The sequence below is a fragment of the Hyperoodon ampullatus genome, assembly GCF_949752795.1.
Source record: "Hyperoodon ampullatus genome assembly, chromosome: 15".
Lineage (NCBI taxonomy): Eukaryota > Metazoa > Chordata > Mammalia > Artiodactyla > Ziphiidae > Hyperoodon > Hyperoodon ampullatus.
Window position 1 is genome coordinate 80,539,523 of NC_136928.1, and position 115,001 is coordinate 80,654,523.

At 49.4% G+C, this 115,001-nt stretch overlaps 1 protein-coding gene across 5 annotated transcripts; it reads right to left on the bottom strand.

Moving 5' to 3' along the window:
- Nucleotides 1-1,206: 1,206 nt before the first annotated feature.
- Nucleotides 1,207-70,302, bottom strand: GREB1 (growth regulating estrogen receptor binding 1; the record flags this gene model as incomplete). Of its 5 annotated transcripts, none has more annotated exons than XM_079721526.1 (32): nt 1,207-1,370; nt 2,516-2,654; nt 3,086-3,286; nt 4,495-4,630; nt 5,836-6,054; nt 7,897-8,071; nt 8,970-9,174; nt 11,512-11,673; nt 13,840-13,982; nt 15,305-15,463; nt 17,724-17,826; nt 20,305-20,927; nt 23,767-23,871; nt 26,369-26,568; nt 27,862-27,977; nt 29,344-29,683; nt 35,331-35,467; nt 36,912-37,107; nt 38,484-38,664; nt 39,389-39,502; nt 40,227-40,355; nt 41,071-41,199; nt 42,274-42,624; nt 45,428-45,613; nt 48,149-48,304; nt 48,783-48,896; nt 52,572-52,700; nt 54,065-54,208; nt 56,573-56,755; nt 62,068-62,244; nt 64,889-65,008; nt 70,146-70,302. In XM_079721526.1, the coding sequence occupies 32 exons, from the start codon at nt 70,300-70,302 to the stop codon at nt 1,207-1,209; spliced, it is 5,793 nt and encodes a 1,930-aa protein (XP_079577652.1). The 5 variants fall into 5 exon arrangements, with proteins under 5 accessions (XP_079577652.1, XP_079577651.1, XP_079577650.1 ...); XM_079721525.1 differs by having other exon boundaries at nt 23,767-23,856; nt 36,912-37,104; nt 39,389-39,586; XM_079721524.1 differs by having other exon boundaries at nt 23,767-23,856; nt 39,389-39,586.
- Nucleotides 70,303-115,001: the final 44,699 nt, after the last annotated feature.

A 115,001-nucleotide genomic window follows, 5' to 3' on the forward strand; every position in this document is an offset into this window, starting at 1 on the left:
AGTCTGCTTCTGCTTCTCTCCAGCTGTGTGATCTTGGTGAGATGCGCTCTCTACATCTCAACTGTCTCATCTTTGAAATGAAATGGGAAGAATAATTCCACGCGCATGGGCTGCTGGAAGGGTTAAGCAAGACCGTAACTGTGAAAGCACCTGGCCCAAGGCCCAGCCTCTAGGGGGCCCTCTAACACGCTGGTTTAAAAAACATCCCAGCACAAGCCAGAGTGTGGGCGCATCACAGAACATCGCTGCTGCCTTGTCTGTTCCTCTTCCTCTCCTGTCAGGGACCAAACATTCGTAAGAGAAGACAAGCGACTCAAGGAACTAAAAACTGAGCTTCAATAAATTAGAGTCAGAAGTCTAGTTCTTATCAACCATTTTCCACATCGCTTTAGTTGTTCTCATTGTTTGTTTCAAGTAAGCCATTTGGTCCTCTTTCCTTTGTAAGGCAAATTCTATTTCTCAAGATCAATCTCTGTAACCCTAATTTCCTTCCTGAAACCCCTGTAGTTTTTAAAAAAGTTTCTTTTCACTTTTGCCCTTTCTAAGAGGTAGGGTATTTACCCTATACTATTTTAATAGAATCGTATTTGCTCTGAAGTGAAACTATTCGTTTTACTTTATTAAAGTTGATGCCTTTGGGCTAGCTTCTAAAAGAGTAAACTTACATAATTCTTATTAAGTGAACCTACTTCATTCTTTCTTGTCTCCAGCCTTTACAGTTAAAAGGTTCTTTTGGAATATTGCTCTGTAGTAGGTTATAGAGAAACCTACATAGCCAACATCATATCCATCATCTGAAATGCTGGCGCCTGTACAAGATAAGCCAAGGGGGATCCTTCAGAGCTAAGAGAAAAGTCAAGTCTGTCCATGGAAGCATATGGATGATGTGACAGCAGGCAAAACTTTGTTCTTCATATGATGGACTTCGACCATCATGGGGACATTCGACCCCAGGCCAGGGCGATGGGGTCTGCCCCAGAACCTAGGGGCCTTTGGTTTGAGTTCCTGCTCACCGTCCACTCATCCCCGTTGGCCTCAGTAAGTCTCGGTCCATCTCTGGGCCTCGGTTCCCTGGCACCTACCATGAGGGGGTGGCCAACAGACACCTCTGGGTCCTGTCCCAGTCCAGACACTCCGTGGCTCCTATTCTTCCTTTAGCCTCAGCAGCCTGAGGTTCTGAAGGCCCCACCCTCAGATGTGTCTCCCTCAGATGTGTCGTCCGGTCAGAAAGAAGAGGGGTCGGTCCTCCTTGGCATTGGCGGTCTGGAATTCGTCTCGCAGCCGAAACTGCCACTCATCTTCCAGCTCCAGGCGGACAACCGTCTGGCGGAGTGAGTTGCGGTCCTGACAGATCACACACAAGGTGGCACCTGTGTGGACAACAGCAGAGGTATGTGAAGAAAACAGGGGAGTTTCTCCAAAGGAAAGGTACCGCCTGGCCGCTATTTGCAAAAACAAAATACGCTGCTGCTTGGACGGGAAGGACCGGATGTCCGCGTGAGCGCTTGTTTCCTTGGGGATGCTTCTTAATCTTAGCAAGACAGTGAGATTGTGATTTGGCAGGTCTGGCAGATGAGACAACATGGAACCAAGAAACACTGGCAAAGAAGTGAGCAGAGGGGGAGAAGGAGACAGACTCGCAGGACCACAAACCAACACCCTCGGCTGCAGCCCCTGCTGGGAAGCGCCCTCCCCTGCCCCTCCAGCCCGACCCTCCCTCTCCAGCCATCCCAGCCGGCCACCCGCCCAGGCCCCACGCACCTCCTGACTCTTCCTCTGCTGGGCAACGAGGATTCTCCCGCCTCTCGACGCCTAGCGCTCATCAGTAATCGTGGGTGTTCGTTCTAGGTACCTACCTCCCTACCTACACGTCCTATCCTCCTATTAGACGAAATGCATCCCAAGAGCAGAGGAGGTTGTGGAAACCTCTGACTATGTCCCCAAAGCTTATGCAATGTTGGTGCTCACTAAACACCTGGTAGAGAGGAAGGTCAGAGTCAAGGGCAGCCAAGGAAAAGTGAAGTTCGCTTAGGGATCCCAGCTGGATTAGAAAGAATGTGTTTAAGTCACACAGAAGGAATGTTTCTCACTCTCAACCACTGCATCACGAAAACACCTACAGAGGGAGAAAGACTAGAAGAGAAGTAAAGATGCATGTGTCACCCCAAGACAAGGAAGAAGAACTCATCCACCAAGAAGGAAAAACGTCTGAGGGGATCTGCATGCTTAGGTTAAGAGCCTGGCTTGGAAAGCAACAGAAAAGTTGAGAATATCTGCTAGTCACCGAAAAGAAAGGGGCTGTGTCTTGTCTCTACGCAAACAGGTAGCGGGCGCAAGAGCTGCCCTGGGATCCCATCCCAGCCTTCCTGCGCTTCCCTGGATGGTCGGGGAAGTCACGCGCCCTGAGCCTCAGTTTACCCGTTGGCAAGGACTAGACCAGAGGTCACCTCCGCAGAGGCGCCAGGTGGCAACAGCCATTCAAAGCAAGGTCCATGGTAAGAGTACGGGAAGTTACCTTTCAGAAAATGAAACTTTTTCAAGAAGCCAGCTCCCACAAAAGAGTCACAGAGGTACAGCAGGAGTCCACTGAACAGGAAGTCGGAGCAGCTGATGTTTAGAGAGTGGGGCCTGGAGCTCACATAACACACAGAGATCTGAGAAGAAAGGAATCCGAGAGAAAATGTCATTCTCCATGAAATACTCCACGACATTGTGTTAGGGCTTTGCATCTAGCAAATACAAACTGCCAGGTCAAGCTCAGACTTGGAGGAACAGAAACAATATTTAATGCTATTTCCAAATCTATATCCTAAAATTCAACTTCAAGACTTATCTAGATTTATCTATTCATTAATTCATTTGAGAATCAGAAATGTTTAGCATCAGAAGTGGGTTTGATTCTTAACTTCTTATATCGGGGCCAAACCACTTCAGTCCTCTCAGCCTTTATCTTATCAGCTGTAAAGTGGGGTCATACCGGAGCGGAAGTAGTGGAGTGGTTCTCATTCCAAGTCCTGGGTTCTGGCGCACGTGTTTAGGAATTTCCCGGATTTATGGACTCGACAGCGCCCCCTCTGACAGTTACCTGAGACCCCAGGTTAAGGTAGCAGTCGACGGACAGCACGGGGTGGCCGTGATTCTTCAGGGACAGCGGGAAGAAGCGGTGGCTGTGGTGCTGCAGGAACTTCTCCAGCAGGAGCTGAGCAGGGGCCGCGAGGAACGTGTGCTTGCTGTCGGGGGCGCAGATGTACTGGGCCGGCACGATGGCCATGGGGCTGTCAGACACCTGCGTGGGGAAGGGCGGGCGTCAGCCACTCCCAGCCACCCTGAGCAGGGACCCAGGGTGGGTGGCCCCGTCGTGGAAGGCTGTGCCGTGGAGCAGCGATGTGAGAACACATAACTTCCACTGTGAGGTTCTCCATTAAGAAAAATTAGGTTTAACCGAAGTGGGACGTGTGAAAACTGATCACGTGATCGATCAGAATTGTAGACACTGACCATTCCACGCTGAAAATTGGCTGCCTGGTCTAGAAAAAAATAAGGGAATCCATGGACCTTGTTAATGTTCCCCCAAATCCAGGGATGCAAACCTCTGGGAACGGCCAATCTCCTCTTGACCCCCAGACCCTATCTGCCTCCTGTCCAGCCACATGGCCCCTGCTCTCCACGGCCTGGCCATCTGGGCCCACCATCTCTCATTTCATCACCAACAGACTTCCCATGCTACAGCCAGAGAGTCTGTGGATGTGAATCATGCTAATCAAACCCTCTGCTGGACACCCTTCAATGGGTTATTGTTACTCCTACAGAAAAGTCTAGAACCTTCCCACAGCGGATAAGGTCCTGCCTACTTCTCCAGCTCATCTCTGACACTCTGCCCCATGGATCGGAGGGACCTTCAAGGCAGGGGTGTGCCAGCTCCGTATGGGTTCCTGGAAGACACAGATCTCCGAAGGCTCGCCGTGACTTTGCATCTGAAATGCCCAGGTCTGCCCGGCCAGGACCGACACAATCAGATCACGTCTCTGCCCATCAGGAGGCCGGCTCAGCCACCAAGCTAGCCCGTCAGGGCCATTCAGACAGTGTTTGGGAGGCACTGTCCTAGGGGCTCCGAGAAGAGCACGGCACCACACCTGGCCCCCCACCAAGGGGCTCTGTCCAGCAGAAAAGCCGGACAAGTGAACAGCAAAGACAGTGACAGAGATGAGCTCAGGAAACCAATGGGGAGAGAGAGTGCGGGCAGGCAAGGGCGCACAGGAGGGCTGGTGGTGCGTGTGCGCTGGGTGGGGGACACACAGGAAACCAGTTAGAGTCGGAGATCAGAAGGGAAACAGGATGAAGTCTTTTCCCTTCCCGGGGCTCCCAACCGGAAACCTTTACTAATACTTCCCAGCAGTCAAGCCCACCCCACTGACTCAAAGGCGCCCGGGTGGCCGCCCTGCCAGCTTTCCCACCACGGACGGCAGCCCCCTCTAGGCACACGGCCACACCCACCTTGGACGTGATGTGGAAGGACCTGTGCCCGCCCACCGCGATCTGCTTCTTCATCACGCTGAAGCGGTTGAACCGGCAGAGCAGGAGGCCGGCGCTGTGCACCCGCAGGTTGAAGTCCACGTCATCACACATGAACCTGCCCAGAACCAGAGGAGGGGGCGGGTTGGACTGGAGGCAGCTCACACACCCCCGGTCACGCCCCTACCAGACACGTGCAGTGTGCACCCCTGTACTGGGGGCTGGGAAGGCGGAGCAGGCTCGTTCCTGCCCCAGAGACCTTCCTCTGGGAGGCACAGAAGGCAAACCGAGAAGGGAAACAGGACAAGCTGTGATGCGCCTGCACCAGGAAAGCAGGGTGCACCCCAGGCTTACACTACAGAAGTATTGCCACCTGTGGACCAGGCACGACATGCCAGGCACTGTGACGGGGACTTGACAAACGCCACTTCATCTATTTGCTGAAAAGGAAACGACCGACCTCCCAAAGTAAACATGTTAGCCACTTTTTACAGCTGAGGAAAACAAGATTCAGAGATGGCAAGTCATCAGCCTAAATTGCAAAGCTGACAAGTGGCAGAACCCAAATTCCAAGCAGGTCGGTCTGGCTCCAAAACTGACACTCCTGCCTGGGCCCTCTCGGGGGTGTGCCCACTGCCTGGCACATAGAGGGCTCAGTAAACATTAGTGATTAGATTCTTCTCGTGATGTGAGCATGTCTGCATATATCTGTAGAGAGTGACACAGGGAAATGACAGTTTCCTTCAGTGCTGACGCTCCTAAAAAGTGACGTGTCCAGAGGAGGAGCCAAAAAAGCAAGAGCAACAACACCCGGCAGCACTTAAGTCATTAAATATGGTACCACGTGAACTGAGGAAGGAAGTTGAATGGCCTTAGGCAAATCTGCCCTAAAATTATACAACAAAAATACCAAAAGGGCTTCCCTGGTGGCGTAGTGGTTGAGAGTCCGCCTGCCGATGCAGGGGACACGGGTTCGTGCCCCGGTCCAGGAAGATCCCACATGCCACGGAGCGGCTGGGCCCGTGAGCCATGGCCGCTGAGCCTGCGCGTCCGGAGCCTGTGCTCCGCAACGGGAGAGGCCACAACAGTGAGAGGCCCGCGTACCACAAAAAAAAAAAAAAAAAAAAAAAAAAAAAAAGCCAAAAAAACCCCATGAGGGCTGAAAGCAAGGGACCAGGCCAGTGCTATGGGTGAAAAGGCTCTGGTGTCGTTGGCCCTGAAGGGCAAGGAGGGAGCAGCCACCCGCCAGGAGTAAGGCCGCCCCTCACGGAGGGCCCTGGGACCGTGGGCTGAGCTGACAGCCAAGGTGGCGCAGGAGCTCACCGATTCTGGTTGTACTGCACGTTCTGGGTCAAGTCCACGTTCAGGATGATGAAGTCGTGCACGTGGCAGCGGGAGAAGGGCTCGCGCACCTCGCGGCTCCCGGTCCTGCTGGACCACTTGCGCACGCCGATCAGCGCGTAGTGAGTGATGTTGGGGGAAGACTCAACGTGCTGCATGATGTGCTTCAAGGAAACGTTTCTTTCTGACCAAGAAAATTCCCTGTTCGAAGGAAGGAGATGGACATCCCTCGGTTGGCAAGCAGACAACAGCAAGGCCCTCTGGACCAGGCTGGCCAGGATGCCGCTTTCCCCTGAACATGCCGGGTGGGGAGGTGCAGAAGGAACCCATCACAACCACCAGGCACTGTGCTCAGCACTTCAAATTCACTGTCATTGATCCTCGCAGCAATCCTATGACATAGCATCCCCATTTTACAGATGAGGAAAAAAGAGGCTCTGGATAACTTGCCCAGTGTCACGTGACAGAGCTTGGATTGAACGGTGTTGTCTGTCTCCGGAGCCCACGGTCTCTGCATCTGCCAAACCACCTTGCGTTTCCAGTGTCAATTCCAAGCGAGGTGGGGGGAGGGAAGGAGGCAGTGTGTAAACACCTCCCACCCCACCCTGCCGGTGACTGAAGTCCGTGAACACAGTGAGGGCCACCCGATGACCAGGGAGGGCTGCTGAAGGGAGTAACCCCAGGGCTGGGAGCTAGGGTGACAAGAACTCTGTCTGTGAGACCCAGGGAAGTGGCTCAACTTCTCTGCATCTCAGCTTCCTTTCCCCCAACTGAGGGGCTTCAACTAAACTCTCTAAGGCCCCAGCCAGCTCTGACGTGCCAGGACTTGAACGGCTGCTGCAGAATGAAATTCAGAAAGGCAGAGGGAAAAGCTTGGTTCTCTTGCTCATCGCTGCCCTAGCCGAGCTCTTGCCCTCAGAAGCATGACAGTGAGAATACTGAAAGCACGGTGACTGCTGTCCTCATGCATGTGCAGCTCTAACAGACAGAAAACAGTTTTTTCTAGAAGAGCAGTGGTGTTAACGGTAATTGTTACATTAGGACTCACTAACACAGAAGAGGTGAACCAACCTCAAAAGTTGCCTCTCACAAAAACAAGCCAAAAAATCAAGTTGTTTCTCGAAAAAAAAAAAGAAAAAAAAATCAAGCCAAAAATAAAGGCTAAGTTGAAACACTCATGGTAAAACCACACAGAAATATTTTACCCATGATGTTCAGATGCAGCTGTATCTACTGAGCCTTTCCTACATTGTGCTGCTCCATTGCCCGTGACCGGGAACACAATTCATGGTTTAATTAATCCTTGTAACAAACTTCTAGCACAAGTTTAAGTGCCCCTTTGAAAGATGAGGAATCTAGAACCCAAAAGAGTCATTTCCCTAATGTCACACAGCAAATAAAAATACAGCTTCACGTTAGGAGGAGGCTGGGGGGAGGGAGGAGGGACTGGAAGGTTCCGGGGTGCCAGCGATGGTCTGTTTCTTCATCAGGGAGTTTGTCAAGTGTGTGTGTTCTGTTTGTGAAAATACCTGGATATGGGGCTTCCCTGGTGGCGCAGTGGTTGAGAGTCTGCCTGCCGATGCAGGGGACACGGGTTCGGGCCCTTGTCCGGGAGGATCCCACATGCCGCGGAGCGGCTGGGCCCGTGAGCCATGGCCGCTGAGCCTGCGCGTCCGGAGCCTGTGCTCCACAACGGGAGAGGCCACAGCAGTGAGAGACCCGCGTACCGCAAAAAAAAGAAAAAGAAAAAGAAAAAGAAAATACCTGGATATGTATTATACTTTCCTTTTCGTATGTATTTGATGTTGAATATATATTGCTTTACTTTCTGTATGTATTACACCTCAATAACATTTTTAAAATTAAGAACTCAAAGTAAAGCTTGGAACGTGAGCCCACCACACACAGGGCTCTGTCCACTGCACACCACACCTTCTAGCGTGAGGCGCCTTCTGGGGTCCTCGAAGGGCGGACGAGAATCCCCCACTGAGAAGAGAGCACGTGCACTTGTCTTACCGGTGGGGTGAGTGTGTGGGTTCTCACCTGCTTCTCTCCCCACCACAGTCGACGTCCACCACGTTCCACATCACGCAGGAGTCATCAGAAATCACGATGAAGGGCCAGATGTCCTGCGGCTTGATCCCCAGTTCCTCCTGCCGGTTCCGCTCCAGCTCCAGGTTGTGGTAAGACAGCTCCTTGATCAGGAAATGGGCGGCGCCTGAAACGGGCAAACGACCCCCACTCAGGCCAGTCCTATGCCGACGACCACCCAGGACAAAGCCCCAGTGAGAAGAGAACTTGATGAAAGCCCATCGAGGCCCCAGCCCCACCAGCTCCCGGGGGGTCCTGATCTGCAGCCCTCACCCACCCACTACAGGCTGTTGACTTGGTAGAATTCTAGGGCAGAAAACACTCCTCTCCAACTTGCACACACATCAATTTATCCTTGCTTTTCTAACAGCTGAGAACATGAATAAATCAATAACCAAACATCGAAGAAAAAAGAATAGTCAAATCAAAATAGCTTTAAAAGCCAAAAAGCTTAATGAGAAAGGTCTTTCCTCTCTACGCGGACAAAAACTGTCTCTTGCCACCTGCCCGTACAAGGATGTGGTCAGTAGCCACGGCGGTCGCTGACCTTCAGCACACCCTGAAAGGAGGTCAGGGTGCCGATCAGGAAGGTGGCAGTCTATGCTCTGGGAAAAACTGGCAGAACAGGCCTCCAGAGAGTTAGATATTTTTCAGGAGGCGATTTTATGAGCCCAATTCCTTGCATCGTCTCCTATCTAGAAAAGCACTAAAATCAGTAACAGAGATATCTGCTCCCAGTAACCAGCAGCAGCCTTCTTGTGACCAGTAGCATCCCTCTGCCAACGTGTGCCTGACTGCACGCATCTCCCTTCACCAAAATCCCATATACACTGACCTCCCCCCTTATCTCATTGGAGCCGTTCCTCAGAGCTATCTGAGAGGCCGTCTCCCAAGCTCTAGGCCTCATTTTGCCCCAAATAAAACTTAACTCACAACTCTCACGTTGTGCATCGACATCTAGAACATTCTCTCCAGTCTCCATTCACAGAAACTTTACAGAGTAGGGCACGTTTAAAAAGGCCTACCCACTCCAGCGCTGTTGAAGATACTCGGGAGAACCAGCATGATGTGGTTGGGCCAGTACTTCTTATAAATCGCCATTTCATACTCCTTGACAACCAGCACATGCAAATGGCTGGCACCATCCATCGCGTGGTACAGGTTAAAGAGCCCGTGTTCGTGACGGCCCGTTGTGGGAGTGAACGTCGGACTTTTTATGTATTCATGACTCTGGAGGGCACGGGCATAAAGAAGCAAGTGTTTGTCAGCGCGGCCACAGTCATTCCCCTCCCTTTAAAGTGTGACTTCGGGGGCTTCCCTGGTGGCGCAGTGGTTGGGAGTCCGCCTGCCGATGCAGGGGACACGGGTTCTTGCCCCGGTCCGGGAAGATCCCACATGCCGTGGAGCAGCTGGGCCCGTGAGCCATGGCCGCCGAGCCTGCGCGTCCGGAGCCTGTGCTCCGCAACGGGAGAGGCCACAGCAGTGAGAGGCCCGCGTGCCGCAAAAAAAAAATAATAAATAATAAATAATAAATAATAAAATAATAAAATAAAATAAAATGTGACTTTGCAGCCTCTTCCATCAAAAGATGGCATCTATTTCCACACTCCCTGCATCTGGCTTAGCCTTGGGACTTGCTTTCATGGATAAAATGCAGTTAAAATGACAGCGCGCCAGTTCCAAGCCTGGCCTCCAGAGGCCTGACACGTTCTGCCTTCTCTCGGAACCCTCCCAGGAAGAAGCTCGGGCTAGCCTGCTGGAGAAGGAGAGGCCGCAGGGAACAGACATGGGCGTCCCTAGCCCAGCCGGCACCCCCGCCAACCTGGTAACTAACCTCGGACACAAGTGAGAGCAAGCCACCCCAGGATAACCACCCAGCAGAACTGAGTCCAAACTGCTGGCCCACAGAATCAGAAGCTAAGTACATGCTTGTTCGGAAATGGTTTGTTAGGTGAGCAAAACTAACAGGCATATATTGATTACCCAAATTCATTAACCTCTCCTATGAGCACCTGATGTTGTGCTCTGAGTACACGTTATTCCTGTATGACTTAAATCCCTCTATCATAGCCATACAGCCTAGCTACTCATACACGCAGGCTATGAATCTCTTATATAAATAACTGTGTTTTCTTTCACTCTTTTCTCAACAATAGGTTCTGCTGGCCAAGCTAGGTCTTCTATTCCTTCTCGATTCCTCAAAGTACTTGCTACAAAGCTGTGCATACAGCTGGTGCTCGTAACCAGTTCTTTTTTAAAAATAATGTTATTTATTTATTTATTTATTTTTGGCTGCGTTGGGTCTTTGTTGCTGTGCGCGGGCTTTCTCTAGTTGTGGCGAGCGGGGGCTGTTCTTCATTGCAGTATACGGGCTTCTCATTGCGGTGGCTTCTCTTGTTGCACAGCATGGGCTCTAGGCGTGCGGGCTTCAGTAGTTGTGGCAGGCGGGCTCAGTAGTTGTGGCTCACAGGATCTAGAGCGCAGGCTCAGTCGTTGTGGCGCACAGGCTTAGGTGCTCCACGGCATGTGGGATCTTCCCGGACCAGGGCTCGAACCCGTGTCCCCTGCATTGGCAGGTGGATTCTTAACCGCTGCACCACCAGGGAAGCCCCTCATAACCAGTTCTGATGGGAACCGCCTGGAAAAGCTAGTGCAGTAACTGATAAAGGCTCAAGCACCTTATAGTAAAGGCCTCACTGCCACTTTACAAATATTTTCATTCTTGATAATAGCCTGCTGGGTCTGCAAGGCTGGGTTCAGCTCTGGGCATGCCTGGCCCTCTGGAGAAGGAACAGCAGAGCTGTACACAAGGTCCATGGGGCTGGGGCTGGGGCTGGGGAGGGGGCAGCCGGTTGACCCTGAGGTTGTCAGGCTGGAACTGTCAAACCAGCGCCCCTCAGAATGGCGGCCAGAGAGACGATGCATCATTAGGAACACCCTCCTCAGAAGAGAGAGAATTTCTCCTTTAGAGATATACGTTGAAATATTTACAAATGAAATGATGCAGTGTCTGAGATTCGCTTCCAAGTAACACAGGAAGGCAGATGAAGAGAGACGGCTTGATGAAGCAAGACTGGCCTTGAGTGAATAACTGTTGAGGTTGGGTAAGCAGCCCTGGGGTAATCGTTATACTATTCTGCCATCTTAGCCTGTTTCAAATGTTCCATAAGAGACAGCAAGAAAGAAAAGAGAGTGGAGGGGACGAACATTCACTGGCCCCTGTTATCTTCCAGGTACCGTGCTGGGGCCTGACGTCGGTTACTCCATACAAATCTCACCACAAGCTTTTGCAAGAGTTATTATTGCCCAAAGCTTACAGATGAGGAAACTGAGGCTCAGAGACATCAAGTGGCAGTACGATGTCAAGCTTGAGTCAGATTTGACTCTGAGTGACCACAAAGCCCTTGTGCTCCCCAGCCTCCTCCAAATTGAGTCACCACGTTCGTCTCTCCCCGCCAGACCCCACCCCATGTGCCCGACTCATCAAGAACTACAGTCTCTGGGTCTCCAGCTCGGTGGTCCCTTGCAGCCACTTTGATTTGCCCCCCGGGGACTCGAAGCCAGTACCTTGTCTGTGACGAGGGGCAGCCGCATGCTCTCCAGCTGGCCTCCGGGTTGGCTGAAGACAAAGTGGTGCTCCTTGGACTTGGGGATGATGAAGTGCAGTTGGATCTCCTCTCCTAGCATGGAGTAAGAGAAGGCAAAGGCGTGCAGGGTGGACTCATAGAGCTGAGGTGCGAGGGGGAAAGGACAGAGCTTGTCATCAGAGTCCGGCCTGACTTCCCGGAAGAACCCAGGCCCGCCGTGGCCGTGACTACACAGAGGTCGCTGCCGCCTCTGCCCCAGGCTGACGCCAGGACACACTGTGGACGCCCACACCTGAGGCCACACCCACTGGGCCAGCGGCCGCACCCGTCCCGGTGCTGACCGTGCTTCACCCAGCAACGCCACGTCAGCCGCCCCGCCCTTCCCGACACTGGACCCGACCCAGAGGGGCGCTGGGTTACCAACGAAAGCATTCACGTGCCAGATCACATTTTTAATTGTGACAGAGGTTATTTTCCCACCATAGGTAATACGTGTAACAGCATATTAATAAGACAACTGCGAACTTGTGCGTTTCTATCTCACGCACCACGTCCAGGCCCCCTCCCGTCCCCTTGGCGTTAAAATTAACAATCTGTGAAGCAGTTAACAACCCTATGTCCTCACCGCCACTTGGTGGACGTGGAAACTGACACCCACGGGTCTTGGGCTCACTCCGATCCCCAGTCGAGCCTCACCTCTAGTCACTCTGTCCAAGGAGCCCTCCTCTCACCAGTCACCGTGCCCGCACTGCCCTCTGGTGCGACCTCCCAGCCCAGCTTTGCCCAGGCCACGCTTATGCCTCCTCCAGTTCTCAGCTCAGGTGTCCACAGAGGGGTCTTCCCTGACCCTCACCCTCCATCTGACAGCCCCTCCTGCAGACGTGCAGCTAGCCTGTGCTGTGCCCTCCCGGGAACCACGGGGGCCAGGGCCGATGCGGGCTGGGACATGCCGGCTGTGAAGTCCTACTGTGGCTCTACTTTGAGAGCAGAGATGAGGGAGAAACAGATTCTGACCTGGGGAGGGAACACAGAGGGTCGTAACTGAGGAATCTCCTAGGACTTCCTCTCAGGGAGCCTTGAGCGATGAAGGAAGAAGAACAGAACAAGCAGAGGCAGGGAAGTGCCAGCAGGGGGCCAGAGTGTGCCCCTCAGTGCTCCTCACAGGGCCTGGTTTCACGTCCCCTGCCAGTGTGGCCCCCCAGACCCGCGTGCCTGCACACAGACCCAGCCCTCCGGCCAGAGCTCAAACCCGCCCCCCATGCTTCATTCATTCCTTCACTGCAGACCCTGAAGTGACCAGGGACTGAACCCTTTGAGTCTCTCCAGATCTTTAAATTTCAAAATCAAGACAATGTCTTCACTTATATGTTTCTCTGCCTTGAAAGAAAAGCTTCATCTCCGAGGGAAAAAATGTTAGGAGAATTATTCTGCAGCAAATAGGATTTCTGATTATTTTAATCCTTTGAAAAACCACTCATATGTACTTTCTAATTTCGTCTACAGTAAAATTACATCGTTTAAAAAAATCTGTGCTAAAAGAAGACAGGTGCTACTTCAGTGGAAGCTGAGCTCAAGGCCGAGTAGATTCGGGAAAATGAAAGCTACTGTCTGCTGTTTCCCTCTGTAACGGGGACGGACAGAGAAAGCCAGTGCTGTTGCCACCTCTGGGCCTTTCTGGGGTGTCCACTCATGTATACATGAGTATGTAAGTCGTACAGAGAAGTGTAAATTACCTCATGCTGTAACGGCTATCAGTGTAGGTAAAACAATGTTGTTATTTTTTGGATGATTATTCATTTGGGTGTAAATCCTGACAGCAGTGGAAGGCCTCCTACTGATAGGATAATACTGAGAATAAGGGTTGTGATGATGGGTAGTTTATTTCATGCGTGTGACAGTGATGATATGGTGGTGGCTGAACTGTGAATAAATCATTATGCCATGCATATTGACTGGAATTGATTTGACTTAATGAGCTATGTACAATTAATACATATATGTACTATGTAATACCAATGATTTAATGTAAGTGCTATAAGCATGGGGTAAATAATGCACGATTACACATATTATGTATTGTGTACAATTTGATGTATATGTACTTGTATACGTGAATATACACATAATGCACGAAGTACACAACAATTTATGGGGGAAAAGTATGTAAAAAAAAAAGTTGGCCGCGTAGGTGTCTGCCTGGCTCCCATCGGCTCCTGCTGCTCCTCCTCTTTCCCCAGCTGGGTCTGAGATGAAAAGAAATACTAAGTGTAGAATGGGAAGTGCCGCTGGAGCGGAGGCTCCGTCCTACCTGATAGCGGGGGTGGAAGCCCATGTACTGGTGGCACTGCTCGCAGTGATGGTACGTGTTGTACGCCGCGTACTTTGAGAGCCTCATCCGCGCCGTCTGGCGCCGCACGTAGAGGTCCTCCGGCTTCCGGCGTGTCCCTCTGTCTGCACGAAATCCCCAGCATTAAAGAACAGCAGGAGGCACAGCCCCCGTTCTCTCCCCTGCCTACTCACAGGGAACCACGGCAACAGGACTTTGTGCGATCACCTCTCACCTGTCTGCCCCAAGGTGACTCAGCTGGTCAGAAAGGACAGAGTCTCAGTGGGATAAACTGAAGGCTACGTTCACGTGGCGTCTTACGCATGCACCTATGCATGGTTCATAAACATATTCAAGGATTCGCTACATGACAATGTAAATCGATCGCCAACATACTATGCCAATACCGTAAAGCACATGAATCACCTCCAGGTTTTCAAATGACTTAGCAAAATTAAGATTTTAACAGTCAACCTCCATTCGAGAAGGTCTACTATGTGAACGAACCTTCAGTAAAAGTGATCTCCTTGGGCTTCCCTGGTGGCGCAATGGTTAAGAATCTGCCTGCCAATGCAGGAGACATGAGTTCGAGCCCTGGTCCGGGAGGATCCCACATGCTGCGGAGCAACAAAGCCCGTGTGCCACAACTACTGAGCCTGTGCTCTTGAGCCCGTGAGCCACAACTACTGAAGCCTGCATGCCTAGAGCCTGTGCTCCACAACAAGAGAAGCCACTGCAATGAAAAGCCCTCACACCACAATGAAGAGTAGCCCCCGCTCACTGCAACTAGAGAAAGTCAGCGCACAGCAACGGAAGACCCAACGCAGCCAATAAAATTAATTAATTAATTAATTAAATCTTAAAAAAAAAAAAGTGATCTGCTCTGAGAGCAGCAAAGACAAAATGATTGGTTTGACAAGTAGACCGGTGAGTATTTTCCTTTCACACAGCATTCACCAAACTTCCCCAGTCAGTGCTTATAATCACACTGGCCACTCATGTCCAATGTTTGCTGCCAGTGACCCTGAAACCCAGCAGGGTCATAATACTGTGGAAGTTAGCAGTCCCTGAAGAAGGAGCGAGAAAATGAGAGACCAAGGGCAGAAAGGGAAATAGGTGCATTTTGTTACAATCCAAATTCATAGAGAAACATACATGTCTTCTTCCTCTATTAGCCAGAACCTTCAGAATCCTCCGGTCACGATAAACCACCAAGAGGGTCCTCACCGTTTTTCAGCACCAACCGAGCCCTGAGTCTTCCCTCGTGAGGTCTGTGAAGAGCCCTTCCCGTCAGGTGAGGTGGCGACCTCAGTCCTCCACCAGGCGCTGTCGGTTCACCCACCACCATCAGATAAGTTCATCCCTAACAAGATTCAGCTCATCCCTTTAAGAGGCTATTCCCACGTACTCTGGAAGAAGGCGGCAGCAAGAGATTTAAAAACCTGACCTTCGCTCGTTACGCTCTGATGGTGTGAACAGATCAGGCTGGCATCCTCATACTTCGGGTCGTGAATAAGGTAGTCAAAAGGCAACTTCTTGAACAGCTCCAGGTCCGGCCAGGGGTCACTGAGCTGAAGGTAATGCCAATCTGATTCTTCTCTGAGGTCTACAGGATCAGTAGAAACACAGATATATGACAAAACAGGAAGTGAGAAGGATTTATGTCAAATGTGCACAAAGATGATGGTAGGAGTGGAATTGATACTGAGTCTGCAGGTTACCTGGGGAACTCCACTGGGTCTCAGATACTCTGGCACCCGTCCCATTTTCAGGATTGTTCTAATTCACCAAGAAGGTGCATTCAGATCTATGTCTATCCAGACAAGCAGCCTTATGCTGTGTTTCCTATGGGATGGGGTTGCTCTTCTAACTTACACTAACTTCCACTCCTGGCAGTATACCTACCCCTGGGCTCTGGGCTTCTCCCCAGCACCGTCCCCCAAATATACCACACTGGTCCACACCACCGGCAGAACTTCATGTAGTTCTCTCTCTTGCTCTTATATCTAAATGCTACCCAGCCAGTAAGGCCCAACCCCTATCACTTCACTTCTAGAAAGCCTCTTCTGAATGCTCAGGTACACTGGTTTCTCCCTTCTGAATGCCACAACTACTCATGGCCCAATCCACATTTGCACATTTGCAGTGTATCACCCTACATTATAATTGGTGTAGTCTACCGTGCTCACTAAATGCTTGTTGGCTAAAAGGTAAAAAAATCTAGTTGGTCCAACTCAAATGTATGTAACATATTCATTTTACATCAATTGATCAATATCATTTTACATCATGTTGATTTTACATATTTGATATGACATATATATAGTATAGATGATACTGATATATATCTATATCAGTGTGTCCTACTATATATATATGGGCGGAGTACATGTCCATAAGAAACAGAAAAAATAAGGAAAGAAGAGGGCAAGGAACATTTATTCCATATTTAATAGGTGCTCAGTGCTTTATATGCATAACATCCGTTAATCTTCACAACATCCTGTAAAACAGGAATTATACACATTTTGCCAAAGAGAAACCCAAGGCAATAAGAGAGCATTTAAGAAAACAAGGCTTTGAAGTTTAACAAACTGGATTCAAATCCTATCTTTATCATTGGTATATGCAACAAAATGAGGAGACAGAAATTCAGCAGACCTGTTGACTTTCATTTGAAAAATGGTTTCAAACTGTGGGGAAACGGTGGAAAGCTCAGAGTTTCGATGAGAAGCCTCTTTCCCTTCTCCTTCAAAGGAAAGACCAAGGACTGGATGGGCTTCCTTGGTTCTAAATTTTCTCCAGGTCAAAACTCAAACACAGCAAGAGCATCTAAAAAAGTTCTGTGTATCCAAATGACAAGATTTCCTTCGTTGTCAAGGCTGAATACATCGTCAGTATATACCCCATCGTTATCTACGCAACTGCTGGTGGACGTCTGTCCATTAATGGACAACATATGGTTGTTTCTACATCTTGGCTATTGTGAATAATGCTGCTGAACACGGTAAGGTAACTATGTGAGGTGATGAATACGGTCATTAGCGTGACTGTGGTGATGACTCCACAGTGTATACGTGTATCAAATCATCCAGCTGTACAGCTTAAACGTACATAATCCAAGTGCTGTTACCAGCTTACTGGGGCCCCTTCTCTACAACACACGACTCCTTACACAAATCTTCATTCCCAAAGCAATGGATTCCTTTACCAGACCAAGTTTCTGAGCCACTGGAGGGGCGTTAGAAGAGGAAATGGAGGAGGTGTTCTACAATAAGCATGAAACGGCTGTTCAAAGAGTCTTACCTTAATGAGGGTAAATTCTGTTCTGTGAATGAGAAGAAAAGGCTATTCCCTGCATAGCGTATGTTTCCATTTTGCCCCAAGATGTGGACCTATGTGCTCAGCAGCCTGAGAAGGAAACCCTCCCCTGATGGCAACGCCACTTTCTAGAGGCAGCAACGAAATCTAGTTTGGTGCCAGCTCTGCCACCTCCCAGCTGGACTCCTGAACGTGTTATTCTGGAACCGAATACCACTATCCATCTCTTGGTGTGGCATAGGAAACGAAATGTGGTGATTTACGTAAACCATCTAGCGCAGTGGTTGATGTTTTGGAAGGTGCGCAGTAAACAGCAGGTATTTTTAGTACCGTAATTTTATCTCCCACCAAGGCCTCCCAGGCACTATTCTAGGACTGAGTAAAATGGCTACAAGGGCAAGATAAAAGCAGCCCTACAAGGCCCTTGGGAGGAGTCAGATCATTAATCTGAGAATTCCATCTTCAAAGTAAAAGATACAGCGGAAGTCACTTGAGAAACCCATTAAAGATGATGCCAAGCCCAAGGTCATCAGCAGATAACTCACTGATATTGATCTCTTCTTCATCATAAACATCCACTTCCGTCAGCCGAATGAGCATTCTGGACAAAATGCTGAGGAATTGCAGGTAGGCACCTGTCTTCCCGATCTGTAGAGACAGCAAAACAGGAGCCAGCCTCAGTACGCCCTGCCTACGTGTGGGCGCTGACTGAACACCTGACATGCCTCCACGCCGCCACCTCTTTTAACCATCTCACCTAATTAAAAGGAGGGCTGGGGGGATGCAAAGACATTTGAGGGAAAATGTGGCCTGAAGAAGCATGACAGGCAGACAGATGAACTCTGGTGGGCGGGAGACCCACCTGCTTATAAATCATTGCAAATGTCTTTCCAGATTTTAACTGGCCACATGGTTTAAGCTGTTAGAAGTAGGACTCCATCAGGAGCTGAACAAAGGTTGCTTCAAAAAAAAATGAACTGACATTTCAATAATGTCTTAAAAGAGTCTTGCGTAATTATAAATTGCTATCTTATATTAATTGATATGGCTGTAGTAAGACAACAAAATTCACTGTGCGGGACATAAAAGGCTGGCATCACATTTATCTCCTCCTAAGGCCAGGAAAAGAAATAAAATGATTTTTCTCTTCTTCCTTCTTTTTCTTCTTGTTTTAGAGAGTCCCCTGCACCCTCTAGCCCAGCACCAGGCCAGTATACTATTGGTCTTAGTTCACTGAGGTCACAACTGGTTACATGGGTACCTGTGGGCTATCCTCGCCTCCCTCCACCCTGGGTGTGCTAAGAATGTGCTCCCCAAGTTCTTAGCTCAACGCCCGGTTCACAGCAAGTATTCGACAAATGCTGATGAATGGAAATAACTAACTTTTTATTTTTATTTTTTGGGCGGTGCCACATGGCATGTGGGATCTTAGCTCCCCGACCAGGGATGGAACCCACACCCCCAGCAGTGGAAGCACGGAGTCTTAACCACTGGACTGCTAGGGAAGTCCCGGAAATAACTGACCCAAAAAGAAAATATGAAACACAACTGGGGGGGAGCTTTGGAGAAAATATATGCAATACATATAATCAACAAAGGATTAAAAATTATAATCTAAAGAACAAAGCAAAAGAATAAAAGTCAAATGGACTAAAGGAAAAGTAAGAGAAACAAAACCAGAAAGTCACTGTAAAAGAAGTGCCAATGACCAATAAATATATTAAAATATATTCACCCTTACTGTTATACTAGAAATATACTATTCCTCCCCTATCAAAAAGGCAAAAGTTTTTAAAGATTGGTAACATTCAGTAATGTGAGGGGTATGGAGAAACCAGGAATCCTTTTTAAAAAACATTTTATTTTTTCCTATTTTTTTAAATTATGAAAAGTACTATATACTCATTTAAAAGTTCAAGAAATACAGATCAATAATAAAGTAGAATGGTCACAAATTCCAGTCCCCTCCGCCCCCAAGCTCTCCTGTCAGGGATTTTTTAGATATTTTCACACACGCAGACACATACACACACTGATTTTTTTCATAATTGATGACACCACGTATATATTATTCTGCGACTTGATCTTTAAAATGTAAGTACCTTAAAGAAATTTCAATGTCAGTGTATAAAGGTCTATTGAATAGTTCAAACTTTCTGTGGCTGAATTGCATGATACTGTTGTGCTCAAATATTTTCAACCAAACTTGACCAATGCAACTTGTTTCCCGTCTGTTTTTTAACTACTGTAAACAATACAAAAATGAGCATTCTTATACATATTTTTGTGGGTTTGTGTTTCTTGGGGTAGGTACCTGGCAGGGGAATGAACATTCGGTGTGAAAAGAAAACATGTCTTGAATTGGGACAGTGATGATGATGGTGACAATAACAATGCTTCCCAGGGGTCAGGCCACGTTCCAGGTGCCCTAGAATTATTCTCTTGTTAACACTCCTGTTTTTGTGATAGAGGTGCTATTGCCTTCCTCACTCTTAGAGGAGGACAGTGAGGCACAGAGAAGGCTGGAACCCGCCCAGGGCTCAGGTGATGTTTTAGTCCGAATCCAGCCCCAGGCAGTTCACTGTAGGGCCCACCCTCCAGCCCTGCCCTGTCTGGCCGAGGCCCCTCCCAAGACCCCAAACCGACCTCGTGCGTCCCCTTACATGCTCACGACACCTGACATTCACACCGCCCAGGTTCCTGCCATGTTGACAGGTGAAACGGTCTTTTGTTGTCAGAAAAATACAAAGAGCTGGGAGATGGTGACAGGTTTCTCATCTCCCTGTTCAGTTTCACCAAAATCTTGCAGGGCAGAAACAGGGGTTGGCTTCCATTTTCAGAGTGGGAGGGAACCGCAGACTGGCCGTGAGCACCGAAAGCAATAGCGTGGGAAATGCAGAATCGTTGTCTGAAGGAGCAACAAGCACCCGCAGAGAACTCCTCCACCCACACGTCACGCAGACGAGGAAACCGGGGTCAGAGCATGGAGGTCACCCAGCCGTCCACCTGCCCACTTAGGGCCATCCGAGATTCCACAGAGGGAAGGCAGGTGTGAATACGCCCCAAACCTGCCTCTGGGCGCGAACACAAGCCCCGCGGAGCCCAGGCACACGGGGTGGCACCCACCTGGGGGGGCCCGCTGAGCAGCAGCCGGCGCGGGTGGAAGCCGTCCACGCGGCCCTCGGCGCGGCTGCCGTAGTCCATGTGGCTGGGCCGGGGCACCGTCCACTGCCGGTAGTACAGTGACTGCTCCGTGGACGTCATGGTCTTGCTGAGCAGGGGCCGGAAGGAGCTGGCCCACATGACCGAGTGCGAGGGCAGGAGCGAGGCGGCCTTGGGCAGGCCGCTGCCGTCGGTGGACGTGAGCATGTCGTACACCAGCTTGGGCAGGAAGACCACGGGCGGCCGCCGGCAGGCCTTGGTCATGGAGCACTGGGCAGCCTGCAGGACGAGCGGGCCGGCGGCGGGCATCGCGGACGAGGAGGACGAGCCCGAGGAGGACAATGAGGGCACTGACACCTGGATGCTCCACTGGCCGGTCTTGAGGCCGGGGTCTGGCTGGGGGGCCAGCCCGGGGCTGCACCTGCTGATGGCCGACGGCGGCCCCCGCCCCGCCTGGGGCCACTGTCTCTCTCCCGGGGCCCTGCCCTCCTCCGCGGGGCCACAGGGCTGAGGCGATCGGGCCCGGTCCCCCCGCGAGGGCCCCGCCGGCTGAGCCTGAGCCGGGGACTCGCCGCACCGCGCTGAGCCTGCGGAGAGAGGGTCCCGTCAGTCAGGGCCCCACACCCGAATCTCCTGCTTCTGCAGCACCAACTCCCCTTACCTGCGACGACTGGGAATGTCCGTCAATGCCATCCCACCTCTGGTTAAACACAGACTCCTCTGTCCTTCTGACAGAGCCAGGAGGCACTGCGGAAGACAGCCAGCGCCGCTCCCTGGCCCCATACACGTCGCAAAGGCCTCTCCTCTGCACGCCCCACCCGCTCTGTTCCAGAACCCTCACCTTCAGCGCCCAGGCTACACTCCTGCTTCTGTGCAGGTGGGTCCTGGAGCTCCGATCTCCCCTCTGCACAGCATAGTGGTGCTTCTGGTTCAAAGCAGCAAAACTCACAGGACTGAAAAGGCTTGACGCTAATGCTACAACCACTTAGCGTCTAGAAGAACTCAGGACGGAAAATGCAGTATGCACAGCAGCCACCCAAATACGGGGTTTCTTTTGCCCTTTTCCCCACGTGGACCATGTTGAAAGGCAAGATGAGTGCGGATCCCTGGACACGGAGGGGCAGCGTTGTCTTTCATATCAATCCAGCCGCATCTGCCCGGGGCGTGCGTGCCAGCTCCGAGCGACCCTGAGGACCTCAGGCTCCACGGGAACCACATCTCTATCTTAGCTCTGCTGTTTTCCTGGAGACGAGGGAAGCTGCTGCCCAGGCCACCCTCCCCAGACCCCACCGCATGACACCTGGTTCAGCCTGCGTGCTGCTACCACACCGCTCAGCCAGCCTCCCCACTGGATCCCAGCTCCCCAGCAAGGCTCTGACTCAACCCCGCAGCCTGCGTCTTGCTTGGTTACAGGCTGCTCATGGACAGAGGAAATGCAGCACCGGCCTGTCCCCCTAGGCTAAAGGCCTGACTCCTGCTACAATGCCTCTTCCCCGGGCAAGCCACCGAGGTGATCAGCTCAGAGGCAGGGGAGGAGCTAAGGACCACGGTCGGGGAGGCTATGAGGACCTGGGCATCTGGCCCAGGGGAGGGACAGGTGGGCACAAAGGACATGAAAGGGACATGAGGTTCCAAAAGTAGACCACGGGGACCCAAATGTCTTCACCCGTGTCCTAGGTTGTGAGGCCCAGACTGGGAGGACCCGGAGGACGGAGACCCACACTGATGTTTCTCTCCGTCCACCCGCCTTGACCTCAGTCATTCTGCCCCGGTTGAATCCAGGGGGACTGTCAGTCTACAAAAGAGCGACCCAGCCCCTCCCAGGCTGATGCGTGTGACCCCGCCCCCCGCTCTTGACTCCTGTGGCCAAGTCCCCTCTCCCTGGACCTCCTGAAATGTGGGAGTTACACCCAAGGCCACAGGAAGCATCTCATGAGAGACACGGGAAGCATCTCATCAGAGACACGGGAAGCATCTCATCAGAGACCCCTAAGATCCCAGGACCCTCTGAGGAATTTTAAAAAGTCACCTCACTGGAAGGGGAGGCTGGTTGGCAGCCTGGGCATTCTACTCCACCTGAAGACACTGCACAGACCTGTGTGTCCCAGAACCTTCTAGAAAGCTGTCAGCCCAGGACCAGGGAAAAACAAAGCACCACACCTCTCTATTCTAACGGCACAGATCATCCACTCCTCAGGTGCCCCCCTGATACCCTGGGCTCCCTCTATTGCTTGGGGCAGGAGGATAACAAGCTGCAGCCTTTGGCTTTTCTGACTGACTCCAGCCTATAAATCAGACCTTTCTTCTATCACAGAGACCAGGCTCATGCTAAGGAGGCCTCGTCTGACTCCCTCTGTGCACACCTGTGAGGGAGAGCCCCACCACTGGCCCACTATTATCCGTGGGCAGGTGGGGAGGGGGAAGGAGAAAGGAAACCCAAGAAGGCCCCAAGCCAAACCCCCTGATGTGCTCTGACCTTCGCAGCCACGCCCTGACCCTGAGCTGTAACCCTGGGACCACTCACTGCAGCCAAGCACCACACACACCTTCAGGCCCCAAGCCTCCTCTACCTGTGAAGTCTCCTCCACCTGGAATACCTTCTCCTGCACTGGAAAGCCTTCTCCTGCAAGGCCCAAAGACCGGCTGCTCTCTGAAACCTGCAGGGATCACACCCTACCGCTAAATCTGCCTCACCTGAGACAAAATTAATTACTCCCTCATATGCGTAACCGTAACACCTCACAGGTGTGAATATGTGTGCAGGAAAAAATACAGCAGCCCCTATTGCAACATAACGTGGTCCAAAGGAACAATGGTTTCCTTGAGAGCAGGTCCGTATCTAATTGGTCTCTCAATGCCCTGAGCCAGGTAGAGTAGGTTCCCCGTAAATGCTTGTGGTGGGAAGACATGCGACACTGTCTCACGTGCGCCCATCCTGACTGCTCCTGAGGCTGAGGCAGCCCCCAGAGCAGAGACCTGGAGCACTTCATCCACATTCCCTGCTCCCTCCACCAAAGTGTGGTCCAGGTCCAGGGGTCAGTGACACTTGCTAAATTTTGTTATTTCTCCCCCAGTGAAGTCTTTTGTGTCCACTTCTCTCCGCCCTCAGACTCGACAAGAACACTCACCCAGCTCCTCTCCCCTGATTCCCAAAACCAACAGCTGCCTGTAGAGCACAGAGGGAGGGCCCTCTGACACCACCCGGCACAGGCCCTGCAGGGGCAGAGGCCACGACCTCCTCCCGGGAAGGAGCCCCCAACTCCCCGCCCAAGTCCAGAAAGATGCGTACTCTCTAGAAAGGCCAGTTCTTCGTAGATCCCTTCTCTTTCTAGTTCTAGTTGAAAATAAAGGATCTCTTTTCATTCTTTGAAACCTCAAAAAACAAAAACGGTCCAATTGTGGGATCTTTACCCCTTGGAGACTTACTGGATGCCTTAGAGGAGAGGGATGAAGATGCGGAGTCGTGGGAGCGGGATCGTTCTCTCTTCACGGGGCTCCTCTTCTCTGATGTGGAGCCTGTTTCAAAACACACACACAGAAGAGGCCTCGTAATCATGGTCCTGTACGTTCCCCCAGCACCTCACAGTTTACAAAGTGCGTTCACACATATCATCTCTCATCTGTCCACCCACCCACCCAACCACCCATCCCTCCCTCCCTCCATCCATCCCTCCCTCCATCCATCCCTCCACCCATCCATCCCTCCATCCATCCACCCATCCATCCCTCCCTCCATCCATCCATCCCTCCATCCATCCCTCCCTCCATCCATCCCTCCACCCATCCATCCCTCCATTCATCCATCCCTTCATCCATCCACCCATCCATCCCTCCCTCCATCCATCCCTCCACCCATCCATCCCTCCATCCATCCATCCACCCATCCATCCCTCCCTCCATCCATCCACCCATCCATCCCTCCCTCCATCCATCCCTCCACCCATCCATCCCTCCATCCATCCCTCCCTCCATCCACCCATCCATCCCTCCCTCCATCCATCCATCCCTCCCTCCCTCCATCCAGCCCTCCAGCCATCCAGCCATCCATCCATCCCTCCACCCATCCATCCCTCCATCCAAACATCCATCCCTCCACCCAACCATCCATCCCTCCACCCATCCATCCCTCCCTCCATCCATCCATCCATCCATCCCTCCCTCCATCCCTCCATCCATCCACCCATCCATCCATCCCTCCATCCATCCCTCCATCCATCCCTCCCTCCATTCATCCCTCCCTCCCTCCATCCCTCCCTCCATCCATCCCTCCATCCCTCCACCCATCCATCCCTCCATCCATCCCTCCACCCATCCATCCCTCCATCCATCCCTCCACCCATCCATCCCTCCCTCCATCCATCCATCCCTCCATCCCTCCTTCCATCCATCCATCCCTCCATCCATCCCTCCATCCATCCCTCCCTCCACCCATCCCTCCATCCCTCCATCCACCCATCCATCCCTCCCTCCATCCATCCCTCCACCCATCCATCCCTCCATCCATCCCTCCACCCATCCATCCCTCCCGCCATCCATCCATCCCTCCATCCATCCATCCCTTCTTCCATCCATCCATCCATCCCTCCCTCCCTCCATCCCTCCATCCCTCCCTCCATCCATCCATCCCTCCCTCCCTCCATCCATCCATCCCTCCATCCACTTCCCAGGCATCCTCCTCTGAGGAAGGCTGAGGAGACAGGTGTACAACACAGAGCAGGCCAGTGAGGCACTAGTGGGTCAGTGAGGCTCCTGCCCAGAGGTCACAGCTACAGGACAGGGTAAGGAGAGCAAAGAGGGAGGAGCCCAGGGGCCAGGTGCCCACCCAGCAGGGAGCAGCAGGAGCAGGGAAACATCCTGGGAAAGGTGACCCTGATCCCAGTTCTGAAGGGCCGGCAGGGATTTCCAGGTGAAGCACAGAGCAGAGGGGACTCGAGTGGCCGGGAGAACGCCTGTGTGGCCCACAGGTGACAGAGCAGAGCACATTCATGAGATGAGTGTGGCCAAGAGCCCGGGGTGCGGCGTAGGGGCCGGAAGCCAACTGGAACGAATGGGGAAAGGACGGAGGTGGGTCGGGAGATTCCAGGAGTGTGGATTCACTCCACGGGCAATTTCACGTCAGGGTCCCATTCACGTCTGTGAAAGGTTCCGACAGCACCAGGCGGGTCTTTCCACCCCACTTCACAGATGAGTCATCTGAGGCTTGGAGAGGTGACATGACCTGTCCAAAGCCACACAGCCAGAGATGGAGGGGGAAGAGAGTCCTCATCTTCCAGCTCTCCTTCCATCTCTCTCTCTGCTACACCAAACCCCACGAATGCCTTGCATATTTGTAGTAGCAGCTGTTTATTTTCTCTCGCTATCCTGTTGACTACAGCCAAATGCCTTGCATTGCTCCGATTTATGTGTCCTATTAAAATACATGGCATTGGACTTCCCTAGTGGCGCAGTGGTTGAGAGTCCGCCTGCCGATGCAGGGGACACGGGTTCGTGTCCCAGGAAGATCCCACATGCCACAGAGTGGCTGGGGCCATGAGCCATGGCTGCTGAGCCTGCGTGTCCGGAGCCTGTGCTCCACAATGGGAGAGGCCACAGCAGTGAGAGGCCCGCGTACCGAAAAGAAAAATAAAAACAACATGGCGTTGAACTTTGATGTCTGCAAACGAAACTAGCCTGTTTTCATAAATCTCAATAAGGGACAGATCCTGTTAATTCACATTGAGGAAACAAGCGAGTGAACCTTAAACCAGGCAGTAATTCCACCAGCAATCCAAACCAAGGCATGAACTTAAAGCCTAGGAAATCTCCATTTTTCTTCCTACTCTTTAAGAATTCTAGAGCTACAAAGAACCTGTTGGGATTTCCATTTTCTCACATGACCAAAAATGAGGGGGAGAAGGAAAAATCTGAAATCATTGAGGGATTTCCCCCAAAGACGTATCTAGATGGCTCTCAACGGGAGCCGCTGACCAGCAGATGGGCCCAGGGCCACGCTGCGTACGGGACAGGTGTCCAGCCCGGCCCTGCGCACCTTCCGTCACCAGTTCCTCATCCTCGTTGTCTGTGCTGCTCAGCTTTTCGGCGTCACTCTCCAAGGCCTCACTCCGGGCCCGCTTCTCCAGGGGAGGCTCGCTGCTCACGAAGTAAGCAGCCAGGCCCAGCTCCTGCTCCAGTGCCGTCCTCACCAGGCAGGAGGAGTTTATGAGCCGCAGGTCACAGTACCGCAGAGACCTGGGAGGAAACGGAAGAAGGGCTCTATCGACTGCCTTCTACAGTGGAGGTACCGCTCGCGCTGGGGACCGGCACCCTGCCTTCCCATTAGGCCCCTAGGACTCATGCAAACAGAGAAGCAAACAGCATCACCGGGACCCCTGAGCAACAAAGTCTGTTTGACTGCAAGTCTCTGGGGGCCCCTGCCATGGATTTAGCCCTGCGCTGCTTGGAATCAAAAGAACCCTGACTTTCAGGTCAGACAAAAATGAGGCTTGAACCCCAGCCCTGCCACTTCCTGGCGACAGACCCTCGACAAGCTGGGCAACTTCTTGGAGGCTCAGATTTTTTTCAAATGAAAGATGGCCATGAATATTTAATAACCACCTACGTGCACTGTTGGGAGAAATATATGTAATAAGTGGATATTTGATTATTCCATCAACATTTAAAATGTGCCCAAGACTATGTCCCATGCAAGGGAGAGGATGGTGATCAAGTCATCGCCATACTGGAAACGAGAGTCTGCCTGGGAAGACATGCCAATGAGTCACGACATACATGGAGGAGGGGGCACAGAGGGCAGGCTGGGGCAGGGCTCGGAGCTGTGCAGGGGAAACAGCAAAGGGCTTGGAGAGAGGCAGATGGGGGTTGCAGTTAGGCTTTTACTAAAGCAAATGACCTTTCACTTGCTCATCTATAAAACAGGGTAGTAATACTATGGTCGTAAGGTGCAAATGCTAGATTAAAAGTCTAGCCCAGTGCCTGATACAAAAAGTAAATGCTTGCTCAACGTGAAGATAGACTAAGACATTGTCTTAGTCCTTATGGAGTTGAGGAATAGAAGACTTGATCCGTGACACGGCAACAACTGAGGTTGAACCCTGTGCGGACACTTTTACCCGGCCCGTGAGCACGCGGCGCGAGGTGGCCCCCGCCTAAGTGTCGTGTGGCCAAATGGCAAGAAGCCAGGTGGCCCCGGAGTCCGCCATGCAGCGCACTGGCTTAATCTCTGTAAACCTCATCAGCTACAGGGCCTCCACCCATGGAGCCCGGCAAGAGTCCCCACATCCACCACCACGAGTCCGGGGGGTGCCTGTCTGAGAATTAGGAAAAGCTGCCCAGGCCTCAGGCGCATTTCACTGACATTTGCTGGAAAACGGTCACCATAAAGATACACATCTATGATGACTTTGATGTGAATGCATTCCCAAGAGTCGGGCAGGGGAAGCTTGACCCGGCAAAGCCCCCAGCGGCAAGCCCGGGCAACTGGCTCCTCAGAGACCCCCAGGCGCACAGTCCCTCCCCACTCACCTTGGTAAGGACTCCCCATGTGGGTCCATCCCACTGAAGATCAGGATGCAAGGCAGGCCCTCCAACTCCAAGTATGTCTGAGGCCTCCACTCCGCATCCTCAATTTTCTGCCACATCTGCAGGTAATTAAAAAGAAAGCCGTAAGACTTCTTACTTTCCAACCAGCCCATCTCCAAGGGAATCTTGATGTCCTTCTGCTGATTTAAAGCCCTTGCAATGCCTCGCTGGATTTTTATCAAATTTAAACTGCAAATAAGCACACCACTGGCTTCACCACAGGACTCCCAGCCACACAGAACACTGCCTAGCACTTATCAGCTGTTCAGGAAATATCTGCCAACTGACTGACTGATTCTTTGCAAGACAGTATAGATCCTCAACTGTCTAACGTTTGGTACTATGTTCTCTCCATTGTGGGGCCGTGCCTTCCCAGTGCCTTCCCAATTATCCTCTCAGTATTCTTACCCTAACCTTTTGCATCCTCCGTCACCTGTACGTTTAGTGAAAGGCGATTATGGTCCAGGCACTGGGCTAGTCTGGGGGGCTGAGATGTGTGGGGCTGTCCTTGCCCTCCTCTGCTGGGGGAGGAGCCAGATGACAGGCAGGGAAAGCAGAACCTGCCCCAGGTTGGGGGGGACGGGGGGGATAAGTAGGGGGAAGGGCAGCTTCCTGAAAGAGGAAAGGACGCTGGGGCCTTCCCTGGGGGCGCAGTGGTTGAGAACCCGCCTGCCAAGGCAGGGGACACGGGTTCGAGCCCTGGTCCGGGAAGATCCCACGTGCCGCGGAGCAACTAAACCCGTGCGCCACAACTACTGAGCCTGCGCTCTAGAGCCCACAAGCCACAACCACTGAGCCCGCACACCACAACTACTGAGCCCACGAGCCACAACTACTGAGCCCATGTGCCACAACTACTGAGCCCGTGAGCCACAACTGATGAAGCCTGCGTGCCTAGAGCCCGTGCTCCGCAACAAGAGAAGCCACCGCAATGAGAAGCCCACGCACCGCAACGAAGAGTAGCCCCTGCTCACCGCAACTAGAGAGAGCCCGCGCGCAGCAACGAAGACCCAACGCAGCCAAAAATAAATAAATAAATAAGAATTAAAAACCAAAAAAGACACTGAGTTGAATTCTGCAGATTGATAGGCATCAGCTAAATAAAAAAGAAGAAGAAGAAATGAATCCCCAGAAAGAAATAAAATCAAGCTACAACCCAGAAGTTTGAAAGAGCAAGACAGTGTGTTTTGGGGGTGGTGGTGCAGCTTTTATAAGTAATGTGGTACAGCTGGACTGAAAGCCACAGGTAGGGACGTGGCAAGAGAGGCAGCTGGAGGGGTGGCCTGGTATGCAGAGGCCACGATGGACCTGTGGACCGGGATGGGACCTTAAGGAGTTGGTCGCCACCCCACTCCCTCTCCTCCCCTCCCCCTGGTGGTCCCGCCCCACCGCCCTCCCGGGAGTCTATCCCCACTCCTGTCCCACCTTGAGCTGCTTCAAGAAGTGCTTCCCGATGGTGATGCCAGAGCTGGGGCTGCCCAGGATGATCTCAAAGTGCTCCTCCAGGGCCAGCCGCGCCCGCACGTGGGCCAGCCGTTCGTAGGCCACGGCCGCCAGCGGGGAGCAGGGTACCCGCAGCAGGACCATGAGCCCGTGGCCGCAGGGGCACTGCTTCGGGGAGTTGAGGAGGTTCTGCGTGATCTCCAGCGTCTCCACCGACGTGTAGTTCTTCATCTGAGAGAGGCCGCTCACGGCCATCATCGCGGCCGTGTAGTGCTGCACGAGAACAAAGGTCCTGATCACCGCGCTGTGCAGGCGGGGGAACCTGCAAGGAACAGAGAGAGCACGTCGTGACCCAGGGCTGCAACCCCAAGGAGGCCGGGAGAGCTCCAAGAGAGAAAGGCCTTCCCGGGGCAAACAAGTAACCCAGACACCTGCCGTCTCGGGCACAGGCAACTCCTGGATCACAAACAAGTGGTGTTGCCTTTGGAAGCTGGTTGTTTACAACCTGAAATTGAAGTCTTCCTTAGAAGTCAAGTCAAAAACTGCTTTATCATTTCCAGCTGAGAAACAGAAGCGAAGTTTTGCTGTTGCTGCTGGCTCATACTAGCTGCTCAATAAAGATCTGTTCAATGACCAGATGAATGAGTAAAATAAATGCCCATCATGAGCTTAATTTATGTTTCCATGAGTTAGGTAATTTGCCCCAGGTTCCCAGTGGCAATAGAAGAACCGTCAGTAATCAGTATGTAAGTGCAGCTACCACTTACCCCTGATTTGGGGGGACCATCCTAAAGGCCTATCATTCATTTCATGTACAGTGAGTTATTAGAAATGTAACTAATGTGATTTTAACTTGACAGATGAATAACACATCCAAACACAGCCAGTCAAAGCAAGAATCCTAGTTTTTGTTTCAGAAGCTGTGGTCACATGAAGGGGGAGACCCCTCCCACAACTACGTGCACTGCCAGAGCAGCTCTGACCACTGTGCCAGAGACAGACCCCAGAACACCACCAGAAAAACCCAAGTCACGGTATGTCACTCTGTGTTTCTCAGTAGGAATAGACAAATTGATGTTCCGTTTATAGGCAATGCTCTTGGCAGTTTATTTAGATGGCATGAGTCCCCTGACTCAGTGGCTTTTTGGAGCAAAGATAAAGTAGTTTCTTGACCTACAAAGATAGGAACCTTCCCACGGCCATGTCATCCTGTGAGTTCTATCAGGGCAGCCAGCTCACCCTCCAACAGCATCTCTGGTATCTTCTCCTGCCCATCATTATACTTTTGTTCATTCTTTCTCCTTGGCACTCAACTACTTTATGGCTTCTGTGAACTGAAGAGTTGGCCTGGCAAACTTGCCAATACCAGTGCTGTCTTGGGAAGGCATTAAGGGTCTACAGGCTCTGGCACAAAGGGGACCAGTGGCCCAAGCACTGCTTTACCCCGACCCTGGTGCACTGGCCAAGTAGTGCCCAGGAAGAAAGAGAGCAGAGTGGGAAATGCATTGTCTCCACTCTCTACAGCACTGCCCCAGCTGTGGTGGCCCCTTGTCACCTTGAGCAAGGTAAGAAGAGCAAGTTGTCACTTAGGGAGAAGCACACTTCTCCCCATCTCCAATATCTGCTTTCAACTCTGCTCAAAGGACAAGCAGAGACTTCTGCTTCTGGCCAAGACAGAGTAACAGGGACCAGATTTACTTTTCCACCAGAAATAACTAAAAATCTGGATGAATCTATGAAACAACAGTGTTTCAAGACACTGAGCAGTGAAAGACAGTGATCCTTCGAAATGGGAAAGAAATTAGGTGAGCCTCCAGTTTCTACCTGGAAAGCGTTCCCAGGATTGCTCAGGAAGGAGGAACCCAGGCAAGCCCCAGTGTCTCCCTGAGTTGAGGAAAGATCTGGAGTTCAGGGAAACCAAGGCAGCCAGAGTTCATGGGGGAAATTACCAAAGAGGAGAGAACTGCATGGATAGAGAACTCAGGAGAGCCGCAGAGGGTCCCACTCAAGTCCTCAGCTAAGTAGTAATCAGCGCATATATGTGAGAAAACTACCCAAAGCCAAGAAAAGCACCATCCAAAAGGATTAGAGGGAACAATACTTCAAACTCACATAGTGCTTGGAATAGTTCCTGTTCCCATCACCAGTGTGGAAGATATCAAAATTCATGAAATATTGTAGAGTACTTAGAGGGTTTCACTTCAGTAGTGAACAAAATTAGCCCTAGACTAAAAACTGCTCTGGTCCTGCCTAACAAAGTTTAAAAGCAAGACCTGAAAGAATTAAACTGTTTCCAAGTAACTTAACTGTATCTCAGAACAAAGCTTAAGAAGATTTATAGGAATACAAATATATCCAGCACCCAAGCAGGTAAAATTCACAATGTCTGGCATCCTCTCAAAAATTACCAGATACGTAAAGAAGCAGAAAAATACAACCCATAAAAAGGAGGGGGGAAAATCAACCAATAGAAACTGACCCAGAAACAACACAGATGACAGTATTAGTAGAGAACATTAAAACAATTATTATAACTATATTCCATATGTTTAAGAAGATACAGGAAAAAATGAGCATTTTAAATGGAAACATAAAAAAGACTCAGATTCTAGAGATGAAAACTAAAATGTCTGAGACAGAAAAAATACTGGATCCTGAATTCTCATGGGAGCTACCATCTTGGTATTTGGCCTGGCCCTGCCAGCTACAATGGATCAGTTCAGGAATGGCTACCTGACCCAGGATGGGTCATCAGTCTTTTCCTGGGATTTTTCAAACTATTTATAAGAATCAGTCCCCTTCTAGAAGATGGAGAATATGAAGTTCAGCAGCAGCTAAGGATGATGTTGTCAGCACATGGAAGAAACCAGTGTGTGATGAGATACAATAAAGCTAACACAGAGAAAAATACCAAAGACAAGACAACACAGTCTTGGCAGTGTTTAATACCTAACTTAAGTTGTTCCTGAAACCAGCTGCACCTGGCTCTGTGGTTTATTTATTCAACCTCTCCTTTTATTTCATGAGTCAGTGCATTCCTCTTCCTTTCCTAAAGTAGTTCAAGTGGGTTTCAGTCACTTGCAAGGAACAGTCCTTATTAATAAACAAACACAAGTAACAATTTATTATCAATTTGTCAGTGTGTACATTCATGTATGTGCTACCTGAAATTGCCTTTCTTCTTCTCTTAGGAACTTTGTTATATGACTATTTTGCTTTTGTGAAAAATAAAAATATAAATATAAATAAACTGGATGTGACTGACAGCAGAAAAAAAACACTAGTAAACTTGAAAACATAACAATAGAAATGATCTAAAATGAAACAGAGGGAAACAGAAAATAATGACTATAGCATCGGAGAGCTATGGAACAACTTCAAGTAGGCTAATATACGTACAACTGGATTACTCTAAAAGGGGAAAGGAGAGATGTAGAAAAAGATTTTTGAGGAAATAATGACTAAAATTTTTTTGTATTTGATGAAAATTCAATTAACTCAAGAAACATGAAGAAAACCACACCAAGGCCTATCTTAATCAAATTGCTTAAAATCAGTGATAAATTTAAAACATTTTGAAGTAGTCGGGGTTGGGAGGGAGTGTTGGGGAAGAGAGGTCATTACAGAGAGAGAAACAAAGGTGTTGATAACAGCAGACTTCTGGTTTGAAACAATGTATGTCAGAAGACAGTAGAGCAACATCTTTAATACTTTGAAAGAAAAAAGTCAACCTAAATTTTATACCCAGGGAAAATATCTTTCAAAAATGAGGCAAAATAAAGACTTTTAAAGACACATAAAAGCTGAAAGAATTCATCACCAGCAGACCTTCCCTCCAAGAAATGTTAAAGCAAGTCCTTTGGACAGAAGGAAAATGATGCCAGATAAAAATCTGGATCTACACAAAGGAATGAAGTATTAACTATGTGCATAAATAAAGAAGGAGGTTTAAAAAAATATTCTTATTTAAATATCTTTAAAAGATAATCGACTGCCTAAAGCAAATGTGATTTATTGGGGAGTTTATAACATATATAAGTACAATGTATGGTAACAAAAGCACAAAGCCTAGGAGGAGAGAAATGGAAACATACTATTGTAAGAATCTTATACAGGAAGTGGTACAATATCACTTGAAAGTAGACTGTTCAGGCAGGTTCAATGATTTGTCTAAAGTTAAAACTAATAGGGGCTTCTCTGGTGGCGCAGTGTTTGGGAGTCCGCCTGCTGATGCAGGGGACATGGGTTCGTGCCCCGGTCCAGGAAGATCCCGCATGCCGTGGAGCGGCTAGGCCCGTGAGCCATGGCCGCTGAGCCTGCGCGTCCGGAGCCTGTGCTTCGCAATGGAAGAGGCCACAACAGTGAGAGGCCCAAGTACTGAAAAAACAACAAAAACAAACAAACAAAAACAAACCAACAAAAAACTAATAAAAGAGTAGAGCCAGGATGTCTGGTACCATGATCGCTCTGGCCTTCTACCAGCTGTGAGAGCTCGCTCCGTACAGTTTAGTAGGTCTACTGTTTTGGGCTTAAGTGACCAGGATTTGGTCTGGCTTCACTACAAATCCCCCACATGACTTTGGGCAAGTGACCTAACCCAAGTCTTTGTTTCTTTCTCTGTCAAATGGGGGAATAACAGTGTCTCCTATCTCACTGTGCCATTGTGAGGATTATATTAGGCAATAAATGGAAAATACTGGCCCAGCGTCTACAGATCACTAAGCACTCAGCACACGTTTGCTGCACGAGAAGCTGGGGAGCCAGGCAGAGAAGCAGAGGCAGGACAAAGGTCAGTTCTCACAGCCTTAGTGTAAAATCTTGGAGGGTGTCTTCCCTCAGCAAGGATAGGAGAGCTCGGCCGACCATCCACGAGTTGGAGAAGTGGCCTGATTAAACCCATGAGCATCAGAGCTGAAAGGGATTTAGTTCCCCAAAGGGTGCTCTGCGGAACACTAATCCCCCGAGACAGTGGAGATGCTGCACGCTCTAGCCGTCTCTTGGAGATTTATAGCACACATGGCATATTGAAGGCTTTGAGAACTCTCATTGGGAGAAGAATCCTTTGTTAAATGTAAGGTTTATCAAACACACATGACCATGGAACCCCTCGTGACATAACAACTATTAGCATCCAGCAGTATAGCCTGGAACACAGCTTGGGAAGTACACGTCTAATTCAATCCCTTTGTCAGCAAGTGAGACAAATGAGGTGCCATGAGGGGAGACGGCAGAGCTCAGTTCAACGCCCACAATTGGCGGCAGAGCCATTCATTTTGTTTTGTATTAGACAGTCTGTAAAACTTGGCCTGGCTTTTCCACGTATAAACTGTGTGGATGTCGGCACTTAACCCCCCTGAGCCTCAGTTCCCTCATTTGTAAAATGGCAGTGCTGATATCCACCTCAGGGGTCTGCTGTGACAGGGTTGAAAAGGTAGCAGTGACTCTGGGTTCACACCCAGTTCTGTCACTTGCTAGACATGTGGCCTGAGAAAGTCATGGGGTCTCCCTGAGTCTCAGTCTATTTGCAAAATGGGAATAATAATAGCAACTGGCTCAGAGAGGTCGGGAGGACTAAATAACATAATGAAGGTAAGGACAGTGACTGGCACAAACTAAGCACACAGTAGGTGACATGCAAAGGAAATAAAGACAAAGCCAACTGACCGCCACTCTCTCTTCCTTTACACCTTTTGCTATCTTACCTCCCATTTTCTTGCCCTCCCTTGAGTCTCAGACATGCAATCCCACATTCTAGCATATTTCTGCCCATTCTCATCTCTCAAATTTTCTGGAACAACATCACCGGCCCAAAATGCAAGACGAGAAATAAACCAGGATCCCTTTAGCGGAGGGACTGAGTCACCAGGAAGGGAGAGAGGTGGCTCCCTCCCTGGAATTCCCTGGCTGCACATTCCTCACCTTGACCTTGACTATGGAGCATTTTTAGTAACTTCAAGAGAGACGGGTACCTTTTTCCCAATGCGGTGACCATGGCCTCAAAGGAGCTGTCGTATCTCAGCAAGGGGAGGCTGTGTCCCGAGAGGGTGGATTCGATGAACTCGGACAGCCCGAAATACTTCTTATTCTCAGGATACAAGTCCACTCCCTAAAACAGAAGAGCATCGGTCACGCAAACATTGCCTTTGTGGGGACTGAAAGGGTCACGTGCCGGGCGCACAGACGACCTGGACAGGCATCTTGATCTGAACTGTGCTGACTCTGCAATCCCCTGGATGACGTTTTACAACCGTCTTTCCTCTGCGGCCCCAGAGCACAGAGCACAGAGCACTTCACGCGTAAGGGCCGGCGCCTCCCCATCAGTCAAGACCTTTCCGTTCAGTTGACCCCAGTGCCTTTGCCAAGAAGAAAATCAGCCTCTTCTTTTTTTAAACACACAACTTCCTTTGTTAAAATTGCTTCTTTCCAACAATTTTAGCTGGTTTTAGGAATAGACAAATCAACTGTTTTGCATTCAGCTGCTATTAAATCAGCAGAAAGAAATGCATTTATCCAACCAATTTTACCCACACTGATATAAAATTCCTCCCAAACTAGCATCAGAGCTTATCAAACGTCAGAGCACAGCAAAGTTGGGGGAGGATGCTAAAATTACAAAGGCATGAACTTCACCCTCAAGTAGCACAGTGGTTAAACATGAGGGCCGTGGATTTTGCTGGACTGGGTCATATCCCGGCTCCAGAACCTTCTAGCTGCATGGCTTTAGGCAAGTGGCTTAACCCCTCCCCTCTGCCTCATTTTCCCCATTTGTAAATCGGAAATCATCCTAGCACCTGTGTCTTATCTCAGTTCATATGATAAAGCACTTAGAACAGTGCCTGCCTGGCTCGCGGTAAGCGCTACATAAAAACAAATGCCGTTGCTACCTCTGATTCTGAATCGGCCGGAAGGAAGCCAAGCATCAGCACCTTTAGAAGTTCCTTGGATGATTCCGAGACACTCCGAAAAAGTCCGCAACTTGATGTCTACTTATTGCCTGTGTAATTAGGTGGAATCCAACCACCAGATTTCTCAAATTACCAGAATGACTGCTGTCTTCTATTTTGATGAGAAAATGGCAGGTGATAAGCTGAAATAAAACTCACCAGGGTTTGTGGACGTGTGTTCAGTTTGAGGAAGGAGATTTGAACCTTGCTGCTGAAGGAGGCAGGGGTAGGAAAGACAGGAACATTTCCAGGGCTTCTAGACAAACTTAGAGTCACCCCATGTGGAGTCCAAATCCCCACAGCCCTGTACATCCAACACCAGGAGAGCAGGTGTTCAGAACGCTGCTCAGAGAGCTTCAGTGGCCAGAGAAACAGTAAACCAACTGTGTTGCATTACATGGTCTAAGATAGGGAGCCAACAAATGCACACAGGAAGGTTTCTAAAGACCAAGAAGGGTTTAAATCTAACCCTGGGTAGAATCAAAGATCCAAGGAGCTGGAACCCACTGACCCTCAACTGGGCTAGTCAGTCAGGTCTTTAGCGAACAGGATCTCTCCCAACGCAAGGTCATTGCTACAGTGGGCCCAGCAGCCTGGGACACTCACATTACTGTAGGAGGCCGGCCAGTGTATCTCGTTGTAAGGACTGATGAGCGTGTGCTGGGTCTGCAGTGCGTATGGGAAGGAGGTCACGTGGAGCATCACGATGTTGGGGGCCTCCTTCACCTCCTTGCAGTTGAGCAATCTGTCCACCAACCCCACGGACGGGTCACTCTGGGAGTAGAGGTCATGAACAGCGCTACTGAGAGAGCAAAAGAGGGAGAAGAAATGATAAGTGGAAGGGCAAGCACTGTCCCGTCATTTGACGACAGTCAAGCAGTTGTATCAATTGACAGCGAGCCTCCCAACGCTGGCAACAATCGAAGCTTAGGGCTCTGCCCATGACTAGCAAAATGAAATTTTTAAATATGACTGCACTGCAGGTACCCGTCAGGGACCCCCCTGAATAGTCATGACTTATTAAAAGCTTGGCTGGGGGAACAGTGTCTATAGAGGATTGCTTGCAAGATACACAATCCACCCGCTTCTCTAGCACCGGAATGCCCACCCAGGAGTTGTCAATGAGTCTCGCCTTTTCTCCCTTGGCCCCATCTGACTGTACACCTGCCTCCTTAAATCCTTTTCTACAACAGTCCTACTGATCTTGAAATGACCCAAAGAGGACATAACATGGTAAATTCTGTACTAAATTTTAAAGTATAGGATCAGGAATGGGAAGCATCTTGGACAAGGGGCCGAGGAGACAAGTGCGTCTCAGCCTTTCTCAGTGGGTCAGTGGTCTCAGCATTCTTGTCTGTAAATCTAGGGGGACAGGAAAAAATCAGTGCCTCACCTTTCGGGTGGCAGGTAGCCACTCTGAGAAACCTACCCAGCAAATGAATATGTACAATTTAGCTTTGTATATACTTCAGAATGTTCAAATTCCCCCACGCCCATACATGGACGCGAGAATGTAAACCCTTTAACTGGGCAAACCTTAAGGCTCTGGCCAGCCCTGAGCTTCTGGTCCTGCGCTAAATCAAAGCCTTCCTCCGATACCCGACCCACAATTTTCTTTCCCTCCTCATCCACGTCAGCGGCAGTGTTTAAACACACAACCCCAAGGCCAGTCTCATGGAGATGACCAATCCTGGTAAACACCCAGGAATCCTGCCAGACTCCAGGCTTGACACCATCTGAAACTCATCTAGATTTCTGTTCATTTGAATTGAGAAAGTAAAATCTCCCCCGGGAAGGGCACCAGCTGTGACCCATGGTGTCCAGAGCCAATGGGGCTCCATTAGGAAGGGGCCCGGGCGGAACTACTCCCATCAGGATCCCCCTTCGGCACCTGCTGCTCTGCCACTGATACCCTCCCTCCCCCACCCCAGCCTGCGACACTGAGCGAGGTGCTCCCCTTCTCTCGTTTCCATGATGTTACCTTCCAGAGGCTGCACTAGATGATCCCTCGGGTAACTTCCGGCCCTAAGGTCTGAAATACTCCCGCAGCATCTGCCTACAAATGCCAAGCCCCCAACACCATTCATCTTTTTAACACTTATACCCACAGTATTATCCATACATATTCATTCAAAGGAGGGAAATGCCAGCCCTGCCATGTGCCAAAGCCAGTCTAACCTCACGAGATCCCAGTGGGCGTGGTCATGGATGAGGACGAAGAGCGTGTGTGGATTCTGAAAGGAGTTTTGCAGAAAGGACTTGAACTTCGTCTGCGCCTCGGCATCCAGCTTCAAAACATACTGCTCGACCCTCTGCTTGGTCACGTGCTCCTTTTCCAAGCCAAGCTCCAGCAAAACCCCTGCAACACGGTGAAAATACATCAGCAACTCCAAACATGGTCATGAGTTTTTCACTCAGCAACAGACGCTTGAGGAGCATCTCCCATACGGCAGGCTCCTGGCTGGGACTGGAGGCTACAGGGATGCAGGAGGTACGTGTGAGTCAGGGAGGTCGATTCCCGTGCAAACGACTGTCGTGTCACTGCCTGCAGGAGCAGTGCCTGGAGGTGGGCGTGCTCCCCAGCGTGGTATGTACACAGCCCACCCAGGGGCACAGCAAAGCTGCCTTCGTGAAGCAGCTGATCCCAGCATGGGTGACTGGAAGAGAGGGAAAGGTCCCCTCTCATCCACTGAAATCATCTCCAGCCTGAATGCCCCCAGGCCTTAGATTAGAGCGCTCAGAGTGAAGCCTCCGAGTGAAGACACTGACTCTCTGTGTGGTTCGTGTGTAATCCCCTTGAAAGCACAGGGAGAATACATTAAGTCGAAGCCAGATATCGGGACATACTTCACTGACTTGAGTGGGAGGGAGGGAACACCCAAGTCATGTTCTACCTTTAACAGATTATAAAATAGTGGACAAGTCGCTTCCTCTGGGCATCAGTTTCACGAGCTATGAAACCGGGGTGTTAATACGGCACCCTCTACTTTAGAAGTAAAGATGGTGTTAGAATCCAAATCCGAACGCAAACAGATCAAGGCTTCTCCACACAGACATCACACTTGCCCCTGAAAGGCCCGTACCTGAATGCCAGACGTGGAACAGGGTCTGCTGGTAGGTCACTTCTGAGGGTGGAATACAAATCAGAAAGTCCACCTTCTCAAAGGATCCTAAGTCCAGATTTTGGGTGCTGGAATCTGCGATTGAACACACGTGGGAGAGGAGCTTCTGGGCCACGGCCAGCTGGAAGGGCCGGATGCGGTGAGGCTCCAGATGGTAACCTGGAACCAGAGCCCCCATCAAGGTGAGGTGCACGCCAGCAGATGGCTACAGCCCTGGACCTCTGCTAGGGCATCAAGCAGGGGGCCCCCCGTCTAGCACACAAAGTGATGAGGGAATGGGGAAAACACCAATATTCATTGAGCGCCTGCTCCGGGCTACCCACCGTGATGGTCATTTCACACCCTTTTCCTAATTTAAAAATAAAAGGATGAACAGCACTCGGGGAGCACAGAGGCTGTGACCTATTCCACCTGGAGGGGACAAGGACGGCATCCCAGGCAAGCTGATGCTGAGGTTAGATTTTGGAAGAGGTTACAGGTTCTCTGGAAGAGGAGGAGACCATCACAGCCCTTCAGGAGCTTAGAATGAATAAAGTATTTCAACAATGCATCGACAAACTGGAAATCAACAGAGAAATGTGCCATCTCAGGAAAACTGTACAGATGTACATTTCAGGGTAAAATGAGACTGTTATCATCAAAGACTAAAATTAAAATTAGATATTAGGTCTACTCGATTCTAAGGAGACGCCCTGCCCGCTGGAGGTGCCTCTAACTTTGCTTCCTTGCAGCCCCTGGGGGCCCTGGATGCTGCCTCAGCAGCCCAGAGCTTGGTCACCAGCGCCCCAGCATCACTCACTTGTGCATACCGGTGTCCCGCTGACATCTAGGGATGCTGATTTGGTGACAGAGGAGGCAGTAAGTGAGGAAGAAATCTGGCCTTGATTTTCCTGATGAAATTTGTCCAGCAAAATATCAATGTCGCCCTCTGCCCAAAACAGAGAGAATAACAGAAATGGGTTTTCCGTCTCAGGGAAACTCGGCAAGCATCTATTGAACACCCGCTATGTATCAGGCACTGTCCTGGGCCTGGGGCACCAGAGATAGGGTGGCCCATCCTGTCAAGGAGCCCACAGCCCAGGAAGGCAGATGTGCTAAAGAAAATTACATTATGACCCAGAAGGTGCCAGGACAGAAACAAAGAAGAGCAAGATGCCAAAGGTCAGGAGGTAGGTAGGGGTCTGGGCACATCTGGAGAAGGAGGGGCCAGCAAGAGTTTCTGGGAGGAAATGGGGTGAGTCTTGTAGGGTGAGTGGCCAGGAAAAGAAGGGAGACGGGCACTCAAGGCATAGGGCACACAGAATGAGGCACAGAGAATACACTTCTCCAGTGAGAAGCTTTAAGCAACACAGAGGGGGAGGCAGGAGGGTGATGGACAGAGCCGGAGAGGTATGGAGAACCAGGCACAAGGCCCTTGTGTGCCCCCAAAGGACAGAAACCACAAAGCCGCCACCTAGAGAACCCACAGCCAGAGCAGGAAACAGCCAGCCAGAGACCCCACAGATGGAAGGGCTGCCCACACATGTAAATCCAGGCCAGCCTCAGCAGGTCACGGGGGAGGGGCTCCATCCTCTGAGACGACCTTGCCCTTTGTGTCTTTCTCATCAATTTATGAAGTTGCACCTGTCTCACTACAAGCCTACCTGGACAGAGGGTGCTAAAAAAGGCTCCCAGAGAGTCCACTTTCCCCGTAACCAGCTCATAATTGACTTCTTTCTGGTACTCGGCAGGGGTGAGAAGGCTCTCAGAAAGAATCCGGGCTTGGTATTTTCCTGGAAAATAAACAACAATTTGGGCTGGGCCCTCTGCTTAGAATTAGCACGTGAGCTCCTCGATGGCAGGGTCTGTGCTTGAATCTCTTTCTCCCTCCATCCCGTAAGCCCAGCACCACGCCTGGCTAAGAGCAGGGCTTCCTGCTGGTGAAATGAATAAAGGGTACACACACACCCCGGCCCAGTTTAGTAGTTGGGATAATAAGAGGGAAATCCCCGAGTATGGGCTTTGGAACCTGACTCTCTCCCCACTTAACTAGCTGTGTAACCTAGGCTGACCCAGTTTCCTCATCTGGAATTCGTGGCTAAAAGTACCATCGACTTCACAGAACTACTGTGAGGATAAAACAAGCCAATGTTTATAAAATATTCAGCCCAGTGCCTGACACAGCAGGGGCTCGAGGTTTATTACTAAAGATATCACTGAAATCAATGTAAAGAATTTATTAAAAACGCAGGTGTTTAAGATGAAGGGATGCCAAGAGATCACTGGGATGCTGCATAGTTACCGCAATGCTCCATCCCCGCCCCCCTCCTGGGACATTCTGCACTGTGTGATGTCTGTCTCCCCACCAGAACGCACGCTCCAGGAAAGCAGGGACATCACTCCTGTGTCCCCAGCCCCCAGAACAGTGACTGCACGTAGTAGGGCTTCAACACGTTTTTATAATTAATTAGCTACTTCGTTCGTTAACCCACACAAGAAAGCCATTATTATTTTTTTTTTCATCTCCATTAGGTAGTTGAAGCAGCTGAGGGCCAGAGTCATTAAACCACAGGCCAGCAGGTGCACGGGGGAGCCAGGTTTTCCCTGCATGTATGCAGATCCAAACCTGCCCCCAGTCTCTCTAGAGAAACGGGAACGGCTCACCTTCTATGCCAGGAGGAATGGAATTTTTCCCGAAGCGCACTCTTCAGGGCACACCAGGGGCTACTGTGCGCTAACAGCTGTTACTGACCCGCGCAGCTGCAAACCCGGGGCCACGGGAGGCAAAAGGGGGCAACGGCAAAGGAGGGCTTCTGGGCATCACCGGACTGCCCTCCCGGCAGCCCAGCGGTGGGGCCCGGCCTCACCAGTGACAGCGATGCAGGAGTCGATGGCGGCGCTCCGGCAGGCGCGGATGATCACCACGTAGTTGGTCTTGGCCAGCTTGCCTTCGATGAGCAGGCGGAACATCTCGGAGAGGCCCTCGGCCAGGGAGTAGGTGCACTCGATGATGTGCACGCTGTCGTTGCAGGAGCTGGCGGCCAGGCCGGCCAGCCAGGGCAGCTGCGCCGAGGTGACGGGCGCCACGGCCCCAGGCGCCGGCGGGACGGGCTGCGGTGGTGCCTGCTGGTACTGCCGGATCTCCGTCAGGTGCGACTCCCGCCAGGAGCGCAGGAAGATCTGCTCCAGGTCCTCCATCAGGGGCACCTGGTCCGCCGCTGGCAACGACAAGGCGGGCGGAAGGGGCTTCAGCACCTGCCCCACGCGGCAGCTTCACACCAATATAACCGGGGCCGTGCTGGGGAAATGCGTGTAAACGAACTCGCAAATAACACAACCTAAATGATTAACGTTAAACGGTATGCGAGACAGCTGGGAAACAGAGGGAGGTGATAAAAGCAGCCCTCATCTCACCATCCTAACAGAACCACGACGATCTTTGTATGTTTCTCCATCTTTTTTTTTTCTTTTTTTTTTTTTGCGGTACGCGGGCCTCTCACTGTTGCGGCCTCTCCCGTTGCGGAGCACAGGCTCCGGACGCGCAGGCTCAGCGGCCATGGCTCACGGGCCCAGCCGCTCCGCGGCATGTGGGACCCTCCCGGCCCGGGGCACAAACCCGCGTCCCCTGCACCGGCAGGCGGACTCTCAACCACTGCACCACCAGGGAAGCCCCTCTCCATCTTTTTTTTTTTCCCACGTGCAGGTTTTACATCGTTATAATGAGTGCGGGCCTATGACTTCAAGGCGTGTCTGCTTCCCTCACCATCACGCCACAACCATGCTTGCATGATGTTTACGGCTTTCATAAACAGCACTATTAACGGGCACTGTTAACGTGGGGGCACCACCACGGACTGAGCAATGCTGATCTACTGTTGACCCCGGTACTGCTTCCAGATAAGCACAGTTGTAAATACTTCTGCAACACACAGCTTTATGTATAGGACATTCCTTAGCCTAAATGCTCTAAGTTGGGCTTACAGAGCCAACTAATACATGTCATCAGACTGTCTCCAGAGGGTTTAAATGTCTCAACGTACCAGGACACTAACGACACACGATATCACTGGTTCTACTGCACCCTTAGCTCCACTGGATAGCATCGTTTGGGTTGTTATCACCAGTTTAGTTGAGAAAAGCATCACTTGTTTAATGTGTTAATTTTGCATCTCTTTGATGACTAGTGAGATTGAGTACCTTCAATGTTTTCTTCCCTACGGGTATTTTCTGGTTGATGTGTCAAATTTTCATATTTGGGTGAGCTGGAGGAAAGAGCACCACGCTTCGATTTAGAAGACGTGTCCTCACCCAGCTCCACCAGCTGTGCAGCCTTGAGCTGTCTAAGCTTGAGCAAGAGTGGTACCCTGGGCAAAGGAGGTGTTGATGGAGAAGGTGGGCAAGGTTGGATTCAGGATGAAGCCGGGCTTACTGATGGATTGGATGTGGATTGTAAGAGTGAGAAAGAGAAACACATGCACATTTTCACAGATTCCGGAGAGTCCTAAGCAGCACCCTCGAGGGTTCCTCCCTACCTGCTCCATCTCCATCTCCCCCGGGTCCCTGAATACTGAGTGTCCCAGGGCTCAAACCTTAGCACTTTCCTCCATCCACCACCCCTCCCAGTCTCTCATCCAGCCTCACAGCTTTAATATAGATCATCACTGAGCCCGTGTTTCCTAAATTTATACCTATAGCTGCAATGTCTCCCTGGGGCTCAAGACCTGCACATCCAAATCCTTGACTCGGCCCACTTGGCTGCCCCACCAGCAGCTCAAACTTGAAACTGCCAAGACAGGACTTTTGCTCATCCTCCAGCGCCATGGCTCACCTGGTTGCTCAGGCCAAAATGCAAGTGAAATCTTTCCCTCACGTCCCTCAGACAGACAGCCCACCATCCTGACCTTCAGAATCTCTCCCCTGTGGCTGTTAGTGGTCCAAGCCACCACCTGCCTTCACTGGGACAACTGCACCATCTGGCCACACATGGCAGCCCATGTGGTCTTCTTGAAATGAAAGTCAGATCTTATCTGTCCCCTGCCCAAAACATTGCGGTGGTGCTATGGACTGAACTGTGTCCCCCTCAAATTCGTATGTTGAAGTATTAACCCCCAATACAACTTATTTAGTGATAGGGCCTTTAAAGAAGTAGCTAAGTGAGGTCAGAAGGGTGGGGCCCTAAGCCAGTAGGACTGGTGGCACTATAAGAAGAGGAAGCGACACCAGAGCCCACCCTCTGTCCCCACACACATGCCCAGAGGGGGATACAGTGAGAAGGCAGCCGTCTGCAAGCCAGGAAGAGAGGCCTCACTAGAACCCAACCTTGCGGCCACCCTCATCTTGGATTTCCAGCCTCCAGAACTGTGAGAAGATACATTTCTGAGGTTTAAGCACTCAGTCTGTAGTATTTTGTTATGGCAGCCTGAGCAGACAAATACAAATTGTTTCTCAATGTGTCTAAAATATGAACCCTTGACCTTAGCCTGAGGCCCTACCCTCACTGTCATGCTCTCACTCTGCAGCCGCCCTGGCTCCCACTGACCTGGGGCTCCATGCTCCAGCCCCGCCTGCCGCCCACCCCTGCCTCCCTCAGATCTTCCTAAGGCTGGATCCTTCTCATCACTCGGGTCTCGACCCAAACGCCATCTCCTCACAGAGGCCTTTTCTGACAACCTGAAACAACCGCACAATCACATACCCCACCTCCCTCTGCTTCTTTTCCACTTGTTTACTGTTTCTCTCTCCCACTCGGATACAATCTCCTTGAGGGCAAAGCCATTGTTTTCTTCCTGCTGTATCTCTGTGCCTAGAAGGGCAGGGAAATCATTTTTGAATTCTCACTGTAGACTTTGACCTACTTTAAGGCCTCCCCAGCCCCTCGGGGTGGAGACCACTGCAGTGACCGGATAGCAGAGGCGGTCTTCACAAGGGTTCCAAGGGAGGGTCAGCGATCAAGGCTTGTGCGATTCCCGCCTTTAGCGATTATTCCACCAGTGGTTCCCACAAAATAGGAGGGAGACTCACCCAGCTGGACGAGATAGTAGACGGTCAGCAGGAGCTGCATCTCCTCGGAGATGGGCTGTATCGTGGAGGCCCCATACTGTCCATACGCTCTGGAGATGGACTGGGAGTTCTGGTAGCACGTGTACAGGAGAGGGCTCACGACGACATCGTTCAGGTTCCCACAGAGGTAAGGGAAGTGCCCGTGGCCTGGGGGAGGAGAAACAGCACCCGCTTGGCCCCTGGCCTCGGGCACAAGGCGTGGTCCCCACATGTGGGCAGTCTCTGAATGAGAGGGAGTGAAAACAGGCAGGCCAGTTGCACCTGGGGTAACTCAAGTGCTCCTTTCCAAGGAAATCTTGAACTCCCAGCCCTTGCCAATTTGTGCACCTGCTCTGAGAACAGACAGGGGCTGTAGCATTTGCTTGTTCGTTTAGTCCAATCCCATATTTTACAGCCAAGCAAGCTCAGGCCCAGAGGGAACTGCCAAAGCTGAACAGCCATTGCCTGTGCTGCTCCTTTGGCTCTGACTCTAGAAATTTCACGCGGGCAATGCCTACCAGATCTTTGCCAGGCCTGCGCCAGCCCGAGTCTCCCCAGCTCCCCATGTTGGATTCTGCCTCCCAGTGTCCTAGAACTCTCTGACAAGCTGAGTTAGGAAAATAAATCACTGTACAGACCAGAGACTCCGAATACTGACAGAACTTGACAAATGCTTTAGCGAACGTTACAAGATTAATTCTGATGGCAACTCTCAGAGGGGGGACAGCCCAGGCCTGTTCCAAATCGCCTTTGCACCATTTATTAACTATGTGACCCTCCGCGAGAAGCTTAACTTCCCTAAGCCTCAGTCTCCACCTTTGCAGAATGGGGTGGAGAAAATCGAGCCCTCGTGTGGTTGCTGAGATGATCAAATGTGGTTCAGTGTGGGTGTGGCATCTTGTGCTCAGTGTGCTATTCACCAAACACACACTTAGTAGATGCCTGCCATGTGCTATGTACAGGCCTCACACTCGGCTCTGGGGGAAGATCTGGGGACTGGGACACAGTTCACGTCCTCCAGGGAATTGATTCCCAGACCTGAGGGTGCATGAGCGTCCCCTGAAAGGCTTCCTAAAACACAGGCTGCTGGGCCCCACCACAGAGCTTCTGATTCGGATTCTGGGATGGGCCTGGGAATTCACACCTCTACTGAGGTCCCAGGTGATGCTGGCTTTGCTGGTCCAGGGACCACAATTTGGGTAGCATTGTTCACAAACATTATGGTTTATAAGAGGCAACGTAAAGAATTACCATTAAAAGAAGGATGTGAAATTTGTCATGAAAGAGGCACAGAGAAGCTACAACGGGGCCCAGATAAAAGGGAATCTGAGGGGCTTCCCTGGTGGTGCAGTGGTTAAGAATCCGCCTGCCAATGCAGGGGACACGGGTTCAAGCCCTGGGCCAGGAAGATCCCACATGCCGCAGAGCGACTAAACCCGTGCGCCACAACTACTGAGCCTGCGCTCTAGAGCCTGCGAGCCACAACTACTGAAGCCCGCATGCCTAGAGCCCGTGCTCTGCAACAAAAGAAGCCACCGCAATGAGAAGCCTGCGCACCGCAATGAAGAGCAGCCCCCGCTCGCTGCAACGAGCCTCACGCCCAGTTCAAAACCCAGTCCTGCACCCTTCTTCCTGAATATCCTGTCCATTTTTGGGGGGGCATAAAGAAAGGAGTACCCTCTCCTATTTCGTAATTAAGAGTAAGATGCCTCCCCACTTTCCTACCACCCTCTCTCCTCTACTACAAACATGATACCAAGTAGTGTTCACTCTACTCAGTACTCTGTAATGACCTATACGAGAAAAGAATCTAAAAAAGAGTGCATATATGTATATGTACAACTGATTCACTTTGCTGTACACCTAAAACTAACACAACATTGTAAATCAACTAGACTCCTATAAAAATTTTTTAAAAGTTTATGCCATCTAATAACAGAAAAAATAAAAATAAAAAATAAAATAAAATAAATGAAAAAAACCCCCAGTCTGCCCTTATTTAAGAAGGACCTGAATGTGTGAGTGTGTGTGTGTGTGTGTGTGTGTGTGTGTGTGTGAGTCCGTGCCAGCCCACGGTACTGGCCAGCACCATCATCAAACAAGCCCTGCCGAATCCTCACGTTTCAAGGGCTCCCGCTTCATTAGGAAGGAATTTCTTTAGTTGAGCCACAAACTGACCTCCAACCACGTACGTAAGCCCACAAAATAGAGGTCAAATCTGGTCTTGTTTCATGCTTCTGCCTGGTGACCATGGCTATCTTTGCCCAAAGTCAGATTTCATGGCCCCAAAATACTAGTGGTCACAGGACAACCCGCCAGACCGGGGGCCTGACAAATCGGCAAGGGGCTGACGATCCATCTCTCACCCATGGTGCTCAGCCCTGGGCCTGGTGCCATAGCAGGAGCCGAGTGAGGCTGAGAGAGGGACTGACTAAAGGAACAAATGAACAAGCAAATGGTCGTCATGGGACAGGATCGTCTCACTTGGGCTCATCGTAGAAAACGGTGACAAGCTCTGAAACTCTGGTGCCTGATCAGGGGCTACCCCAGTGACCAGTCTGCTTGGTTCTCTCATTGCCCCAGAAAGGATTTTAGAGCTTTCCCAGGAGGACCCCTTGGTGTGGAGTCAGACTGGGAGGACGTGTCATGTTGCCTGTTTCTCGTGCGTTCCCTGGGCTCCCCGACTTCCACCACACGTCACACTGCTGTACTTGCCTTTAAAGATCACTGGCTTGGCCTTGCATATTTTCAGCAAGTTGTCGGGAACGGACACTGGTTCTCCGGAGGCCACAACGGGAAAGGTGACTGAAGCCGGTCCCACCAAGCCAACCTGGGGCATGCAGGTCACGCCTGTGCTCTCTAGGGACACGCCGAGAGCATTAGGAAGACACGTCAGACAAAGCATCCACCTCCGGCAGACCTGATGTCAGGCTGGCCAACACATCTGCTACCACTTGACCAGTTCCCTGCTTATGGGAGCATCCAAGTCCAGGAGTCACAGATTCCCGAGGTCAAAAGCATCTTAAAGGTCACTGGGTCTCCCTTCCCCACCAAACAACCGAGTCTCCTCCTCTCAATATCCCTGCCAAGTGACAGGCAAGCCTTTTAAAAAATTCCTCTAGGATCAGAGAAGTCAATACTGTACATGGATCCTGGGCTTTGTTAAGCAAGTCTAATGTACGAGAAAGAGAATCTTTTGTTATACCCAAGTCTGCCTCCCTAGAACTTTCTCACCAATACACACAAAAGCACATGTAAACGCACACACACACCACCAGCAGCATCACCACCGCTAGGACCTAAGCCTTGGACTTGGGGCAAGGATTTCGTCACTTACCATACTTAGCTCTGTTCCCACCACCCTGGGGGCAGCCACCATCCGCAGCTGATGGAGATTCTGGAGACCATCCTTTGTGGCGTTTCTTGGGGGGCCCGGAGTTTGATAAGATACCTAGACCACATTCAGAGCATGGATTAGGCTGCCACCAGGGAGGAGCTTCAACGTTCCCCTGAAGTGGAGCACACTTACTTGTAGTTTTTTAAATCACAGTTTCACAGTGGATTTTAGCATCTAGTGAAGTATCTAGGCTTAAAGGAAATATCCCATCGACCTTCGTAAATGTTTTATTCCAAAGCTGTGCAAGTATCTAAGCTTTAGCTCTCCGAGCATTACCTCCTTCATCTTTACAGGGGGATAATAAAACCCGCTCTGAAAGGTGGTTTGATCAGGACTAAAGAGAATATATGTAAAGCACAGAGTCTGGGTCCAATAAATGATAGCCACCGAGACCCACAGCACCATCATCAGCTACACATTCCAGTAAAGTAATACGTGTTTCTGTAGACAAGCTGCAGCTGCGTTCAACTTACCGCCACAGTTTCACCACTTGGGGGCAGTACCGATCCACCGGTGCACCTCTCCCCACCCCCGGCCTCGAAAGCTAATTTCAGACTAACAAAATGATGGGGAACAGAAGCTGGTACCCACTGCTGTTAATGTCATCCCGGCCCACGGCAGGGAACAGCATGAGCATGACTCATGCTCTGTTCTTGGATTATTCAAAGTATCAAGAATTGGGTACCATATTTTTGGGGACCCATCCAACACAAAATGTCCCCTACATTTAGAGCTCCGCGTTCAACCATGACACATTAAAGTTTAAATTTTAAAACTCTCTATTCCCAGATGCAGCCCCATCCCAAGGAAACCAGAACCCCAGCATGTCCAGCTGCCTTCTGATGACCCACGAGCTCCTGGGATTCTAAACCGCACCAGGGTTGAGAACCACCGGTTTAGAGCAATGTTTCTCCAAGTCTGGCCTGAGACAAAGCTGGACAGAACCAGTGGGAGCTTGTTCAGAGTGTCTGCTCCTGGACACCCCTCAGCCTACAGAAGCAGAGCTCTGGAAGTGAAAGAAAACACTTCGTTCGCAAGCACCCTGGTTATGCTGAGGCGCACTGCAGTTTGAGAATCATGGCTTTAGAGTCTTTGAAAGGTAATCCAAAGTTATTTTCACCTCTTCTTTAGACCGATTGAAAATGAATGAAATGGAGTGAATAAAATGTTAAAAACGTGAAGTTCTTTGTTTGCAAAGAGCTTTCCAGCAGGTGGTCTCCTCTGATCCCCGCAACCTCTGAGGCAGCTTCTGCTGTGTTTGTTCCATTTAGAATCATACCTTCACCTGCCCGAATATCTGTCCTCAAGAGCCGGTAGAAGAGCTCCCACAAGGACTGAGATGCCAGATCCTCTAAAAACCACGTTAAACTACCAAAGCAGGGAGGGCGATGGGGTTGGGCCTCGGTGCTAAGGATGGAAGATCCACAGGTATTTTCTCCCTCTGGGATGCTAACAATAACCGTCTCTACGTGGACCCTAAGCTCATGACCTCTGCCAAAATGATGTCACCAGGAGCTGCCCCGTGGACCATCTATTTCTGGCCATGTGTCCTGGTAGTGGGGAGGGGGACCCTATTTGGCACTTTGGGGGAGACACGTCTTCATCATATAGCCCACTTCCTGCAGGCACTGCACATCCGGGCCCTGAGCTGGGACAACCAGAAAAAGGATCCTGCACATTTCCTAACTCCCTCCCCCACCCTATCCCCGCCCCGTCCCATAGGGGCAGCACTTCCGCTGCGAACCACTGAGCGACAGCCCCCAAGCCCTGGTTAAACACTCCTTGTAGCTTCAGAAGCAGTTTCTTAAAACTGATTCCAGCTCTCCCCGGAGCAGGCGTGAGGCACAGGACCTCCGATGCTCCAGCTGTGCCCGTAACGGTGCAATCATACTCTGCCAGCATCCATCGCGCCCTCTGGGCCAGGCTCTGCGGAGTATCTGGGCTCCCAGAAAACATGATGATGGCCCTGTTCCCAGGAACTTCATAGGCCCGACGGACACAAATGGCCGCGGAACAAAGCCTGACACCTGAGTGTCACAAGGAGGGAGCCCTCCTACAGGGAGGAGGTGACACCTGAGCTAAGCTCTGAAGGGCAGGTATAGAAGGTGGGTGGTGAGAGCCCTTCAAGGGCCTGGATGTGTGACCAGGGCATAGAGACAGGATGGAGAGGCCACTGAGCTGTACCCCATGCAGCCAGGGTACGAGTTCTTAAGTAGAAAGAGTGGGGAATGAGCGAGTTCAAAAGGTTGGTTGGGGCCAGATTCCAGAAGTTTCCAGCATCACGCTAGGGAACTGGGGCTCTATTTCTCATGCCCCTCCAAGGAAACACATTCATTCACCACAGAAGGAGCCTCAGGATGGGTCCCCAGAGCCAACCTCATCGGGCCCAGGCCGAAGGATGTCCTCTGTCCCTGCTGTCCGGGGTGGATGCACCCGGGCCTCAGTGCAGGGAGGGGAGGTACCAGCAGCACAGTCTCCCATCCCCGTCCCCAGAGGCCCAGTCCTCAGCCACTGGCCGCCCTAAATTTAGCACCTAGCTGAGAAGACACAGTCTTGGGAGGAAAAGCGGGTGCCTGCCTGGGGTTCCTCACACTGGGGAAGTTACAGGGATTTGACTCCAGAATGGACACTCTGGTCAGGACTGGGAAGGCTCAGATCCAAGTCAGAAAAGATATCGTTCCTTCAACTTAGAGGGAGACAATTCCCCCACCAGGGGAGTCCTCCGCCAGCCGTGCCGCGGAAGCAGGGAAGCCTGGCAAGCAGGCTGGTGTCTCTCTGGGCCACACTTTCCTTCTCTGTGAGACAGGTTGGACTAGACGGTTCCTGGGCCCTCTTCCAGGGATGCGCTCGGGTCCTAATATTCCACTTAGCTGTGTGCACACAGGAGGGAGGAGAGAGGTAAGACTGGCCTACTAAATGGCCCCAGGTAAGCACGGAGGGAGGGCACCGAACGTGGGGTCCCCGGACCGCTCCGACTCTTCCTCAACCCACAGCCTCTGCTCCAGCAGGAGGCCTGCTTCACCCCTTCACTCGCTTTTCTCACTCGGACCCTCACCTCCTCATCCCTCTTCCTCACTTCCTCCCATACCATCTCTAATTAATGTTTCCCCAATGGTCAGTTGCAACTCAGCTGTCACCTCCTCCAGGAAGCCCTCCCTGAAAAGACCAGCTCGGTGATGCTGTTGATGCAGGTGGCAATAATGCCGCCCCTTAGTGAGTTGCCAGCTGTGCCCTGAATTCCCATGCAGCGCCTCATCTAACCTCCAACTGCCCTCAGAGCAGAATTCTCATCTCCTGATGAGAGAATGTTTAGCCAGGAGACTTGATCCCCTGACACAGCTGGGTTTTGAATTCTTGTTCATCTGATTCTGGAGCCCCTTATCTTCCCATGACACCACACGGCCCCATTTCTCCAGAACTCTCCAGCCCTCACGATGGGCGGCCCACAATGCGACAGGTCACCCGCCCATACGGGGCTCCCACTGTGTCTTGGCAGACACACCCACCACCCAAGTCGAGGGCCGAAGCCAGGGGCCCCCCCAGCGCCAGGGCCTGAGCACAGCCCCCTGGACTCAGGAGGCACCTGCTGACCTGGCCTGACTCTCCTTCCAAGCCCCCCAATTCCAGGAGGCTCAGGGGCCTCGGCACGGGGGCTCCCCCATCCTCCCACCCCGTCACCGTCTTGACCCAGAGCAGAGTAAGGCCCCCGAACAGGACGGGCAAGGCTACCTAAGGCCGAGGGACGTGGCGCGGCGGACAGGCTGTGCTTCACCAGCGGCTGGTGCTTCGGGGAATCTTTGCCGTTGAAAACAGCCGGACCCACGGCTGCGGTTAGTGAGGCATGATCGGAGGCTGGTCCTGAGAGCAGAGAGAAAGAGGGGAGAGAGCAGGGCACTCTGTGAGCCCAGCAAGCAGGAAATGACTCTTCCTCCATTTTACAAATTAGCCGTTCACTGATGCGGCCCATCGGGGGTCAGAGCTCTTGCCAGAGTGATTCTGCGCCCTCAGAGAAAGCACAGACACACACGGACAGGCACACACGCATATGTGCACACACAGGCACACACACTCCTGCGCGTGCTTTACTGAGCACGCCTGGTGAGAGAAGGGCCAGCGGGGCCCCTGGATTCCTGGAGCACCCCTGCATCTGCTCCACCCTCCTTCCGCCTTCTTGCTCACCCTCCTGAGTTCAGGGGCATGTCAGACATGCTCAGGAAAGCAGTCAGGTTTGCCATCGCCCATATCCAGGCTGCCCACAGGGCCTGGGGCTCCCCGGGCCCGAGGAGAATTCTGGGGGCAACTGGGGGCTGTGGTCTTCTAAGTCACCCACATCAGCCAGAATGATCTGGAAGGTACTCCAGACTCAGGAGTAGCACAAAACATCTCCTGTGTTGAGGCGGCATGGTGAGGGGTTAAGGGTGGGTTCCGAAGCCAGACGACCTGTGTCTGAGCCCCAGCTCTGCTGCGTACTTGCTGTGCAACCTTCCTTAACTTACGTCACCTCCTATTGTTCTCATCTAGACAATGGAGGTAATAATAGAGCCACTGTGTGGACGACATGAGTTAACAGAAGGTCATAAGCACAAAGTATTTGCTATTACTATCATCGTACTCAATTCTTACAATCACCCTGCAGATTAGACAGAAAAGATGTTCTCCATCTGTACGGATGAGGAAACGGAGATTCAAAGAGTTCAAATGAGTGGCCCCAAATCACTTGGCTAGGAGGCAGCAGCGCTGGAACTCACACCAAGGTGTTCTGACGACAAAAGCAGTGTTCCCTCCAGCTGCCAAGGTGTGACAGGCCCCGGGTGGCCCGGGCACAGTGAGGACAACAGCAGACACCACGTGGAACGGGGGACACTGTGCCTCTGGAAGAGAGTGTGTTCCCAGCCCAGGTGCAGCCTCTTCGCTATGGATTATGAGTCACCTGGGGCAAGGGCCCGGGTCCCCTCGACAGAGCCCCTGGGCAGGAGGAATAACAACCACCAACCCACCAGAGGCTTTGGGAAGGAGGCTGCTATCTCCTTGATAATAGCTGTCGTGCTTATCAGGTCTGTTCATCATGGCAAAGGCCAAGTTCATGAACCAGAAATGCCTGTATCAACTCCTACTGCCCGTGAGATCCTATGCGAGCATCTTCGTGCCTCAATTTCCAAGTCAGAACATTGGGGAAACTAAAGCCCGCTCCCGGCACCTCCGGCGCTGCTCCATCACCTCACCTGCCTGCGGTGCTCCCAGGGGGAGGCTCGGGGTCGTCCCAGGACCAGGCTCACTGGGGAAGGGAGCCGGCAGCCCAGAGCTCTCCAGCGGTGGGAACAGAGAGCTGGAACACGCGCTGGCGGATGCCTGCCGGCTTCTGAACTCTGCGGGGAAGATGCACACATGAAAACCAGCCCACTCCTCCTCCCCAGCAGTGTGAGATGACTTCCTAGACTGGAATCTGTCCTGTAGGAGAGCCAGCTACAGAGATGACCACAACGGTGCCAAGGCCATCCTAGTCGCTTCTTCCGGGGAAGGAGGGGGTGTGACATGCCCCAGGCTCGGTGCCAAAGGTAGGGGATCCATCTGGGGGACAGCTCTTCTGCCAGGAGCAGGAACAATAGTGACCATTTGGGAAAAAGACAGAAACACATGATACAAACAAGACCTTCCATCGCCACCCTTTAAGTCCAAGGGAAGAACAGAGCTTTACTCAAAGGTAAAGGAACAGCTAATACCGTCCTCCAGCCCCTAAATCACTCTCTGTCTGGAAGATTAACCCCCAGGAGTACTTGGTCACAGCAAGTGATCAAAGGCTCTTATCTGGTCCCACAAGGGGAAGAACCACTGCCTCCCCAGGACGTAGAAAATGACAGGCGTGTATGCAGTAGGAGCTCAAGGAATATTTACTGAGCCATGCAAGAACAGGAGAGGGGCGGGAGAGGAGTGATGGGAGAGGAGTGATGGGAGAGGCCAGGGGGAGAACGTCCAGAGCCAGCCCCTCCTGAAGCCCTCGGCTCTCCTTGCAGAAGCTGGCTGGGAGATTCCAGGTGACCAGAGTGAACCTACGCAGACAAGTGAGGGACAACAGTCTGGCTCTCCCGGGCGCCTCGCGGAGACCGCTCCTAGGACACGTCCCTCCCCAGCCGTTTGTGGGGGGATGGGGGGATCTCAGAGAGTACCTGGGCCTGGGAAATCCAGCCCCTCCGTCCCTATAGCTGACTGCAGCCATGAGAATACAGGGAGAGAGAGAAGGGCAGGGTGTGGGCCTTTCCTAAAGCGGGAGGCCACTCACTTCTGCAAGGCCCCGCACCGGGAAGCTGGTCTTTCTCTTCACAGTTAACAGACTGTGGGGTGGGAAGGGGGGCTATTTGAGCTGGGTTTTCTCTAAGTCAGGGTTTCTCAACTTTGGCGCCACTGACTCTGGGTTGCACAATTCTTTGGAGGGGTGCTGCCCCAGGCACGGCACGAGTTAGCAGCATCCCTGGCCCCCACCCACGAGAGGCCAGTGGCTCTCAGCACTCAGGATGATCAACAGTGTCTCCAGACATTGACAAATATCCCCTGGGGGACAACACCACCCCCGGCTGAGAACCTTGCCCCAAATACTTGCCACAAGAAGGCACAGCACAGCGTTGGCCCTGTGTCAGCTTTGAAAGCTCCCATACAATTAGGCTGGTACTATAAACTAGATGCCCGTAGGGCAAAGTCGCGTGGTAATTTCCCAGGACTGTAGCATCTAGCTTATAGTACCAGCCTAACTGTATGGGAGCTTTCAAAGCTGACACAGGGCCAACGCTGTGCTGTGCCTTCTTGTGGCAAGTATTTGGGGCAAGGTTCTCAGCCGGGGGTGGTGTTGTCCCCCAGGGGATATTTGTCAATGTCTGGAGACACTGTTGATCATCCTGAGTGCTGAGAGCCACTGGCCTCTCGTGGGTGGGGGCCAGGGATGCTGCTAACTCGTGCCGTGCCCTATTGAGAACAGTAGGGAGGGTCCTTAAAAAACTAAAAGTAGAATTACCATATGACCCAGCAATCCCACTACTGGGCATATACCCAGAGAAAACCATAATTCAAAAAGACACTTGCACCCCAATGTTCATTGCAGCACCATTTGCAATAGCCAGGTCATGGGAACAACCTAGATGCCCATGGACAGATGAATGGATAAAGAAGATGTGGTACAGATGTACAATGGAATATTACTCAGCCATAAAAAGAAATGAAATTGGGTCATTTGTAGAGACGTGGATGGACCCAGAGACTGTCATACAGAGTGAAGTAAGTCAGAAAGAGAAAAACAAATATCGTATATTAACACATATGCGGAATCTAGAAAAATGGTACAGACGAACCATTCTGCAGGGCAGAAAGAGAGACACAGATGTAGAGAACAAACGTATGGACACCAAGGGGGGAAAGCAGGCGGAGGGGGGATGGGATGAATTGGGAGACTGGGATTGACATCTGTACGCTAATATGTATAAAATAGATAACTAATAAGAATGTGCTGTATAAAAAAATAAAATTCAAAACAAAAAAAACTTCACAGGGCTGACGTGTTGCCCGAAACCGCGTCCACCGCAGAGCAGTCTCGGTCCAGAGTTGTGCCGTCAGGCCCCTGGCTCGCTTGGAGGCGCCCCCTTCTCACGCCCCACCCCCTTCTCACGCCCCGCCCCCTTCTCACGCCCCACCCCCTTCTCACGCCCCGCCCCCTTCTCACACCCCACCCCCTTAGAGCTGCTCACCTGAGCCTTTCCAGCAAATGAGAGGCCCTTTGGTCAGAGCCCCTTGTGCGTTGCGGATCAGGTAATATTTCAAGTGTTTCTGCTTCTTGGGCTGGGTGGTCACCTTCAGGTTCATGTGACTGGAGAACTCTGTGAAGTAACAGAAGCCTTTCTTCCCACAGCCAACGCAATTCCCAGAGAAACCTGGGGAGGAAAAAGCCATGACCATCCCCAGCTTACACCAACGTCCCTCCAAGTGACACATCGCCCACTAGGCATTCACATCCTATACCACACCAGCAGGGAAGTCCACGGGGCAAAGGTCCCTCTCAGCTCCTGCTGGCCCAGAGGTCAAGATGACCTTGATGCAAACAGGAGGACCAAGTGGACTCATCGTAGAGCTGAGCCCAGGCAAGCTTGGAAGACTGAACTCGCTTAGGGGCCTATTTAAAGCCTCTGCGTCCTATGGCACAGGACAAGAACTGTCCCATTCAACTGTCTACACTGACTGATCACCTGCAATAATTTGCTGTGTCCGCATCTCCTTCAGGGCTGGCCAGTCACAGAATCTCAAAGCAATCAGACCCCTGAGGCTGAATGCATTGGGAGTCCTCTTCAGAGTCCAAAGTTCCCTCCAGGAATCAAGTAAGTTGATCCCACGAGTTGCAGAGAAGAAATCAAGAGCTCCACCATGCAAGGCCAGGGCGGTGGTGAGTGAAATCTATGGCCCCAGCAGCCGCGGAGTGGGGGCACTCGGCTAAAATGTGGTGGTCTGTGTCAGCGTCCTGCTGCCTGAGGCCAGAGGGGGCCTTTCTGGGAAATAACAGAGTTCAGCTCTGAGGCTCTGGGAAGGCTGGCTTTATAGAGGCAATGACAAAACCACCTCCCGTGAACTATTAAAATCCAGAGAACATGCTTGAAAGACCTTTACATACTATAAAGTCTATTCAAACTGGACTCAACAGAACTGTTGGTTAATACCACAGAAATGTGATGATTTAGGTTTTCTATCTGGTGACCCTTCTGGTTTAACTTCACTATCTCACAAAGGCCTTCCCTGTGACCTTGCCTCGCCCACTGGTACGTCTGGTTTCTAAGGAGCAAGGTCCTTCGGCCGGAAAGACCCTGAAGCTGAGACTAACCTATTTTATCGTGTGCTCTGGCTGACAAGTTTACAAAGGGCATTTCAACTTAGGCCAGGAGGACCATGGGGTTCTGTGCATAAGCTCTGCTCTTAAAGGGGATAATCCTGAGGCCTCTGGCTACTGTCCAAAATAACATCAGTTTCTGAAGGTTCAAAACATCTCTCCACAGAGAGAGAAGACATCTATATTACAGAAACCTTCTGGATTCTCTGACTGATTTTAAGCAAATTTAGTATTCCTTAAAAGGCACTAGAAATAAAGACAAATCTCTTGGTCTAAAAGGCAGGCACAGGTTAGTTTATCCTTCCAAACTCCTATCCCCTCTGTACCAGAGAAACAGATAAGGCACCGAAGAAATGCCAGCACCATGCTCTATGTTTACTTGTTGTTAAAGGGGCAGGGAGGAAACTGCCACGCAGAGAAATCCAACAGCCTTCTTGTCATGTACTGTCACCCAACAGGGCACTCAGCTTAACTGACACAACCGGAGAGGCTAAGTAGTTGTCCAGTGTAGATCCAGAGAGTGATGCATGGATTCTAGCATGAGAACGGAGTGTAGACCCAGAAGCATGGCCTTCAAGGCTGCCCCCAATGCCCCCCCGTCCTTGTCCCCGGCTTTATCTCCCTTTCCTCCCACTACTATGCGAATTCCCAACTGGACTTTATATTGCTGACCGTTCTTATAACTTCTTCCCTAGTGTCAGAGTTACTGAAATTTGTGTATTTTCCCCCATAAATATCGCCATGCTTCCAAAGGACTGGGAGCATGGTATGTCTGTGGGGAGGCACGGGGCACGTCTGTGCGTGTAAGTGTGTGTATACAAACTAGCGCCTGACACAGGAGAGGCTGCAAATACCGGGAGGGAAGGAGAGAGGAAACAAGATAACTATCAAAGTGAACACTTAGCACCTCCGCATACATTTCGATAGGCTTTTGTTTTCTAATGTTTTAATGTTTCTAATGTTTTCTAACTTTATCATCTAATGTTTTTATTTATTCTTGGGCCTCCAACCTGGGCACCTGGAGATAAACAGCTCAACTGCCATCTAAGAATGAGGCCCTGAGAAAACTTCCACGCTCCCTGGAAGGGATTCTGACCCTGAGGGTTGAAAAGATGATGAACAAGAAACAGAACTGCAAAACCAAGGATGCTCAGAGTGCTTCACCAAGGCCAGCGCTGCCATCCCTTTCCAGAAATAGCTAAATAGCTTACAGGCCTTTTGTCCTGTGAGAACTGTGGACTGTGGGACCATGGCTCCATTCCAGAAGCAGGGAGGGGTGCCACCGACGAGAAGGGGCTCCTCCTCGCGGTTCAGAAATAAAAGTGGAAACCCTGGCCCTTCCAGGACAGTAAGGACAGGCGTACCTCGTTCTATTGCCCGTGCCTGTTTCTTCATATCTAAATGCTAGGTACTAACACCTCACTCACCTACCTCATCGTAACTAGCACAGTTTCTCGCACATGAGAAGTGCTCAGTAAAGTAGCCGCTGTCAGGTTCATTTGTTGCTGCTGCTGCTGTCTTTCTCCAACTGGCAATCCACCCATTTTTCATGACCCAACTCCACCACCACATACTCTGAGATACTCTCCCATCCCCAGGAGTCAGCACGTCCTTCGGGATCCTCTAGCGCCTTAAGCCCTAGGTTGCGACTTGCTGCACAGAGATTTCTGTGGCCATGGGTGCGATCTCCGAGCTGAGTCCTGGTTGGCCTGTGTCCTCCCACAGGCCCTGAGCCCCCAGGAAGGACCAGGTGCCACTTGGCTTTGGGGCCCTGGGCTGAATTTAAAGTCCACCTTCAGTTTGGGGTTATATATTCCATAAATACTGAATTATTTGCATTCTGGATGCACAAAGAGCTTGTTTACTCCCACCTCAAAAATGAACAATCTAGCTAGATGTTTTCTTCTCCTATGTCTTAGCTATCAGCCAATTTCAATGAATTACTATCAAAAAACTGAAACACCCATCTAGGTTTTCATTTTTTCACTTTCTCAGACCAAATCCCTCAGTTGATTCAAACTCACTAAAACAACGCTCCCTTCATTATAAATTACGGTGGAGGAGAGGCACCTAAAGCTGTTGCTCCCCCAAGATATTCCACAGCCTCCACTTTATAGGTCACTAAAAAGTGCTGAGCCCCAGCCCCCAGAGGGCTGCAGGGCCACCTTGTCCTGTGCAGCCATCAGGGTTAATTGCAGGAAACCTAAACAGCGCTAAGTGTGCAAGCTGAGAGCATAAAGTTGTTTTAAAAGAAGAAAGCATCGGTTATTACCAGTCGGCCCTTGTTACCCACCTCCGATGGCTTTTTGGCAAGCAATTAACAAAGATCCCACTTCCTCTAAGCTCCCCGCCTGAGGGGCTGAAGCTGTTCCTGGGCTGGTGGTGAATGAACTGAAAGATTCTTGTCTCCACATTTCGAGACCCAGAGCCTCCTTGATTTACTACCCTGGCAATTCCTTTACAGTCACAAAGGGGAGGAATTCAGGCAAACCCCCAGCCACGGCCAGATCAAACACGAACCAAGTCACCAGGCCATCTTCCCCACTCATTTTGTCCTAAGCGGCCTTGATAAGCAAATTAAATCTGAGACGCAATGACTCTGTGAGCTTCCTTGGTAGAGTGAATTTTCTGGATTATTCTTACTTTGAAAAACTAGTTACGATATCTATTTTACACATGGTAGGGTATATAGCTAGTGGGAACCTGCTGTAGAGCACAGGGAGCTCAGCTCGGTGCTCTGTGATGACCTAGATGGGTGGGACGGGCAGGGGGGAGGGAGGTCCCAGAGGGAGGGGATATATATATATATACATAGAGCTGATTCACTTCATTGTACAGCAGGAACTAACACAACATTGTAAAGCAATTATACTCCAATTAAAAAAAAAAAACAACCCAGTTACGATACAGGCCATTACAGAGTACTGAGCAGAGTTCCCTGTGCAATACAGCAGGTCCTTATTAGTTATCCATTTTATATATAGCAGTGTGTATATGTCAGTCCTAATCTCCCAATTTATCCCTCCCCCATCTTAAGAATCTAAAACACACAAAAAATGAGTGGATATATGTACATGTATATAACTGATTCACTCTGCTGTACACCTGAAGCTAACACAACATTGTAAATCAACTATACTCCAATGAAAATTTAAAAAAAACAAAAACCAGTTACGATAAGCCCATGGACCTGCCTTAAGGGAGTACTGGCCACAACTTTTTCTCCCCCTGATCGTTGCCTCAGAGCCATGTCTGTCTGTCCAGTGAGCTTTCGTCTGCCATGTTTCAGAGTTTACACACCACTGTGTCCCCGCGGCCCTCGTGGCAGGAACCACTTGTGTTTCTCCTCTGGGTCAATCCTCACTCTCCCCTCCCCACCTCCACCCTTCGGTCCTTCGCACAGAGCTTCAGACATAATACCTCCTCAGTAAATATCCACTGCGGTACGTTTACCTACCCAGCTTTGGGGGGCCGTATCAAGCACAAGAGTGAGGTTTAAATGTTTGTACACGTGGAAAGTGCAGAAGGAACTGGGGAGCAGGGAAGCCAGCTTGCTGGGCTCTCGGACCCAACCTCACGTCTCCCCTGATTTTGCTCCACTAATGGGGGAGTGAGCTGAGCACAGGGCCAGGCACACAGAAAGAGCTCAATAAAAGTCTGAGCAAAGGGGAGCCGGGCTTCATAAGGCTTGGTCTCAACTCTGCACTGCAGCTGGGACCCCCTGGGCCCGCGGTGGTTCCAGAGATCAAAGCCACAGCTTCCCTAGGCTGACCTCGACCAGGTACGGGACCGTGGGGTGTGGTAGTCAGAGGGTACAATCTGGAACCAGGAAGACCTGAGTTTGAATCCTGACTCTGTTCCTTTACTTGTATGCCCTTGGGCAAGTGCATTAACAGGTCCAAGCACACCTATTAAGCCAGGATAAGAATGACAGGCTGGTGAAGGGTAAAGCGAAGGAGAGAACGGTAGAGGGTGCCCAGCCGTGCCTCAGGACCTGACTGCCCAGGAGGCAGGGCCACGCGCTCGGCCTTCTCGCCCTGCCTTGTGTCTGCTGGCTTCCGAGAGCATCTAGGACAGGGTTTGGATCGCATTCCAGACACAGTAGGCACTTTGGAAAGGTCTGACGAATACGTGTACAAGAAGAATTAGTACTGATGGGCTTTCTACAGGAAGGTAGTCAGGTTTTAAAAAGAACCCTCATTTGCATTCCATTCCACAAAGAAAGAGCCCACAGCGTGATGAATAAACAGGGTTGTGTGACATGCTGATGAAGAGGCTCAAAGGTGGCCTGTCCCCCAAGGGGACCAAGGGCTCTCCCTTTGCCCACCCACCATGCGGCCAGAGCCGCAGAGCAGAGGAGGAACTTACCAAGAAGTGCGTTGTGTCCGTCGTCATCCGGCAAGAACCTCTTGTCAACGGCACAGACCAGGAGGTGGTCCGGCAGGCTGGGGGACTTGGCGCCCACCAGGAGGAAGCCCGCGGGGACGTCGATGGGCTCGCTGGAGATGGAGACGAGACGCAGGTCCTTCCCTGCCTGGCAGAACCCTAGGAGGGACGGACAGGCTCACACGCTGCCCAGCGAGTGGCTCCCACAGAACCAGGATCCACGCGGGCAAAGGGGTGACGACAGTCTGGTCTCGTCAGCAACCACCGTGCCGCTGGACCTGGCTGACTTTCAAATTAATTCTGAGAACACTCTTAAGGACATTACCCTTACATGCTTTTCACTTGCCAATTACAACCATTCACAACAATAAAGTGATTAGGAAGAATAAAAAATTTTTAAAATTAAATTAATTCATTACTCATGACACTTAACCCCGTGCTGCTTTTATGACTATCGGTGTCACCGTATAATACACATGAATGTAAAATGAAGCTCAGCAGGAAAGAAGAGTAGACCAGTGATGGTAAGTGAAAATGTAGACAAGACAAATCCATAAGGGACTGTGAGTAAGTTGATGTCTTCTCCACCCTGTATTTTATGTGTATGAGGCAGGGGCACATGGCAGGAATACGGGCTGAGGACCGGGTGACGCTGGTGGCCTCAGAGGGGCCTCATCAGCAGAGGGAGACTTTCACTCTATACACATGAACTTTTTGTATTTCAGAGCTTTTAAATATATTTCCTATTTAAAACTTAAGTGTCCAAAAATATTTAGGAAAAAAAGGAAGAAGAGGGAAACAGCTGAGATTTGGATGGGCCCTTTCTTTTTTTTTTTTTTTTTTTCTTTTTTGCGGTACGCGGGCCTCTCACTGTTGTGGCCTCTCCTGTTGCGGAGCACAGGCTCCGGACGCGCAGGCTCAGCGGCCATGGCTCACGGGCCCAGCCGCTCCGCGGCATGTGGGATCTTCCCAGACCGGGGCACGAACCTGTGTCCCCTACATCGGCAGGCGGACTCTCAACCACTGCGCCTCCAGGGAAGCCCTGGATGGGCCCTTTCTGGGAGTCTCTCTCCCTGAAGGCACATTGAGCCGGATGCCCTGTGGCTTTCCACCTTTAGTTATGACAGGGACGATGAGAGTTAACGTGAACGCTGATGATCCCAAGGCCTTCCCTGCAAAACTCTATGGTACGTTAAGAAGACTCTCCTCCGGTGTACCTGCTTTACCATTTACAAGGCACTAGCTCTGAGTTCTCGCATCTGCCCCTGGGCGAAGCAGGAAGAGGCACCCACTGTGTACAGCACCAGGTGGGAGAAGCCCTGGAAAGTTCTCATTTGAGAGGTCAAGTCATTTGCTCAAAGCTGCTGGGAGCGGGGTCAGGATGGAGCTTGGGGCGGCCCCCCTGCGTCGTCTTGGGGACGTTAAACCAGTTCCCACAGGTGAGGTCAAGGGCCCAGCAGGTCTTTACCTCCATGACCCAGGCCCCTCCCAGTCTGCACAGCAGCCGCTTCCTTCTGAAGAGCTGGAGGAAAAAAGGCCGTGGGCAGTCCCTGTTCACCTGGAAATTCTTTGGAAATCACGGTGGTGACCACCGGAGAGTTTGCCATTCTCTTATTTAATTAGGCGGCCTTTTAGCTCTTGGACACCAGAAGTCCTACATCACGAAGAGCTACTGTATCTGTTGCCCTTTTCCTGGAAGAGCAGCCCCAGGGAGGGCTGACTCCCTCCCCTGCTGGCCATCTGCACAAGGTCAAGTCCAGGCCTCCAGGCAGGGTGCATGGGGCCTCCACAGCCGGTCTCATCACTTATCCAAGCCCTGCCTGGCCACCCCTCAGGCCCCTACCTACATAAACTAGTAGCAGTTCCCCAGATGGGCCGTGTTCCCCCTCCTCTAAGCCTTTGCACCTGCTGTTCTTCTGTTGGGAATATCCCTCTCCCCCAGCCCTCTGGGTCTCCTGGCTAACTCCTGCTGACACTCCAAAACCCATAGAAAGGGCCAGCCCCTCCAGGAGGCCTTTCCCCAAACTCCCTACCGGCACCAGGAGCATCTCCCGTGCTCCCACGGCCCCCTGCTGGCCCAGACCGCCCCAACCTCCCAGCACTTTCTACACTGTGTGCAGAGGGTCTGCTCACATAGCTTTGCTACACTGGGAGCTCTTGGACGTTTTATCTCCATATTTTCAGAGCAGGGGCTCAATACTTATTTTACTCAATTAACTGACCAACTAAGTAGTGACACCTCTTGACTGGTATGGAGACAGGACAGGTGAACTTCCAACCACTCGGCGAGTTTGCCAGGCGGGGGAGCAGCAGACGAGAAGCGCACTGTAAGACCCTCAAGCGCAGGGCACAGGCTCCCATCACTGAACAAAGGTGCCAGCGTGCCCGGCGTCTCCAAGCCTCGCTCCTCAACAGCAAAACGAGGTAACCTTACTGACTGTACAGGGTTCCTGAGATAACGTATGGATATCTCTGCTCTTTCAACAGTAAAGTAGCCACAGATGTGAAAGGTTACGCCTACTCATCAATGCTGAGATAAATACACGGTGGAAGCCGACCTCAGCTGGGCTATTCTGGTTTTTAAACGGCCGATGGAGAAAAATTAACTTTTGGATCTGAATGCATGTGTGACGGTGAGGCTGTCCAAAGAGTGACTGAGGACTGTGAGCCTGACAGGCCCCCATGTGGTGTAGCCAGTGCTGCTGGGACGCGGGGGCCCGCCGGGCCACGACCTGCTGGCGACGCGGGCACGGCTCACACCTCGGGGCCCCTCACTCAGCACGCAGCCTGGCGGGCAGCTCACCGTCCGTGGTGCAACATCCTTCGGGCGGGGGGTGCATCTGGTAGGGGTTTGGGGGGCAGTTCTGTTCCAGCCCCCCTTCCCCCTCCTCTTCCTCTTCCTCATTGTCCACTCGGCTTGCACCTAGACGTGGGAAAGCAGAGCAATGTGCAAGGCGGAAGTAAGTACACAGCGAGTCTCGGCCAGCTAGTAATTAACCAGTCCCCACAGACACACTATTTAAGGAGGACGTTATCACCCTTCTTTACTCGCGGTGAAGGCCAAGGCCCACTCAGGCCGGAAGTCCTTCCCAAGGTCACAGACTCTGCCTCCAAGCCTGGCCTTGTGACTTCAAACGCAGGTCCACATCACCTCCCAGCCCCCAGAGCCACACACATCTGCACGGGCAGCAGGGCTCAGTACGGACATAGCTGTGGACAAGGACTGAGCAGGCAGCCTGCACACAGTAGGCTCTCCAAACACACCTGTGTGGGAGGAGCTACGGTGTAACCTAAGGACCATTTTACAGCTAAGGAAACTGAGGTTCAGAGAGACCCAGTGATTCAACAAACCGTTAAGCAGCACAGCCGGTATGTTCCCAGTTATACCCGACGCCCAAGCTGCTGTTCTTGTCACTAACTGCATCGTTTGGTTTAGAACCCAAAGTCCAGTGGGAACAACCTTTACACTGAATAAGAGAGGAGTGAAGCTATATGCTGTTATTTATCCCCAAGGGAAAACTGGATGTCTACAAACCAGAAATGCAAACACCCGGATTTACCACACTCACCAAAAGAAGCCATCCCAGAACAGGCCAAGTGACTTTCTTTAGGAAACTTTTTTTTAAGTGAAATAGTATTTTAGGAGGAATGGCAAATGTGGAAACGGCCAGGAGAGCCAGGAATCGGCCAGGAAAATCCCACTCCCCCTGTGTGTGAGCCTCATCACAGCAATAAAAGAGGTGGTCTTCCCCACAGGCTCTCAGCTCCTGGGGAGTGTGGGCCCTGCTCGTGTTCTGTAACCCAGGCACCCAGCAGAATGCCTCACACAGGAAACTACTTCCCAACTGGTCTGAGCACACACAGTTATACCTTATTTACCCAGCCTGCTAGAGAAAGAGGGTTTCACGTCAATGCATTTACAAACTCCTTCTAACTTCTTTTAACTTCTTTGGGTAAAAAAATCCTTCTATCTTTAAATGTCATTTAATAAAGAGAATCCAGATTTCCTCATGGGATAGGGTCGTTACAAACATCCTTAGATACACTAGGCCCAGAGGCAGCTGCTTCCTCGCTTTTGGTTTCTCTGTATCCACCTCTAGGGCTGACCCCTCTGCTGCCAATCCTTCGACTCTCATCTTAGTTGGCTCTCACACGCTCCATCCATGCAGTGGGTTACGTGGCTTTAGGTTAATGAGGAAATTGTGTGCAGCAGAAAAAGATCGACTAGGAATCTGGGAACTCGAGTTTTAGTCCTTGGGTCTGCCATTGTCTGTGTGGCCACAGAAAAGTTACTTAACCTCTCTGCGCGTCAGATCCTGCATCTTTAAAATGAGGTGGTCATAGAAGGTCACTTTGAGCTGTGACAGTCTATGTGGGGATATGTGGCTCTCAGAGCGGCCCAGAACATTCCAGGTGTGATTTAATCAGTACAGGGTGCTGGGAGCATAACCTCAGGGTGGGCACCATGTTAAAGGTGCCGGAAGGACGAGGCAGAAGAAACTAACATCTTAGGCCGGCCCAGGCCCATGACCTTGGGAAGGTCACGGCAGGAAGTGAGCAAGAATTCCTCGTGTCTCCATCCCCCCAGGACTAGAGGACACAGAGGTGGCGGGGAGACTGTAAAAAGATTACCCAGGAAAAACACAAAGGGCATTGGAGGGGTAAACTCCAGAGCCTCCTTCAGACGCTTCCTTCCTGCCATTAAATGCAGGCAGGGATGGTTTTAGCAGAATGTAGAGTCATGCTCAGACCCCAGGTGCCAGCCATGCAGCTCGGGTCCCCACAGGGGCCCAAACCATCCTTTGGCCGTCTATGGAGTAGGTGGCTTAGAAGGCTGTCTGCAAAATCAAGACTAGTCTGTAAGCCAGAGACTCAGCTCCAGGGGCTCAGGGCGGGGGGACAGCAAAGCACCAACAATTAGAGTGAAAAGGGGAGAGAAAGCCGGGGACTTCGGAGCTCTGAGGGCACACACAGGAATGTCCGCACGTTATTCTGCTCAACCAAAAAGAAGAGGAATCCAAACTCTCCGAAAGAATGAAAGGAGAGGGTCTTAAGCCTCTGCAAGTCAAAGAAAGGGCTCAAAATCCAGTCGCTGCTAAGAAAGCAGGATTAAAGGTCAAAGGTCTACATCAGACATTCCAGGGTCTTTGATGGAATCCTTCAGCCAGCAACAAGCCCAAGGAGACTTCCTAACCAGGGCCAGACTAAACCAGACTGTTTACCAAGGTCTCCTGGCAGGATGAGAGCTTTAAAATGGCCTTAGACAAAACCAACTGGATTGGGAGCTCAGGACCTTAAAACTCAACCACAGGAATCCAGAGGTTCCACAGCTGCACTGCACCCCATAGAGTATGAGGGTATGTGTTTTAATGATTAGAGTAAACTTTGTTTTCTTTCCATGAGAAGAAACCGTATGACATTCTGAGTGGGTGGGATTACAGGAATTTACCTGCATCTTGTTTAATAAATAAATACTTATCCTCAAATACTGGGGTTGTATTTGTTTTGTTTGGTTGGCCTTCCTTTAAAAAAAAAATAACACGTAAAAGATTTCTCCCCTAGACAGAGAGATCAGCTCAGTGCTTTGTGACTGGAGGGGTGGGATAGGGAGGGTGGGAGGGAGACGCAAAAGGGAGGGGATATGGGAACATATGTATATGTATAACTGATTATATTTGTTATAAAGCAGAAACTAACACACCACTGTTAAGAAATTATACTCCAATAAAGATGTAAAAAATAAATAAATAAAAAAGATTTCTCCCCTAGAAGGAGGGGGTAATACCCCTAATTCGTAGAACAAAGTAACAAGGGCCCTCTGAATCGCCCTCACGAATACAGAAAATGTTAACAGATCAAGGGGTGTTTTGGGGTACCAGCACCCTGGTCATTAAGAGCATCCTTCGTGTTACTCTCTGAGGAAGGACAGCAGTAAGATAAGAGAGCTGACAGAGAGACAGACGGACAAAACAAGCCCTCTGCACGACGTTCTATGATGTAGAAACCAGGGGCTCAAGCCCAGTGCTTGGTGGATGGTGACATTTAGCAAATCGACAAGAGTCTCCCCCTTTTCACCAACCCCCTCCCTCCATCCTCCCAGTACTAGAGAAACAAAATCTCGGAGGATTCCTCTATGCTGTTCGCCAGACATATGGGAAAATCATAGAGAGGGCCTGCTCTGGTTTTCATACCCACATGAGGGGCTGGCCAAGCCGGCTGACAGCTGGCAGGGAGCCTTTAGCACTCAAAATGGGGGGCCCGGGCCACGCGAGCCTCCAAGCTGTCCCTGGAAAGCGCCACGTGATGAGGGCAGATGAGGGCATCCCAAGGAGTCAATGTTCGGGATGCAGCCTCCCTAAGAGGCCAGCAAAGGCTGTCTATGGAGAGCTTCGACGCCAGGAAAAGCTGACTGGGAAACTCCAGGGCTTTCGCCCCACCTGTCCCCAGGTGAACATCCTTCAAAACGTCAAATCCATCTTTCATCTTCCCAAATCATGGGATTTAATTACTGGTGGAGGTAAAAGCACTTTGTTGATTTTAAGGTGCCATTCGAATGTACTAAATTATTTATCATTATATTGTTCACTTATCATTAGCAACAAAGCCTTTCAATACTATAAGAAGTTAAGGAGGACCATTTAATAGATATTTCACAGAAGTCTTTCAGCTAGCTGAAAACACAGTCTACAAGAGATCCCCCAGTAATTTCTCAAATGCCCCCAAGGTCACAGTAATGCTTCCTGTGCCGGAAAACCTTGGTACTTTCGACTTGAATACCAGAGAATTCTCGGGCTTCTTAGTTCGTGCTTTTGATCACAATCTACTTTCTCCCAGACCCAGATCCAGTTCCTTTAGGTCCTTAGCGATTGCTATTTGCAAGGTTAATTTTGTAAGGACGTTTTAAATAGTGACACAAGGAATGCCTCCCTGCTAGAAAAAGGGACTATCAGACATCACACGAGGACCTCTGAGCCTCATTTTCCCTTATGTGCAACCGTCCCCAGCCCACCATCCTCACTCTGCACACACACACACACATATCGTGATCACCCCAAGACAGGACCCGGCATACTGCATGCTTCGTTAATTAGTTAACTTTTGTTTTAAACCACAGCCCTCTTTCACTTCAAAAGCTAAGAGAAGCGTGCAGGTAACTTCACGTGAAAGACAAAGTGACAAAAAGAACTTCCTTTAGCAATAACTCTCATACTTTGGATTGCTGTGGGTTACTTTTGACACGAAAATACACGACTACAAAAAATACAAAGGAAAGACTGAAAAATACAACCAGTTTATTCTCTGGATAATTAAGTAAACCCTAAACTTAACCCCATGCCTGAAGATAATTTATTCCTGGCACACGTTAAATCTATAAGGGTTTGTTCTTGGTTTTTAACAGTTTCTAGAGGGCTCTTGTAACTGCTATCACAAAGAGAAACTACCTACGCTCCCTTGCAAAGATATGGCCACGAATCAAAAGAGAAAAAATGTATAACTGAGGGTCAAAAGCATGTTAAAATGTCTTACTTATCCAAGTGAGCCATCAACTTTTTTTTTTTTTTTTTTTTTTCCTTCTGTACGCGGGCCTCTCACTGTTGTGGTCTCTCCCGTTGCGGAGCACAGGCTCCGGACGCGCAGGCTCAGCGGCCATGGCTCACGGGCCCAGCCGCTCCGCGGCACGTGGGATCCTCCCGGGCCGGGGCACGAACCCGCGTCCCCTGCATCGGCAGGCGGACTCTCAACCACTGCGCCACCAGGGAAGCCCCATCAAACCTTTTAATAAGAGTATAAGTAACAACCAATCCAGAACAGGCTGGCACGGCTCTTTCTTTCTCCTACCAGTCCAATGAACCATTTTATTCCTTGCAACTTTATGGCTGAAAGTTATTTTAGTTTTAGCCAAGTAAGGATGGGATGCACGTGCACCTTTCTCTTTTCTCATAATTCTGTTCTTCCAGACCCAACAGTTTCTACAGTTTCCTCAGAAGAGGAAGGAGCTGCCAGTCCCACCGCCAACATTCTCACACGCGGTGAAAGAAAGGCAAGGACGCATCTCCTACCTTCTAGGGCGGAAAGCTGCTGCTCCGCTTCCAAGTACAACTGGGAGAAGACGGGCCTGGGTACCAGGCTGTTGGAACGCAGTGAGGCCTCGATGGAGTTGTGCAGGACCTCCTCAAACCGTGTGGTCTTCAGCTGTCCAGCGTAAGAGTTTCCCATCTCCAAGAGAGACGAAGCAGTCTTCTGTTTAAAATGGCATTTCAGTTTCAGTTAAAAAGCCTGGCCCCGAGCAAGAAGCCCAAAGGTAGAAAGGATCCCCGCTGCAAGGAGGGGAGCGGGCCGCGTATCCCCGGCTCAGCCAAGAGGAGGAGCAGACGGCTCTCAGCTTCGGCTACTGCCGGGCAATTACAGGAAGTTATATAAGTAACAGCTTTCTCTAATTTAGCACTCAGAGCAGAGTCTGACACCTCTTAGGAGATTTTACTAGGAACTGGTGCTCAGTCATCTGCAGGTTTCACAGACCCCCAGCTTTTCCCTGAGTGGTGATCCTGCTTTTGAGAGACCCCAGACAAATGACGCTTTCTTTTCCTTGACTTGAAGAAGAATAGCCCTGCGCCACTTTATGTGTGCGACGGCGGCTGACAAGGCAGCGACCCATGACAACCAGTCCCCGATTTCAGGACTACGGGACTCGGTCTCCCCTCACCTTCTCAGGAGGAAGGCTAGCAAGCAGATTTCCCCCCACTGCCTCCTCTGCTAAAAGGCCAATTACGAACACTTCCTCTAAAATGTGTTTAGTTTATTATGTTTCCATTAGACAAGTGATGCAGAATTACATCTGGAAATCTGGAAATTACACAAGAGGGTGGAAAAGCAGGAGGAAAATCACTATGTCCATCCCCCAAGATAACCACTGTGATTTTCTTTTTTTTTTTTTGGTAGCAGCTTAAGATCTAATTCACATAACACCCCATTCATCTGCTATATGTAAAAGAGATAAACAACAAGGTCCTACTGTATAGCACAGGGAACTATATTCTATATCTTGTAATAACCTATAAGGGAAAAGAATACAAAAAAGAAGATATATATGTATAACTGAATCACTTTGCTGTACACCAGAAACTAATACATGGTAAATCAACTGCCTCAATTTTTTTAAAAAAAGGTACAACTCAGTGGTTTTCAGTATATTCCCATGTGGCACAACCATCACACAACTGATTTTACAACACTGTCATCCGAAAGAAATCTCATACCCTCTGGCCGTCACCCCTAAGTCCCCAATCCTCCAGCCATAGGCAGCCACTAATTTACGTTATGTCTACAGACATATTAACAGAATCATACAGTATGTGGTCCTTCCTTCTGTTAGCGCAACGTCTTTACCATTCCTCTGCGTTAAGCACGTGTCAATACTCTATTCTCTCTGATACTTTGATGTATTCTTTCCAGACTTAATTCTCTGGGGCACAGGAGGGAGCTGGGAGACTGTATCCACATGGTAATAATCCCTTTATGATACAATTTTTGATTCTGCTCTTTTCATCTGACATAAACATTTCACCCAAACCTCTTACAAATGCTGTTAGAACCAGTTTAATGGCTGCATCACATTCCATTGAGTGAAGGTTCAGGTATTTGCTAAGACATTTCTCTGGGATCAGACATACAGTTACATCCCTATATTTAGCGCTTCCTAAGAACTGGCATTTAAATGTATATTCCTTCCTAACGTTTTCTGTTTATTTTCTACTTCATTTCATTTTTGTTTTAGATCTCCCTTTTTCTATTTCCTTTTGGTTTAATTTGCTATACTTTTACCAAACTTCTAAAAATGACTACTTCATCATCATCTTTATTTTCCATCTTACTGCTTTGATAATGAAGATATTTAGGGCTATACATTTTCCTCTGGGTGCCTCTTGTGCTGTGGCCCCTAGGTTTAGTGTAAAGTGTTCCCCTTTAGACAGTTTATGATCTCCCTTTTGAGTCCCTTTTTGATCCTATAATTATCCAGGAATGTAGGTTTAATTTCTAAATAGTCAGAATTTGGGAGGAAGAAGGATTAGCCTTATATTATTTATTTCTAATTTTTATTGGATAATCACGACTGTGGCCTTTAAAAACTCTACTTTTAAAATTTGTTAAGGGTTTCTTTTTGACAGGTGCCAGATGGATTTTTACAAATATGCTGTCATGTGAGAAAAGATTAAACTCTCTTCAAGGTATGAAAGTAGACTATTCAACTTTTCTACATCCTCGTATATTTCATGCCTCCTCTACTATTAATTTCCAAAGTGGCATTTGACTTCAAAATAGCACAAGGTGGGGAATTCCCTGGTGGTCCAGAGGTTAGGACTCCTCGCTTCCACTGCAGCGGGCCCAGGTTCAATCCCTGGTCGGGGAACTAAGATCCCACAAGTTGCACGGTGCAGCCAAAAAAAAATAGCACAGATGCCATCCCTGACATGACCACAGGACACTGGCTTCCTGCTTCATTACGGTGACACACACTCGGTCACACGAGTTGTGAGATTGGCTTCACATCCCAGGCACCTCCTTACACATCACTTTGACTTAAGACGTATATAAGAAATTCCCCTTGTCCTTGTTCTGTAGGTGGCTAAGCAATTTCAAGATGGGACCGTTGGTGCCCTAAGGAGCTCTGGTTTCCCTCCTGAGGGTAAACTGGGCCAGTGTCGTCAGGTTTATTTTCTGCCTTCTGTTGTAAGAAAGGTTCAGGCTTCCTTCTTCCAACTAAGAGTAAATGGAAACCATTAAACACTTCCTGCTTGGGGCAATAATTCCTGAGCACAGGGCCTCCCCTCGGTCAGCCCCGGCATACAGCCTGGGGAAATGAGCTGGTGGGAGGATTGCTTCAGGAATTAGCGCGAACAAAAAGAAAGCGCTCCTGAAAGACAGAGGGGGGCGGTTGGAGCCACCTAACGGCCTGAGTCAGAAGAGGCTCCCAGGCCCCCCCGCCTTTTCTCTTGACCCGCAGCCTCCTTCTTCAGTACGTAAATGAGGGATTACGGGCCACATGTGGGGACGCCTGTGTCCGTTTCCATTCAGGGTGGTCCACGGAAAGCTGCCTCCAATTAATAACATCACGAATGCCTCCTGTTTCTATAGATCTTTGTCTGAAGAGCTTAACGCACACAGAAAGCAGCTCTACTTCTGGCCCATTTTACCTGCAGCCCCTGCGGAATGATGCTCAACGGTTGAAAGAAATGCTCAGGGCATCCAGACCCTCCCTTCCCAAGGTCCTGAGCTGCTCACCTGGCAGCTGATTGGCCCCCTGAGCCCAGAGGACTCCAGCGGTTAAGGCAGAGCAATGCCTGGTGTGACATAGCAGTAAAGAGGAAGAAAGACGAATATTGTCCGGCTCCCGTGTGCCAGGCGCCTTGCTCAGTACACTGGGTAACCGTGAGAGGGATATTATGAAGCCCATCATCATAAAGATGGCAAATCCAAGTCTCAGAGATGATACATAACCTGAAAGAACTCTTGTCGAAAGAAAATAGAATTGGGGGTGTGGGGAAGGAGAAGGGGAAGGGGAGGGAAGGAGGGAAGGAGAAACACCAAAAAGACAAGGGCAGACACAGAAGAGTGCTCACACTCAAAAAAAGGGAAAGTGTATTTTACAACCCTAAGCAGACATCAAAGCTTTAATGTCTAGAAGCAAACAGTGAGAGAGACAATGACCCCACTCCCAATCTAATGAGGCATTTGAAATCCTAAGTAAATGCTGGTAACTGAGGATGGGGAGGGAAACTGAGAATCGAACGACAATGCTCTGGCCCTTTTTGTTAGTCCTACTGGACCACAATCGAATGGTGTGGAAAATTCCTACCTACACCTGGCAGTGCTCCAGCTCACAGACAAGACCACCTGCCAGTGAGAAGTCAGGGCTCAGAGGGCAGACAGAGCAGGCTGAGATGGAGGCCCAGCTGGGGCTCGCTGGCGTGCTAGGATCCCACAACTGTCACATGGGGAACTAAAGAGCCAGAGAGAGGACAGCCTCGCTCAGGGTCAAACACCAAAGCCAAACTCCTCCCCAAAGCCTCGTGGATCCAGGGCGACACCTGTGACCTCCCGGGACTGGGTTCTACCACTCGCTCCCTGGGAACGGCCTCTTTGCTCGTCTCCTGCTGCAGTTACTCAAGTCTGCAAACTGCGGGGATTCCTTTCCCACCCTGACACGTCACGCTCTGCTGCCTGCCTTCCAAGGCCTGGCCCAGCCTCTCCCAATGCTGGTGCGTGATGCTCTTCAACCACAGAATCTGAAGCAGTGCCCATCACCGCAGCGATGACGGTCAAACCACGGCCTTCACCTTAATGCACAGGAGCCTGGTAGAGTAGATGGAGAGAGCATGTGTGGCTCACCGGGCCTCGGTATTGTCACCTCTAAAATGGGCTCTTTGAAGGACTCACTGGTCATCACAGAGAGCAGAAGACACAGAGTGTGGAATTGCCTAGCAGAGCACCTGGTAGTCAGTGCATGGCCATTCATTTCTAGCTAAATCTGAACAGGCATGTGAAGAGATAAGAACTTCAAATCATAAGTGACAAGGGACAAAAAAGTGCTATAGTCCATAATTCCTACAACATAAGGTGGGGGTAGGGGTCTTGGGGAGAATCAGTGAGAACTCAGGCCCAAAGGGGCTGGTACCCAAAGTGGGCCAAAAAGGGAGAGTAGGATATTTTTGGCCAAAAATTGGGACTAGCATTTGGGAAAGAAACAGGAGGGTACACAGGCAGGAAAGCTCCACGAATACACACATGCTCTAGAAAAAGAAAATAAGTGCATTTGATGAGTAGTAAAGGTGGCACCATGATAGGAAAAAACCCAAAACTGAGGGTAAAAATTAGACATTGTTTTAGTAGGCAACAGCCCTGAAGCTTCAGAACTAGGGATTTATGTTGATAAAGGTGATATTTTAAGCAGGTCAGCTGGACAGGGATATTTAGAACAAAATTGGAGCAAAGACCCGGAGGCAGGAGGCCTGGTGGAGATAAATTAGGAGCTTGGGATTAACGTACACACACTACTGTATATAAAAGAGGCAAATAACAAGGACCTACTGCAGAGAACAGGGAACTCTAGTCAATATCTCGTAATAACCTATGATGGAAAAGAATCTGAAAAGAATATATATATATATAAATATGTATAACTGAATCACTTTGCTGTACACTTGAAACAACATTGTACATTAACTATACTTCAATAAAGAAACAAAAATAAAAACAGCATTTGCTCACTTCCAGCCTCTGTGTCACATTTTGGTAATTCTCACAATATTTCCAACCCTCCGCCAGCAAAAAGATTATGACTCACTGAAGGCTCAGATGATGGTTCTCATTTTTTAGCAATAAAGTACTTTTTAATTGGGGTACATACATTTTTTAGACATAATGCTATTGCACACTTAATAGACTACAGTATAAACATAACTGTTATATGCACTAAGAAACCAAAAAATTCATGTGATTCACTTTATTGCAGTGGCCTGGAACTGAACCTGAAATATCTCCAAGGTGTGCCTGTAACTATTTTGGAAGATGGGGAAAGGAAAAAGGTGGATACACACATGTTTGGCGGGCAGGAGGAAAGCGGTGTGAGAACCCTCAATTCTCATTCCACGGTAAGAATGAAAAGATGGTCTAGGAATGATCAAGAAAGGGCAACATCAGTTATTACTTGTAAATAAAGAGGTAAATTCCAGAAAATTAAAGAAAAAGAAAGAATTAAGAGATGGTTGCCTCTACATAGCAGGAATTGGAGTGGAAATAGGTGAGAAGGAGATCACTGTTTTTCATTTTAAAGCTTACAACATTTAACTTTTTAGACTGCGTGCATTTTTAGGTTTATTAAAAGCTGAAGGTTACATTTTTAAAAATTAATGAAATGCAGGCTTTATGCATATCCATTTTTATAATGGATGAGGGACATCACACAGCACCTCAGTAGGAGAGCAACTGAAGATCTTGGTGAACTACAGACCTACAGCAAAGGCAGGCCACCCTGCTAAGCATCTCCACAAGTATCACTGAATTTAATCCTAGCAACAATCCTTTCTGCTCATTATTTCTCTCCCTACTTGTATCTTGATTTTACAGATGAAGAAACTAAAGCTCAGGGAGGTTGGGAGACCTGTCTAATGACACACAGCTAGTGCCTGGTCTGGAATTAAAAGCCCATCTCCAAGAATCTCTTCCATGAAAAGTAGTCTTTAAGAAGTTTAAACTAGCAGAATTGAAAAATCTCAGACATCCTCAGTTTAAAGGTTATAAACTTGTATTACCATTACCTTCTAGTGTTTTTTTTTCCAGTCGTGTCAAGACATTTCCCAGTTTCACAGAATGCTATGGTATTCCTCAAAACTTCTAGAGCACTGGAGAGTCGGCCTCACGACACTAAGCATGCACACAACATCCAAAACTGGACATCCTTCCAGGCTAAGTGTTCTCGCTGGTACTCTGGGAGCCCATAAAACCCTGCAATTATTCATAGGAGAAGGTTCTACCTATACTCACTGAACCACATGACCGACCTTATAAAGCCCCTGTTATAGTACTTACATATATAGTACAGCATTACATCCAAAGTGAACAAAAAAAGAAAATATAAAAACCTCTGCTCATATCTATTTTACCTAATCATTATATTATTTTTCAGTGTATGTTTTATAATGTAAATAATATACAGGGTATACTGCAGTCCATGTATACAATTTATGAATCAATAGACAGATATATACATATATATGAGGGGCGACCCGAGTTTGAATGAAAGAATAAGAAAACCAATATTTGTTTAGTATCTCTTTTGTGCCCACAGTTCTATGACAAAAGTACTCTTGTCTTCATTTTGCAGGTGAAGAGACTGTGTCTGGGGTTTAAAAGCATTGATTGTCTTCACATCTTTATTATTTCCTTTAGCAACAGAAGCCCCAAGAACATTTTACGTAATAATCAAAATAATAGTCATCACTTACTAGGGCCACTTTGTGCAGACACCTTTCTTAGTTTACATTTATCATTTATTTCATCTTCACCATGGCCCTAAAATGCACATAGCATGGTTCTCATTTTATATATTAGGAAACTGAGGCAGGATGAGATGAAGTGACTTGTGCAAGGTCTCACATTTGGGACAATTTTAGAATGTCGAATAATGGCCCAAAGCAAGGGAATCTTTGCTTTCAATGACGTAGGTGACCTCAGAAAAGGGAGCATTTTTTAAAGTTCTTGTGTTTTGTTTTTGTTTTTTTAACGGTGTCCACTTGTCCGGCCATGCCAAAACTTTTGGTTAGAAGAGAACTGCCTTGGGTTTCTCCTTAGTGGTACTTTACCGAGAGGGGGGCCGTGGTGACGAGAAAACACAGCATCAGCAAATGAAAAGCCCCATTTAAAAAGACACACTTCTAGCCAGACAAGGAAAACCAAGAGCGTTCTAAGAATGCTACGTGAAGACAGGTCTCCCCGAGGGAGGAAGGCGAGCGGGCTCACTGCTGCTTCACGAGACAGGCAGAACACACAAATAATCAGCGGGCCGGCCCGCCGGGGCCTGGACAGTGTCCGCCTCCCCGACAGCCCGACGGGCCCTTTCCTGGAGATTAAAGCAGGGATTAAACCAGACTCCAGCCCTTTCAAGAAAAACATTCCAGCCTCTCCTTGAACTGACCTTTTTCCTTTTTCTTTCTTTTTTTTTAAAGAATAGACTATCAAAAGTTTTGGGGAATACCCTGGCGGTCCAGTGGTTAGGACTCCGTGCTTCCACTGCAGGGGGCACAGGTTCCATCCCTGGTCGGGGAGCTAAGATCCCACAAGCCACGCAGTGTGGCAAAAAGAAAAAGAATATCAAAAGTTTTGCCCAAGAGACAGAAAATCCATTTCACTTAAAAAGCTCACTGACACTCACTGGGAGCCCTGAAGCGCTCTGTGTCCAGCTAAACTCTGGGTCCACAAAGATTTTCCTGCTCCTTTCTGAGCACCTTTCACCTTTGCCTTTTATCGGTCAGGTAACGAGGCACCTCTGCTTAAGCCCAGAGCTCCCATCCGTCAACAACAGTTATTGTTCCTGGAATGGCTGGAACCCACTTCCTAAGGATGACGGACGCCCAGCTCTGTGTGTCCCTGGCTGCTGCCCACTAGTCATTCTGCTCATAAAAAGAAAGCTACCGGGGCTTCCCTGGTGGCGCAGTGGTTGAGAGTCCGCCTGCCGATGCAGGGGACGCAGGTTCGTGCCCCGGTCCGGGAAGATCCCACATGCCGCGGAGCGGCTGGGCCCGTGAGCCATGGCCGCTGAGCCTGCATGTCCGGAGCCTGTGCTCCGCGGCGGGAGAGGCCACAGTGGTGAGAGGCCCGCGTACCGCAAAACAAAACAAAAAAACCCCCCAATAACTCACTTTTAAAAATAAATAGATAAATAAATAAAGCTACCATCTCCCCCTGCTGCTCACCCAGCAGAGCCGGCGCTGCCCCTACCCCAGAGGGATCCCTGCTAACCCGTAGAGGGGTCCTCACCCACATCCCGTTTCCTCCAGACGTCCAGAGGCGCACATCGCTGGCTGGGTCGCTCTGTCTGTGGAGACTGAGGCCAGCGATGTGCTGGGGGCAAGCTCTTGGGTTCTCAGCCATGGTGGCGACTTAGATCAAAGCCAGCAGGACTCTCAGAGAGGGCCCTGCAGGTCCCTTTGAGTTATAAGATAATAAACCCCTCAGTAAAGTTGGACTTTACCAACTTCAAACAATTTTTCAATCGCAAAAGCGTTCATAATCTGCCTGCTGGGTAGTAAAAAGCATGTACTTTGGAATAAGGCCACCAGGGGCTTCATTTATGACTCTGCTGCTTTTGAGCTGTGTGGCCCTGGGCAAGTTACCTAACCTCTCTGAACCTCCATTTCTTCATTTGTAAAGTGAGGATAATACGAACCACCTCCCAGAGTTGTAATGAGGGCTAAATGAACTAACATACATAGAGTTGTTGGCACATAGTAGATGTTAATAAACTCTAGTTTTCTCTCTTAAATTGGAATTAACTGCTCCTAATTCTAATTTCTAGATGCTAACCAGAGATGCTGACTTAACTTGATTCACTGTACTCTGATAGCAATAATTAAACTGGCTTCCTTTAGGGGTACACCAATTGCAATGTGCCTATGCAAGTAGATGGCATTTCCACACGGCTTATCCCCCTTTCTCTCAAGACTTGAAGCCACTTGACAACAGAAACTATTCTAGTCACTTTTTTTTTTTTTTTTGCGGTACGTGGGCCTCTCACTGTTGTGGCCTCTCCCGTTGCGGAGCACAGGCTCCGGACGCGCAGGCTCAGTGGCCATGGCCCACGGGCCCAGCCGCTCCGCGGCATGTGGAATCCTCCGAGACCGGGGCACGAACCCGTGTTCCCTGCATCGGCAGGCGGACTCTCAACCACTGCGCCAGCAGGGAAGCCCTCTAGTCACTTCTTTATTTCCCATAAATACTGCAGGTCCCGGATAATAACTCCTAAAAGGAGTCAGAGGGAGACGGAAAGGGAGAGGGAGACCACCTGTTCAAGGTTATAGTGAGGACGGCAAAGAAACGGAGCGTGGTCCTGTGTGAAAGCATCACATGGAGACTCAGAAGCCCCAGGTGTACCAAGTAGACGCACCTGAGGTTTTCATTTCGGACCCCAGGATGCCATCGCTGTTACAGTTCCAGAAAGTGTATTAGCTGATGCCTCCTTGCCCCAGGTACTACCTGAACTCACCTGATTGTTTTCCATCCCAAGCAGGGTCAGAGGGGAGCCCTTCCTGTGAGCATCGAAGTTCAAGATGTGCACTTCTGTTCTTTCCTCATGGACACTCTGCTACCCCATGGGCCCTGTTTGTGCCTGTTCTTCCCTGGGCTCACACTGAGGCCAACGTTCATGGCCTCCTCTCCTCCACCCCCAGCACTCTGCACACACCTCACTGGGCTCTGGGTTTCTCCCCGCTAAAGCCACACAGAGTGTGTCTGCGTTTTCCCCCCTCCTCGGGGGCTTGAACTGCTGGATGGAGCAACCAAGCTCACTCATTCCCCGTGGAGCCCAGAACAGTTTCTTTGGAGCAGATCTGGCAAAGGATCAGCCATTGACTCTGCTCATTACCCCCAGGCGGCCAGAGACCCTGCTCGCCCTCCACCCGGGCCACCCCGGGCTCAAAGAGAAGACACAGCTGGAGGCCTTCAAGGTCTCAGAACCAAGTTCATACAGCTAGGTCTGTCCTAAGCCACAAATCGACAACTCCGAGCCTGTTCTCTGCTTCATGAGAAATAGTGAACCTTCCTCTTAGATTCATGGTTTTGCCCTAAAGTTAAATGCTTAAATAGTCTAATTTGGATACATGGCAGTAATATTTCATTCCTACTTGGAGCTAAGGGTGAAAGTGAAAGACACAGAGTCCCTGACCTGGAGAAACTCACAGGTAGGGAGGAAGTGCAGGTAAACAAGGCAGTGTGACCGTTGCCTTAGCAGGGATTTAGGCAAGAGGGCAGCTCCAAAGGAAACAGAGATGGGCATGGAAGGTTCTATCTCAAGGCAATCTCAGGGTAACTCCCAGAAGAGCTGAATCTGGGGATAAGCACAGGTTTGCCAGCTGAATATAAGAAAGGGCATTCGGACAGGAGGTGGGCAACACACCCAGGCTTGACCCGGGGGTGACACCCACGTGTGATTGGGGAACACAGGTCCTTCCAGATGCTGGAGTATGGTAGGGGGCGGGGGGGACAGGTATAGGAGGGTGATGAGGGCCAGTCTAGACTAAGCCCTGTGAACACCCATTCAGATTTAACCCCGTAGAGTCAGGCAAGGACTTGAAGCTGGCTGGATCAGACTGTGAGAGAGATTACCTAGGCTTCCTAAGGAGGAATATAGGGGAATATTGCAATACACTGAGACTCAAGGAAGACACAAAGACTGGCTCATGTGGAGGCTGAGGAAGAGGGGAGACTGGGCTTTAGAAAGAGGCGGAAGTCGGTGGTGTCACCATCGCAATGCAGAAGGACAGGGGCCGTGGGAGGTCTGAGGCGCCCCACGTGCCAGGTGCTCAGGACCCTCCAGCCATCCCCTTGCTTGCCATCTGTTCCCTCACAGGCATCCGCTGAGCTACGTGCAAAATGGGGCTGGTACCCACTTGTCTTTGTCCTCTGTCTCCTCTCAGCCTCGCCTGGAGAAGTGACCAAGGGCAGAGAAGAAAGCGTCTGTGCCCTGGAGTCAAAGCCGGAGTTCAAGTCCATGAAAGAGAAGACCCATCCACAGCCCCCACCAGGCCTCTCTTCCCCTCCCTTTGCCACCTGCCTCCATTCTGAATCACATCCAAAACACACCTGTGGTCCTCAGACCCTCCCACCTGACCCTCTCCAGAGACAACCCTCCCCCGGAATCCCTGCTGACCTCAGGGCCTCCCGGAAGGGAACCATCAATGCCCCAAGTTCCAGCTCAGATCTGAGCTGCCACTAACCCGTTCCTTCCTTCTCCCACATCCCTACAGCAAGAGTTAAGAGTCCTTCAGCAGACACACAACTATGGTGATTTACTTCTTATGAGACCAAAGTTTCGGAAAACAAAACAAAAGCAAAGCCCTCTCAAGACTGCATTTCCAACCTCCTCCTGTACCTCCCGCGGCACGGTGGGCCCTCGCGCACGAGGAACGGCTGTGATGCTTTAGGAGAGGAGGAAGAGTCAGCCCCGAATATATGATGTGACCATAAACGCATTCACACGGCAGGATGGTCTCCTACAAACTCTTTGAGGTCCTCCTGGCAGGAAACGGCATTCTAATGTAGATTTCTGCGATTTTCCCTGGAGGAACTCATAAACTCCACAGGTGCTGTTTAATGACGAAAAGCCGGGCTAAGGGCTTGACTTCTATCTAATCTGCTTGTCTCTCTAACCAGGACTGTCCTGTCTCAGCCGCCAGAGCACCATGCCACCCAGACATCTGTCCACACAAGGTCAGATGGCGCCTTCCTCTGGGACCATCCTTAAGCTCTCTGGAATGCAACGACAAAGCAAGCGTGATGTCCCCACCCCCAGTTGCAGGGAGAACTGAATGGGAGAGAAGCAGCTTCTGAATAAAGCCAGGGAAGATTTTCAGAGAAGAAGAAACTATGGAAAAACTTCTCTCCAGAACCCACCAGGCAGGATCCAGAGAGTATTTCCTTAGCACATCATTTATAACTAGACTCGCTGCTGCTTGGTGCCCACCTTGTGCAAAACTAATTAGTTCTAACCCCTTTAGATACCATTTTCAACAGCAAATCAGGAAATGAGTTCATTAAGTGGATTCACTCGGCTTACTGAAAAGGCAAACGTTTTGCCATTATTCCGCTTGACACGGGCCAGTGCCGTCTCTTTCATCAGCCAAAACGCCAACGCCAACCTCTCCAACCCCCCAAAGCGGGCGCTCCGCTCCCAAGGTCGAACACACCGTACCTTACAAGAAGCTGGTCATTTCGGGCAGCCAGACACCAACCAGCCAGGAGCAGGCTGAGCCCAGTGAAGGGCGAGCGCTTGCTGAGCCCCTGCTGAGCCCCTGCCTCCCGGGCTGTGCCTCTGATCGTGCGGGGAGCCCTTAATGCCCCCAAGAACAGGGCCAAGCGCTCGGGTCAGCCTGACACCCTGGCTCCCTGGCCCCTGCCCTGGGAGGCAGAGGCAGTCAAGCCAGTCAGGGGAAAGGTTTCAAAGGCAGTATCTGCTCCCGAGGCTACGACAACAACCAGGAGGGAAAAAAAAAAAAGCCAGCAGCAGACTTTCCAAGTTGAGCTCCCTCTGCCCCAGGCTCCTGCTGGGTCAGATGGCAAATGCCATGGTTTTCCATCTTCTTAGCGCTGAAGTGTTTTACTGGGTCAAAGTGCTCACCACGCAGGTACATACCAATCTGTCAGTCTAACCACCAGCAGTTAAACCGAGTCTTTTCAAACATGAAAGTTTTGTACTTGGCATGGAACCGGGTCCTCCTGCGCAGAGAACAAAGGGTCAGGGAAGAGCACGGGCTTTGCCACGGGAATCGGGCAGCCCGCTTGGCCACGGGAGGACCGCAGGTGTGGCACTGACCCCGAGAAGCACGTGCCCCTCCAAACAACCGCCTCCGTGAATAGCAAGGAACACAACCCGGCCAGGAGAAGTCCCCTGAGAGTCACAGCGGCTCGTTCTTAAACTTATTGTATTTAAGTCATTTCTACCAGGCTGGAAATCATGAAAACACCAGCTCTTGTCCGGACCTTCCTACACATTCCTGTTGCAACTAACATTCGGAAATCCAGGAATCGTGCTCAAATCCTAACTGAAAAAGGGAAGACAAGAAATCATGGGAGGTCCCTTCATTTGTGCTAAATCCCTTTAACTTTGATTTTTATCTTCTTTCCACGGTCTTTTATTTGCCCGCCAAGAGGACATGGGTAGGACCCAGGGGGATCCATGTCATCTGCCTTTTGTGCCAAAGCCCAAAGGACTGGATTATTCTTGTTGGTGCCTCAGTCAGCAAAGAGAGTTCTCAGCTGTTTCGAGGTCCCGTCCTCAAAACCACCACGCGGTGGAAGGAAGAGCCCCACGTCTCGGACCTGCTCCTCCGCAGGCTGAGCCCCGTCTCCCTAGCAAGGCAAGGGGAGACTCTCCCCACCTGCTCCCAGGCCTTCACAGACGGGCGGGGCTGCGCCCCCTGGTGGCTCTGCTTGAACGAGGCTGCAGGAGTCGAAGCAAAGCCTGGCGTGGCTTCACTCATGGCTGGCGGGGCGGCGGCAGCTCAGGTCTGAGGACGCTTGGGGACTGGAGAGGGGGTGACCCAGCATGGGGTGCCTATCACCGTCCACCGCTCAGAGCACTGTCTGTAATGGTGGGAAACTGGACACCACAGAAATGTCCAACAGGAAAGGGAGGTTTAATGCAGCCTCTGATATCCACATGCATGTGGCTTTGTGCATGAAGTTTGTTTTTTTGTTTTGTTTTTTTTTCTGATTGTGGGAATTTGTAAGAGTAGCTGACCATTGAAATTGGGACTCTTTTTTTAAATTTTTTTTATTTATGGCTGTGTTGGGTCTTCGTTTCTGTGCGAGGGCTTTCTCTAGTTGTGGCAAGCGGGGGCCACCCTTCATCGCGGTGTGTGAGCCTCTCACTATAGCGGCCTCTCTTGTTGCGGAGCACAGGCTCCAGATGCGCAGGCTCAGTCATTGTGGCTCATGGGCCCAGTTGCTCCGTGGCATGTGGGATCTTCCCAGACCAGGGCTCGAACCCGTGTCCCCTGCATTAGCAGGCAGATTCTCAACCACTGCACCACCAGGGAAGCCCTGTGCATGAAGTTTTTAAACGATATGGATATCCTTAGGGTACAACACGCAGCAAGAAAAAGATTTTAAATTGTTATAGAAATATAAAGAGAGGAATACATGTATACACATACATGTAATACAATGTATTGATATATGATATCTTATTATATAGAGATCCATCAAGAGAGATATATCTTGGGTCTGGCCCAGGCTTGGGTTTGAATCCTGACTTACTGGACATTTGACCCTGAGCAACTTACCTAACCTTTATATGCCTCAGTTTCCCTGATCTGATAAAAGGGATAAAAGTACCTGTTTCTTAGTGCTGTTGTGTGGATTCCATGAATGACTATGCAGAGGGTACTTAGAACAGTGAATGGCACATATATAATACTTACTATATAGGCCATGATAATAGTAACAACTGTTATCATTGCCAAGCTTTCAGCCTGCAAATAAATAAATAAAATGCTTAAAAGAGATTGAAAAAAAAATGTCTAGAGTGGTTGCCTCTAAGTGAAAGAATTCAAGATTTTTTAATGCTTCTTTAATCTTTTCCATAGTTTGCTAATTTTAAATTGACATAAATTATCACCATCACGAGGAGAAAATTAGCAAAGAAGGAACTGCCTTCATCAGGCCTGTATTATAATACCTTTGAACTGACCGTGCTTTCCCATTGCTGTCAAAATGGGCTTTGGGGGCTTCCCTGGTGGTGCAGTGGTTGAGAGTCCGCCTGCCGTTGCAGGGAACACGGGTTCGTGCCCCAGTCTGGGAAGATCCCACATGCCGCAGAGCGGCTGGGCCCGTGAGCCATGGCCGCTGAGCCTGCGCGTCCGGAGCCTGTGCTTTGCAACAGGAGAGGCCACAACAGTGAGAGGTCCACGTACCGCGAAAAAAAAAAAAAAAAAAAAAGGCTTTGGATGTGAAAATAACATTGGGGTGCCTGCACAGGAGAGAGAGCTCGCCCCAGTGGCAGCTCTGATGGTGTTTCTGGTGTGAGTCTTCCTGCTGAATTTACATCTGCAAACCTATGCTCAATGCCAATATATCTCCTTGCCACATATATCTATCTCCCTCTCTTCTGTTCCATACCAAATGCTGTTCTCCCCCACCACCCCCCGGCCAAGTCCCTTCCACCTTACATGTGGCAAGCACGGACAGATTCACTGTACCAGCAGCCAACTGTGTTGGCTTTTTCTCTGTGACCACAAAGGCCTGAAGTGATGACCTTCAAAAAGCAAAAAGTCTCTACGTGTCCAACAAAGTGTCCTGGAGACTGTGATAACCACCATTAACAAACAAATAGGCCTTGGCTTTTACAAAATGTTTCCGTGAGAGTTTTCCAGATCACTTTAGATCTGCTTTACTTGTACAAACTGTGAGGGGTTGGTACTGCCCGATGCTGACTGCTCATGCCTCCGGTGCTTTGCGCGTGCTGTGTGTTCTGTCTGCCTGGGAAGCCCTTACCCCTCATTCATGAGATGAACTTCTATTCATCCTTCAAAACCTAGTTCAAACATCTCTTCTGTTGTGTGATGGACCTGACCTCCCTAAACAGACCTGAGCAATTCTGTCTTTGTTCAGGTTTAACGAAACTCCAGAAGCCAGACTAAAGAGAGGACTTGTGGCTAATACAAGGCAAGTAACTAGAGGAAGCCGGTTGGCCCTACAGAAACCCAGACTCGGGCCTCTGGCATGTGTTAGTTGAAAACAGGGGACTTCTTTGAAATACTCTGTACAGAGTACTTGACCCCTCCACCTCCCACCCGACGGCCACATGCAGGGTTCCAGGACTCAAGTGTGCACCACGGGCAAAACACATGAAATCAATTAAGTTGAATCAACAGAGGAGAACTAGGGCCACTAACATAGGCACCGTCTGGCATTTAGAGGGCTCCAAACTACGAGCGGATGCTGTCCTGAGCACCCAAAAAGCAACACCTGCCAGTCCACAAGCTCCACCCATGGACACAAAACTCCCAGCCGACTTTCTCTTCCTTAAACCCACATGAAAATCCAAGGGTCCCCTGGCATCTGAAGAAGGACTGAAGCATGACAAGAACATCCAGGAGAAGGAAAGATACTAAAGCAACCTGAGAAAAAAACAAGGATACATAAAGAATTTTTTTTAAACTCTAACTATTATCCTCTGAGAGACTGGGGGGCCACACTGTGTCACCCAGTCCATTCACTGAGAGACCCAAAAATCACAGAGGAAGAGTTCTTAGAGATGACCCAGTCCATCCTCTGGTTTAGAGCTGATGGACAGTCTTAGTCCACTCAGGCTGCTGTAACAAAAATACCACAGACTGGATGGCTCAGACAGCAAACATTTATTTCTCGTTCTGGAGGCTGGGAAGTCCAAGACCAAGGTGCCAGCAGATCTGGTATCTGGTGAGAGCCCATTTCTTGGTTCATAGATGGACCATCTTCTGCCTGTGGCAGAAGGGACAAGAGAGCTCTCTGGGGTCTCTTTTAAAAGGGCACTAATCCAGACTTCCCTGGTGGTGTGGTGGTTAAGAATCCACCTGCCAATGCAGGGTACACGGGTTCGATCCCTGCTCTGGGAAGATCCCACATGCCACAGAGCAACAAAGCCCGTGCGCCACAACTACTGAGCCCATGTGCTACAACTACTGAAGGCCGCGTGCTCTAGGGCCCACGTGCCGCAACTACTGAGCCCATGTGCTGCAACTACTGAAACACACGCACCTAGAGCCCGTGCTCCGCAGCAAGAGAAGCCACTGCAATGAGAAGCCCGTGCACCGCAACAAAGAGTAGCACCCGCTCGCCACAACTGGAGAAAGCCCGAGAAGCAAGGAAGACCCAATGCAGCCAAAAATAAAAACAAATAAATAAAAGGGCACTAATCCCATTCCTGAGGGCTCCACCCTCATTACCTAATCACCTCCCAGAGGCCCCACCTCCCAATACCATCACATTGGAGGATAGGTTTCAACATATCAATTTGGGAGGGACACATACATTTAGTCTCTAATAGGGACCCTAACTAGAGAGCTGAGTGGAAAAGCTACAGGTATGGAAGCCACACACATTTTGATATGTAAGAGTTTGTATATTCTGCTATGTTGTCCTATACACAGTCAGTTCTGCTATGACACATGTTTTTAAACCACAAATACCAATGGATTAATATTTTGTGAATTTTGTGTGCCCTTAGGTGTGATTTCCTCTGCAAGAAACACTAAGGTGAATGCAGAAAAAAGGTGCCCGGCTGAAGTGAGCTGCTTAGGAATACACAGAACCACACACCTCAAACACCTACCAGCCACCTCTAATCTCTGCATGTATTACGAACCACAACCATCCACAGCTGGTGTTAGAACTTTCCATATGATTCCACATCTCCCTCCTTCCTCTACTTCACAGTAACTCACAGCTGCAACCCTTCCAATGCCCATTTCCACACAAAACTACATTTATCTCGCACTTCTAGGTAAAGTTCCATTTTTATTGCACCATTTGTGTATTTCTTAACCATTTCTTGTATGTAAAACTGTGCTTCCCTTTTCTATTAGGCATTTACCTTTTTTTTTCAATATGTCATTGATGAAATTTTTTTTGAGTCCTGTGCCTATAATCCCATCTTTCCCACAAATCCTGTGGTTTTTATTGTGCGATTTTTCATGATTCAGTGATTTTTAGAAACATATGTCTCATTGTATCAGAACTGACCATATGACTGTATTTCTGCATTCCAACTACATTTTCAGGAGTTCCTCTGATACTTGGGGTGGGGCGGGGTTGGGGGGAAAACAAAGAGCATGGCATGCCGATTCTGGTTTGGAAAATTTGGTCACCACCACTGAATTGCACACCAGTCACGCCAAGCTCATTCTTTCTGGCAACCCCAAAACTTTCATCAGCTGCTTGGCCTTTTCCCTGCACTGACTGAACTTGAATCTCTTCCTGGGGTAGAGCCAGTTGCTGGGTTTTGTCAGAATAAAAGAAATTTGTATATCATACGGGTTTTTTCTCTCCACCACATACAAAATAAAATTCGAGCATAATTCATGAAATCTCCATTCCTGGCTTTTGTTTATGGGGAAGCAGCTATGGAGCTGGTGCCTGGGTTCCCATCCCGGCCTCACACCGGCCTATTGCTGTGTGACCTCAGGCAGCTCCTGAACTCTCTGAGCTTGTTTCCTCCCCCATAAATGGAGATTAACAAGGCTTACTTCAAAGGGGTTTTGTGAGTTTCAAATAAGATAATGTAGTAAAGTATTTAGCACAGTGGCTGACACTTCAGTGTTTTTCCTTCTCTCTCTCTTTTTTTTTTTTTTGTCCCGGTCAAGCTGATCTTTTTGCTGATCACAAACTTATTCCCTCATCCATGTCTTATGTTATTTGCCTACATTGAAATCCTCTCGCCTCCCCCACTGCTACTCAAATTTGGAGCTTAAAAATTGCAAAAGTGAATAACTGGGTGGTACACAATCTCAAGTTTTTGGCGCATACTGGCCATGTTCTCGCCTCTGCCTTTCCCCTCCATTAGCTTGGAGTAATCATTCATTCACTCACTCAACATTTGCCGGGTGCCTACCTTACATACACTGGGTATTTGAGTGACTTAATTTTCCAGAGCCTGTTTTCTCAGCAAAATGAGGATAATAATACCTATATCATAAGATTGTTGGAAGGCTTAAATGACATAAGGACCATAAAACACGTTTTATACACTGTCTAGCACACAATCGGTGCTCAAAAATGGTAGCTTTTATTGGTATCACCATGATGATAATGACTAAGCCACAGCCCTGCTCTGAGGGAGCTTAAACCCTGATAACGTGAAGACCCCTCCCTGCTGTACTAGTGCAGCTGAGCAGATCCTACGCTGGGAAGATCCGCAAACTTCTCTCCTCCTACAGACCCAAACAAGCTGGAGCAAATGTTCCACTGGCGACGAAACAATGAGTCTGATTATGAGCACATAGGGCTGAAAAGGCAGCAAGCTAGCTTAGGTATGATTCATCATTGTCTGCCGCAGTAATTAGAAGTATTTTGGTTGGTTCTAGGTCATTCTGACCCAGTTACTGCACTTTTTTTTTTTTTCACTGCTAAAGTTTGTGGTGAACCTTAAAACAAAAACTAAAGACTTAGGAAAAGATAGCTCCTTTGTGGCTTTTGCTCGGAGTCAGGACATTATCAGCTCTGCCTTTCAGAAGCAAGCCCCCATCGAGGAAGCCATGAATGCTCCATCTTTAATTTTACTAGACACAAGAATAATTTTCATGGATGCTCCAGACTGGAGCCCCTGGAAACCTATCCTGCCCATCTGTTTCCCAAGCTCCTAGCACAAAATAACAACCATGAGAGTATTTATTGATGAGGTGCTCCTATAGGCAGTAAGAAAAAAGAGAATTAATGACCCTAAATATCTGATGGTTGCTAAACTCTCCAGGAGTCAATGAACCTTTCCCACTTTATTCTGGCTAATGGTGACTCATTAGCAAGAGAGTTCCTCACATACTCAATATGACACATTTAAATGACAAAAAGCATGAAAAAATGATAGAAAGCAGAGAAAGTATATTACATACTTAGTACCTACTACAGTTGCAGGTTTTAAAGCGCATAGAAAAAAGACTGGAAGGAAATACACTGAAATGTGAACAGTGGATGTTTTCCCTGGTGAGGGAAAGGGAACTCTTCCATCTTCACAGGTTTAATACAGATTTGGCAATTTCATTATTTTTTAGAGTTTCTTCCCTTTATTTTCAAATGAAAAAGATCCTCTGAATCTTGGCAAATGGCAATTTTCAAAGTCACTGTGCAAAACAAACATATAAAGTAGGAGAAAATAAAAATATTTAGAGTCTTCTGATTATTTTTTAAGGTAATAACTATACTGCAAGACAATTCTGTACTTCTAGTGACCAAAGTCACATTTTGGTAATGTTGAGAATTGTCCAAGCCAGTTGAAAAAAATTGCCAAGGGCTAATTCTTCAGCCAATCGAATTACTGAATCTAATTACTTCCAATCTAAAAGAAGCTATCTGGTCATTCTTTTAGAATAAATATCTCTAGCTAGCAAAGAAAAAAGTGAAATTTGACAAACGCGTATAATTTCATATGAGTATTGATGTTAAGGATTTCTCCCAAAAATACAGACTTAGTAGCACTTAATGCTTGCAGACAGAGCATTGCTTGGCAAAGAACTATATAAAATATTCTATGATCACAGGTTTTACAGTTGGAGGGTACTTAAAACTATCACCCAGTCCAACCTTCTGCCTTATACTAAGAAACTTGTATCATTTTAAAAGCAAGGAATAGAACATTTAATCCAAACAAATAATTCTGCTACTTTCAACTAGGGTGCTTGCATTTTATAAATTCTTGCCTTTTATGGATGGATTTGAAAGAGATTTCTGCCACTCATTAACTTTGATGTAAGTGTGAATTTGAAGTAGATGTACAGTGACAGGTCTGCAACCTTGAAAAGTCATCATTCTTCTGTTCTACCAGAGTAGTGACCCCTGGATTTTTGTGATCCATTCTTCAGACACAGCAGCACGCTCATGAATTCAGGGCCCTTTCCCAGTGTGGACAGCCAGAACAGGCGTGTCCAACCGCATCTCTGCTGCACTGTTTCCCTGAGCAAGTTTTGGATTGGATGAAGGTGACTTTATAGCCTGAGAAAGAAGACTGATTCTGAAATCTTGTGGGTTTACTCTACTCAATAGCTGTTTTCGTGTCAATGCAGAAAAGAGATAAGCCTTCAAAAAAGTTAAAGGAAAGGGAAACTAAGGGATTTGGGGAATCCTTATCAGCAGAACGATCAAGCTGGCAGACTTTGTTCAACTATTGATGGAACTGGGATTAGGAGACACATCCTGCCTTTTTCTTTCACAACACTCATGATACCAACAATGCACGTTGCAGTATCTGTCTTCCCACAAGACCATGAACTCCATGAGAGCAGAGACCACATCTGTTTTGTTGATTACAGACTCTCCAGAGCCCAGTCCATGTCTGGCTGTCTAACTGAATGAATGAGTGCAGTCTTGCTATTTAGAGAGGCTGACCAGCAGAAAAGATAAGTCAGGAGACATGTGGTCCATCCAACCCACCAGGTGCCCAAGTTTACTCTTGGATCAAGTTTCACCACAAGACATTTTCAACCTGATTAACTTGGTCCCTCATGGAGTCATCTTCCCAGAGTTGCACTGTGACATTGTAACTTTGGCTGTTTTTCAACACCATCGTGGAAAACAGCCATATGGAAATGGCTTTGGCATCTGCTATCAAATTAAGTCCACTGTGTCACAATATCATTTATATGAGGTCCCACAGTAAAAATTGATTTAAGAATTTAATGGGGGAGCTTCCCTGGTGGCGCAGTGGTTGAGAGACCGCCTGCCGATGCAGGGGACACGGGTTCGTGCCCCGGTCCAGGAAGATTCCACATACCGCGGACCGGCTGGGCCCGTGAGACATGGCCGCTGAGCCTGCGCGTCTGGACCCCATGCTCCGCAACGGGAGAGGCCACAACAGTGAGAGGCCCGTGTACCACAAAAAAAAAAAAAAAGAATTTAATGGGGGAGGGGAGGCCCTTCCCCTGAAAAAGTGGCACGTCTCTTCTTTTCTCATACTATGCCTACTACTATTTATCACATCCCCATTTTACGCTGATCACCAGATAAACAGTGATAAATGCATACAAAAAAATAAGCAATGGCTAATTTTAGGGAAAACAAAAGCTATGCAGGAAAAAGATAAAACTAATAGTAGTACATACCTGGCTCAGCCGTCAAGCTGTTTGCATGGCCATATTCATGCATACATTGAATTGAGCTATCAAACACTATAATAACTATATTGGAATAGACGGCAAGATGTGTGCATCTGAATGGGAAGAATGAGACCTATATGCAAGAGGGCAAAATCCTTATCTTCCCCATCGGGAAGTGAATAAATATTATTTAAAATTCAAGAATCAAGAAGGAGCAAAGTATGTTCTTTAGAAATGGCAAGAGAATTACTAAAAGGATCAGTTAAAAGGCCTGAAAGTTATTGCCTCCCAAGAATAAGCTAAGGAGGAAGGAGTGGGCAACTGTGGAGAAGAAGACTGCCATTAGTATTCGACGTACAACATCTTATTTAATCTCCACGAAAATTCTTACCAGGCTTGTAGACATTAACCAAGATCGCACAGCTAGTAAGTAAAGCTCAGATTTTTTTTTTTTTTTTGCAGTACGTGGGCCTCTCACTGTTGTGGCCTCTCCCGCTGCGGAGCACAGGCTCCGGACGCGCAGGCTCAGCGGCCATGGCTCACGGGCCCAGCCGCTCCATGGCATGTGGGATCTTCCCGGACCGGGCCACGAACCTGTGTCCCCTGCATCGGCAGGCGGACTCTCACCACTGCGCCACCAGGCAAGCCCTAAAGCTCAGATGTTAATGCAGGTTTCCTGATATCCAAAACTCATATCTTTCCACTACATTATGTTCTGTCTCTTATTCTCCTATTAAAGGAACTTGTGACCTAAAGGAAAAAAGCTTAGAGTCATGTGGTGTCATAAAACGCCATAGGATGTAAAGAAAGAAAAACAGGAGGCAAAGGTGAGGGAGAGTGAAGGACAATGCTTAAAACCATTCATAAAACTAGAGTTACATTAGTAATTAATCCACAGGAGCTCAAGCCCTCAGTGGATCTTTTCTTCACGAGAACAAACTAAGTTGGCCCTGATAAAAGTGAGTCTTTGCTAAAACCCTGGCAAGTGTCTGACCTCTCTGTGTGACTTGGTGCCAGGCCTCCATCTCATGCCACATCCTATGGGGCTGGGCAGTCCTGGCCTGAGGAGAGGTGGCTGTACCGCAGCTGGTGCTTCCTCTCAGCACTAGAGACAGGATTTCTGTATGAACACAGCCTCCTGTGTCTTTGCCAAATGGCTAATGAAAGAAGCCCGAGTAAACCTATGGGGTATGTCATTCCAGAAGGAAATAGTCACAAGAAGGAGAATGTGACCAGGACAACTTTAAAAAAGGTCACATGAAACACATTTACATGGACAGAGTCATGTCAGTGTGAACTCAGGGAAGCACCTCACATACCCATCATGATATTTCATCGCCTGTTACAGAAACCCAACCACAGTGGCTCAACCCAAGAGGAGCTCACTCTTCCTATGTAACTAGAAGCCTGCAGGGAGCTAGTCCAGAGCCGGGGTGGCCTTTTGACAATGACATTCAATACCAGAGCTCCTTCTGCCTTGGAAGGCAGCCACTGAGGTTCACAATCCAGACTGGACAAAGGGAGAAAAGCAAAAGATAAAAGGAGGGCTTCCCTGGTGGCGCAGTGGTTGAGGGTCCGCCTGCCGATGCAGGGGACACAGGTTCGTGCCCCAGTCCGGGAAGATCCCACATGCCGCGGAGCGGCTGGGCCCGTGAGCCGTGGCCGCTGAGCCTGCGCGTCCGGAGCCTGTGCTCCGCAGCGGGAGAGGCCACAGCAGTGAGAGGCCCGTGTACCGCAAAACAACAACAACAACAAAAAAGATAACAGGAGCAGGGCTTCTTCACCAGGAAAACAACCGTTTTCCCAGAAGTCCCAACCCAATAGATTTCTGCTTCTAAAACACTGGCTGGAACTTGGCCTTAGGACCACCTACACTGCAATGGAGCCTGAGAAACTGGGTTTTTAGCCAGGCACTTTGCTATCCTGAACAAAATCAGGGTTCCATCAGTCAGGAATAAGGAAAGGGATGGATAGAACTGTCGGCCACGGGCTGCAATGAGTCCAGTGTCTGTTGAGCCAGTGACAAGAAGATGTGTGATGTGTTCTGGAAAGCACGGCATGGAAAGTAGTGATAAGACCAAAACAGAGCAAGGCCAAATCTGTCCCAGACAATGAGGTCACGCTGACCTTCTGGGGAGAAGAGGATGTTCAGACAGGATACGGTACCGCAAGGCAAATGCAAAAATATCAAAGTGCTATTTTACAAGCCTGCAGAGGTGGCTATTTTAAGTATTGATTATCCACCTGATAAGGCGGGCACACGAACTGCCCCCAGAGGATCCTTCTGCTGGGCATCTGACACATCACTTCACTTCATCCTCATGCAGTCCTGTGAGACCAGCAGGAGAGGAAACATGAGGGCCAGAGAGACGGATGTCTTGCCCAAGGACACACACCAGTAAGAGGCAGAGGTGGCATCTGAATGCAGATCGATCATGCTCCCAAGCCTGTGGTCTCTCCACCTTTCCTCTGGTCCGGTTTAACCTTGGGGTACTGGACACCGGCCTGAGGAGCTGGGTGAGATTCTGCCACTGTTCTGCTCCACCCAGACGTCTGGGTACCGAGCCAGACAGAGCTTCAGGTCACCTCTGAGTCTAAGGTGAGTTGTTTCCGTAGGTTTTAGCCTTGGTGAAATAAAGCACACCGGCCAAAGGGCAGACTGGATAGATGACCCGCATTAATCAACACCCCTGCCTCTTCCCAACTGCAGCGTGGACAAACCTCATCCTGTCCGATGCCCTAACCCTGGACTTCTGAAACTCTCAACTCAATGTCTGAGGCACAAATGAGGAGCCCCAGAAAGAACAGACTTCATCCTACTGAAAAGAAAGGAAAGCACCGTCACTTACCCGGACAATCCAAATTTACCTTTAAATGAGCATGACTTTCTCCTATCCTGAATTTATTTTTAAGTGTTCATTTTCAACTCTCAATGACTGTAAAGTCATAAACTCCCAGGAACCGGACTCTCCGGTTCCTGATGACCTTGACATGAGACACCTATCTGGAAAGAGGCCCCCTGCTTCCTGGGCAGGTCATCTACCCCTGTTTGCAGGAGATAAAAGAGCGCCATTGCCAGTGATTAAATATGCATGTACCATTTTGTTAGAGCGACTGGTTCCTTTTTTTCCTTTGCTCTTGAAGAAAAAGCACTAAATCACTTTCTCTAGTAAAATGCCCACAGGCAAGGAAAAGGAAAACAACCACTCCTAGGAAAACTCTCTGGGTCCCCTGAAGTTCCCAGCAGCTTTTAATTACACCTCAGTGTTTTGCTACCAGTTGTTAAATGTAACAGAAACAAGAATTACATTAGCACATTAAAACAAGAGGATCTAGGCCTGCACTAGAGTGAGACTAACATATAAAACAAGATGAGTATGTGGGAAGATCCCTTTGAACAATGACTATAAAGGCAGGAAGCCAACTTATACTGGGTGATAATAAACTACCAAGAACTTTCTTTTTTTTTTTTTAATGGTACTATTTTATCATTCTGACTTTATTTATTTATTTATTAAATATTTATTTATTTATTTGGTTGTGCCGTGTCTTAGTTGCGGCAGGCGGGCTCCTTAGTTGCGGCACATGGGCTCCTTAGTTGCAGCACGCATGTGGACTCTAGTTCCCTGACCAGGGATCAAACCTGGGCCCCCTGCATTGGGAGCTCGGAGTCTTGACCACTGCGCCACCAGCGAAGTCCCCACCAAGCACTTTAATTTAGTCTTCAATAACTGAGTTGGGAAGGTGGCTTTTTTTTATAATCATTGTCACCCCTTTTCACAGAGAGAGAAGCTGAGCCTGGCCACAACAGGAACACACAGGAAATGATAGTAGAACCAAGGGTGTAACTGACTCCATACTCTGGCACACCTGCTCCACCATCGGTTTAAAAAAAATTCACAGGGCTTCCCTGGTGGCGCAGTTGTTGAGAGTCCACCTACCTATGCAGGGGACACGGGTTCGTGCCCCGGTCTGGGAAGATCCCACATGCCGTGGAGCGGCTGGGCCTGTGAGCCATGGCCGCTGAGCCTGCACGTCCGGAGCCTGTGCTCTGCAATAGGAGAGGCCACAACAGTGAGAGGCCCGTGTACCGAAAGAAAAAAAAAAAATTCACAAAATGGACATGTCCGGGACCGTTCATTTACAATAGCATATTTTCGAAATGCCTGAAAGTTTCCAATAAAATGCTCTCTTATAGGTATTTTATAAGAGTTTTCAGGGAGCCATGACATTTGGGGACTTCCAAAAGGAGAAGCAAGTGGAAAAGTGTTTGCAAGACAAGAAGGATGTGTTGGAAAAGTCACTCACCCACTGAACGACGTCAGTCATAAGCCAGCAGAGAAAAACATCGTACATGCGTAGACTTTTGTTAATCTGATCATTTCTTGAAGAACAGACTTTAAAAAATGGATGAGCGAATATGCTATAATTCCTTATAATGTCTTAGTAAAGGGCTCCATGCTGTTCCAAAACACATGTTGCCTTGGTGATGCCTGTGACAGTAGCCTGGGGCCCCCAGGAGGACAGAGGGAGCCCTGCTGGGACAGGCCTGAGGAAAGTGCCACAATGGAGACTATTCTACAGCTGAGGAGCTAAAACTCAGAAATGTACCAGGGACCCCTGAGTGGTGGACTGCCTGAGTCCCACATCAAGCCCAGTTTACAGGGAAAACTGCTATGAGGACGTGCCAGTGAAAGGGGTGAAAGATGAGTGTGTGCTCACCAGGCTGACAAGAGCAGGAAAAATGGGGCAAAGTGACTGAGGTGTCACAGACCTGGGGTCCTGGGAGAAAAGTGGGAAGCCGTGGCCACAGGAGCCCAGGAGGCTGGGAAGAGAACCTAGCAGGCACACAGGGCCGTGCCCAGAGCCACGTGCATCCTCTCTGAGGGCGAGAGGCAGGGTGCGGCCCACCACGTCTGTCCACGACCCACAACGAGTGAACAGCTCCACTGACCGGCTCACTCTCCGTTCAGGCAAATCATCTCAACTATGCCGGCATCACTCCTAAAAAAAACCTGCTCCCAGTAGCATGGGCATTTAAGTATATCCTCTTGGTTTGATGAACAGAGACGGTCAATTCAGAATGTGGAGGCAACACAAAATCCAAGTTGAAGCCAAGCATCTCCTATCAGTGAATGGGTGGGTCATTCAATGACCATGTCTCCAGCCCCGTTTACACGGCCCACATGAAATTTGGGGAGGTCCTTAGGTCCAGCTGAGGAGGCAGGGCCAAGACCCATAAATCTGAAGTAACATATGTAATTATGATGCCCAAGTTTATCCCAGGGACAAGCTTCTCAGCAGGATGAAGTGAACCGCAGATCAAGTACAAGGTGGTTGACTGCCTTGGGAGAAAGAGAAGAAGCACCCCCCCCACCTCTGTGCTTTTGCCCCTGATGTCCACGCCCCACCCCAGGAAGGCCCGTCTTCCATGTCACTGCCTACTAAAGTCCTAAGCACCTTTCACGTCAAGAAGGTAACTGTCAGGAGATGAAGGTGTCTTCTAAAATCCATCACCCTCACACCACAGAACGTGACCTTATTAGGAAGTAGGGTCATTGCAGATGTAATTCGTTATGATGAGGTCATCCTGGAGGAGGGAAGCCCCTAGTGTAATCTGACTGGTGTCCTTAGAAAAGGGGAAATTCGGACACAGACACGCACACACGGAGAATACCGTGTTAAGACTGGAGTTATGCCCTCACAAGCCAAGGAACTACCAGAAGCTAAAAGTGGGGCCTGGAACAGATCCCTCCCTAGTGCTCCAGAGGGAACTCAGGTGCCACCCTGAAATTGGACTTCCAGAGATACTGCATTTTTGTGTTTTAAGCCACTCAGTTTGTGGTACCCTGTTACGACAGCCCAGGGAAGCTAGTACAGTGACTGTGTTAGTCCACTCAGGCTCCTATAACAAAAAAAGCCACAGATCGGGTGGCTTATAAACAATAAATTTACTGCTGTCAGTTCTGGAGGCTGGGAGTCCAAGATCAGGGTGCCAGCAGGGTTGGGGTCTGGTGAGAGCTCTCGTCTGGGTTGCAGACTGCCGTCTTCTCACGGTGTCCTCATACAGCAGAAGGGACAAGGGAGCTCTCTGGGGCCTCCTTTCTAAGGGCACTAATCCCCTTCATGAAAGCTCCACTCTCACGCCCAAATTTCCCCCCCAACTTCCCACCACAATACCATCACATTGGGGTTAGGTTTCAACATACGAATTTCGGGGAACACAGAAATTCAGTCCATAGCAATGGCTTAAACCTTATCTTCACCAAGAGGACTTTTCAGATTCTATTGACCAAGCTCCCAAAAGAAGGGGGTCTCCTGCCCTGCCTTTGCTGTAGGATTCCCATTTCAAATAAGAGACTCCACCTCCCCTGCAGAGTGGGGAGAAGGAACTTGCACGGAATGACTAGAAAGCAGTAATTGGGCCAAATCTCTCTCTTGTACATTTGAACCAAGAGATGCAGAGGGTGAGCAGAACTGGGAAGAGCGGGCACGTGGTCTGCTGCCGGGACACAGCTTCCTAGATACCCCCAGTGTGAGGCTCTCCCTACGCAGAGCCACCCACTCCAAACTCTGGCCAGGGGCGGGGCGGGCAGGGAGAATCAGCCAGGCCTTCGGCTCACACCTTAAACAGCCAGGCCAACAGCCCCGGCAGAAATGAAGGTGAGACCCTGGTCTCCGTCTGCCTGATCCTCCATCCACTGCAGCTGGAAGTCGGGTAAGGAGAAGAAGGCGGCATCAGCCCCTGAGTCCCAACGGAAAAGCACAGCAGGGCTTGAAGCCCACGAGTGATGAGACTGGACTTGTGTTTTGGATGCACTGGGGATGCAGTGGTGGGAATGTGACCCACCACGGAGACCTGACCAGAGAAGAGAGACCGAGGACCTGCCCCAGAGCAGTCACAGGGAGAGAGAGAACAGGTCCCTCCCCAAAAGACACGCACAGAGGATGACAGGGAAATCTACAGCACGCCGTACCCACCAGTGGTGGAGGCAAGGAAAGACGCCCAAGTTCTGGGGACAGAGTCAGCGCATTCAGAAGAAGCTGGGACAGGGAGGCCATGACGAGTTCGTTGTGGACAGCACGCACCCGGGGACACCAGCAGGGAGTGGGACACCCAAGTCTGAAAACAGCCAGCACTGGTCGTGCTGTTGGCAGGAAACCCACCAAGTCCTGCAAGACAGGTCACCCCGCTTTTCCACCTAAAATGCCCAGGTGACGGATTTGCCAGGAGAGTTTGAAAATAATAGACCACTGAGCTCCATCTAGGCTTCTTTGGGGCTGTGTTCCAAAGCGTACCCGATGCATGGTCCTGCGAGGCTAACTAAGCATCTCCACGTGGCCTCTCAATCACAAAGGCTGGAGAAGGTGAGCGAATGTCCTCTGCCCCTCAGGAGTCTGAAGTGTTTCACCAAACGCTAGTAGGATGGATGAACCAAGAACAATGTCAGAGGATTTCGCCTCTGCTCTCAGATAAATGTGCTGTCACCCCCTGTTCCCAGAGGAGGGGCCGATGAATGATCACTCCGCCCGGAGAACATCTGCTCTGTCCTTTCAGGCAGCATTCCTTTCGGGGAGACACAGGAGGGGACGGCGATATGGTCACCTTGAAGCCGCCAGATCAGTGCCCCTGCCCTGCCCTCTGCACGGAGCTCCTATGGAGATCCTCATATCTCAAAGGGCTTCCAGTAGAGCAAGGGCCCAGATGGTGCCAGAGAAAACCTCACAGGGGCTAAGATACAAGGGAAGAGGGATAGAGAGGGAGAGGTTGCCTCGTCCATATCTATGTCATTTAAGATAAAGGAGCAACCTATTATCTTCTTGGAAAGTCCCAGGCTTGGAGATAATGTGGTCTCCATTCAGTCATTTTTTTCCCTACTCGCCACATTTTCTTCTCATTATCCTTAGACTCTTGAGCTCTTTGAGATCATGGTCTGTATCTGACTCAATCTCTTGTTACCTCAGCACTGGCCATAATACCAGGCACATTGTACTAGAGAATACCTAATGGAGGACTGAGTGAGCGAGTGGATTGGTGTATGGGTCAGTGAATGGAAGGATAAATAAGTGGATGGATGGATGGATGGATGGATGGATGGATGGATGGATGGATGGGCAGTTGAATGGATGGCTGTGTGGGTAGGTAGATGGGTACATGGACGGATGGGTGGATGGGCAGATGGATGGATGTGTGGATAGGTCAGTGAATGGATGGATAAATAAGTGGATGGGTGGATGGATGAACGGATAGATAGACGATGGATGGATGGATGTGTGGGTGGGTGAATGGATGGATGGATGTTAGATAAGTGGATGGATGGATGGGTGGATAAATGGTTGAATGGATGGATGGATAATGGAGAGGCAGATGGATGAACGGGTGAGTGGGTGGGTAGATAGGTAGCTGGCTGGCTGGCTGGATGGGATGAATGGATGGATGGATGAGTGGGTAGATAGATGGATGAATGGCTGGCTGGATGGATGGATTGGTAGATGTATGGATGATGAACAAATGGATGGATGGATGGATGGATGGTTGGATAGATGGTTGAGTGGGTAGATGGATAGATTCAACAAGCAGCTCTTAAGTACCTACTCTGTGCCAAGCACAGTGCTAGGCACTGGACACATAGAGATGGATGGCACCTGCTCTCAACTTCAAAGGAACTCACAACCCAATAGGGCAAAATGCCATATTACTAAATCAATACATGTTAAGTGCTGTAACAAAGGGAAGGAGCAATGGTCTCTGCATAGAGGTCGGTTGTACAGATTGAGTCCTGAAAGATACACAAGTGTCTCTTGGTCACTGTATTCGGCACCTGATTTCCCAAAACTTCAGGGGCATTCCTTTGGCAAAACTGAAATCTCCAAAGAGTTCATTCCAGTTCTTCCCCTCTAACGAGCTCTGTGCAATCAATCAATACCCCTTCCCTTTTCCTTGACAAGCATTTCTGTGGGCCAGCCCCCTCCTGGAAAAAGCAGTTAAACAGCACATACATCTGAAGACACAACACTGACATTTGATAATAGAAATATGGCCGTGGTATGTGAGCAAAAAGGTGGACACCCACTGGACGGGTGTAAGATTTGGAGTCAAAGTCTCCAGCTGGTGAATTATAAGCTCAACAAAGCAGTAGATAACTTGGGAAAATAACTTATTTTCTCTAATTCTCAGGTTTCCCTAATACAAAATAGGTTAACATGGTAACAGCTACACAATAGGATTGATGAAAGGATTACATGAGACCTGTAGTAAACAGGTAAACCTGTAGTAAACAGCCCGGTAGGCAGCACATACACATTTGGCCCTCAATGTCCACTGCTTCTCATCTGTGTCCTGGGATTTGGAGACACCATTCATTTCCCATCGTCTTTGGTTGTATAGATCCAACTCTACACCATGTGGCCCAGGCTCCCGATCAGAAATATTCCTTCCTCCGCCCATCCCAACTGATCCAGCTGAACCTTCCAGAGTTATTCTCACTCCTGTTCTGTCAGGGTTAGAAGGAGATGTGTCTTCCCCACTCTAGTCTATGAGCTCCTAAGAGCAGAGACCAGAACCCATTCGGCTCTTCAGCCCCCGAGCACAGTTCAGTACCTGGCACAGGCTACTATTCAGAAAATACTGGCTGAATGAAACCACAAATGTGCCGCTGCCACGGGTCCTGCTATAGCCCCCGTGAGTGCAGCGGGACATACCAAGCCAGAATGCCCGCCAACACGTCACCCTCAGTACCAAGAAAAGCCAGGCCTGGGAAGTTACTTCATAAACACTGGTTTATTTCATAAAAGCTAAATAAATGTGAAGTACTACAACGAAGCCACTGTTCCTAGTTTTGCAAAGCAAGACCAAGAACCCTCAATGAATTGGAATTCTTGGGAAATAGGATGTTCCTATTAATTTAGGTTTCTGGTGAATCCGAACAAAACTCCAACCCAGGGCTACAGAAGTTCAGAAAAGGGAGAATATTCTATCAGCTCAGGGGACCAGGCAAGGCGTCCTGAAGGAAGTGGGCCTTGAAGGGTGACTAAGAGGTTCCCCAGGAACCCAGGTCTGTGCTAGGGACTCAGAGAGTCCAACTTGTGGCAGAGATCTTGAATGTTGCTCCCGGAAAAATCAGTCCCAATGGCCGAGCTACTTAAAACTTCCTTCCCTGAGAAGGCCATCCTTCAATTCTGGGACCGAAATCCCTCAAAGGTGACATAAAGGCCCTTACTCTTCCCACACTGGGACCAAGTTAAAGAGACCCAGCACTCTGTCAGGGAGATAAGCTGTGGGTCCCTCACTGACCCCCAGGATGGGTGAAAAAATAGCCTTCCTTGGGAAATTAAACAGAAAAGATATACCTGAAACTAACACTACACTGTAAATCAAATATACTCCAATAAAAAATTTTAATCCTATATATGAAGCTGTAAATTGCAACCATATAACTTAGCAAAACTTTAGGATATAAGAAACCAAATAAAAATGACATAAGTATATTTTTTAAAAAAGATTTGATGAGTCTGCAGAGCTTTCTGGAACCATACCCTGCCTACCTACACAGTCTCATTTATGAAAAACAAACAGGAAAACAATCAGGTCCAATTAAGCCTATTATTTTTGTTGTTGTTGTTGTTGTTTTGTTTGTTTGTTTTTGTTTTTTGCGGTACGCGGGCCTCTCACTGTTGTGGCCTCTCCCGCTGCAGAGCACAGGCTCCGGATGCGCAGGCTCAGCGGCCATGGCGCACGGGCCCAGCCGCTCCGCGGCATGTGGGATCCTCCCGGACCGGGGCACGAACCCGCGTCCCCTGCTTTGGCAGGCGGACTCTCAACCACTGTGCCACCAGGGAAGCCCCAAGCCTATTATTTTTAAACTTTTCCTTTCCGCTCAAGAACAGAGAAGCCCTGACTTTATCAAAAAGTCCGTCCCCAGGCAGATGGGGTGATGAAAGAACCCACAGCCATCTTCCCACAGTCCCTGGGTTCCTTTACCCAAGCTGCTCCAGCAACTGAAGGAGGGTCATTTTGACCCGATTATCTTTGTGTATAAGACTCAAATCATAGTCACTCAAGTAAAGCATAAAACTCGCTAAACTGTGCAAAACGTCTGGGGAGTTGTTCGGAAGAGGCATTTCTTTCATTCTGTTCTCGAGAGGACCCTTCAGATCCAACGTCGGGTCCTTGATCACATAAGGAAAGAGGTTCAGGGGTAGATACATGGCTCCTACGACAGCTGATGGGACAAACAACCCGACCCAGGTTACTGACTCTCACCCCACTGCGCCTCCCTTCAAAACTAGGGGCTCGGGCTTCCCTGGTGGCGCAGTGGTTGAGAGTCCGCCTGCCGATGCAGGGGACACGGGTTCGTGCCCCGGTCCGGGAAGATCCCACGTGCCACGGAGCGGTTGGGCCCGTGAGCCATGGCTGCTGAGCCTGCGCGTCCGGAGCCTGTGCTCCGCAACGGGAGAGGCCACAACAGTGAGAGGCCCGCGTACCGCAAAAAAAAAACAAACAAAACAAAACAAAAAAAACCTAGGGGCTCTTCTATTGGGTTGGCCAAAAAGTTCATTCCGGTTTTCCCTCTACTCTCCCCAGTATTTATTTTGGGAAAGAACAAAGAATTGTGTTTTCCATATGCCTCTTTACATACGCCCCCACCGTGATCTCCATGGAGAGGAAGAAGAAAGAAAAATATCTCCCTCCAGGAACACAAATAAGCATGCCCTGGATAAAGGGGATGCGACGCCTCCCTTCCACCCACCTCACCTCCCCCCTCCTCCCCCCTCCCCCCAGCACACAATGGAATACTGCTCAACACCACCTCCCAAGAAAAAAGGATTATGCCAAGAGAAATAAGTCTGACAAAAAGACAGACCCCCATATGATATCACTTCTATGTGGAACCTAAAAGATGACAGCAACGTAGTGAATATATACACAACAGAGGACAAGCTAGTGGTCTGCCAGTGGGCAGCATCTTGCAGAAAAACCTGAACGAACTTTTTGGCCAACCCAATACAATCCTGGGGCCTAGAAGCTCAAGACTAATTTTGTTCTAAAGCCTTAGGAAACCAGCAAATCTCCCCGTGCCCTGGTGTCGCCAAGAAAATCCTGGCAGGAGTCACATCTGTTTAATGCATCACTAAATGGCCAGGGCTTAGCCCATAGTAAGCACTCAATAAATATTTGTTGAGTGAATCAATTTGTATTTATAGGGAGAGCTGCTTCTTTCATTTTTTAAAAAAAAATGTCCACTTCAGCCCCATAAAAAATGATAGTTTCTTTCTTCGAGTTCTACTTATCTGAAGGATGGTTCTAAGACATGAGCTCTTCCACAGGAGCCAGGGGTCCACGGAGTGCCTCGGGTGGGGCGGGGCGGGGCCTAAAAGCCTTGTAACGTGGACAAAATGTTATTCAAAATGGTGGTCGCAAAGCAAAGGGCGGTCAGCCACCCGAGGTGGAAAAAACAGTGGGTAGAAAAAATATAAAAAATACGAAAGTTTGGGGACTTCCCTGGTAATCTAGTTGCTAAGACTCCGCGCTCCCAAGGCAGGGGGGACTCGGGTTCGATCCCTGGTCGGGGAAATGGATCCCGCATACGTGCCGCAACTAAAAGATACCGCGTGCCCCAGCTAAGACCCAGTGCAGCCAAAAAAAAAATACAAAAGTTTCATTCTGATCCATAGAAATGTAGCATTTGTGTCCCTCCCAAAACTTCTAAAAATGAAAATAAAAGCATTTAAAGGGCTTCCCTGGTGGCGCAGTGGTTGAGAGTCCGCCTGCTGATGCAGGAGACACGGGTTCGTGCCCTGGTCCGGGAAGATCCCACATGCCGTGGAGCGGCTGGGCCCGTGAGCCATGGCCGCTGAGCCTGCACGTCCGGAGCCTGTGCTCCGCAACGGGAGAGGCCACAGCAGTGAGAGGCCCGTGTACTGCAAAAAAAAAAAAAAAAAAAAAAATTCCAGCAAATAAAGGAAGAAGGAATTCCAAATTAGCGTATCATCATTTTGCATTCCCTCATGAATTGGCAGTGACTGTCACTTGTGGCTAAATCCAATGCTGAAAGGCTGATGGGGAATTTATAAATGGGTAGATCAGGCTGACAATCCCTGAACCCACTGGCCAATCCTAACGTCAGAAAGGGGGACACTCACACGCGATGTGCCTCCCAGTAAGATGCAACGTAAGGTACACACCATCACTCGGACACCTCTGGCCAAACACTGAACCTGAATCTGATCAAGCATCTATACCAAACCACCAATTTAATGATTATACAGGGACAAAGTTACATAATAAACAACAGCCCAGTGATGCAATCAGCAAAATCCAGAAAGAAGGGAAACGCAAAAGGTCAGTGACCTGCTGGTTTCAACAAATAAATGGCAAGGAAAAAGGAAAAACTGTTATCAGTCAAAAGAGTCCTGAGAGACTTATCAATAAAACGCAACACATGGACCTCATTTGGATCCTGATTCCAACAAACAAATCAACTGCAAAAGCATGTCAATGAAACATCAGGGGAAACTGAATACTAACTGGATGTTTGGGATAATAAGGAACTACTGTTACTTTTTATTTCAGTGGGACAACGGTTTATTGAAAAGAGAATACCTTTCGCGGTAACACACAAAAATATTTTTGGGTGAAACAGTTTATCTGGGATTTGCTTAAAAATAATCCAGCAGGGAAAAGAAAACTGTTGGTAGGATAGACAAAACAAAATTGTCCATGTGTTGCTAATTTTTTAAGGCGGGAAATGCCTACAATTGTCCCTTGGTATGCAGAGGGGATTGGTTCCAGGACCCCTGTCAGATACCAAAATCCACAGATGCTCAAATCCCTCATATAAAATGGCATAATGTTTGCATGTAACCTACGCACATCCTCCCAAATACTTGAAGTCATCTCTAGATTACTTATAATCCTAATACAATATAAGTACTATGGAAGTAGTTGCCAGAGCAGCAAAATCTAGCTTTGCTTTTTGGAGCTTTCTGGAATTTTTTCCCCAAATATTTTCAGTCCACGCTTGGTTGAATCCTAGGAATGTGGAATCTGAGGATATGGAGGACAGACTGTAGGTAGGGGTTCATTATAATATTCTTGTTTCTTTTGTGTATGTTTAAAATTTTCCATACTAAAAGGTGGAAAAGGAGAAAAAGCAGATTTGGCCCCGAAACTTTGGACTTAAGGGAAATGGTCATTTCTGGCAAATCAAAGGGAAAGGGAAAAAGTTTGGATTTGCCTTTCAGGCAGAGTCTCTGGGTACAGAAGACAACCTCAAAGGACATTCTGGGTGGGCAACAGTTAGCAGAAAGATCAACCTGGCAAATGATGGTGTAAAATGGTGTAGATCTAGAAAAGAAATGGTCTTCCACACGTTGAAGCCAAATCTCTGTAGTTTATGTTGGCTTTGAAAGGATGTTTTGTTATTCTGTTTTGTTTTCTTCCATTCTAAATACGGGTTTAGTCTACACTGTCCTGGAAGATGACTGTTTGTTCCTGGAAGGATCGTGTGTTCTTGTTCAGGCACATAACAGTGGGAGTGGCCATCAAAGATGTTACGGAGGATGGGAAAACAAGTCTTCCCCGGGCAAGGTGAAGGACAGAGGGGAGACCGCGCTCAGAAAGCCTCTTCTGTTGAAGAGCCCGTGGGGTGCTGTTGTTTGCTGGAAAACAAAGACTCTGGGAAACATTCCCATGCAGGGAGCGGGGAGGGGCAGCTGGGGGCAAGGCCAACCCTGGCTGTAGGGAGTGGGGTTTTCCCTCCCACAGGAAAGAGAAATTCCGACCGCCAAGAATCTCTGGAGAAGGAAGATCTAGGGGTGCAAGGTGGACTAGGAGAGCAGGCCTGGGACTTGGCACAATGGGGACAGTGGGGCAGCCTGGGGGATCCTGCTTGTGGTCATTCTCTCTCTTTATCCCTCTCTTGTCGAACTGGATGGAAAATCAGAAAATCTGAATCTAGTTGCAGCATCTATGAATGTCAGACCCTCTGATTTGGTCCTTTGACTCATCAAAGAAGCTGAAGTCAGGAGACCTGGAGTTGAGGAAAGCAAAGGAAGAAGCAGGTGCTGGCTTCTCTCCAGCTGTGTGTATAACACAACAGATGCTTGCCAGGTGCTTTGGGTCCCAGGTGTGCTGAGCTGGGAAGTGCAGAGTAGACCCCTCCTCCCCTACCATCAAAGACCTAGGGCTCACTTGTGTTGATGCGGTCACGCTTAATGCTACCTTTCCCCCAAATCATCGGGTGGACAATAAGCTTCAAACAGAGTAGAAAAGAGAGATCAGTGAATATCTGCAAACATAGGGGAAGTTTCTTGGAGGACTGGGACTCTGCTGGACTTTCACACGGGGAGGGTGTGGACAAGCAAGAGGGCATCACCCCATTAACGGTCCTCAGTGCCTCAAATTCTCGCGATGTTACAGGTCTTGCAATAGAGGAAAGGCATGGTGGAAATACCAATCATGGCTACTGTCTGAAAAAGCTCACAGCTGACTCCCAATCCCTGTGGCTAAATCTCCACTGGAGGTCCCGTGGAAGACCACCTGGAGGCCAGCTCAGAAAACTGAAGGCTAGACCCCCCCCAGCCCCTGCAGCTTCATCTGCTGTCACATTCAAAGGCCTGGAAGAAAGCTTCATGGAGAACATCAAGTTTTCAGAGGCAGCTTGCAAAGGACACAGAGTCGGGGGACAGCCCACCGACCTGGCCACGGCTCCCCACGCCCGCCCCAGCCCCTGAAGCCCCGGCAGCAGCTTCCCATCGCTCTGTGGTTAAGCTCTCTCATCTTTAACAAACGCCAAAAGGTTTTCTGGGCGGGTCCCCGCCTGCCCACCAGGCTGCACACCTCTGCCCTCCAGACATCCACCCCACTGCCTCCATCGCAGGCACGGGCCGCGGGGCTGAGCCCTGCAATGCTCACACTGCCTCCTGGGTCAGGACAAACCTCCTCCAGACCCACCACCACACCCCCTAGTCCTGCAGTTATTGCCAAGTCCTCTTCAGATCAAGTTCCAATCTAGGTCACGTTTCTTTGCTCTCTGCTCTCTGGAACTTTCTTCCTATCTGAGTGCATCCCTCCTCATTCATTCAGGGATCGTGTGATAAAGTCTGTCTCCCCCAACTCAGCTGAAGAGCCATACACACAGGAGCCACGGGGGGGTGGCTCACCAGTCTGTCCCCGGTGCCTGACACACGGCGGGCGTTCAATAAATAAGTGTTGTAGCAATAAGCAAACGCGGCGGCTTTGATGCCAGCCTGTCGCTTCTTCATCTCAGAACTACAAGTAAATCGCTCTGTTTCTCCGCCCCCCTGCACCACCCCGAATGTCTGCCAACACTAAACCTCATCTCCCCCAATTTAATAGTTATTAGTAGCATACTTCACTACTGCTTTCCTCCCAGTGTCTATTTACAGGTGAGTTCAACCACTTTCATCATGTGTTATAACTCATCGATTTGTTATTACTGGATTTCCTTAAGGACAAAATCAATATTCTGGTGCTCTTACTGTTGTGGCCTCGCCCGTTGCGGAGCACAGGCTCCGGACGCGCAGGCTCAGCGGCCGTGGCTCACGGGCCCAGCCGCTCCGCGGCATGTGGGATCTTCCCGGACCAGGGCACAAACCTGTGTCCCCTGCATCGGCAGGCGGACTCTCAATGACTGCGCCACCTAGGAAGCCCTGTGTCTATTACTGATCATGATCTTGGGGAATGTGTGCCTTTCTCTAAACTCATTACATATAATACAGAGATTTGGAAACGTTTTTGTTACATCACTGCAAAAAGAATACTGTATCAAAATTAAAAGTTGGAAAGAAACATTGTCATTCCACTAAGGTATATCAAGATCTAAAGAGAATTTTAAGATAATAAGTAGCAGCTGCTGCTACACTAACATGTTCCAGCTGGCTGATGAGTCTTTCTACCACATCAGGAATTACTAAGGTTAGGAAGTAGCCCTTTTTTTTTTTTTTTAATTATTTTTTCCCTACAGAAGTACCTCACGAGAATTTCTGAGGAAACCAATAAAACAGTAAATGACATCGTCCAACAGCCTTAGAACTAGAAGGGTGTCTGCGCTGGGAGGTCACCTCTGACCTCAGGCATGTGTGAAACCTCTATCCAAGCTGGGGGCTGAGATGAGGCCCCTACCACCACAACGTGGTGCCTTAACCCTCTGGAAAGCTCTTGTATCAGTCGGCGCCACTGCCCCTCCCTTTCCAGTTCTATGAAGCCTGCGCGCCCCCCGCCCCAGAAACTGGACAGCCCAGTGGCACCAACACAGCCTTGAGGCTGCATAGACTTCAGTTTGAATCCCAGTTGACCCCTTCAAGCTGCATGACCCTGTCCTTGGGGGTTTCTCTGCCTCTAGTCCTCAACTCTGAAGTGGAGACAATAAAACTTACCTCTGCAGGCTTGTTAGGAGCATTAAATCATGCATCCCTTCTATAAGCCCTATAGAACCCCCTATAAGCCTTCACTATATGAAGTGCTACAGATGAAACGATACATAAAGTAGATGGAGATACAGATGAAGTACCTGATACAATGTTTGTGGCCAGTAAAAATTTTCATCCTATTTGTTATTATTGCCTTTATTCAGATTCACTAATAAAGGAGCAAACAGCTGAACTGAGGGAGGCGCCAAGTTGTACTGGTTCTGTAAACTTACAAGGAAATCCAGGCTCTAATGAGTAAAAAAAAAAAAAAAATCAGTTCCGCCCAAACATAAATAGAAAGGGAACCCTAAGAGTATGATTCCTGGGAATTCCCTGGCAGTCCAAGGCTTAGGACTCTGCACTCTCACTGCCGAGGGCCCGGGTTGGATCCCTGGTCGGGGAACTAAGATCCCACAAGCCACATAGCATGGCCAAAAAAAAAACATTATGATTCCTGAAAACAAAATAAAGCAAACCTAAAAAGAAGCATCTCAAAATTATCTTTTCCTTTGGTAAAACTATAATATAAAATAGTATCTAAAAGCACCTTCCCTTAGTAATGAACTGGGTTACAGTAATTCAGGAAACCTGTCTAAAATTCTTCACATCCCATCATGGAAAGAATCCCATAGTGGAAACAAGATGCCGTCCTCTCAGTCACATCCTTTTGCCTCTCAGCTCCCACCACCACCGTGGCAATTTACTCAAAAGAGCTTGGGACCTATGTGGATAACTGCAAAGTCTTAGGGCACACCACTGCATTAAAGGGGTTGAACATGCTCATTGGCCAGGAGGCTGCAGCACTCAGCTGGGGTCCCATGGGTGCCCAAGTGATGGAGCCTGGTTTCCTGCCTTCAAAAGCTGGGCAATCCAGGTGCAGGTGAACAGGCGATGACAGGCAGTGTGGTCAGGACAAAGAGCCTGGCACAGCGCTTGACCGAGGACTCTAGGATGGGACCAAAAACCTGAGCCCCGGCATCACGGCCAAGTCACATCATAGATGAAAATGTGGAGTAAAATGGTATCTCATGATCTGTTACATTTACATCGCAGGCTAACACCGAAATCAAACTAGTTTGCCAGGACTCTCTACACTTTCTCTCTTAATGTTTCTTAGCCAAAAGTTGGCCTAGGAAAATGCACCGGGGACCGATCTGCTGTCCCCCTTGTGAGCCTTTCCCCCACAGAGGTGCCCATGTGTTCAGAAGTCTGACCAGGATCCATTCCCTGCTGTAAAGATGTCAAGCATCCACTATTTGTTCAGCAAAACGGAGTCAGTCTCAGTGTTCCCTTATTCCAAGCGGCCAGAACCATTTGAACTGGCAAAGTAACAATCTATTACTTGAACATACCTTTACAAAGTTCCTACAATAAACAAAAGCAGGTAATTTTATACACAATGTTTTAGTTGCTACAATAAGAATTGTTTGCTAAGCAGAAAATGTAACAATACCATCTTAATATTTTTAAGCAACAATTCTAAAATCTAAAGAAATTATGTAAAAATGATATATGATAGAATACTCTGCAGATATCAAAATTTGTGCAGTAGAATGTTTACAGCAATGACATGGTTGACGAGTCCTAGCACACCTACAGGGAAACTGTATATACAGGAGGATAGCATTTTTTTGTAAAATTTCTATTGTATGTGAACATGAAAAAGACAAGAAGAACTTCCTAAAAGGCAAACAATGGTTATTTCTAGGTGGAGGAATTATAGTTTTGGGGTTTGTATTTTTCTGTGTTTTATAACTTTTCTGCAATTAACACACATAACATAAAGAAATGTAAAGAAAAGGCTTTTTAATCTTTTAATTAGGTAAGTAAACAGATTTTTTCTCAGAACAAAACAGAGAGACGGATGTACATGGCTAATGCAAATACTACTGATCCGCTCTTACGTGGAATTAATAGTGGGACGGAAGGCAGAGGCTCTGCTCTCCAGGGCTCCCTGTGGGGAGACCCCTTCCACAGTCAGGGCAAAGGATAGGGCCAGATAACAGTGTTTAGACATGTCTTTGATGTCTGCAGCCATGATCCTGGACAGCTGAGCAGCGGAAACAAAAGATCATTCTGGCAGCACTGGTCCCACCGGCCTTGGTACCCCACCTTTGGGTGCAGTTGCATTTGCCAGCGCTGACCTGTGCCCTCACACACACAAGCCTCATCTGCGGCGCGATTCGCAGTGTCAAAACCTCTCTCCAGACTTCCGGGTAAGATGGCGGAAGAGTAAGACGCGGAGATCACCTTCCTCCCCATGGATACACCAGAAATACAGCTACACGTGGAACAACTCCTACAGAACACATACTGAACGCTGGCAGAAGACCCCAGACCTCCCAAAAGGCAAGAAACTCCCCACATACCTGGGTAGGGCAAAGCGGAGAGATTCCCGCACAGAGGAGCGGTGCCGAGCGGCACTCACCAGCCCGAGAGGCTTGTCTGCTCGCCCGCCGGGGCGGGCGGCGCTGGAAGCTGAGGCTCGGGCTTCGGTCAGAGCGCAGGGAGAGGACTGGGGCTGGCGGCGAGAACTCAGCCTGAAGATGGCTAATGTGCCACAGCTAGCCGGGAGGGAGTCCGGGAAAACTCTGGAGCTGCCGAAGAGGCAAGAGACTTTTTCTTCCCTCTTGGTTTCCTGGTGCGCGAGGAGAGGGGATTAAGAGCGCTGCTTAAAGGGGCTCCACAGACGGGCGCGAGTCGCGGCTGAAAGCGCGGAGCCCAGAGACGGGCGTGGGACGCTGGGGCTGCTGCTGCCGCCGCCAGGAAGCCTGTGTGCGAGCGCAGGTCACTGTCCACACCGCCCTTCCGGGAGACTGTTCAGCCCGCCACTGCCGGGGTCCCGGGATCCAGGGGCGGCTTCCCTGGGAGAACGCACGGCGCGCCTCGGGCTAGTGCAACGTCACGCCGACCTCTGCCGCTGCAGGCTCGCCCCGCACTCCGTGCCCCTCCCTCCCGCCCGGCCTGAGTGAGCCAGAGTCCCCGAAGAGGCTGCTCCTTTAACCCTGTCCTGTCTGAGCAAAGAACAGACGCCCTCCGGCGACCTACACGCAGAGGCGGGGCCAAATCCAAAGCTGAGACCCAGGAGCTGTGAGAACAAAGAAGAGAAAGGGAAACCTCTCCCAGCAGCCTCAGAAGCAGCGGATTAAAGCTCCACAATCAACTTGATGTACTCTGCATCTGTGGAATACATGAATAGACAACAAATCATCCCAAATTGAGGAGCCAGGAGTCAGTGCTGTGCCTCTGAGGTGGGAGAGCCAACTTCAGGACACTGGTCCACAAGAGACCTCCCAGCTCCACATAATATCGAACGGCGAAAATCTTCCAGAGATCTCCATCTCAACACCAGCACCCAGCTTCACTCAACGACCAGCAAGCTACAGTGCTGGACACCCTATGCCAAACAACTAGCAAGACAGGAACACAACGCCACCCATTAGCAGAGAGGTGGCCTAAAATCATAAAAAGTCTGCAGACACCCCAAAACACACCACCAGACGTGGACCTGCCCACCAGAAAGACAAGATCCAGCCTCATCCACCAGAACACAGGCACTAGTCCCCACCACCAGGAAGCCTACACAACCCACTAAACCAACCTTAGCCACTGGGGACAGACACCAAAAACAACGGGAACTACGAATCTGCAGCCTGCAAAAAGGAGACCCCAAACACAGTAACATAAGCAAAATGAGAAGACAAAAAAACACACAGCAGGAGAAGGAGCAAGATAAAAACCCACCAGACCTAACAAATGAAGAGGTAATAGGCAGTCTACCTGAAAAAGAATTCAGAATAATGATGGTAAACATGATCCAAGATTCTATTTCCCAGATCCAAAATCTTGGAAATAGAATAGACAAAATGCAAGAAACAGTTAACAAGGACCTAGAAGAACTAAAGATGAATCAAGCATCGATTAAAAACACAATAAATGAAATAAAAAATACTCGGGATGGGATCAATAGCAGAATAACTGAGGCAGAAGAACGGATAAGTGAGGTGGAAGATAAAATAGTGGAAATAACTGCTGCAGAGCAAAATAAAGAAAAAAGAATGAAAAGAACAGAGGACAGTCTCAGAGACCTCTGGGACAACATTAAACGCACCAACATTCGAATTATAGGGGTTCCAGAAGAAGAAGAGAAAAAGAAAGGGACTGAGAAAATATTTGAAGAGATTATAGTTGAAAACTTCCCTAATATGGGAAAGGAAATAGTTAATCAAGTCCAGGAGGCACAGAGAGTCCCATACAGAATAAATCCAAGGAGAAATACGCCAAGACACATATTAATCAAACTGTCAAAAATTAAACACAAAGAAATCATATTAAAAGCAGCAAGGCAAAAACAACAAATAACACACAAGGGAATCCCCATCAGGATAACAGCTGATCTCTCAGCAGAAACTCTACAAGCCAGAAGGGAGTGGCAGGACATAATTAAAGTGATGAAGGAGAAAAACCTGCAACCAAGATTACTCTACCCAGCAAGGATCTCATTCAGATTTGATGGAGAAATTAAAACCTTTACAGACAAGCAAAAGCTGAGAGAGTTGAGCACCACCAAACCAGCTTTACAACAAATGCTAAAGGAACTTCTCTAGGCAAGAAACACAACAGAAGGAAAAGACCTACAATAACGAACCCAAAACAATTAAGAAAATGGGAATAGGAACATACATATCGATAATTACCTTAAATGTAAATGGACTAAATGCTCCCACCAAAAGACACAGATTGGCTGAATGGATACAAAAACAAGACCCATATATATGCTGTCTACAAGAGACCCACTTCAGACCTAGAGACACATACAGACTGAAAGTAAGGGGATGGAAAAAGATATTCCATGCAAATGGAAACCAAAAGAAAGCTGGAGTAGCAATTCTCATATCAGACAAAATAGACTTTAAAATAAAGACTACTAGAAGAGACAAAGAAGGACACTACATAATGATCAAGGGATCGATCCAAGAAGAAGATATAACAATTGTAAATATTTATGCACCAAACGTAGGAGCACCTCAATACATAAGGCAAATACTAACAGCCATAAAAGGAGAAATCGACAGTAACACAATCATAGTAGGGGACTTTAACACCCCACTTTCAGCAATGGACAGATCATCCAAAATGAAAATAAATAAGGAAACACAAGCTTTAAATGATACATTAAACAAGATGGACTTAATTGATATTTATAGGACATTCCATCCAAAAACAACAGAATACACATTTTTCTCAAGTGCTCATGGAACATTCTCCAGGATAGATCATATCTTGGGTCACAAATCAAGCCTTGGTAAATTTAAGAAAATTGAAATTGTATCAAGTATCTTTTCCGACCACAATGCTATGAGACTAGATATCAATTACAGGAAAAGAGCTGTAAAAAATACAAACACATGGAGGCTAAACAATACACTA